Source organism: Dendrobates tinctorius, unplaced genomic scaffold, assembly GCF_039654945.1.
Source record: "Dendrobates tinctorius isolate UK_male_01 unplaced genomic scaffold, ASM3965494v1 ptg000147l, whole genome shotgun sequence".
Lineage (NCBI taxonomy): Eukaryota > Metazoa > Chordata > Amphibia > Anura > Dendrobatidae > Dendrobates > Dendrobates tinctorius.
Window position 1 is genome coordinate 24,563,043 of NW_027361814.1, and position 144,179 is coordinate 24,707,221.

Consider the following 144,179-nt stretch of genomic DNA (forward strand, 5'->3'; position numbering starts at 1 on the left):
CTCCAGTATAGCATCTCAGCGGAGTGTTTTGCTTACGCTAAACACGTACAATATTACGTACGCATGCGCAGTTGATACTGGTACTATCAGCGCAGTGGTTTGCTGACGCCAAACACATCAGATATTTATGTACGCATGCGCAGTCTATACTCCCACTACGCTAAATACGTAAGATATTTACCTGCGCATGCGTAGATGTAGCTCTTGACGTCACCGGAAGGCCTAGTCCTCCTTCCTTCTCCCCCGTGCAGCAGCAGGTTGCGGCCGGTCAGTTCGCTCTCGCAGCTGTCGGTCTCCTGTGTTGTTTCTAGCCAGCGCCATTTTATCCCGTGTGACAGACAGCAGGAGGACATTGACCTCTCCCTTGTAGCTGAGCCCGAGGAGTCCCGTGTGTGTCGTTAGGGAGCACTACGCAGTTTCGGCGCTGGTTTATGCGCCTTGGCAGGACGTAACTGTCGTCCATCGTCGCATCCGATATATATCGGGAGAGAGAGGTTGAATCGCGATCTTTTGTTACCATGGTGAAGAAGAACAGCATCCCGGATAGGTGAGTATGGCCGGTCCGCCATGACGTTACACATTGATCTGCTGGCTCGGCTCCAGGGCTCTCTGCTCTGCATTGCTGGCTATGGCCTAATGTAATTGGCCGATCTAGGAGCCTGTAGAACTACAGGTCTCAGCATGCACCCTACCTGATAAAGGGCAGAGGCATGAAATAGGGCCCCCCCCCACCTATAAGGTACGTATATGTGTCCGGAGGTAAGTATGGCCACGTGCACACGTGACGGCGATGTGGTCAGTATGGACGGCGAGCGCTCGGGCTGATGATCTGTGCGCCCCGGTGATCAGTGGCATCTAACCTCCTCCAGGGCTCCCGTCTGCTACCTCTGACTTTATGTAGGCGCTTAGAGGGATATTCCCGGCATTAAAGGGTCTGTCCATGCGTGACTCGCACATTTACGGTCAGGTGCTGGAAGACACGTTTGGCTTCACTCACTTGAGGCAAAGTGGAACCTAGTTGTCAGGTGACCACAAATCTGGGGTGACATAAGTCAGCTCGCATCTGTAATGCTGTGAAATCGCAACAGCATGCTTACACCTAGCCATAACCCCTTTAGTAATCCGTTCATGCGTCCAGTAATCATCCACTTGAAACAGATCTGGTAAGAAAAAAAAATGGCTGTTTCCATAGACTTCAGTGTTAAAAAATTTAAAAAAATCCTGTTTTTGTCCTGCTAAAAGAACTTATTCCTACTGGATTTGTTTTAAACAGATGATTAAGGGGCATGTGAATTTAGCCTAAATTATCCCTACATAAAGGATCAGTGGTGGTCCCAGAGGTAAGACCTCCACTGATCTGCAACTTGTCCCCTATTCTTTGGATTGGTGATGACTTTTAATAGTGGAAATATCCCTTTTTAAAAAATGAAGAAATGCAGCCTTTATCCTATATAAGGCATTATGCATTACATGTGTAGATTGAATCCCTTTTGCTGTGCAAGAGCAGGCCTTCCCCTTAAATTGAAGCGAAATCACCAGAAAGAAATTACAAAAACTTTTTCAGCAGGTCATGCACACAGGATAACTCTCGGCACAATGTTCATTTGGCTTTAAGCTGTCTCACGATTTCCCCATACACTTGAACTCTCCACTGAGCTTTCATGCATTTTCAATGGGGGGGGGGGGAGTAGTAGTGTAGCCTGCCATACACATTAGATGGTTGTCTGAAGAGCGATGCTTCGCTAATCGCTGGGTGACAGCCATCTCAACAGACTCCCTTATACAGAAAGGCTCGTACGGCTGAGCGCTCCTGTGTTCTTTGAGAAAGCCACCAACAAACACGTCGTCCAGCGGCTTATCTCCAGGAGAACAATGCGATCAGCACTCTAAAATTGGACATGTCTCCTGAGGAGCCGGTGCCCTTATTACTAGACAGTCATAGAAGCATCAGTGGTTTCAGACAGCATTAGTGTGTGGGGCCTTTAGTCACTGGCAGCATCTTATCTTCCCCGATAACAAATGAATCGGACATTGAAATTCCAACTATCCGATACTTCTCTTTCCTGTTGGGACCCCCATATACATTAGTGGGTTCAACTGACTCTTATCTCTGGCAGCTGCTTAACTCTTCTTGAAACCAGAGATTTGGCTTGATGACTTCTAACATTACATATGAGGCTGTAAGTTTGGGTCAGGAAACCTACGTTCACCTCTGGACGTTACACATAAGACACTTGTGTGAAACCGGCCTAAAGCAAACTTGTTGTAAAGCCCATGTAGACTGACAAAAAAGCGTTCTCGAGGCAGTCCCCAGCTATTGGCATGATCAAACAGCCCAAAATGCTTGTTAGTACGGTCGAATAAATGATATTCTACGGGAACGCTCGCTCTAAACAGTCCAGTAAATAATCGCTGATCAACTTGTTATAGTCGATTGGCGGTCAGTTAATGACCTGCATCAGCCTTAGGGAAAGAGCCATTAGCCTATAGTGGTAGAGAAAGCACCAGATACTTTGCCCTGATTCAGGCTGCCCGGAATAGTGGGCAATGTGAATGAGAGCCTGGCTGTACAGGTTTGAAAATATAACCTGAAGATCCGTCGTGAATCATAACAGTAGACTTGACCAGTCCGGCAACGTCCCCGGGAAGCTAGAGGTGATTGACAGGTCTTGTCAATAGTGAGAGGCCCATCGATCGTCTGTAGCAGAGCTGGAAATAAGTACCGCAGGGCTAGTTTCTGGCTATGGTCCCTGGATGGATCAATTTCCTGCAGTCGTTCCAGGCTCTGATTCATGTCGCCCATGGTTTGAGCAGCATGAATCGTGACAGTTTCTCTTACGTTCCGAGTTCTCTGATCACTGCGGCCACAGATTATCAGAACAGCTGTTAGTTATCGGCCATATTGACCAAATCATCGCAGCATCTCTGGCAAGCTTGCCTTACAGGTTAGTATTGACTGAAACCCTATTCCCCAGTTTTTGATTATTTGATGCGCTGCAGATCCATGTGTAACCATGTCTAGACTGTGTCACATTTTATGGGTTTTAAACCAGTGATATCCCCATAAGGTGAGCTATGGGTAAGTGTCTGATCATTGCAGACACTTGCAGTATAGCGATACCTATCGGGGAGGAAGCGGATACCAACTGTATATTACTTACTGAATTTTGACAAGTCTCGTGAAGGTATGTAAATCATGCGTGGAAATGGGTTTTTAGGTAAGTTTATATATTTTGCAGGGCTCATGTTTAAAGCCAATGGCTTTCGTTGTCCTAACAAGCATGGCAGGCATCATATATGGCCTCTAGGTATATTTCCACAACTAAAGAGGTTGCCCTGGACTAAACTTTGATCATGTATTTATAGGATAGGTCACAATTTGAGTTTGAGGGATCTGCAATGTGACACCTCCACCGATCAGCTGAAATCTGCTCCAGCAGGGCCAGATCTAAGCAAACTACGGAGCAGAACACAGCAGCCCGGTAAACTGTTTAGTGGCCGATTCCAGGTAGAAAAGCAATGTACAGGGCGGCCGGGCACTGGGGCTGCTGTGGTCGGTTCGGTGCGGTGCTTACATATGACTGCTGCTGGAGCATTATTCTACTGATTGTAGGGGGTGATGTTCAGCGTCGGATCCTGACCAATCTCTATTGATAACCTTGTTCGTCATTACAGCCCCTTTATCTTTTTGGGGTGGTTTCTTTTCCACACATGGTATATACTATCACTCTTAGTTCACTACTTCTGCTCCATATGTTACTGTTGGACGGTTGTCTTGCTGTTAGTTACACTACATTTTTAGGACCTTTTTGTTACCATTTGTCCTGTAGGAATAAATCCTATTATACAGTGAAGGCCAAACCTAGTTGGCAAGTTTGGATTGAGATATTGTCATGGTTGTTGGCTTATAAATAGTGTAGTGTGGATGATTTGGGATACTCGTTACCTTGATGAGCTTTCAATCTTGCAGCCTTCATAAAGGATATTCTTAAACCTCTCGCGATCATTGAATCTATTGAACAACAGACAAAGCGCCGTCAGTTATGACCTCAAGCCTTTCTTTGTAATGTGTTGGTTGATTCCCTGGAATACTGTACAATGCTATCTGGATATTTGAAGTGACTGAGCCAAGTGGTCACCTTGAGGAGAGGACCCTTATCTCTTTGTGCCGAAACAAGAAAGCTGCTCCACTGAACCCACCATGTACATTGGATAGCCAGCCATATTTTGGAATGAATGGCACGCAACACCATGTCACTAACCAGGGCTGTGGAGTCTGTAAGCCAAACTTCCGACTCAGACTCCTCAATTTCCATGACTCCACATCCCTATCTGGAACAGCCGATCGTGGAGGGGACAGGCAGACTTCACTTTGTAAGGATCCAATGAACTTGAGGTAGCAGTTAGGCAAATCAGCGGTCGTCCGACAGCTACATCACCCGACTCTACCTTATGACTCATCATTGCTCAGCTTGGCTGAGAATGTGGCTTATCTAGCGGGAAAACTAAAGGTTCAGGCGCCTCAAATCAAACATTCTGATCCTTCTGTCCCCTAACAGATGATGTACGGAGGCCTCCATTTTAGAGACGAGCGATAAATTTGCAGCTGTCAGGTTGATATTCTGTCACCTCTGGATAGGACCCCTGCAAACTGCTTCCCACCCTTTGCCATCTCCATCTTTCCTTTTGAGTAGCTGGTCTGGCACGACGTCGTGTGCATCACGCTACAATGATGACATTTAGGCAGGCCGTCTAATCAAGAGGTGCTGGAGATTCTGGCAGATGATAGGTGGATTGCAAACCTCTTGTCTAGAGATCTTAGAATATTGACTTGACTTCACTCATGTCTTCTCCATACACATCGGTCACCTTCCATCTGATCAGTATGGAGGAGGGCTTCATTCTTAAAGGGAATCTGTCACCCTCCCTCGCGAGGACTAGTGTAACATTGCTATTACTTGTATGCCCATATTAATAGGTCATATACATCCCGGGGGGTGACAAATTCCCTTTAAGTCACTATATAGTAAACCCATAGAGCGCAATCAGTATCTTAAACCATAGGATTTTTTGATCTCATTACTGTGGCTATGTCCAAAAGACGTGTGTGTCTGTGTGTAAAATTCTTTTAAGGCTCCCATACACATTAGGTGGCTTCTCAACGGTCATTTGTCCCAACACTTCCCCATACACAGGAGCACTCTGCAGCTTCAGACATCTTTTAGTCTTGCATAGGTGGAATAAGTGCCAGATTATCAAATAATCTGGACTATTGGATGGTTATACAAACGTATGTAACCAGTAATCAAAAAAGGAAAGAATCATCAGAAAATACTCATTTTTATTACGTTACGAGGAATTGTCGTTTTGTATTTTTGGCCAAATCAGCAACCCCACCCCCAGCACGTGACCTTGCCTTTTTAAAAGTTCTGTGCAAGACTCTTCTGTATTATGGGAGCGAATTCCTCACTTTTTCAGGCTTAAAAAAAGACAAAATTTGAAAGTTTTTACTGTACTTATGCAGCGTCAAACCCGCAGCTGACAGATGTTGCAGCATGCGTTCCCAGACGCCAAGGGTTCACCCGCAGAGACAGACATGTGGCACGTCTTTCCATACCGCAGCATGTCGATTTCTCTTGCTGAGACGCTAGTCTCTGCAAGAGAAATTTCACCCATAGAATGTATTGTATGGTTCAGCGAACACATGCTGATTTACCTGCGTTCTGTAGACTGCAGCGCTTTGGACACAGCAGCCATGCATTGCGTCCAAAGCGCTGCTACTTCCAGATCGTGTGCGCCCGGCCTTAAGGGTGACAGCCAATAGGATCACTATGACGCCAGTAAGTGGCGCAGTTATATCAGAAATCTACTGCAGCTCATAAGTGTTGTATTAGCAGACGTGTGTTTTTCTTCAAGACTTCCTTGATCGGCCCCTACATCTGCATTCACATCGCACTTTGAATTTTTGTTCAGTGAGCCTTCTGTAGCATTAAGCATCCATTGACCACATGTCTTTGGGTGGAGGAATTGGCACCTCCCTACCTTTTTATCTGTTTTTCAGAAAAGTAAACCACACTGTACTTTTTTTCTACTTGGATTTATATTGGGTGCACATGTCGGGAGATCTTGACCTATGTTCCCTACATAAAGCGGAAGCATTGTGTAAGTATAGCTTAAACTACCTATCCCTGGCTCTCTTACCAACTAGTTCATCTGGGTTCCATATAGGCCTCAGGACAGTGTATTTTACTAGTTTAGATGGTTTCCGTAATTTTTTGCTATTTAGTTTTGTGCAGGTGTCCATTATTTTTTTTATTTTAATTTTGTGTCCGTTTTGTATTATTGTTTTGCCCTTAGTCGTTTATAATCTGTAAAATTAGGCTCTGTTCACATGTTCCATTTTTGCAGCGTTTTTCTATGCTTTTTTAATGCAAACTTACAGCTGCGTTTCACAGTACCAGTAAATTCTGAGATTTCGGAAGTCTAAGGTTAGTTTCACACTAGCGTTACAGGGCGCAGCGCACGGCCGCCGCTAAGCTCCGCCCTCGGCTGCACCCCCTCCGGTCAGCTTCTCTGATCGCATGACGCTGCACGTGATCAGCGTACCCTATATTTAGTGTTGGGTACGCTGGTCGTGCGCTGGCCCTCTTTTGCCGGTGCACCCGCCCTTTTGGCGATGCGCCGAGTGCACAAAAATGCAACACAGTGCGTAGGCGGCGCAGCGCCAAAAGGGCGGATGCGCCGGCAAAAGTGTGCCAGCGCACGACCAGCGTACCCAACGCTAAATATAGGGTACGCTGATCGCATGCAGCATCATGCGATCAGAGGAGGAGCTGACCAGAGGGGGCGCGGCCAGGGGCGGAGCTTAACGGCAGCCGTGCGCTGCGCCCTGTAACGCTAGTGTGAAACTAGCCTAATGCACATAGCTTTTTTTTTTTTTTCTTCCTGTATTGTCAAAAAGCTGCGTTTTTGCAAAATGCAGACTGTCAATTCTTTCAGTGTTTTTGCAGCGTTTTGCGTTCGTTTTTCATTAAAAGCAGTTAGTATTGCAAAAACGCAGGTATCTGCGTTTTTGGTAACAAAACACGATGACGTAGAAACTGATGATGTTTTTTATGCACTAAACTTTATCAGCATGCACAAGAGACAAATGTACCCTGGCAAAAAAAGTAAGCAAAACCTGCTTTTTGTAAGCAGCTTAAACGTTGCATAAAAATACAGCAAATACTCAGCATGTGAACATAGCCTTATGGTGGGGTTTTTTCCTTCCCCCTTTTCTAATGTTCCTTGCAGCATCACTAGAGAGATATATATTTATACTAGCAGTGGGCCCGATGCTATCGCATTGGGAGGGCAGTGTATGTGTGGGGTGTGTCCTGCAGCTGCCTGCCCACCCACCTCCGTGCAGTCACAGCCAGCAGGAAAGACGGTGGTTTGCGGCCTGTGCTGGACATGCACCACCAGAGGGCGTGCGCACCCCATCTCAAGCACAAGCCGCAGTCTTTCCTGCCGGCTGTGACAGCACGGAGGTAGGTGAGCAGGCAGCGGGTCCCAGCGGGGGGGGGGGGCCAGCGTGGGTGTCCCGCTGGTGGTACTGCGGAAGACCTGGTACCACCAGCAGCGGGTGCCATATTTGGAATACCCATCACTTTGGCATTCCGATATGGCGGTCGGCGTACCTCCGGTGTTGCGTAGTGGATTGTGCGATTCGAGGACGTCCGGACGGAACTGGATGACGGACAATTTTAGGTAAGTATATAATATATACTATATATTCTATCTATAATGTGTCAAATGAACCTGTTCTACAGCCAGCCCTGCATCTTCCATATCTTTTTTTTTTCCCCATATGTATTTCTACCCCCTTAAGAGGACAGATTTCCATATATAGTTACAAGTGCATGTTCACCTCTCCACTCGGTCTGCAAAGCAAGAACTCTTGGCTCTCTAGTTAGTAAGGGTCCCAGAAGTTAGTAGTTCATAGTATACCCTATGGCTGTCGGATAGGGATGTTAACAGATGGACATGTCGTGCATAGGAGGTGCGCAGCCCTCGACCTGCCCCATTTCCCACAATTTCTCCAATAAATGCGTGTCTCATCAGTGATCTTACAAACCATGTAACAAATCTATAGTTTTGTTAATAAAATGCTTATAAACTTCACTTGTGTGTGTTTTTGTTCTTGTATGGGACCTGTAAATCTGTCTTGGGTGCAGTCAGAAGGCCGTATAAATCGGAACACAGTGCTCAGACTGGCCCGCAGCTCTCCTTGCCCATGTGTGACAGCTTTGTGTGTTTCTATGCCGCTGTCACGCTCAGGTCAGGAGAGCCGCCGGCCACTACGAGCATTGAGTTCCGATTTCGGTCCGAAGAATACTGCCGTCTGACTGCGCCCTTAAAGGGAATCTGTCACCCCTTTTTTGAGATATCATATAATGATATCATTCAATTGTGTGTCACATAAGGATTCTCTTAGTACTTTCGCTTCCCCCTGAACCCGCACCTTTCATGCATAAATATCTTTTTTATATCGGTTCAGATGTATGTAAACTGCCACTGTCCGGTCCGATGGGTGGGGCTTATTCACCTGCGCCCCCCCCCTCCCTGTCTTGCTCTACATTAGAAGAAATGCGCAGAGCATGACAGGGAGGGGGGGAGCAGGTGAATAAGCCCCGCCCAGAGGACAGTGGCAGTTTACATACATCTGAACCGATATAATAAAGGTATTTATGCATGAAAGGTGCGGGGTCAGTGGGAAGCAAAAGTACTAAGAGAATCCTTATGTGACACAATTGAATGATATCATTATATGATATCTCAAAAAAGGGGTGACAGATTCCCTTTAAGGGTCGTTTCCAGCTTAACAAATCTATGTAGTAAGTAAAGTGGCTTACTACTACTTATCAGTATTAGGCAAGTTTCCCGTATCTCTGCCATGTGTCCCACTGCCAGTTATGGCTAAAGGAGTGTGTGAAGCCTGCTGATTGCTTATTTCAGTAGCTAAGCCAGTCCCCTTCTCTACTATTTGTGAAGAGGGTTAGCTTTTGCAATATGCACACCGCTCCGGTCACATGTCAGCACCGTAGAATAATAATAATAAAGTTTATTTATATATAGCGCCAACATATTCCGCAGCGCTTTACAGTTTAGTAGAAGCTGTCCTATGAGCACAGGACTGAAAGCGAGGTGACCGAAACCCAGGATGGAGTGTGAACAGTGAGGATCTTGACTTAATAAACCTGTTAGTAAGTTCAATAACTTACTAATGAAATATTTAGAGGTCTTGAGACCCCCACTGATTCTTAAACCGGAAAGCCAAAAGTCCATAGTGTGAATGAGTTAGTGAGAATGTATGACCATTGCTCTATTAAAGGGCTCGTCTGGGACTTTACCATTGATGGTCAATCCTTAGCATAGGTCATAAATGTATGATCAGTGGAGATTCAACTTTCGGAGCCCCCCGCCGATCATTTTTTTCATGGTGCCAGCAGCTGCCGCAACTGCTCAGTTATGAAGCTGCACAGTTCCATCAATACCAACCCCTATTGATTCGGATGTGCAGTACCTGGCTCGGCCACTATACAGTTAATGGATCTGAGCAGTTGCAGCCACAGTGAACAGCGCTGCCACCCATCAGACATTGATGACATGTCCTAAGGCCACGTTCAGTATTTGGAAGCCAAAACCAGGAGTGGGTGATAAATACAGAAGTGGTGACGTGTTTCTATTATACTTTTCCTGGTTTTGGCTTACAAATACTGATGTAAAATACTGAACATGGTCTAAGGATAGGCCATCGTTCGGACTGTCCTTTTCGCTGTCTCCAGCTCATATAGAGCAGTACTGGCATATACTGTTGCTAAATTCGCACATCGGACAGCCCCCCCCCGTTCTCATGTTTGGCAGGGATCCTGGTGGTTAAACACAAAGCGATCAGACGTTTTCCTGATTGTGTATAGGTGATATTTGTTTATGGGACAACCCCTGTGTTATGTAACTTGTATGATTTATGTAGGTGCCCTGATCCCGCTCCATCCCAGGTCCCGGCCACCTCCCGTCCAGCCCAGTGCATCTTTTCCTGTTGCGGCCTATAACCAAAACTGTGTGAATGTGATTGGCTGAGTAAATATTTCATTATCTAACCCAGCCAGCTTCCCCAATGAAGGGACCTGCCTTAGCTATTCAAATAAATTAGCTGGCCCCATCACACATCTCTAGCCAGGACCAGGCAGGTAGTGTCTATTGGAAGAACAGTGAACTCCGCATAATAGTCTGTATTAGTTAGGCCTGTTTCACACTTCAGTTTTTTGTGTCAGTTAAAATCCACCAAAAAGGCGGAATGCGGATCCGTTTCTAACTGATGTGAACGGATGCCACCGGATCCGTTTTTTTGACGGATCCGCCGAATGAAGAATTTTAAAGGAACCGCTGCCCGGGAAGGGGAGAGAGAGAGAGAATTTTTTCTGTCTGCCAGAAATGATTTCAGGGTTAAATTTCCACCTGACATCACTCCTCTGGGCATGCGCACTATAAAAATGCGGATCCTTCAGCACAAAAAACGTTACATGGTCCGTCCAGGCATCTCGGCGGTCGCAAAAAAAATTGACGGATTCGCAAAAAAAGTATCCCAACGGATGGCCATCCGTCAAGATCTGCCGGGAATGCAAATCAATGAGGAAAAAACGGATCCGCCCAAAAAAAATGGCGGATCCGTTTTTTTTGCAAAAACGGCGGATTTTGACTGTCAAAAACGGAAGTGTGAAACAGTCCTAAGTTGTATCCTTTATGGTTTGAAGATAATGTAGCCATTTTTTTCAGTTAGAAAAATTCCTTTTAATGTGAAGCTGGTCTTGTTGCCCATAGAAAAGAAAAATAGGCTTTAATTTCCCAAGCTACTAATAAAAAATATTACTGTCATAGGTTACTGTGGCAGATTTAATAAATTAAGGCCAATATTGGTTTGGAATGTGTCTTTAATTTACTCCTATAAAATGTAAGCTCGTGTAAGGCTAAGTGCACACGTAGCAGAAAATTTCTGCTCAAAAACCTGACTCCCTTCCCAGAAACCGCGCCTTTTTTGTCTTCGTCTCGGTTTTTGCGTGGTTTTGATGCGTTTCTTCCGGCGCGTTTTCAAAACGCATTGAACTAGCCAGAAACGCTGAAAAATCCGCAAAATTAATGAGCGTGCTGCGTTTTTTACCGCGATGCGTTTTTTCACGGTAAACGCATCAATATGCACAAAAAGTGCAAAATGCATAGAAATTAATGGGAAGCTTATTTTTAGCGGTTTTATAGTCAAAACAGCTAAAAAAAAAACGCTGTGTGTGAACACAGTCTAAATGTTAGAATGTCTCAGTGATGACATGGAGTTTGATGTGCTGAGCTCACCATCACCACCAATTGCTGCAGTAAAGGGTGCAGTGTTGTGCTCCTTGGACTCTTGTCAGATTTACTGGGGCTATGGATAGTATATTTAGTATTTAGCGTTTTTAGGCTATGTTCACATGTTGCGTTTTTACTGCGAGTCTTCTTGCAAATTAAAAGCTGTTTTTTTTTTTTTACAGTACCAGCAAAAGCTGAGATTTGCTTTTTTTTTTTCCCTGACTGAATTGGAAAATTGCAGTATTTTTGAAAGCTGCAGCGTTTTCGCCCACAGATAGCAATGAGTAAGTGCAAAAAAAGCTTTCATGAGATTTTTGCTGAAAAAAAACCAATGCAGGTATAGCAGAATGTGAATCCTTTTTACTTGGTCATTTTAAGCTTAAACCGTAATGTATTGGTCTCCTCACCCGATTATACCTGTTTAATAAAACTTGTAGTAAAACTAACGTGTTAAGTGAGCAATGCCTGATCAACTGGATGACCGATCAATGTGTGAAAGTGAACAATGCCCAGCCAACTCAATGCCTGACCAGTGTGTTAAGTAAACAATGCCCGACCAAATTTTTCATGAACCCCCTATATCCTTAGTTTACAGTTGCACTTCATACATAATCCAGCAATTTGTTCAGAATTGTTGCTATTTTTCATATATAAAAATACTTTTTCCACTAAATAATTTGATCAAATTGCCCTTTTTTTTTCAAAGAATTTTGTATGGTCTTACATACAGCTCTGGCAAAAATTAAGAGACCACTGCACAGTTTTATACAAAATCAGCTTCTCTACATGTCTGACTTCCATTCCAGTGTCAGTTGAATTCCAACCTGATACACCTCATTCTACTTAATGTGATTCTGATTAGATGATCACCTGAACCAAATCTTATTTAATGGAGGAAAGTATAAAAAACCCTGCTGTGGTGTTCACAGTCCTCTTGCAATAGGACAAGCTGGATGGATAAACAAGTGCTAGTAATATCCCAAAAGTAATAGGAATGAAAAAATAACTTTATCCATGCCAAATGAGTTAAAAAGAGAAGTCTTGAGTGAGGAAAAGAAGGGCTCAATTCTGGCTTTACTAGCAGAGGAATACAGTGAGCGTCATGTTGCCTCCATCCTTTAAATTTCTAAGACTGCAGTCCATTACAGCAAGGTCAAGCAGCAGACATTGGGGACAAAAAAGCTACAGACTGGCAGAGGGCGACGACTCTCCACTGACCAGGATGACTGTCATCTTATTCGAATGTCACTCAGCAACTGCAGGATGACATCAAGTGACCTACAAAAGGAATGGCAAATGGCAGCTGGGGGTGAAGTGCACAGCAAGAACAGTTTGTAACAAGCTCCTAGAGGCAGGGCTCAAGTCATGTGTAATGTAAAGCTAGAAAAAAAGCTTTTCATCAATGACAAGCAAAGGAGAGCCTGACTGAAGTTTGCCAAAGACCATAAGGATTGGACCATAGAGGACTGGAGTAAGGTAATCTCTGATGAGTCTAATCTTCAGCTTTGCCCAACACCTGGTCATCAAATGGTTAGGCGGAGACCTGGAGAGGCGTACAAGCCATAGTGTCTTGCACCCACTGTGAAATATGGTGGAGGATCGGTGATGATCTGGGGATGCTTCAGCAAGGCTGGAATTGGGCAGGTTATTCTTTGCAAAGGACGTATGAATCAAGGTTTTCCTGGAAAAATAGTTGATTCCTTCTGCACAGACAATGTTCCCCAACTCTGAGGACTGTTTTTTCCAGCAGGACAATGCGCCATGCCACACAGCTAGGTCAATCAATGTGTGGCTGAAGGAACACCACATCAAATCCCTGTCATGACCAGCTTAATCTCCAGACCTGAACCCCCGTGAAAACCTCTGGAATGTAATCAAGAGGAAGATGGATAGTCACAAGCCATCAAACAAAGAAGAACTGCTTACATTTTTTTTTTTTTTTACCAGGAGTGACATAAGGTCACCCAAAGGCAGTGTGAAAGACTGGTGGAAAGCAGCCAAGACGCATGAAAGCTGTGATTAAAAATCATGGTTATTCCACAAAATATTGATTTTCTGAACTCTTCCTGAGTTAAAACATTAGTATTGTTGTTTCTAAATGATTATGAACTTGTTTCCTTAGCATTATTTGAGGTCTGCAAGCCCTGCATTTTTTTATTTTCACCACTTCTCATTTTCTAAAAATAAATACAAAATTTATTGCTTGGAAATTCGGAGACATGTTGTCAGTAGTTTATAGAATAAAAGAGCAATTTACATTTTACTCAAAAATATACCTATAAAGAGAAAAATCAAGACACTGAAAATTTTGCATTGGTCTCTTAATTTTTGCCAGAGCTGTGTGTGTGTGTGTGTATATATATATATATATATATATATATATATATATATATATATAATTTTCAATTCTCTCAGTACGTGAAAATCGGATTCATTGACTTGCATAGTGAGTGTGATCCAGATATCATCAGATGCAAATCGTGTAGGCTGTGATTTTATTTCACCGGACTGCCTCTGTCCAAAGGAAAGAAAAAATTGGATTTGTGAACAACCTCCTAGAATAACATTGGTCCAAGTGCGATCTGATGTTTGCTGGAATCGCATTCTGACTGAAAATACACTCATCTGCACGAGCACCTAAAGAAGTGTGCGTATTGGGAATGATTCACTTTTCAGCTGATAGTAGTGCTGGTTATGTAATGCTTTGCTCTTTTTTTAATCACTGATGGCAAAAAATAATTCTAAAATGAAAAAAAATGTACAGTACAGACAAAGTTTGGACACACCTTCTCATTCAAAGAGTTTTCTTTATTTTCTTGACTATAAAATTGTAGATTTACTCTGAAGGCATCAAAACTATGAATTAACACATGTGGAATTAACAAAAAAGTGTGAAACAACTGAAAATAGGTCTTATATTCTAGGTTCTTCAAAGTAGCCACCTTTTGCTTTGTTTACTGCTTTGCACACTCTTGGCATTCTCTTGATGAGCTTCAAGAGGTAGTCACCGGAAATGGTTTTCACTTCACTGGTGGATACACAGCTGATAGCCCTACTGAATGGACTGTTAGCTGCTTTTTTTTTTTTTGCCATAATACAAATTCTAAGTAAAGTAAAACGAGTGGCCATCATTACTTTAAGAAATGAAGGTCAGTCAGTCCGAAAAATTGGGAAAACTTTGAAAGTGTCCCCAAGTGCAGTGGCAAAAACCATCAAGCGCTACAAAGAAACTGGCTCACATGAGGACCGCCCCAGGAAAGGAAGACCAAGAGTCACCTCTGCTGCAGAGGATAAGTTCATCCGAGTCACCAGCCTCAGAAATCGCAGGTTAACAGCAGCTCAGATTAGAGACCAGGTCAATGCCACACAGAGTTCTAGCAGCAGACACATCTCTACAACAACAGTTGAGGAGACTGTGCAGCAGGCCTTCAGTGTAAAATAGCTGCTAGGAAACCACTGCTAAGGACAGGCAACAAGCAGAAGAGACTTGTTTGGGCTAAAGAACACAAGGAATGGACATTAGACCAGTGGAAATCTGTGCTTTGGTCTGATGAGTCCAAATTTAAGATCTTTGGTTCCAACCACCGTGTCTTTGTGCGACGCGTAAAAGGTGAACGGATGGACTCTACATGCCTGGTTCCCATCGTGAAGCATGGAGGAGGAGGTGTGATGGCGTGGGGGTGCTTTGCAGCTGACACTGGGGATTTATTCAAAATTGAAGGCATACTGAACCAGCATGGCTACCACAGCATCTTGCAGTGGCATGCTATTCCATCCGGTTTGCGTTTAGTTGGACCATCATTTATTTTTCAACAGGGCAATGACCCCAAACACACCTCCAGGCTGTGTAAGGGCTATTTAACCAAGAAGGAGAGTGATGGGGTGCTACGCCAGAGGACCTGGCCTCCACAGTCACCAGACCTGAAACCAATCGAGATGGTTTGGAGTGAGCTGGACCGCAGAGTGAAGGCAAAAGGGCCAACAAGTGCTAAGCATCTCTGGGCACTCCTTCAAGACTGTTGGAAACTCATCAAGAGTGTGCAAAGCAGTAATCAAAGCAAAAGGTGGCTACTTTGAAGAATCTAGAATATAAGACATATTTTCAGTTGTTTCACACTTTTTTGTTAATTATATAATTCCACGTGTTAATTCATAGTTTTGATGCCTTCAGAGTGAATCTGCAATTTTCATAGTCATGAAAATATATAAAACTCTTTGAGAAGGTGTGTCCAAACTTTTGGTCTGTACTGTATGTGTTAGAAACACAATTGGACTGCTAAATAGGACTTGGTCCAATAGCCACATCCATAATCTGTGGCTGCTAGACAAGCCTTGCAATATGACTTAGGATAAAAAGCCAACCCAGAATCTCAATTTGCAGACATGGTGTTTCTGGGTTTTGCCCCTCATCAGTGTAAAGTATGAGATCTGATTTAGCCAAGTGAAAGGCTCTGGACTGGGGTCTATGGGGTAACATTTTGCCTTATGGAGAATGACAAGCCAAGCCTGGCATGCCAGAGTGAGGGGGCTTATGAGCCATGCATGTAAAATACAACTATTGCTTACATAATGCTGAATGTCATTATAAAGAGGCACTGTAAGATGGATTCCTGTGTATTATAAAGCAGCAGGAAGAGGAGGATATAACAGCAAATGAGGTGAATTCTGTTACAATGTCCTGCGACTGTCCAGTATGTAGGAGAGGCTCCGATTAAAGGTTTATGCAGATGTAGGTGGTTTTTCGCGAACGCTTTCGGTAAGTGTTTGGGATCAGATTTTCATCAGTGTTTGCAGTAATAACTGACACTGTCTAAAGTGTTAGCCCGGTTTTTGTTATATGCAAAAAAAAGGGTTTATGAAGCTTCTAGCAAACGATCAGTGAAAAACGGACCACAATAGGTTGGCATCAGTGTGCTTTCCAAGTATTTCACAGACCCATAAACTCAGCAGAATTTTTTGTTTTAAATTTTTGTTTTATATATATATATTTTTTGCAGATACTTGACATATAAACAGTCCCATAGTGTATGATCCATTTTTAAAAATACAGCTAGAAAAGGTACATGAAACATGTGTCTGAATGGGACGTAAAAGTGCATGTAAACTGTGATTATTGTGAATGAGCTTGTAGTGTTTGGGGTGATCTCTTAAGGTTGGATCTCAGCAATTGCCTGTCCCTGCCCTGATAATTATGAGCCGAGTGCATGCATAGAAAATAGACATCAGATACAAAATCAGATGCGTGCTCTTCTTTATTAGTACAAAACAAAAGATCATGTAGCAGGAAGAAGGCGTCGCACATCTTCTAAGCAACCATCATGTATGTCAGTCTGTGATTGGTCCATGTTAGGTCAGTTCCTTATATAGTCTTCAGTGTTACCCCCTTCACATTCCAAGGATTCCTTCCAGGGCGTAGTTCCAGGATGCAGACGCCATCTTGCCACACCACATCTGAACTAGCTTATTAAAGTTTAATAATGTAATTAGCCATTCTTTCCTTCACAGTAGGAACACTGGTTTCACAATGTTACAGTGAAAACAATCTGCCAAACACCTAAATGAATAAGCAACACACTCGTCTGTCTGGAGAAATGATTTTTAAAAAGGTTTAAAAAAAACAATCCTCATTCTCAGCAGCAAATCATGGTGTAAACTAAGACTTGTGCTGCCAAGAACAAGGCAGCCTATGTGCACTGAACCATGTATTACAAAGTGTGCATCGTCTGCCTGTGTGAAAAGGCTTATTAAATCTTGTCAAACCATTCGAGTAGCCTAAATGGATCCATTTTACCGACAGCTGATTCATTTTCTTCCACATGGAGCCTTTACAAGCAGCACTGTCCTCTTGCAGAATAAGCTTTTAGAAACAGCTGTATCTTCCTCCTTTAGCCATGCGGCATAATTCAATAATAATTAGTAAAATTGTGAATTGACTCTTAAATTTTTGCGCTCACTCAGGTTAAATTTACAGTAAGGCCGACTTTCCACTTCCAAATTTCATGGTCCATGTATGAACGCTACAGCTTTGTAGACAAAAGCAACCTGGAAACCTCTGTCCGTACATGGACCGTGAAACTTGTGTGTATCGCGTTTGCCCACCATGCGTAAAGTGAGCACTTCATGTGCGGATGGTACCCAGGGTCTTGAGGAGAGGAGACTGTAAAAAATAGAATTAAAATGAAAAATAGGGATATACTTACCCTCTGTCGGCCCCAGAGTCCTCCGGCCCTCATCGGCACTGCCAGCAACTTCCGTTCCCAGGGATGCATTGCGCAAATGACCTCTGATGATGTAGCGGTCTGGCGTGACCGCTACGTCATCGGAGGTCATTCACGCAGTGCATCCCTGGGAATGGAAGTTGCCGGCAGCGGCGATGAGGACCGGGAGGACTCCGGGGGCCAACAGAGGGTAAGTATATCTCTATCTTTTATTTTTTTTTCATTATTTTTAACATTCTATCTTTTACTATTGATGCTTCACTTGGAAAAGCGCTAGCATTCTGCAAGCTAAAAACGCTTGTGTTTTGCGGGAAAACGCATGCGAATTCCGCATGCGTTTTACCCGCGGCGGGGAGTTGAGGAAATCCTTAAGCTTTCATGGAAAACTGTTCGACAAGCAAGTTTTTTTTTTCCGGGTGACTTTTTATGCTTTTCCCATAACTGATGTCAACTTTAAAGAGTTTCTACCAAGTTAGTACATTATCCCGTACAGGACTGCTGGAAATGGCCAAGCACTGTACTCGGCTGTCTTCAGCAGTTCCATAGATAATGATTGGAGTGAAGTATGTATGCTCGCCAATCGGACAGCCATTTTCGCCTTCACTTGGGGTTCCAGAGGTTGGACCCCGAGCTTATCAATGTTATTCCTTTATGCTATCAATAGAATAACTTTATAGAAACACTTTTAATGTTTAAGGGAATCTGTCACCAGGTTTTTGCACCTACACTGAGAGAAGCATAAAGTAGAGAAAGAGACCCTTCCAATGATGTCACTTACTAGGCTGCTTGCTGTAGTTTGTTAATCTCCTGCTGATAAACGATGATTTTATCACTAGAGGACTAATAAACCTGCTGCCATGTAGTCCTCCATATTTATGAGCTCCGCATAGCTACATGACTCACTGGCAGATTACTGCCTGTGCACTGTGTAGACAGGAATCTGTCAGAAGTGTAGCCGATGTGGGATTTAGGACAATATATAAAATACATATAAAAAAAAGAGAACCCAGTAAATCAAAATTTGCACAAAAGTCATATAATGCTCTGCAGATAAAATGCCTTACTTAGGCTAGTTTCACATTTGCGTTTAAGGCCGCAGCGACGGCCTGCGCACAGCCGCCACTAAGCCCCGCCCCCTGTCACGCCTCCTCCAGTAGCTCCGCCTACGGGCGCATGACGCTGCATGCGTCCTGCGTCCCCTATCTTTAGCACTGGGGCCGCAGGCCGTGCGCAGGTATGCGTTTGGCGGCGCATGCATCCTTTTGACGCTGCGCCGACCACACCAAATTGCAACAGGTTGCGTTTGGTGCTGGTCGGCGCAGCGTCAAAAGGACGCATGCGCCGACCAGCACCAAACGCAACCTGTTGCAATTTGGTGTGGTCGACGCAGCGTCAAAAGGATGCATGCGCCGCCAAACGCATACCTGCGCACGGCCTGCGGCCCCAGTGCTAAAGATCGGGGACGCATGCAGCGTCATGCGCCCGTAGGCGGAGCTACCGGAGGATGTGCGGCAGGGGGCGGGGCTTAGCGGCGGCCGTGCGCAGGCCGTCGCTGCGGACTTAAACGCAAATGTGAAACTAGCCTTAGTACAGTGTTTGGGGGAGAAAAAAAAGCCACTGACCTTAATACTGAAATGTTATGTATGTAGTCTTGTATGTAATACTAGATGGAGGCCCGATGCTATCTCATCGGGAGGGCGGTAATGTCACAGGGGACAGGCTTTGCAGCATTGAGAATCTCTCCCCCCATGTGCTCACCCACCTATCCACCCTCTTTCCCCATGTGCTGTCTTCTCCCGTCTGTACTCTCTTCTTTGACCTGTCTACCGCATGTGCTATCCCCCTTGTCTGCTGTCTCTCTCCTTCCTGTGCTGTGTTCTCCCCTCATGTGCTGTCCTGTTTGAGCTGTCTCCCCCCTGTGTGTCCTATTTCCTATCTGTGTCTGACCGTGTACAGAACATACCACAGCTCCTGGGCAGGGGAGGAAACAAAAGACAATACTGACATTACAGCAGGAGATCGCAGAGGATACATTTCGTGAGGTAAAATATTGTTTAAAAGCAATCAGTGAAATATTTTACCTCACAAAATGAATCCTCTGTGATCTCCTGCTGTAATGTCAGTGTTGTCTTTTGCTTCCTCCCCTGCCCAGGAGATGTGGTATGCTCCGTACGGTCAGACACAGACAATTTTTAAAATGAACTTGTGTTCGTGGGAAAACCCCTTTAATGTGAACAGCTTCCTCTGCCTGTAGACACGTTGCGCTTTTGCCGCTGGTATCAGCCAAATTATTCACTGCGCCTGCGCGAATTCCATGACTGTGTTCCGCTGGTGGTATCGCGCATGAGGCTGCTTGAGTGTGTACGGCGTATAGAGTGTGTGTATGGTGCGACGGTGTTCCACTGGTGGTACCACGCAATAGGTTGGTACCAGCAGCAGTTTCATATTGAGACACCCATCATTTGGGTGTCCCAATATGGTGGTCGGTGAAATTCCTCCGCTTGGAATTCTGGGATACGGTGACATCTGGACAGAACAGGAAATGAAAACATTACAAGGCATTTATATAAATAGATCTTTGTTGCCTACTATTCGGACCACACCTTCAATATTGTAAAAGAGAAGCTGTGCGCCCGAGGAGTCTTACAAAGTGACGTCCAGCAGGATACACCGCCCAAACTGTCAGCGTTCCATCCGTTTGGGAGAAGGCAAGTTGAGAAAGGGGAAAGAAAAAGGGGACGATCAGCATCAAGTTGGGTGAAAAAGTCCAAAAATCGTGTACATACCAGGAAACAGCCTGAAGACTGAAAATGTCGAAGACTCGTTTTTGTACCCACTTCAATTCGACGGCAAAAGTCACTTGATTTTACATATTATACATTTTACTGAGAAATTTAGGGGTTTTGCCTCAATTAGAGAAATTTCCATCAGATCACAAGGGAATATTAGTAACTTTCTCTCATGGGGTATCAGTTTGAGTGGTTGATCCGAGCTATAGAGGATGGTAAACGGCAACTGTTGGTTTGTCCCAATGTACGAGTTGTGCGGATGTGGCCTAGAAATACACATGAACATTTTGATGGTGCTTTTTGAGACTAAGGCAGCAGAGGATCCAGCAAGAAGAAAACTGATCACTTCCACACCAATTCCTGATCAATCCTTGCTTTGTATAAGGCCAGTCTAAGCCTATTTTTGCACTGCTCTCTTGGCATTAAAACAAACCCCGCTGTGTTCGAAATGTGTTTTCTTGTTTTTCACCACATTTTTGCAGTGTTATTTTGGGGCAGAATGCATGCGTGATTTGTCTAAAGTACCGTACATGTTTAATAAAGCGAGTTTTATTCAGCAAAAATGCTACAAAAAAACATAGCAATATCTGTTTTTTGTACCGTGCTTTCTATGGGTGAAAAAAAAAAAAAACACAAAGAATCCGACACCCTACAGATTTAAAAAAAAAATCGCAGTTCTGAGTCTGAGTTTCTGAGGAAGAAAAATGCTTAAGATTTCTGAAATTTTTGCTGATATTTATATAAATGCAACTAACGGGGCCTAATGGATTTTATACACAAGACCATTTTTTGGGGGTGGGGGTTTCTGTAGTTAATAAATTTCACCCTTTGTCGCCATCAAAAATTATGGCAAATACCATATTTGAGCAATACTTTGCACTTTATTTTTCTTTCCATCACTTGCAGCACTTATCTCAAAAGTAGGCAGAGCTGAGTAGAAGCGGTCAGGACTACGTCCAGTCCAACGATCATGCTATAATATACACCCTCAGATGACATGGGTTTACCGTATTTTTCGGACCATAAGTCGCACCCCAAATTTTCAGAAGGAATATTGGGAAAAAAATTAATGCGTCAAATGGGGGTCTGTCTTACAGTCCTGAATTCATCTTTCCCGGGGAGGATCGGCAGCGCTGGTGGCAGCAGGAGGCGGGCGATTCTTCTGGTGGTCCGATGCTGCAGGGCGATGATCTCGCTCCCATCCCACCCTGGTGCGGCAGTGCCTCCTGGAAAACGGCCACCGGAGGTTGAGACCTTGGCTCCAAGATCTCGTCTACGAGTACCGCTAAAACTACTGCACCAGGCTGGGATGGGAGCAAGATCATCGCCCTGCAACGTTGGACCACCGGAAGAATCTCCAGACTCCTGTTGCCACCACGCTAACTGTAAGTACATTCCGACTATAAGACGCACCCCCGTCTCCTCCCCCCCCCCAAAAAAAGAAAATTGGGGGGGGGGGGGGAGGGAGTGCGTCTTATAGTCCGAAAAATACGATAGATTTTTATTTATACTCCAAACAATAGACTCTTTTTTACTAAATTAAGCACATATCACACTAGTGGTCTATTTGTTCATACATGTGCTCAAAACGCTGGATTTATTCCATTCGACTTTATGGGAATAATATCTGCAGCTCGTCCCCTTTGGAGGGGCCCTTGCTTCTGGATCAGCTGAGCTGCAGATCTCTGTACTGGAAAAGGGAGTACAAGTCCAATATAATGAGAAAAATATTAAATTTATTAGACATATAATAGTACTGACATAACCACATAATTACAACAAAAGGATCAGGAATTATGAGCTGCTTTAGTCCTAAAGATTAAATGTAAAGTGCATAGTGCTTATGGTGGATATGGGCCATATAACAAGGAATCAAAAAGTAAAGGGAGGTCACACTTATGCGGCGCTGCATAAGTCCTGGTGGAATTCATTATGGGTAAGCACGATTGCGTGGGATAAGGGGGTTTCTTCACAGGATGCGCACCTGGTTGTGACCTCCCTTTACTTTTTGATTCCTTGTTATATGGCCCATATCCACCATAAGCACTATGCACTTTACATTTAATCTTTAGGACTAAAGCAGCTCATAATTCCTGATCCTTTTGTTGTAATTATGTGGTTATGTCAGTACTATATGTCTAATAAATTTGATATTTTTCTCATTATATTGGACTTGTACTCCTTTTTTTTTGTGTAACATGCTATGTAGGAGTGTCCATCCTCAATTCCCCTTGAGTCAATGCTACAAAGTATGTGACTCTATTAGGGTATATATTAATTGGTTCCATATGGTTTTGTTTTATAGATCTCTGTATTGGGTTGGTCGGCACTTGCAGATAAACCCTAACCTTTTTTTTGGCTGATGGATAACGCATTACTCGTTGCAACTTCAAGGATTACATTGTTAATAAATTAGAGAGAGAGATGACACTGAGAAAATACATCATGTCCTATGTAATTGTTTAAACAAGAGGCGATAAATATTTTGACATGAAAAAGTAGAATAAATACCGTATATGGTTGAAATGCTAAATTCACTGTTTTTCTTTGACAGATGGCGCTCTTTGAAAGCAATAGGACAGCGGGTGCCAGGGTCTCGATTTATTGCCTTCAAAGTACCATTAAAAGGGGTAAGAAGGAGTGCAGGAGGAGCACCAGTGAATATATACTATACCACGTGTGTCACAGCAATAATGCAATGCTAGGGTCCTGGTCCTGCAGCAATTAAGGGCATATTTTCCCCTTGAAATGCCAAGGTCAGCGTCACTAGAATGTGAAACGTTGGTCGTCGCTTCCTTCCATGAACACCAGTCATTAGTGCAGATTATATTCCTCGGACCGCATGCACAGCTTTGCCTGCTCATACGGACAGCACCGCATCTGTCCAATGGAGGAATACAGATTGCACTTTGGTTTCTGATCTTCCTTTGAACTGAGGCGATCCTTCTATTTTCCAAGACACCCCTAGTACACTCCGATGGATGATCGGGACCACCATAATTAATGTGTATGGACCCCTGTAGGTCGGCTATATACATGAAAGTTGAGGGGGACCCGTGACCTGTTTCATGATGCCCAAACCACAGGTGGCATGATTGCCGTCAGGGATATTATTGTCAGAAATGATCCAGAGTTTCAGAGAAAATATTCAACAAGTGACCATAGCAAGAGACGAGACTAGTCCGGCTCTGCCTTTGACCAGCTCTTCCTGGCTCTGCTCGATTTGAGTGACAGGTCTCTTCCAATCCCCATAGGGAATGAATGGAGTGGCGGTCAGGTGTTTTAACTATCAATCTCTTTTAATGCTCCTTTTTAAATGGGTTTGCCAGACACAAAAAGAGACATATATTTTTGTAACAAGTCCCCTCCCTAACCTCTGTTAGCTTTTATTTCTTTTTTAGCTCCCCTTCAATCCCCTGCAGCCATTCTTGTGTCCTGTTATAGTTTCCTGCCAGCTCTCCTGTGCCAACTAAATTTACCAATGTGTTTTGCTCTTTGGCTTCTCTGCCTGAGCTGTATCTGTCCCACACCTTACACATTCCCACCCTCTGTGCCCGCCCTCTGCATCTACAAAGAACCATCCTGAGACTCCTAATAGTCTCAGGATAGAGAAACCGTGTAGGCAATGACTTATCCATCTCAACACTCCCTAGCATGCACTCGCCTGTATTTTGTAATATTACAGGTGGGGACACTGGCATCACCCAGGTGTGTACTGCAGGGTAGCCATGAATTAAATAATGTATTTATTGTAATGTAATCTTTCACTCTGAAACGCCCAGGACCATTCTCTCTGGCCAGATGTTCATGTTGCATAAGTCTACAATTGTCCCTCTTTTAACTGCTTCAGGCTTAGACAGCTGTGAAGCTGCTGAAAGTGATCGGTCCGTTCTTCAGCCGCCCACTAGTTTAAACAATTAAAGACAAAAATTCTCTGCGACCAAAAAGACGCCAAAGCCAAATACCGTCGGCGGTTTCCTGAACAGTCTTCTGCTTCAAAAACATTGCTGATCCTCCAGCATCTAAAGGAGGACGTGAGCGCATAACCCTAAGCTTAGTTGTGTTATCTGGGATTGGTCCAATCTGACAATGTCACTCTTGCACCAGAAAAGAACGTGCACCCCAGAGTAGATAAAAGGTAACTGGACTGGCTAATGTTTTTCAGGATTGAACAAGTATATAAAGTGTATGTGACAAGCCCCACTATTTGCCATTGGGGTGAGGGATTGCTCCTTCATTGAATGGCCGCCGTCACGGTCCTTGGCAGAGCTTCCTTCCATCTCCCTTTGTGTGATTGACAGCTCATGACTAACCTTACATACATGGTAGCACTCACCCCTTCCACATCCATAGGATATTTTCTGCAGCTGTTATACTCTTACACATAATATATTTTTGCTACATATTGCATTTCTCCAGCCTGTGAGGAGTATCGGCTATACACGTCATCCTTGTGTCTTCCTTGCAGATCAATAATCAGCGTGTAACCCAGACCCAGAAGTTTACACCTAAAGATTTACTTACCTCAATCCGTTCACAAAATGAAGAGCTGGGACTGATCATAGACTTAACTAACACTGAACGTTACTACACCACAAAGGTAAGAGGAACAATTTCTGTATCAAGTGAGACACCCCTTAACCACTTCACGATCTTTGACGTACCTAAACATCATGGTCGGATAGGGGTTCCCAACCTTAGATGTATCAATGCATCTTGGCGATCATGCAGACACAGAAGCTGTGACCGTCGCCAGGAGCTCTGCTTACGTGACTGCCGAGACCCATTGCCAGGGGCAAGTGCCCGCACCGCGCCCGGCTGTTTAACCCCCTAAATTCTGAGATGTCGATTGTAGCATTCGGGAGGCTAAGGCTAAGTTCACCCTTGCGTATAGCTGGTCTGCGTACGTCCTCCCTTAAGCCCGCCTACTTCCGCAGGCATCCTGCGTACCTATCTTTAACATTGGGTATGCAGGGATATGCGTTGCATGCGGATGCCATACGATAGTGTGAACTTAGCCTAAGAGCGTGAGGGGGCTCCCTCTCCCGCCGAATCGGCTCCCCCGATCGTTGCCATGGCAACATGAGATCATCATAACTACTTCCAGGTCAGCCAGCTACAGCAAGCCTGTTGGACCATGCCCATGCTCTAAGAGGCATTTGTTAGTGCAGCACTGATGGGTATAAAGCATTGCAGACTGATACAAGTTAAGGTGCCATAGAGAGACTAAGTAGAAAAAAGTTTATATATCGCAAATAAACATATTTTACCCATAAATACGTATATTTATGTAAAAAAAGAATAGACAAAAAAAGTACTCATTTGGTGTCGCCGCTTCCAGGGCAACCAATCTATAAAACGTTAACCCCCTACAGTGAACACTGTAAAAAAATAAATAAAAAGGAGGTAAAAAAAAAACTATGCTTTTTCATGATACCGTCGAACAAAAAGTGGAATAAAATGCAATTAAAAAGTCTAAATGTAAATAAAAATGGTATTGATGAAAACGCCGTCTTGTCTTGCAAAAATTAAGCACGATACAGCTCCATCAGCGGAAACCTAAAAAAAACTTACAGCTCTCAGAATAAAGCTATGCAAAAATAGTTCTTTTTTTTCTATAAAAGTTTTTGTGTAAAAGTTCCAAAATATAAAAAAAAGTTATAAATGTGATATTGCTGTTATCATACTGACCCTAAGAATAAAGCTGCCTTATTAATTTTACCACAAGGTGAACAGCATTAAAAAAAAAAAAAAAAAAAGTTCATAAATTGCTTGCTTTTGTTCATTCTGACTCTCAAAAATTCTGATTTTTGAGAGGCAGAATGAACAAAAACAAGCAAGAAAGCGATCAAAAAATGTTTTGTGCCCAAAAATGGTACCGATAAAAAATGTCAACTCTTCCTGCAAAAAAACAAGCCATCAAGTGACTTTGTCAATCGAAATATGGAAAAATTATAGCTCTCAAAATATGGCAATGCAAACACTTGTTTTTTGCAAAGAAAAGCAGCCAAACGGAAAAACCCAATGTAAATCTGACATCACTGTAATCGCACCGACCAGACGAAAAGTCGTTTAGTCACTTATACTGCATGAGGAATGGTGTAAACAAATAAGTACAATACTTAACTTGCTGAAGATTTGTTCATTCTTCCTCCCAATGATCTCAGTAAGGCATGCACAAAAGCGCAACCGATCACAGTTTTGAGCACTCCTGAAAAGGACACCGCTGAACAGAGGTCTGACCGAGTCCAAAGTAACTCTGCTTCCTCATTATATAGTGAATGGATCCCTCTGGGGTTTCATCTGAATGACGTCACTTGGAGATTTAGATGATTTAGATGAAAACACCGATGTAAGTGCTCAGAGTAGAGCGCCGGATAAATGTGATCCCAAACATTATGTAAAATGTTCTCAAAACCTTAGAATCAATCCACAAAAAAACGCAGGTCCGTCACCTGTCAATGGAAATATAGGGGGCTTCCATGTTACTGGTAGCACAAAGGTACTGCTGCTTGTTTCTGGCAAACACCCATGGAGTCAAATCATCACTACACCTGTAGATAAATTCCCATAAATTTCCAGATTCGGCAGCATGTGTGACAAATTTTGGTGCCATTTTTACCCATTTCACCTTGTGAAAATGTAAAATCTGGGCCTAAAGCAGAATTTTTGTGGTAAAAATTACAATTATTTTTTTTTCGCTGCCCACTTTGCGGTATTTTCTGCCTTATAGGCCTCTCAAAATCACTTCCAAGTGTGACGTGGTCCCTAGAAAATACTAGGTTTTGTAAATTTTGTTGGTAAAATTAGAAATTGCTGATCAACCTTTAACCTTTAAAACTTCCTAGCAAGAAAAAAAAATGATGTTATTTCACACAAAATGGGTAATAAATAAATCTATGGTTTAAGGACATAAATATTCAGGGTTTGAAAATGTCAACATTTTTACTTTTGTCATATTTTCATAAAAACGCAAATAAGCTTTACCACTATCACGAAGTAAAATATTGTCACGAAAAAAAACATTCTCAGAATCGGTGGGATCCGTTGAAGCATTCCAGGGTTCTCATAAAGTGACACTGGTCAATGGTGTAAAATTTGGGCTGCTCATGAAGGTGAAAGCAGGCTGGGTGGTGAAGGGGTTAAAGGAGGGTTCCCATTAAGGATCTTTTATATCATATCTATGAGATGGGTAGTCCTTGTACGATCACAGGGGGCCACCCCGCTCATTAGGATGGGGGTAGGATTTCCTCCTTACTCTTGTTCTAGTTACTCCCGGGGGCCCCAGCAGTCCGACCTTTATAATCAGGTGTTCTATGGATAACTGATAAATGTCCATTGCGGGAAACCTGTGTGAAGAATTGTTCGGCGTCATTAATGAATGTTCTGTCTCATAAAGGATTTGCCAAAAAGCGTGCAGTACGTGAAACTCCACACAGTAGGACTTAAAATCCCCGATGACGCCACCATCCACCAGTTCAAGAGGGTCGTATGGAGATTTTTGGCCGCCAATTCCGATAATGGTACGCATTGTGTGGCTGCAAAGTTTCCTTGTTTATTTTCATCTCCTTTACAGAATAATTGATCTGTAGCTGCTCTGTACGGAGATGTCAGGAAATGCAATAAAGTGTAGTTATCATTTCTCCAGAAGCAAGTAACACAAGGTGCCAAAAAAAAATCTGGAGATGTATTCTAGAGCGTTCTGGGGACTCTGCCCGTCTAACCACCTCACATGTTCTCCTGCGCTTCCTGAGAAGCATTACTGGAATACTCTATGGAATTCAGGACGTTTGTGATTAGAGGAAACTTTTGTATGATGATCAAAAGAAAAGAAAATGTTTTTGTTTTTTTTTTTGCCTTATTAGATAGACTCATCGGTGTTCACTGTACAACTGGAATCAACAGGACCGGATATCTTATATGCAGGTAAGGTACATGCACTACTCTCAGCACATGCTTGGAGCTTTCTGTTTTAAGACTTGTCCACTTTCAGAAAAAATTTTCCCATAAGCTCAATTAGTGGTAAAAATAAAACCGCACTTTAATTCCCCTCCCTGGGTCCTGTGCCGAGTCTCCGCCGCTGCTCCCAGTGATATCGGCACTGCGGACAACACAGACACTGGAAGCAGCAGCAGCGGAGACTTGGTGCTGGACCTGGGAAGGGTACGTAAACCAGTTTTGTTTTATTTTTTTTTTACTACTAATGGAATTTTTGCAGGAAGAACTCGTCTGAGGCTGGAATCACACATGCGAGAAACACGGCCGAGTCTCGCATGTTAATACCCGGCCCTTCCGCCGGCACTCGGGAGCGGAGCGTGCGGCTCCATGTATTGCTATGCAGCCTGCACACTCCGATCCGAGTGCAGGCGGCAGTGCCGGGTATTAACATGCGAGACTCTGCCGTGTTTCTAGCATGTGTGATCCCGGCCTGAAAGGGGACAACCCCTTTTGAAAGTGAATTTGCACTGTACAGCTTGCCAATGTTAAACGACCCTCAGCCTGTAGTCCTTTATTAGCCAGGTCGACCATAGTTTATGCACACAGAACGATCGTTAATGTGATCATTTTGTACGCATAGAATGTAATTGTTCTCGGCGGCACCTTATGATGTGCTGTCTAGAATAATGATTGATTCAAGCCTATAAATAATTTCACCCGACGAATGAGCGTGTTTCCTGCTCGCTTGCTGATTGTCAGCCCTGTTTACACAGGATGATTCTCAGGAAACAAGGGCTCCTGGCAACGCTTGATCCCTATAATCGGCCAGTGTAAACTCACACTAGCCCTACATCATGCTCTCTTTTTGCAATTAGGTACCTGATTGATGTTGATGAATGGCGGCCACTGACTGCGCTATCTGGTGAGTCTACAGATATATCCGGATATGTTTGTCTTTACTTAGAAACCCCAATAAAATAACTTATTTTTTTCCCCAATTCTTCTAAAGCGTTTGGTCAGTCTCGAGGCCACCCAATCGAAGGAACAGTCTACATTGAGGACATTGTGAAAGGACCTCCTCGAAGGTATGGAACCATGTTATGGCACAGATTGGCGCTATGCTCTAACGTGGTGCATTTTCCTAATTGTTACAATTGGTCTGACGATAAAATCACAGGATCTGTTGGTGCCATTTATACAAACGCTGCAGGACTTCTGATGTGAGATGTGTCAAGTATCCATATGTCGGAAGCCCAAAAAACGTTCAAGGGGGTCCATACTTTGCATATCTGGCAGTGGAAGCTGATGTAAACCTGCAAAACAGACTTGTGTGGAGGATTGTAATGCATAATTGACAACAAGGTGTTAATAGGATGTGTCATGACCAGATGTCAGTTTAGTCTCTGTTCACATCTGCGCCATTTTCAAACACTTGATCAGTCATATCGGAGGAGGTGGTAGCCATCCATCACGTGACGCTGCGTCCATAAAGCACAGAACGGAACTGCAAATCTCAGGGAGCCCATACCGGTTAGATAAAATTCTATTGAAGTGTCTGATTTGGACCATAAAGTCTGATCATCGACTGGTTAGGCAAAACAGTAGTTTATAAGCACACTACCCAAACCCTTTTCCTTTACACAAGGAGTAGGTCACACTTGAGATACAAATAAAACACAATGATCATTATAGACTTTAACTATATATAGATCAAAAAGTGTGATAATTAGACAAAAATTATATAAAAATACACTTTTATTTAAAAAAAAACATATGTAGACCTAGAATAAGACCAGGTACCTCAAACCATCAAAAAACAGAGTTTAGCGGATAACAAGTATGCAGGGAAAATAACATTTTCATATTTCAGATAGGGTAAAAATGGGAATAAATCTACCATAATACTGATTTTAAATAACATCTATTGGATACGTAGAGAAAAACCTCAATGCATATAGCCACACAGAAAAAAATATTCCCATATAACTATCATGCAACCATTGCCCATAGCCTTAAGTTGAGATTAAGAATTCAGTATATTGCACTATGCCACATGACCTCATAAAGTGCCCATACCTAAATTTTCATGTATGTCTATTGCAACTTTGCCATGCTCTTTCAGCATCATCACAGAGAAAACATAAATTAGTATATACATATATATTTATCTATTACCTTTTTCCCTGCTCCTTGCAAAACTAAATGCCAGTGGCCCGCTGACACTCCAAACCCTGACGCGCGTTTCGCTGATGCTTCTTCCTGGGGGTGTGAAGAAAACAGTGGTTTGTTGTCTTACAAAACATTGGTCAGGCTTGTTGGGGTTTTTTTTCCCGACACATAAGAACTGGTTGCAATCGGCACAAAATAATTTATTATTGGCTGATGGGTCAAGAGTAGTGATGAGCGAACATGCTGGGATAAGGTGTTATCTGAGCATGCTCGGGTGCTAACCGAGTGACTTCGGCGGCCTCGAAAAATATGTTCGAGTCCCCACGGCTGCATGTCTCGCGGCTGTTTGACAGTGTATGGGTGCTGTTGTTGTGACACATGACAACTGGTTGTACTGAGGAATTGTAGCAGCTTTGACAGCAAAAATATATCAGTAGTTGTCTTTACTCCTTGTAAGAAAATCTGTGTTGAAATCTGCCCACTTCACAGCGCCTTTAAAGATTATTTTACATGATTTTACAGCTTTTTCAGTATTGTTTGTGTTTTTTATGTTTATTTTGTTTTTTTTGTGTTTTTGTTTAGTAATATTGGCATAGACTTGCCTCCAGCCATTGACGAACCAAGAGAAATGGATAATGACCCGTACAATGCCGATATGCTCAGGTAAGTGTCTGCCCTATAAAGGCGCGGTATTGGTAACTAGTAGCTGTAGTTTCTACTACAATGACCCAGAAGAACTGTAACATTTTGTCCTACAGTGTCCTAGATTTAGTATGGAATCATTTAACCAATTAGAAGGATTTCATACCTGGGTTGCTTGTGTAAACTGAGACCTGAAACCAAGAACCACTCAATACATTTCTAGTCAATGGTGAAAATGTTCCCAGAGAAGGGTGGGTAATGAACTTGTGGTTTTTCTTTGCAGTTTTTTTTATTACCACTAAAAAAAGAGTAAATTTGGATTTTTTTGTGGTTCGTATAGTCTGATCATGACTTAAAAGTTAAATGCTTCTCTTTAATTACAGAGAGAGTAAAAAAACATATATAGTACATGAATGCTTAGAATGCAAACATGACCCAAAACCTGTCAAATGACTCCATGTCTCATAGTAAATATAGTATAATTTTTTTGTGGGGGCGTACATATCCTTTTGTAAGTACACACAATGGAGTACCTTAGTAACTAAGGATTGATTTTTAAAAATGAAGTAGAATTCAGCATGTTTTTTGTTTGTTTTTTTTGCACATAAATTTGTAACTTTAGCGAACTAAGGTGTAGACGTGTCATTTAGGTTATGTTCCTGCTTTGGATAAATGCTGCAGATTTTTTCCTGTTTTGTCTAAAGGGAATATGTCCGCAGGTGTTTGCTGTGTAATCCGTGTGCAACACAATGTAGTGGCAGAGAGTCTGATTCTAGTAATGTGTCACTTAGTGGGCTGCTTACTGCAGTTTTGATTAAAATTCCTGTTTTCTCAGGAGATGTAGCAGTGCTGTGAACACGGAGCTGTGAATAACCCCGCCCACACCCTTGATTGGCTCTTCCTTGGGTACACTATCAGCAAGTTGCTAATCAATGATGGGGGCAGGGTTATTCAGATTAGCTGGACTGCATGGCACAAGACAGCTGGTCCTGCATTGATAATCTCCTGCAGATAAAACACTGATTGTATTGAAACTACCGTAAGTAACATATCCCTGAAATCAGGCTCTCTGCCTCTACATCATGCTGCTACTCAGATTAAACATCAAAAACCTGCTGACAGATTTCCTTTAACAATTCAAGAAAAGTGGATGGGATGTGATTTCATGAAAACTCCTGCCCACTGTGTGTCTAAACATACTTCTGAACTGTGTTGTTTGGTGGCTTTTTTCTATGTAGGCTTCCTGCTTGAAATGTGTACCGAAATGCAGCGAAAAACACAATAATGAGAGCAGATTGCTAGGACGTAATTTGTTGCAGACACCTGCACGTAGGAACATGGCCTTAGATGGATGTCAGGAGAATGCAGCTTCTCCTGACAGCTTAACTCTCCTTACTCCGCCATTTATTTTAATGAGTATTTCACATGTCCAACATTCACCGTCCAAGGATGGACTGTGATGTCCTGACCAGCAGCAGGTCTCCTGACCTCGACAGCCTCATATATGCCTGTCAAGGTGTTGATTTTCAGGTCAGGAGACTCGTGTCCGGTCTGAACTTGAACAGAGAATGTTAAGGCCGTGTGCACACGCTGCGGATTAGGTGCGGATTCATCCGCGCGGATTTTGTAAAATCCGCAGGTGAAACCGCAAGTCAAAATACCTGCGGTTTTACCTGCGGATTGCTCTGCGGTTTTGCCCTGCGGTTTTTCATCTCAATGGAGGAGATGGCAAACCGCAGCAGAATCCGCAGAAAGAATTGACATGTCAATTCTTTCTGCGGATTGAAAACTGCAGATAATCCGCGCGGAAAATTCCGCACCGTCTGCATTGCGGTTTTTGATTCCCATAGGGAATCATGGTACTGTACACCACAGCAAAAACTGCTGCGGGTCCGCAGCGGTTTTGCAGCGGCCAAAACCGCTGTGGAACCGCAGCAAAATCCGCAGCGTGTGCACACAGCCTAAACGTGTGATAAGGCTTTACTTATAGGGATCTTCATCTTCATTACATGGTACGTCCAGGTCAGAGATGCATTTGTCACTAAAAACACCAATTTAATTTTTTATTTTTTTAACTCAGTCTTTGGATTAATGAGACGTGCCCTCATAGATATGTTTTAATGTAACCCGTCTTGCAGGGATCGACAATCACAAGGATACTCCATGAGATCGATTCTCGAGAATATTCCCAGAAATGAATATGAAGATTTTGATGCCCGAAGGCCATTACCACTTATGAGAGCTAGGTCAGATGAATATCAAGATAACAACCCCAACCCAAGATCTGAATTTAGGAACAGAAGGCTACCATTTGGCAACATGAATGACGATATTGATCTTCGCATGCCATCGGAACGTCGAGGTATTCCTTCCGGTATGTCAGGACTTCTGAACGCCCCTGAAAGGCTTCAAAGACCAGCTGATTTTAATCCAGATGGCAGATTTCAATCAGGACCAGAAAACAGACGAGACTTGTATGGATCCGAACCAAGGCCTCTTATGGATTTTCGAGACGGGCCTAATCAAATGCAAAGGCCACGTGGGATGCAACACGAACAGGGAGGGTATAATGATAGAATGCAAGGCTATGATGAATATAACGAGCCTCCTTCCAATCGTGTGCCGTCATTCCCACCGGGAAGAATGAACAGTGCTGAATATGGTGACCAAGAGGCTCCAAGTCAGAGGCGTTCTTTAATCAACGAATTAGATTATCTTGACAGATTGCGTCGCCAGGAAGTTCCAAACGTGGAAAATGAAAATGACGGGTTTGACCCAATAGATCATGAAATGATGAGCGGCGGTCCTTATAATGAAAAGATGCAACCACGAAATGTAAGGGCACAAGAAGGTCCTATGAATAATAGAATGAATGCCAGGAATCCACAGCTTCACAATGAGTCGCTAAATGAAACATGGGACATGGAAGGCCCTGTACCTGAAAGAATTCACCCAAGAAATCCAATGTTTATCGAGGGTTCGGTAAATGAAAGATTTCCCCAAAGAGGAGCCCAAGGTTTTAGAAATCCTGCAGATCAGAGAATGCACCTACAGGATGGAAGGTCAATGAATGGACCGATGGCTGAAAGGATGCAGTCCAGAGATGCACAGTTCATGGAAGGCCCAATGAACAATAGAATGTATTCCAGGGATCCACGACAAACGGAGGCTTCAGGAAACAATCCAACCCAGCCAAGAGTTGCAAGACTTATGGACCTTCCTATGAATCAAAGGTTGAACCCTAGGGATGGACAGGCTATGGAAAATTCTATGAATGACAGAATGCCACCAAGAGATTCAAGACCATTGACTAGGGGAATGAATACAATGATGACCCCAAGAGATTCAAGACCCATGGAGGGACCCCTGAATACAAGAATGCATCCAAGGATTGACCGAACAATGATGGAGGGGCCCATTAATGATCAAATGTATTCAAGAGAAGCAAATGAACGTATGCCCCTAAGAGACACACGACCCATGGAGGGGCACATGAATGAGCGAATGTACCAGCAGGGTGCACCCACCATGATGCAGCGTTCCATGAATGAACAGATGCACCCACAAAATACTCAAACTGTGGAGCACCCTATGACTGAGAGGACGTATCCACAGGCTGAAGGATACCCAATAAACAAGCAAAGAGCCTTCATGAATGACGCAAGGTAAACAGCATTAATCATTATACATTTCAGCTCCTCTTACTTTGCATGTTTTCATTTCGTGAAATGCATGTGTCGTGTGCATCCCCCATGTATAATGGAAATCGGTGGTATCCGTCACTTACAGCAGGGCACTGTAAGAGAACGAATATTGCACAGGATCCCCCTACACACATTGATTGATGACGGTTTCTCTCATTTGCACTTGTCAGAATCTATTTACATACAGAAATATTTGTGTAGCCATTTGTAGAGATCCCATACGCATATCAGGCAGGAAGTGCACTATGGGTGTGTAGGTGCACTTGGAGGAAGCCAAGTGCACTGACACACCCTCAGTGCACTTCCATCCTGATTTGAATATGGCTACTATATTAGTTTTTGCATTAAGAGACAAGTACCTATACAGACATAGCACGTTTTCACATATTGAAGTAGTGGTGACAGGTTCCTTTTAAAAGAATGCCTTTTGCCCAGATCCCTTTTTTTTAATAGTATGTGCCTGGACATGGGTCCCGCATTATCGATCTGGTGATGGGTTGCCCCCTTTGTTTCTCTGTACGAGGCCTGAGCTTACTGCTGCTCAGACCCATTTAGATGACACAATGTATAAACCATGACGGGGAGGCAGAATCTACTGGAACGCTGTGGCCCCTGAAATCAACTGATCTGGGATCCCAGAGTTGAACCATTGTCAGTTTAATATTGATGGCGTATCTTAAATGGCCACACACATTTCATAAATCAACACCTGAACATAAGAATCTTTGGAATATGTGTTAGATAAAACTTCTTTTTCCACGTAAGAGTAACTTCTACTTCTCCCTCCACCCCTTGAATGCATCGGCCACTCTGAAAAACTGATAAAATCCATCAGAGCAAGACTAACTGCTAGCTTACTGATGTGCCAGGTTACAGCTCCTGTTTATTCTTTGTTGAAAAGGGACGGGAGGAGGAGTCAGGTCAGCTTGCACAGTAAGATGTTGGGTTTCAGCTGCTAGTATACTCGGAGGAGGAGAAGTCGGGAGCAGTCAGCACAGTGCAGCGTCAGGCAACTGTTATACATCCGTACAGTGCTGGATTCACAGCCACACATCTCAGTACTGGTGTATAATGTCCTCCATGAGCCGCAGCTTCTGAACATCTACTACTAAGACAAAAAGGAGAGCGGGAATCCCTCATGTCTGTGTGTGCTGTGTATGGGGGACATCATAGCATTTAGTTTGCACCCACTAGATCAGGGAGGACTGGAAAGTAGAAATAGAGCCTGCCGAGGCAAACATGGTGAATATGCAGGATATAAGTCATATAATGGCCAGAAATAGTGTTGTTAATCATATATACACATGACAGGTATCCTAAAAGGCTAGACTATCAGTTTCAGAATACTAGAAAAACTCTCAAAAAGACGCCACCTCAATATACGTACATCTGAAGACCATGGGTCCCCAAATTTCTGTCACCAGGGAAAGTTTTGGACGACCAAACTAGTATTACAGGCGATCGTGCGAAGTCTGCCGGGAGGGAGCTGCTCATTTTATGGGTATCCGTTCTGGTTAATGGTGGAGGTGCGCCTCTGTGATGTCGGTATGATTTTATGACTGTGTGATTAAATAAGCTTTTTCATATTTTCCCTTCCCTCCCTCCATATGAATGTATTCAGAGGAACTAATAGATTTGCTCCGTATCCTTCCCTGATGAAACCAGGACAACCTAAAGGACCGCCGAGACAGGACAACAGAGACCCCCGTGAGATGTTGCCTCAATCCCAGGATCCCAACCGTTTTCCACCAAGAACCCGATTTAACTAGAATCTTGAATATTTTTTTTTTTTTTTTAATTTCGGGAGTTGGTAGTTGTAAAGATTTCTTGTACTTCTATTCGTAAAATGTTCTAATGTCATAGACCCCATAGTAAATATGATCCTCTATTAGTTTTCTTATCAATTGTTCTTTTTTTATTTTGTTTGTTCTTTTTTTAATATTCCGATACTAGGTATTCTTATTATATTATAAAGAATTTTCGTCTGATTTTCACGCGCTATAAAAATCAACTAAGATGCTACAATTATAAAATCATTTTATTGTTAGTTACCCCACAATGCCTCTAAACTGCAACCAACATACAAAAGACACAGTTTCTTTGTTACTTTTGTACCGTGGTGTGTTGAGGGCATGACAGTACTAGTTACTAGTTTACCAGTAGTTTGGTGCCATCCAAACCCTCTGTATTATTGTATCATATGCCCTCTAGGACTTTTTGCTTTAGGTCAGATGGTGGCCGTATTGCAGAATATGTTGATTTCGATGCACTTTTTGCTGTAATATGTTATCAGATATTAAACTGTGTGGTGGTATTGTGTTTACTATGTCTTTAGTGTTTTTTGTGTGTGTGTGTGTGTGTGTGTGTGTGTGTGTGTGTGATTCAAGTGGTGATATCAAATCTTTAGGTTCTGACTGCTGTGATTCTGCCAATTTCTCTTTTGAAAGAGGAGTTTTTAAAAGCCCTTCAAAGAAACTAAGGGAAAAATATGTAGTTTTCCAACAACAACAAAAAACTGAAAAAGTCAGAGAAAACTGGATGGAGGCCAAAGAAAATTTTGAAGAATGGGCAGAGAAAAACGAAATGTTTAGGAAGACGCAGATGGAGATTGAGTTGAGGAGGTTTGGGGATAAAGCGGGGAGGCTACTAGCAAATTGGGCAAAAATTATTAAATATTTATTAATAATAATAAGGGTCTAGTATGGATAATCCCAAAGAAATTCAATCCTGAAGGATTTTTATGCAAACTTAGAGGATTTACAGGCGGGGGGTCAGAGGCGGAGATTTCTTAGTAAGGAGGAAGAGGTGAAGAGCAGTATTGGTGCTCTAGCGTCAGGAGAGGCTCCTGGTACTGATGGGTTCACGGATGATTTCTTTAAATAGCTCCAATTCTAACTAAATGTTATAATGAGATATTAGTGTTGAGACTTGTGGATGCGAATTTCGGTTGGCAGTCGCCAATAGAAGTCAATGAGTGTGACAAAAAAAAATCTCACGGCACCCGGACCATGCAAGTGCCGTCTGATTTATTCACACCCATGTCCTTTTGAAAAGCCAGCAATTAATTTGCCGCGTACAGTAAAATCACAGCGTGACCCGACAGAATAGAATAGATACCGTATATACTAGAGTATAAGCCAAGATTTTCGGCCCATTTTTTAAGGCTGAAAGACCCCCTCCCGGCTTACACTCGAGTCATCATATACGCCAGGGGGTCGGAGGGGGAGCAGGGGTGTCAGATCATACTTAGCCCCCCCCCGCTTCTCCCACGGTCTCCGGCGCCTTCCTTCAGCGGTCACGTGGTACCGGTCATTAAAGTCATGAACATGCGCATATTCATGACTTTAATGAGCAGTACCGCGTGACTGCTGAAGGAAGGAAGAGCTGTGGGAGAAGCTGGGCTGCAGAGACTGCTCCAGGAGGGTGTAAGTATATGCGATATTCACCTGTCCCCGTTCCACCGCTGCGTGCTGCTCCGTCCTCCACATCCTCTGTGACGTTCAGGTCAGAGGGCGCAATGACGTCAGTGTGCGCTGCGCCCTCTGCCTGAACAGTCACTGACAGAGGACCCGGAAGACAGAGCGGCACGCAGCGGTGGAACGGGGACAGGTGAATATCGCAGGTGCCGAGGCCCTGAGCCAGCAGCGACAGTGGCACCTGGCCCCCATAGCGTGCCGGTGTCCCCACCTGCTCAGGACACTGGCACCTGGCCCCCAGTGACGAGAGGTGAGTGTCATTTTTTTTATTTGCAGCAGCATATGGGGCATACCGTAATCTATGGGGCAGCATAAGGGGCATAATCTATGAAGCATTTTATGGGGCAGCATATGGGGCATAATCTATGAAGCATTTTATGGGGCAGCATATGAGGCATAATCTATGGAGCATCTTAAGGGGCAGCATATGGGGGCATAATCTATGGAACATCTTATGAGGCCATAACTTTTATGGAGCAGCATATGGGGCATATTCTATGGAGCATCTTATGGGGGCATTATTAACCTTTGTGCAGCATTATATGGGGTGTATTTTGTATGGAGCATCTTAAGGGGCCATCGTGAACTGTATTATATGGGGCTCCTGATTCAGTGTGGATATTCAAAAACATTTAACCTACTGATGTCTCAATTAATTTTACTTTTATTGGTATCTATTTTTATTTTTGAAATTTACCAGTAGCTGCTGCATTTTCCACCCTAGGCTTATACGCGAGTCAATAAGTTTTCCCAGTTTTTTGTTGCAAAATTAGGGGGATCAGCTTATACTCGGGTCTGCTTACACACGAGTATATACAGTAGATAATATATATATACACATAGAAGAGATATAAAGATGCCAGTGACATATATATAATTAGTACAGTGTGTGCGCAGCTTACTGTACAGTAGTATTCAAAATACTAGCAGTATCTTCAAAAACATGAGTTAATCACAAAATCTTTATACTAGTTTTTATTTCCTGCATTAGGAACATTGCACGCTGCTTTCTAATACAAAACATGATGAGAAATGTAGATAATTTTTAACTACTTTACAGAAAATAACAAAAAAATGATCACTGGGGCTGTTCTAAAAAAAATAGCAGTGTCAGCATTTGTGTTTGCAATCTCACAACATATACTATTTTTTTGTGGATTTATCATTCCTGTGAATCACTAACCTAATATTTAGTTGTTACCCACAGTTTTTTAGAACTGCTTCACATCTATGTTGCATAGCGGCAACCAACTTCTGTCACCTGTTATTCCAGTCCAGGATGCTTACACTACATCCCACAATATTTTGGCATTTGTTGGCTTTACCTCAGAAACGGCATTTTTATTGTCACCCCATAAGTGTTCTATTGGATCAACCCCTTAAAGACCAGAGGTATTTTTGGTTTTGCATTTTCATTTTTTGCTTCCCTTCTTCCCAGAGCCATAACTTTTTTATTTTTCCGTCAATATGGCTGTGTTAGGGCTTGTTTTTTGCGGGACAAGTTGTACTTTTGAACAACATCATTGGTTTTACCATATCGGGTACTAAAAAACGGGAAAAATAAATTCCAAGTGGGATGAAATTGCAAAAAAAGTGCAATCCCGCACTTGTTTTTTGTTTTGCTTTTTTACTATGTTCACTAAATGCTAAAACTGACCTGCTTTTATGATTCTCCACGTCGTTATAAGTTCATAGACACCTAACAAACATGTCTACAGTAGGTTCTTTTTATCTAAGTGGTGAAAAAAATTCGAAACTTTGTTTAAAAAAAAAATGCACCATTTTCTGATACCCGTAGCGTCTCCATTTTTCGTGATCTCTTTTGCACGCGTTTTTAACGATACCATTTTGGTGCGGATACGATCTTTTGATCAAAACAGCTGACGTGCCGGGAAAGATGTGGGCTAACCGCCAGAGAGGGTGTCCGACATCGGCGTACTATTACGCCCAATGTTGGAAAGGGGTTAAGGTCTGGGGATTGGGCTGCCCACTCCATAACCTCAATTATGTTTGACTGGTACCAAGATTTTGCTCGTTTACTGGTGTGCTTAGGGTCATTGTCTTGTTGAAACCCCCATTTCAAGGGCATATCCTCTTCAGCGTAAGGCAATATGACCTCTTCAAGTATTATAATGTATGCAAACTAGTCCATGATCCCTGGTATGTGGTAAATAGGCCCGGCACCACAGTAAACATGACCATGTCACGATGCTTGCACTACCACGCTTCACTGTCTTCAGAGTGTATTGTGGCTTGAATGCAGAGTTTAGGGGTCCGTCTGACGCGATGTCTGCGGCCTTTGGACCCAAAAAAGAACAATTTTACTTTCATTAGTCCACAAAATGTTTCTCCGTTTCTCTTTAGGCCAGTTGATGTGTTCTCTGAAAATTGTATCCGCTTCAGTATATGTCTTTTTTAAACAGTGGGACTTTGCGGGGACTTCTTGCTAAGAGATTAGCGTCACACAGGCGTCTTCTAACTGTCACAGTACTCATAGATAACTTGAGACTGTCTCTAATCATCCTGGAGCTGAGCCTTTGCCATTCTGGCTATTCTTCCATCTATTCGAATGGTAGTTTTCTGTTTTTTTTGTGAATCTATTGCACCAACTGTTAAATTGTTGACATGTGGTAATATAATTTATACCAAAAACAGTGATTAATCTGGTTAGTCATAATGGACTGCTATTATATTGAACACTACTGTGCATGTATTCTTTCTACTTACTAAATTATTTTCTGGAAAAAAAAATGGTGTGGGGTCCGCTGACATTTTATTACTAGTGATGAGCGAGTATACTCTTTGCTCGGGTTTTTCTGAGCATGCTTGGGTGTCCCCCGAGGATTTTGGCATGCTCCAAGATTTAGTTTGTGTCAAAGCAGCTGCTTGATTTCCAGCTACTAGACAGCCTGAATACATGTGGGGCTTCCTTAACAAATAGGCATTCCTCACATGCATTCAGCCTGTCCAGCAGCCGTAAATCATGCAGCTGCGACACAAACGAAATTTCCGAGCATGCCAAAATAATCTGAGGACACCCAAACATGCTCGGGAAAATCTGAGCAATGAGTATTCTCGCTTATCACTATTCAGTAATCAGTAGAGGGAAAGTGGACAGCTGGGGGCTGATGTTTATAGCCTGGGAAGGGGATAATATCCATGGAGCTTCCCAGGCTATTAATATCCGCTCACAGCTGTATACTTAGCCTTTCCAGGTTACTAAAATAGGGGATCCACCCTATAATTAATAACCAGCAAAGGTTAGGCAGACAGCTACAGACCGATATTAATAGCCTGGGAAAGAGCCAAGGATATTGACACCCTCCCAGACTAACAACATCAGCTCTCAGCCGCCCAAGAAAAGGCTGATCCACAAGATGCACCAATTCTGGCAGTTAGCCTCGATCTTCCCACTTGCCCTAGTGCCGTGGCAAGTGGGGTGATAGTTGGGGGGGTTGATGTCACCTTTGTATAGTCATGTGACATCAAGCCCAGAGGTTACCAAGGGAGAGGTGTCTATAGGGCGCCTGATTACTAATGCCACAGTGATATTGTATAAAAAAACACTCAAAATAAAGTCCTTTAATGAATCTGTATTTACTAAAAACACATATACTCACGTCAACGCCCAATCCACTGAAGCCAATGTCTCCTGTAATAGAATTAAAATAATTAACCATATTTCTCACCTCTGCTGAGAAAATAATAATCCATTTGTCCCGCAATGCTTCTAGCTCTGCCACAACTAGATGGCAGATGAGATCCAGGGAAAGAAGCTGTCACTGTAGAGCTCTGTGAAGGCCGCAGGTGAAACAGAAAGGAAAAGGGTCCACTGCAGCTCCAGCCATTAACCTTCTAAGAGGATACAAAGTGCAGTAGAAAATACTAATGGTCCTAGGAAGTTCCACCTGATGAAGACGGTTTAACTGTTGAAACGCGTTGTGGTTTAACACCAATATCCTTGTCTTGGTCTCATTTCCAGCGCTCCTAGGACTGTTAGTATTTTCTACTGCACAACTAGACGGCAGGCTGCATTGTTGCATGATGCGACTATACAGCCTGCCATCAAGCAGAGACACTGAACTGTGCGTACTTGCTCAGCACCTCATGGGAAGCTCCTTTTACCTCTCCGATGTCACCGTGAGCATGCCATGGGAAAGTTCTTATGCTCGCGGTGCCGTCAGTAAGGTCCGAGTTCACCACTGCCAATGAACTCTGTTCAATTTACTAACACGAGCCCGAGAACTTTTCCCACGGCGCTCGCACTGACGTCTGTGAGTTGAGCTAAAGTAATTGGCTGTGAACTCCCAGGATCTTTCTGATGGCACCGCGAGCATGAGAACTTTCTCATGCTCCTGGTGACATCAGTGAGGTGAAAGGAGTTCACCTCGATGCACTAAGCTGAGAAAGCACACACAGCTCAGTGTCTCTGCTGATGGCAAACTGTATAGTTGCATCAAGGAAGGAGCACCATATTAGAGTTCTGATTTTGCTGGTAATGGATTAATGATGCCATGTCACATTGGCAGAGCCCTGAGATGCCAGCAGAAAACCCCCATAAGTGATGTCATTTGACAAACTACACCTCTCAATTTATCTAGAGGTGCAGTGTTCATGTTAACGCCACTTGTGCCTCAGAAACTTATACCATTGGGCGCGAAGAGAGAATAATTACATTTTTACTGCTAAAATGTTGTTTTGGCCCACATTTATTTATTTTTATAAGGGCTAATAGGAAAAACTGGACCTCTCAGTTTGCTCAATTTCTCCTGAGTGTGCCAATACCCTACATGTAAGTGTGAACTACTTGTAAGGCGAAGTGCAAAGCTCAGAAGGGAAGGAGCGCCATAATTTAGTGCAGATTTTGATGTTATGGTTTGCGGGTGACATGTTCCACTGGCAGAGCCTCTGAGGTGCAAGAACAACAGAACCCATAATTGACCCCATTTTCCAAACTGCGCCTCCCAATTAATTCATGTAAGGGTGCAGTGATCATATTGACACCAGGGGTGTGTCACAGAATATAATAACATTGAGCAATAAAGAAAATACAATTACTTTTTTTTACCACAAAATTTTTGTTTTGGCCCCAGATTTTACATTTTCACAAGGTGAAATGGTAAAAATGACACCAAAATTAGCACTCAATTTCTGCTGAACGTGAAAATACCCCCGTTTTGGCTGTACAGCTTCTTAGCCACATGGCGATACTCGGGAGCGCTATTTTCCTCCTGGAGCGCAGATTTTCCTAGAATAGTTTGAAGACTCAATATACAGAGCCCCTAATTGCTAGAATAGCAGAATACCCACTTCAATTGACCCAATTTTGGAAATGTTACTCCTTTGGGAATTTATCTACAGATGTAGTGACGATTTTGACTACATGGGTGTTTTACAGAAACAAGCAGCAGTGGAAGTTGCTGAGTGAAAATTGCAAATCTGCTAATGTAGTGGCCAGGAAGTTGTAGTGACCAATTTGTTGTAGTGACCAGTACAGTGTGCCAACTCGTGTTTCGGGAGTCATGCATCCTTAAATTAGGTGGGCTCTCATCGCTACAGAAAGGCCAAACATGTGGATGTTAAATGTGATTTAGGCACACTGGGGCTCAGAAGGGAAGGGGGCATTTGGATTTGAGAGAGCAGAATTTGCTGAATTTCTTTTCAGGGCCAAGGAGCCATTTTGCTTTTCCAGAGCCTTTGTACAACCAGTAACATGGAAGCCCCCTATATTTCCATTGATACATGATGGATCTGAGTGGGGACTTGCTTTTTTTGTGAATTAAGTTGAAACTTTTGTTGGGAACATTTTACATAATATTTGGGATCACATTAACCCCTTCGTAACCCAGCCTGTTTTCACCTTTCTGAACTGGCCAATTTTTACAATTCTGACCACTGTCCCTTTATGAGATAATAACTCTGGAACGCTTCAACAGATCCCTCTGAGACTGTTTTCTCATGACTTTATGGTAGCAGTAAAATTTCTTCGATACAACTTACGTTTATTTTTTAAAAAAAAACAAAAACGGAAATTTGGTGAAAATTTTGAACATTTTGCAATTTTCCAACTTTTAATTTTTATGCCCTTAAATCAGAGAGTCGTATCACACAAAATAGTTAATAAATAACATTTCCCACATGTCTACTTTACATCAGCATAATTTTAGAACCAAATTTTTTTTTTTTGTTAGGAAGTTGTAAGGTTTAAAAGTTGACCAGCGATTTCTCAATTTTACAACAAAATATACAAAACCATTTTTTTTTAGGGACCACATAACATTTGAAGTCACTTTGAGGGATCTACATGATAGAAAATACCCAAAATGACACCATTCTAAAAACTGCACCCATCAAGGTGATCAAAACCACATTCAAGAAGTTTATTAACCCTTCAGGTGCTTCACAGGAATTTTTGGAATGGTTAAAAAAAATGAACATTTAACTTTTTTTTCACAAAAAATTTACTTCAGATCCCATTTGTTTTATTTTACCAAGGGTAACAGGATAAATTGGACCCACAAAATTGTACAATTTGTCCTGAGTACGCTGATACCCCATATATGCAGGTAAACCATTGTTTGGGTGCATGGCAGAGCTCGGAAGAAAAGGAGCACCGTTTGACTTTTCAATGCAAAATTGGCTGGAATTGATATCAGACGCCATGTCACGTTTGGAGAGCCCCTGATGTGCCTAAACGGTGGAAACCCACCCACAAGTGACACCATTTTGGAAAGTAGTATCAAAACAAAAATCCAGAAAGAGAAAAAATGCAGCACTCTTCAACTCCGTTAAAAAAAAAACAAAGTCCTTTATTGGATCAGTTGGACAAGGTTAACATAGGGCTAGGTCCATCTGGACCTGTTGAAGCGTGTATAACGCGAAACAGCTGTAGTCTTGTTCTTTCTCTGCATTTTGTTCACGTACCTAGATCTATGTTAACCTTGTCCAACTGATCCAATAAAGGACTTTGGTTTCTTAACGGAGTTGAAGAGTGCTGCATTTTTTCTCTTTCTGGATTTTTGTTTTGATACTACGTGTGGTTTCATGCAAGCACCAGAGCAACCAGTTTGAAAATCACCCAGACGTCCGGAATTCAGATATCTATATCTCCACCAGTGAGTAGACCCTGCTTAGTGCCGTTTTGCTGTTTCTTTTTGTATTTTGGAAAGTAGACCCCCTAAGGAACTTATCTAGATGTGTGTTGAGCACTTTGAACTTCCAAGTCCTTCACAGAAGTTTATAATGTAGAGCTGAAAAAATATCTTATTTTTTTCACAAAAATGGTCTTTTTGCCCCCAATTTTTTTTATTTTCCCAAGGGTAACAGGAGAAATTGGACCCCAAAAGTTGTGCACTTTTTCCTGAGTATGTTGATACCCCATATGTGGGGGTAAACCACTGTTTGGGTGCATGGTAGAGCTCGGAAGGGATCTTTGGGAGGTAGAATGAACAAATAAACAGCAGGTGAAGAATTGTTTTTATTCATTTTTTTACACAGTTTGTGGTGCAGTATAAGTGATTAGATGACTTTATTCTTTATTCTTCTTTACTAGATTTAAATCTTTTTTGGATTTGACTGCTATCACACACTAAAAGACACTTTTTTCGCAAAAACTGCATCGCCAATGTCCTGTCCTAGTAGTGGAATCATAGAATCGTAGAGTAGGAAGGGACCTCCTGGGCCATCTGGTCCAACCCCCTGCTCAAAGCAGGATTCGCTAAATCATCCCAGTCAGATGTCTGTCCAGCCTCTGTTTGTAGACTTCCATTGAAGGAGAACTCACCACTTCTCGTGGCAGCCTGTTCCACTCATTGATCACTCTAACTGTCAAAAAGTTTTTTCTAATATCTAATCTGTGTGTCCTCCCATTCAGTTTCATCCCATTGCTTCTAGTCTTTCCTTGTGCAAATGAGAATAAAGTTGATCCTTGTACAATGTGACAGCCCTTTAGATATTTGTAGACAGCTATTAAGTCTCCTCTCAGTCTTCTCTTTTGCAAACTAAACATTCCCAAATCCTGCAACCTTTCCTCATAAGACAGGGTTTGCAGACCGGTCACCATTCTGGTCGCTCTTTTCTGAACTTGCTCCAGTTTGTTGATGTTTTTTTTAAAATGTGGTTCCCAAAACTGGACACAATATTCCAGATGAGGTCCGACCAAAGAGGAGTAGGGGGAAATAATGACTTCACGTGATCTAGACTGTATGCTTCTGTTAATACATCCTAGAATTGCATTTGCCTTTTTTGCTGCTGCATCACACTGTTGACTCATATTCAGTCTGTGATCTATTAGTATACCCAAGTCTTTTTCACATGTGCTGTCACTTAGCCCTATTCCTCCCATTCTGTATATGCTTTTTTCATTTTTATTGCCCAGATGTTGTACTTTGCATTTCTCCTTGTTAAAAACCATTCTGTTAGTTGCTGCCCACTTCTCCAGTTTATTTATATCTTTTTGAATCCTCTCTCTCTCTTCTCTAGTATTAGCTATCCCTCCTAGCTTTGTGTCATCAGCAAATTTAATCAGTTTACCCTCAATTCCTTCATCTAAATCATTGATAAAGATGTTGAACAATACAGGGCCCAGGACAGAGCCCTGTGGTACCCCACTTGAGACATTCTTCCAACTGGATGTGCAGCCATTTACGACCACTTTTTGGGTCCGATCACTAAGCCAGTTATGAATCCACCTAACAGTTGCCTTGTCCCGTTTAAGCATTTATGGCAAAACCAATAACTTTAGTTAAGTTAGTGGACAACATTTTTTAGGCTGAGCTGCAAGCCGTGAAAGCACCACTGTCTTTACCTTTTCCTCAGATGTGAATCTTCATTCTCGTAGGGCTGGAGATTCCAAATAATCCACTGGCGCTCATTTAGCCAACAGAATCGGTTCACATGTCATCATCGTCTGACTCTTTATGGCTGACACTTGTGCGACCTTCCTTGAACTTTTCTATCCTTTCATATACAATACTTCGCAACAATACACTTTCTCAATATTTTTGCTCAACAGCTTTGATAAATATCAGCCCCAGAGAGACCATCACAAAAAAAAAAGCCGAATCGCTGGATTCTGCTCTTCTTTCATGCAAGTCACAATTGGAGCAGCCATTGTTTCTTGCACCACAATGACAAATTAATTAATTTGACATGTTCATACCTGCACTCGGTGTTAGGCCTCTTTCACACTTCCATTTTTGACAATCAGTCACGATCCGCCAATTTTGAAAAAAAAAACGGATCCGCCATTTTTCTTTGCGGATCCGTTTTTTTCCCCATTGTCTTTCATTATCGGCGGATCCTGACTGATTGCCGTCCATTGCATCCGTTTTTTTGAGGATCCGCCACAATGTTAGTGTCCGTCAACATCCTCAAAGATTTCCAAACGGAGCTTGCAACGTTCTTTTGCCCGGCGGATCCTCCAAACACTGAATTAACCCCAAAATCTGTCTGGGTGCCGAACAAAAAAAATTCTCTCTCTCTCTCTCTCTCTCTCTCTCTCTCTCTCTCTCGTGAAAGAGGCCTTAGGCGTCGGATTCCTGCAGTGACACAACAGGAATCCAGAGCCTCACATGCTGCTCTGCAGCAAGCCATTCCTGAGGCGAAGTCCCTCTGCCACCCCACTGAGCATGCTCACGAGACAATCTCCCATTGGAGGTCAGGAGTCACGTGCTCAGGTCCTTCTCCAGATCTGATTGGTCCATCTCAGAGATCTGGAAGGTCCCGGCAGCGCACAACTATAAAAGGCCCGCATGGCCTCTCGGCCATGCGCTAGTATAGACTCTTCTTGCTAGATGTGTGAATGGTGATGGATGTATGATTCTGCTGACTGACTTATTAAGATTCCCCTCCCTCTGATATTATGCATGTGGATAGGGAACTATAGAAAGAGTCAGCGCCAGTCAGTGGCAAGCCACTAGCGTCCGGTGGTGTCACGTCTCTCATGGCACTATCGCATAGCGGCTGTGTCTGCCACCGCGCTGCACTCAGCAGCACTTACCGGCGTCCACAGTAGCGACACTGCACGCACGGTGCGTGCAATTTCGCCGAGACCTGTGAGTCTAACAGGCTCGGTGTTTATGTTTATGTTACAGCGCCTCTGTGAGTTAACAGAGCCCGCTCTGCGCACATCAGGTGACGTTGAACCCGTGCGCATTATACCGCCATATAGCGCATCTGCCATTAATTAGCAGCGGTTTTAACACCTACTGCACAGTGGACCCCGGGCGGCGAACGCACTTTATTAGTTATTTATTTAGTGCGTTCCGCTGTTCCTAACACTCGGTAGACAGCAACCTCATACGGAAAGCGCTGATTAGACTGGACGGCCAACATAAGTTTTAAAAGAGTTGTCTACTCCTGCACTCTCTTCTTAGATGCGGTTGTCCACTACTCAGACAACTCCTTCTTAATTGCTGTATTCCCCAGTATAAAATAAAAATCACTTATACTCACCTCCAATGCTGGTGACATTGGTGCCAGGGCTTACGTGACGTTATGTAACAGTAACTTGAACCCTCTAGCCAATCATCGGCCACTTCACTCTCATTTCCTTTGAATGAAGCTGGCAGAAGTGAGAGCCTTCATTAATTTTTTTATCATCTGAGAAAAAGTGATGAAACCGACAGTAAAAGCTGACCAAACTCTGATAACACTAAAAACACTGATAATACTCAGACTGGATTTTTGCGTACAAGAAAAATAACTGATGTGTGAATGAGGCCTTAGGCTGGTTTCACATAGTCTGTGCTGTGTCTCCTGACCTGAGCTGTCTCATGAGCTTATATTAGACAGTTAGTCCCGGTCAGGACACCCTGCAGTCGACATCATATATTCCAATCCCAGCACAGACTTTTAGAAACCAGCCTTCATTTCCTCTTTCAGATACACTGGTATCAATTAACCAATGTTCCTTGTTTCGTTTTATCATGAAAACCACATGTAATCTGCACAAAAGTTAAAGGGGAACATACACTCACTGGCCACTTTATTAGGTACACCATGCTAGTAACGGGTTGGACCCCCTTTTGCCTTCAGAACTGCCTCAATTCTTCGTGGCAGAGATTCAACAAGGTGCTGGAAGCATTCCTCAGAGATTTTGGACCATATTGACATGATGGCATCACACAGTTGGCGCAGATTTGTCGGCTGCACATCCCTGATGCGAATCTCCCGTTCCACCACATCCCAAAGATGCTCTATTGGATTGAGATCTGGTGACTGAGGAGGCCATTTGAGTACAGTGAACTCATTGTCATGTTCAAGAAACCAATCTGAGATGATTCGAGCTTTATGACATGGCGCATTATCCTGCTGAAAGTAGCCATCAGATGCCTGTTCTTAGCTGAGAGGAGTGGTACCCAGTGTGGTCTTCTGCTGCTGTAGCCCATCTGCCTCAAAGTTCGACGCACTGTGCGTTCAGAGATGCTCTTCTGCCTACCTTGGTTGTAACGGGTGGCAATTTGAGTCACTGTTGCCTTTCTATCAGCTCGAACCAGTATGCCCATTCTCCTCTGACCTCTGGCATCAACAAGGCATTTCCGGCCACAGAACTGCCGCTCACTGGATTTTTTTTCTTTTTCGGACCATTCTCTGTAAACCCTAGAGATGGTTGTGCGTGAAAATCCCAGTAGATCAGCAGTTTCTGAAATACTCAGACCAGCCCTTCTGGCACCAACAATCATGCCACGTTCAAAGGCACTCAAATCACCTTTCTTCCCCATACTGATGCTCGGTTTGAACTGCAGGAGATTGTCTTGACCATGTCTACATGCCTAAATGCACTGAGTTGCCGCCATGTGATTGGCTGATTAGAAATTAAGTCTTAACACACAGTTGGACAGGTGTACCTAATAAAGTGGCCAGTGAGTGTATATACAGTATATATACAGTTGTTGGGAAAAGTGTTTGCCCCCTTCCTCATTTCCTATTCTTTTGCATGTTTGTCACACTTAAATGTTTCAGATCAGCAAACAAATGTAAACATTAGACAAAAATGTTTCTTCTTTGTAGATCCTCTCCAGTTCTGTCAGGTTGGATGGTGAACGTTGGAGGACAGCCATGTTCAGGTCTCTCCAGAGATGCTCAGTTGGGTTTAGGTCATTCTGAAGCCACTCCTTTGTTATTTTAGCTGTGTGCTTAGGGTCATTGTCTAGTTGGAAGGTGGGTGAACCTTCGGAAAAATCAGAGGTCCAGAGCACTCTGGAAGAGGTTTCCATCCAGGATATCTCTGTACTTGGCCGCATTCATGTTGCCTTCAATTGCAACCAGTTGTCCTGTCCCTGCAGTTGGAAAACACCCCCATAGCATGATGCTGCCACCACTAGAGTTGAGCGACTTTTGGTTTTTTAGGGTCGAGTTTCGTTTCGTGAAACCCGACTTTTCCAAAAGTCGGGTCGAGCAAGATCGGCCGATTATAGGGAAAAGTCGGGGTCGTCCCGAAACACGAAACCCAATGTAAGTCAATGGGGAATAAAAGTCGGCAGTGAGAGGAGGACAGGAAACACACCTACAGTGCCCATTTGAATGCCAAAAGCATCAATTCTTCTTACTTAAGCTTGTCAACCTTAATTAACTTCATAATACAAGTTACGCACTGAAAAATGGGGGTTATTTGGCTAAAGTTGTGAGGGGGTAGGGCTGGCTCTACGTTTTCATGTGCCCTGGGCGAAAGAGCGCCCCTTTAACACATACCACAACTCATCATGCGCCGATACGGCAGAGAAATAGCGGTATAGTACAATGAAAAATACTTCACTTTTTACATCTCATGACGAGGCCCATCTATTTCTCCATACAGAATCATTGGTCCCATATAATGTTTGAAACAGTATATGATGAGCTCCACATAATGCTACAGTATATGTTGGTCCCCATGGATGAAGCTCCACTGTCTTATGGGCCCAAATAATGCTCCAAACATAATGGGCCCCATTTCTAATGCTCTAGTGTATAATGGGCCCTGTAAATGCTGCTCCAGTGTCTGATGTCCACCTTTGGAATGTTCCAGTGTATGGTGGGCCCCATCTATCATTCTCCAGAGTATAGTGCTCCCCAAAAATTGCTGTCCCAACATTGAAAACAATCAAATAAGTCTCCTCGCTAGGGAATCCCTGTACTAGTCTGGACTCCTCGTCGTCCCCATCTTCCATCTCACTGCACAGTATTTCAACCTTGCAAGTGCTGTGATCCTGAGCAAGCAGGGGGGGCCCACTCGTTGGCGATGGCACTGGCACAGGGCCCCTGATAGTACGGTGGTGTGTCTGATGGCGGGTGGCCGAACCTGCACTTTCATCTGCAGCTTCCTCTTTGTCACCGTGTAAGATGGAACTGTATATGGGAAGGGTAACCTGAGTTTCATCAGGGTCAGATTCAGGCCGTGTAGCGTGCGAGGGGAATGTAGTGGTCTGGGTCAATGTACCAGCAGATTCATCGAGCAGTGGCTGGGCATCAGTGCACTTGTGTCGCCCCCAGGAGTACGGTCGCCACAGTGGCATTACCTTCCTCCTAGGGAGTGTGATGTCATGCTTGGGAGCAACGAAGGATCTCTCTAGCAGGTTAACTGATTGGGCGGCGTTATTCCCACGAGTCATGACCCTCCAAACAGCGTTCATGAAGGCAAAGTGTTTGTTTTACGTGGGCAGTATGGTTGCAAAGCTGAACCTTAAAGGAATGTCCAGAAGGGCACCACCAGGAGTGGAGCCTACGGTTAAATTCGACTCCACCTGGGAAACCTCAACCATGCCAGCTACAGAACAGATGCACACATTGCAAGCTTAATTCCGTTAACGAACGAGACTCCGTCATGCCCCGCGGTCCGAGTCCGGCTTACTAGAGGGACACGTGAGGCTCTGGCACATGAGATTGGCCAATAACTGGTGTGTCATGCCCTTACATGTCCGTGGCTGCATGTGCGCTACACTGAAAAGGCCAGCGTTTGTCGCTTACAGGTGCAGATAACCCGCTGAACAACGTTAGTGATGGGGATCACTGATTACAATTATTACCTGCGAACGAAGGATTTCCCATTAGTGCAGGTCAACCGCAGTTCCGGAATTAGGCCTAACCGTCATTCCTGAAAAAATGAAAAACTTACGTGTGCAAACCACAGGTGCTGTAGCTTGCTTAACAGCTCGCCAGCCGTTCTCACGCCCAGTATGGATTACACGTGATTGCACAAAGGTGAGAAAGGGTACCGTATCCCAGGATAACATGTATGGATAGCGTACACATTCAAAATATATGTCTATACATCAGGAGGCAGGCTCAGACGGTGTTAGGCCCAGTATGGCTTGCACGTGAATGCACAAAGGTGAGAAAGGGTACCGTATCCCAGGATAACATGTATGGATAGCGTACACATTCAAAATATATGTCTATACATCAGGAGGCAGGCTCAGACGGTGTTAGGCCCAGTATGGCTTGCACGTGATTGCACAAAGGTGAGAAAGGGTACCGTACCCCCGGATAACATGTATGGATAGCGTACACATTCAAAATATATGTCTATACATCAGGAGGCAGGCTCAGACGGTGTTAGGCCCAGTATGGCTTGCACGTGATTGCACAAAGGTGAGAAAGGGTACCGTATCCCCGGATAACATGTATGGATAGCGTACACATTCAAAATATATGTCTATACATCAGGAGGCAGGCTCAGACGGTGTCAGGCACAGTATGGATTTGACGGCCCAGACTACACAGCGGAGGAGCAGGGAGAGGTAAAGATTGCAAATGCTGGGGCCCTGCCCAAGCAAGGGGGGCCCACTCGTGGGCGTCGGTACTGGCACTGGGCCCCTCATAGTACGGCGGTGTGTCTGACGGCGGGTGTGCACCACCACCGTCAGAGACACTTGATTGCACTATGAGGGACCCTGTGCCAGTGCCTGCGCCCAAGAGTCGGCCTACCCACCTGTCCAGGGCAACGGCATTCGCACGGTGTCGTGCGCTAGGTGGTGACCCAGGCCATGGGGGGGGGCAGCACAGTTAGGGAGTTTTAGAAAGTGGCATATGTTGATGTTGGACATTCAGCTGATGCAAAAGGCGAAATAGGTCAAGTCCCAGGAAAAGGTGGACCAAAGCAAGCCATTTTTCTGTCACCCTGTGTCATCAGGGGAAGGTGGGACAAAATCCTTGGAAACCCATGCATGGTTCATTTTAATGAAGGTTAGATCATCCACATTTTGGGTTGACAGACGGGTCCTTTTTTCTGTCAGGATTGATCCAGCTGCACTGAAGACTCTTTCCGATAGCACACTTGCAGCTGGGCAAGCGAGGTCCTGTAAGGCATATTGTGCCAATTCAGGCCAGGTGTCCAGTTTAGCGGCCCAATAGTCAAAGGGGAATGACCTGTGTGGGAGAACATCGATATGGGAGGAAAAGTAGTTTGTAACCATAGTTGACAACGATGCAGTATTACCAGTTGTGTGAGCGGTCCGTGAAAAATCAGTCCACAACATTGTCATGAAACCCCTGTCTCCAACGCCACTTCTGCTGTGTGCACCATGAACACCTCTGCCAAGCTGCCCCCGGCCCGTACGGCTCGTGTGAGAACCATCACCGCTGCTGTGTGCTGGGAATGCCTCAAGCAACCGATTTACCAGAGTTGCTTGTTTATTAGCCATTATTAGGTCAAGGTTCTCCTGTGGCATGATGTTTTGTAATTTGCCTTTATAGCGTGGATCCAGGATGCTGGCCAACCAGTAGTCGTCATCGTTCATCATTTTGGCAATGCGGGGGTCCCTTTTTAGGATCTGCAAGGCATAATCTGACATGTGGGCCAATGTTCCCGGTGTCAATGATGCACTGCGAGTGCTGGTTGGAGGAGCACTTTCTGGCAAATCCACATCCCTCCAGTCACGCACAAACCCTGTACCAGACCTTGTCACGCCAACATTTTCACTTGCCCCACGAGATGCATCCTCCTCCCCTAAGTAATCATCCCCATCATCATCCTCCTCCTCCTCTTCTTCCTCCACCTCGTCCAGGAGAGGTCCCTGAGCAGACAATGGCTGAATGTCATCAAGGATTCCCTCCTCCTCTTCCTCCTCATCAACATTGGCTGCAGACGCCTGCTCCTTAAGGTGCGTCAAAGTTTGCATGAGCAGAAGCATAAGTGGGATGCTCATGCTTAGGATGGCGTCGTCGGCGCTTACGAGCCGTGTGCATTCCTCAAAACACTGAAGGACTTTACAGAGGTCTTTCAGCTTCGACCACTGCACACCTGTCAACTCCATGTCTGCTCTCAAAGTGCCTGGCCATGTATCCTCCCACAAATGCATTATGGCCTGCCTCTGCTCGCACAGCCGCTCCACCATGTGCAGGGTGGAGTTCCACCTTGTTGCAATGTCGATAATGAGGCGGTGGTTGGGAAGGTGGAGCAATCGCTGCAGCTTCTGCATACGAACGGAGTGTACAGGCGACCGGCGGATGTGCGCGCACAGTCTTCGCACCTTCTGGAGCAGGGCTGTTAACTCCAGATAATTTTTGAGGAAGCACTGCACCACCAGGTTCAAGGTGTGAGCCAAGCAAGGTATGTGGCTGAGTTTTGAAAGGGCTATGGCTGCCACAAAATTACGGCCGTTATCACTAACTACCTTGCCTGCCTCAAGATGTACACTGCCCAGCCATGACTCAGTTTGTCGCTTCAAGTACTCGGCCAGCACCTCGGCGGTGTGTCTGTCGCCCAAACACATCATCTGCAACACAGCCTGCTGACGCTTTCCACTAGCTGCTCGATAGGGGGACACCTCGTGTGCAACAGTGGCAGCTGCAGATGGAGTGCTCGTACGACTGCGCTCTGTGGACGAGCTTTCGCTTCTGGAGGAGGAGGAGGAGGGTCGAACGCCTACAGCCAACTGTTTCCTATACCGTGGGCTAGGCAGCACTGTCCCACCACCGCTGTCCCCTGTGGACCCTGCATCCACCACATTAACCCAGTGCGCAGTGATGGACACGTAACGGCCCTGGCCATGCCGACTGGACCATGCATCAGTTGTGAGGTGCACCTTTCCACTCACTGACTGCTTGAGTGCATGGACAATGCCGTCTTTTACATGATGGTGGAGGGCTGGGATGGCTTTGCGAGAGAAGAAGTGGCGACTGGGTAGGTCATAGCGTGGTACTGCATAGGCCATGAGTTCACGGAAAGCTGCGCTTTCCACCAACCGATAGGGCATCATCTCAAACGAGATTAGTTTGGCAATGTGGGCGTTCAAACCCAGTGTACGCGGATGAGAGACTGAGTACTTTCTTGACCTACTCATAGTGTCTGGGAGGGTGAGCTGGACTTGAGAGCTGCATATGGTGGAAGTAGCGGTGGACAGGGCGGACTGAGAGAGGGTTGATGATGGTGATGGAGTTGGTGTTCTTTCTGATGGCCTAGATTCAGTATTTCGTTGATATAACAGTGTGATTCCCTGACTGCTGTGGCCTTGCAACGACACCTCAACATTTGCTGCTGTGCTAACCGGTGGGCTTACAGTGGGGGAAACAATGTAGCGTTGCTGACTACCTTCTTTGTGATCAGTTGCACATGTGGCACTTGAGGTTTGGTGTTGTGTCCACGCTTGCAAGTGCATGCTGGTTAAATGTCTAAGCATGCAACTGGTATTCAAATTTTTCAGATTTTTCCCTCGGCTAAAGGTCTTTGCGCACTTCTTACAGATAACCTTGGCCTGATCATGAGGATTTTGTTCAAAAAAGTGCCACACTGCACTCTTCCTACTTTGGCAGACATTTTGCGGCCTAGCACGCTGTGATATTTTGACCCTCTGGACAAGCTGTCCAGCAACTCTTTTGATTTTTGGAACCTGTTTTTGGAGTGCTCCGGGCCTGCCAGATAACAGCTGTTGCGATGTCGATGTCTGCTGTGGATGCTCCTCATCTGAGCTATTGGAAGCAGCACCCTCTTCCCCCAATGGATGCCAATCTGGGTCAACAACTGGGTCATCCATCACCTCCTCTTCAATGTCATGTGCACCATCCTCTGTGTCACCGTGTATGGTGGTATAGTGTGCGGGAAGGGGCACCTGAGTCTCATCAGGGTCAGAATCTGGCTCTGTACACTGCGAGGACAATGTAGTGCTCTGAGTGAATGTACCAGCAGAATCATCCATCAGTGGCTGTGCATCAGTGCACTCCATGTCAGATTCATCTTGGCCTGGGTAATTCACCATTTCACTTGATAATCCAGGCATGGTATGTGAAAACAGCTCCATGGAGTAATCAGTAGTATGGCCTGCATCATCCTTCAATCTTGGTTGGGGTGAAGGACACAAGGAAAGGTGTGGTTCATGAACATGAGCCTCCAATGACGACTCAGTGCTTTTACTTTTTACAACTTCAGAAGAGGAGGCGATAGAGCTGGAGGCTGAGTCAACAATGTAAGACAAAACTTTTTCCTGAAGCTCTGGCTTTAAAAGCGGTTTGCCAACTCCTAGAAAACTAAGCCTTCGAGGCCTTGTGGAGCCAGACGATGACGCAGGCTCAACACCTCCTGCATTCGGTCCTATTTTGCTTTTGCCACTACCATCAGATCCACCACCAACACCATCATTACCAGCTGCCAACCCCCGCCCAATTCCACGGCCTCTTCCACCAGCCTTCCTCATTTTTTGTAGAAATGTAGACAAAATCCAACAAACTATATAGTAATGTAAAACAAGGTACAAGGTGTCTATAGGACAGGGGAGATTTTGAATTTCTGCACACACTAGTGGACCCTGGACACTTTTGGATTGTGTGAGGCCCACTGAATATCAGAGTGCTATGTCACAGGTTCGATGCCACAGGTGTGAAAAAAGTGACACACAGGATAAGGGAGATTTTGAATTTCTGCAGACACTAGTGGACACTGGACACTTTTGGATTGTGTGAGGCCCACTGAATATCAGAGCGCTATGTCACAGGCTCGATGGCACAGGTGTGAAAAAAGTGACTACAGGATAAGGGAGATTTTGAATTTCTGCAGACACTAGTGGACACTGGACACTTTTGGATTGTGTGAGGCCCACTGAATATCAGAGCGCTATGTCACAGGCTCGATGGCACAGGTGTGAAAAAAGTGACTACAGGATCAGGGAGATTTTGAATTTCTGCAGACACTAGTGGACACTGGACACTTTTGGATTGTGTGAGGCCCACTGATGCTGTATGGTGTGAATAAATGCACGCTCAGTACCTCAGCAGGACAAAAAAAAAAATTGGGATTGCTTTTAAAAAAGCAGTTTGCAGAGCAGTGGGTAAACAGCAATGCAGCTGTCAGGAAGCCTTAGAAGGCAGCCTAACAACCAACACTGCTGATCCACCACAATATAGCCTCCCCTTGCACTGCACACACAGTGACTGGTGTGTTGTACAGGCAAAATCGCTAGCAGCAGAAGCAGTTTTTTTTTCTTCTTCCCTGCCTAACGCTCTCCCTACAGAATCAGAAACCTCTCCCTATGCTAAGATCGGCAGAAGTAAGATGGCGGTCGGCGTGCACGCCCTTTTATAACCCCTGTGACGCCCACCAAAGCAAGCCAATCACTTGCATGCCCTTCTGAAAGATGGTGGTGACCCCTGTCTGTGTCATCACGTTGCCCACAGTGTCCGTGGATCCTGATTGGCTGAAAAAGAGCGCAAAACAAACTTTTGAAATGCGACTTTGGCGCGTAAGTCACCAACCTCGTGGCCGACCTCATCCTAGGGTCGGGTTTCGTTTCATGAAACCCGACTTTGCCAAAAGTCGGGGACTTTTGAAATTTTTCGACCCGTTTCGCTCAACTCTAGCCACCACTATGTTTCACTGTTGGGATTGTAATGGGCAGGTGATGAGTAGTGCCTGGTTTTCTCCACACATATTGCTTAGAATTATCACCAAAATGCTCTATCTTCGTCTCATCAGACCAGAGAATCTTATTTCTCATAGTCTGGGAGTCCTTCATGTGTTTATTAGCAAACTCTAAGCAGGCTTTCATATGTCTGGGACTGAGGAGAGGCTTCCATCAGGCCACTCTGCCATAAAGGCCTGACTGGTGGAGGGCTGCAGTGATAGTTGACTTTGTGGAACTTTCTCCCATCTCCCTACTGCATCTGTGGAGCTCAGCCAGAGTGATCTTGGAGTTCTTCTTTATCTCTCTCACCAAGGCTCTTCTCCCATGACTGCTCAGTTTGGCTGGACGGCCAGGTCTAGGAACACTTCTGGTGGTCCCAAACTTCTACCATTTAAGGATTATGGAGGCCAATGTGCTCTTAGGAACCTTGAGTACGGCAGAAATTCTTTTGTAACCTTGGCCAGATCTGTGCCTTGCCACAATTCTGTCTCTGATCTCCTTGGCCAGTTCCTTTGACCTCATGATTCTCATTTGGTCTGACATGCACTGTGAGCTATGAGGTCATATATAGACAGGTGTACGCCTTTACAAATCAAGTCCTATCAGTTTAATTAAACACAGCTGGACTCCAGTGAAGGAGCAAAGGGTCTGAATATTTATGACCATGTGATATTTCAGTTTTTCATTTTTAATAAATTTGCAAAAATTTCTACATTTCTGGGGTTTTTTCAGTTAAGATGGGGTGCAGAGTGTACATTAATGAGAGAAAAATGAACTTTTTTGAATTTACCTATTGGCTGCAATGAAACAAAGAGTGAAAAATGTAAAGGGGTTTGAATACTTTCTGAACCCACTGTAAGTAAACACAAAATGCAATTTTTAAATGAAGGAAGAAATCCAAACCTACAGAGCCCTGTTTTTTTAAATTAAAATCGCTGCTGTAATCCTTATAAAAAAGCACTTTATTTAGCTATAGCTTAGCTGCTTGTTTAGTCATATGGGTGTGCTTCATTGCATCCAATCAGGGTTGTCCCCAGCCACGAAATTTTAATTATGTTCCCGGGGTCGTAAATCCTGCGCTTGTGCAGTGTTTATTGTTTTGCAGCTTCCACACCAAACATAAAAAAGAGGGTGGACAAAAGTATTGGCACTGTTTGAAAAATCATGTGATGCTTCTCTAATTTGTGTAATTAACAGCACCTGTAACTTACCTGTGGCACCTAACAGGTGTTGGCAATAACTAAATCACACTTGCAGCCAGTTGACATGGATTAAAGTTGACTCAACCTCTGTCCTGTGTCCTTGTGTGTACCACATTGAGCATGGAGAAAAGAAAGAAGACCAAAGAACTGTCTGAGGACTTGAGAAACCAAATTGTGAAGAAGCATGAGCAATCTCAAGGCTACAAGTCCATCTCCAAAGACCTGAATGTTCCTGTGTCTACCATGCGCAGTGTCATCAAGAAGTTTAAAGCCCATGGCACTGTGGCTAACCTCCCTAGATGTGGACAGAAAAGAAAAATTAACAAGAGATTTCAACGCAAGATTGTGCGGATGTTGGATAAAGAACCTCGACTAACATCCAAACAAGTTCAAGCTTCCCTGCAGCCCGAAGGTACAACAGTGTCAACCCGTACTATCCGTCGGTGTCTGAATGAAAAGGGACTGTAATAATAATAATAATAATAAATTTTATTTTTATAGCGCCGACATATTCCGCAGCACTTTACATTTCAGAGGGGATTTGTACAGACAATAGACATTACAGCATAACAATAATCACATACAGTAGATTATAACAAATACCAAGAGGAAAGAGGGCCCTGCTCGCAAGCTTACAATCTATGAGGAAAGAGGTAGACACGAAAGGTGGGTGGTAACAGTTGCCCTGATTGTAAGGACCAGCCATAATGTTAAGTGTTTGACAGTACAGACACAGAGGGCTAATGGATGCATAAAGCATGTGGGAACATGATGCGGGAAATCTGGTTATGGTAAAACTTTTGGCTGTGCCACACAGGGATAGATTAGGTTAATGTGTTGAGGCGATAGGCCAGTCTGAATAAATGCGTTTTCAGGACACGCTTAAAATTGTGGGGATTGGGGACTAATCGTATTGACCTGGGAAGTGCATTCCAAAGAATTGGCGCGGCACGTGTAAAGTCTTGGAGACGGGAGTGGGAGGTTCTGACTATTGAGGATACTAACCTCAGGTCATCAGCAGAACGGAGGGCGCGGGTAGGGTGGTATACTGAAACAAGGGAGGAGATGTAGGGTGGTGCTGAGCCATGGAGGGCTTTGTGGGTGAGGGTAATAAGTTTATACTGAATTCTGGAGTGGATGGGTAGCCAGTGTAATGACTGGCACAAGGTAGAGGCATCGGTGTAACGATTGGTGAGGAATATGATCCTGGCTGCAGCATTCAAGACAGATTGGAGAGGGGAGAGTTTGGTAAGAGGGAGGCCGATTAGAAGAGAGTTACAATAGTCAAGACGAGAATGAATAAGAGAAACAGTAAGAGTTTTTGCAGAGTCAAAAGTAAGAAAAGGTCGAATTCTAGAAATGTTTTTGAGGTGCAGATGACAAGAGCGAGCCAGTGATCGAAAGTGGGGGGCAAAGGAAAGCTCGGAATCAAGTATGACCCCAAGACAGCGGGCATGTTGCTGGGGAGTAATAGTGGAACCACACACAGAAATAGCAATGTTGGGTATAGGTACATTAGTAGCGGGAGGAAACACCAGAAGTTCAGTCTTTGACAGGTTCAGTTTCAGATATAGTGAGGACATGATATTAGACACAGCGTTTAGACAATCGCCGGTGTTTTCTAGAAAGGCTGGCGTGATGTCAGGAGAAGAAGCGTATAATTGGGTGTCATCAGCATAGAGATGGTACTGGAAACCAAATCTACTGATTGTTTGACCAATAGGGGCAGTGTACAAGGAGAAGAGGAGGGGGCCTAGAACCGATCCTTGGGGGACCCCAACAGTAAGGGGAAGGTGAGAGGAGGAGGAACCGGCAAAAGATACAGTAAAGGAGCGGTCGGAGCGATAGGAGGAGAACCAGGAGAGAACGGTGTCCTTGAGGCCAATGGAACGGAGCATAGTGAGGAGGAGCTGGTGATCCACAGTGTCGAATGCTGCAGAGAGATCCAAGAGAATTAGCATGGAGTAATGACCATTTGGTTTAGCTGTTAGCAGATCATTAGAGACTTTAGTGAGGGCAGTTTCAGTGGAGTGTAAAGAGCGGAAACCGGATTGGAGAGGGTCGAGAACAGAGTTTTCTGAGAGATAGGGGATAAGACGGGAGTGGACCAGGCGTTCCAGGAGTTTAGAGATGAAGGGAAGATTAGAGACAGGTCTATAGTTAGCGGCACAGTTTTGGTCGAGGGATGGTTTTTTAAGTAGTGGATGTATGATGGCATGCTTAAATGAGGAGGGAAAAATACGAGAAGAGAGAGAGAGGTTAAATATTTTAGTTAGGTGAGGGGTGACAGCAGGGCAAAGGGACTGGAGGAGATGTGACGGAAATGGGTCACTGGTGCAAGTAGTTGGGCGAGAAGATGCAAGGAGCCTGCTTACTTCTTCTTCTGTGACTGGTTCAAAATCAGAGAGTGAGTTAGATGCAGTGGGGGAGGGAGGACAGTGCATGGTATGAGGTGACTGGGAGATAATTTCCTGTCGAATCTGGTCAATTTTTTCTTTGAAGTAATTGGCCAGATCGTCAGCTCGGAGCTCCGTGGTTGGGGCCTGTACTCTTGGATTGAGTAGAGAATGAAAAGTGTCAAAGAGACGTTTCGGGTTATTGGACAGTGAGGTGATGAGGGTGTTGAAATAGGTTTGTTTGGAGAGGTGAAGGGCAGTGTTGTATGTTCTAAGCATAAACTTAAAATGGATGAAATCTTCGTGTAGATTGGATTTTCTCCACAGACGTTGGGCACACCTGGAGCACCGCTGCAGGAAACGTGTTTGCACCGTGTGCCAGGGTTGTCGCCATCTGCGTTGTGGTGTTCTATTTATAGGGGGTGCAAATTCATCCAGGGCACTTTGAAGTGTTTCATTGTAATGCTTCAATGCAGAATCAGGACATGAGAGGGAGGAGATAGGGGCCAATGAAGACTGCAAGTTCTTTATGAGTTTCTGGGTGTTAATGGCCTGTATGTTTCTATAAGTCTGGACAGCGGGGGTGACCTGAGCAGCTTGGCATTTCTTAATAGAGAATGAAAGAAGATTGTGGTCAGAGAGCGGGAGAGGGGAGTTTGCAAAATCATCCACTGCACAAAGCCGAGAGAAGACCAAGTCGAGGGAGTTTCCGTCTTCATGCGTTGGAGAATTAGTAAGCTGCGAAAGGCCAAATGAAGAGGTTAGAGATAAAAGGTGAGTAGCAGATGGTGAGAGGGGAAGAGCAATGGGGATGTTGAAATCTCCCATGATGAGGGTAGGGATGTCACAGGAGAGAAAATGCAGAAGCCAAGTGGCAAAATGATCCAGGAACTGATGGGAGGGGCCGGGAGGACGATATACCACCGCCACTCGCATGGAGAAGGGGGTGTAGAGTCTGACGGCATGGACCTCAAAAGAAGGGAAGACAAGTGAAGGTACTTGAGGGATAACCTGAAAGGTACATTTTGGTGATAGGAGCAGACCAACGCCTCCACCAGCTCTATTGTCTGATCTTGGGGTATGAGAGAAGTGTAGCCCCCCCGTATGAAAGAGCAGCAGCAGCGGTAGTGTCTGACTGCTGGATCCAGGTTTCAGTAAGAGCCAGGAGGTTAAGAGAATTAGAAAGGAAGTAGTCATGGATGAAGGAGAGTTTGTTACACACTGAGCGAGAGTTCCAAAGTGCACAATTAAGAGAGACAGATGGCATGCAGGGAATATTAATAAGATTAGAGGGGTTTCTGAGTGTAGCAGTCGGGGGGTTTGACTTTCTATAACATGGGGGACCAGGGTTGGGAGCAATGTCTCCTGCGACTAGGAGAAGGAGGATAGAAAGAGTGAGCAGATGGTTAAGTGATTTGTGAGAGCGTCTCTGATGTTGAATGGTGGGACTGACTGGATCTGTGCAATTTAACAACGTGAAAAGAGCGTGAGTGCTATACATAGGAGAGGAAAGAAGCGAGGGGCCAATATGGATGGAGTGTAGAGAGTTAATGCCAGGGCGGTGGATGTGTGTGAATGCAGCGGCCAGGATAAAAATTACACAAATGCATATGGTATATATTAGATGTGCTCCAAATGTAAAGGAAGTAGATGTATATAAATGTCTTACCTGTCTCCTGCCCTGTCTAACTGCCATGTTATAACTGCCAGTACTTTGATAAACTGTACTTCGATAAAGTGTGCATAAATGCCCCCTGCATAAATGCTTTCCCCAAACTATGTCTGAATATATAGGAGGCTAAGGCTAAGTTTTTTTTTTGTTTGTTTGTTTTTTGTTGGCTCTCTCTCTTCTCGTTAATCAATCACACTAAATTGAGACACCAGGACCCAATAAAATGTTGTGGTCAAATAAACACATGTCCAGCACTACATGGATCATAAAGCACTTTGAAAAGTTTCTTGACCTCACAACATAAGGGGACAAGCAGAGTAAGTTGAAAAAACTATATACCAGATATAAGCTTGCAGAGTTGAAAACACAGAGATAGCATTCAGGATTAACTGCTTGCTGACATTGAATGGAGACACAGGAGTGGATTCAGAGCAGAGATTGGAAAAGCTGGTTACCTGTATGAAGAGAATAGAGATGCGTGTCACATTCATCCATGTTATAACTGCCAGTACTTTGATAAACTGTACTTCGATAAAGTGTGCATAAATGCCCCCTGCATGAGCAATCTCAAGGCTACAAGTCCATCTCCAAAGACCAGAATGTTCCTGTGTCTACCATGCGCAGTGTCATCAAGAAGTTTAAAGCCCATGGCACTGTGGCTAACCTCCCTAGATGTGGACAGAAAAGAAAAATTAACAAGAGATTTCAACGCAAGATTGTGTGGATGTTGGATAAAGAACCTCGACTAACATCCAAAGAAGTTCAAGCTTCCCTGCAGTCCGAGGGTACAACAGTGTCAACCCGTACTATCCGTCGGTGTCTGAATGAAAAGGGACTGTATGGTAGGAGACCCAGGAAGACCCCACTTCTTACCCCGAGACATAAAAAAGCCAGGCTGGAGTTTGCCAAAACTTACCTGAAAAAGCCTAAAATGCTTTAGAAGAATGTTCTCTGGTCAGATGAGACAAAAGTAGAGCTTTTTGGGCAAAGGCATCAGCATAGAGTTTACAGGAGAAAAAAAGAGGCATTCAAAGAAAAGAACACGGTCCCTACAGTCAAACATGGCGGAGGTTCCCTGATGTTTTGGGGTTGGTTTGCTGCCTCTGGCACTGGACTGCTTGACCGTGTGCATGGCATTATGAAGTCTGAAGACTACCAACACATTTTGCAGCATAATGTAGGGCCCAGTGTGAGAAAGCTGGGTGTCCCTCAGAGGTCATTGGTCTTCCAGCAGGACAATGACCCAAAACACACCATCAAAAAGCACTAGAAAATGGTTTGAGAGAAAGCACTGGAGACTTCTAAGGTGGCCAGCAATGAGTCCAGACATGAATCCCATAGAACACCTGTGGAGAGATCTAAAAATGGCAGTTTGGAGAAGTCACCCTTCAAATATCAGGGACCTGGAGCAGTTTGCCAAAGAAGAATGGTCTAAAATTCCAGCAGAGCATTGTAAGAAACTCATTGATGGTTACCGGAAGCGGTTGGTCACAGTTATTTTGGCTAAAGGTTGTGCAACCAAGTATTAGACTGAGGGTGCCAATACTTTTGTCTGGCCCATTTTTGGAGTTTTGTGTGAAATGATCAATGTTTTGCTTTTTGCTTCATTCTCTTTTGTATTTTTTTTCATTTAAGACAAACTAAATGAAGATAATAATACCAAAGAATTTGTGTTTGCAATCATTTTCAGGAAGAAACTGAGTATTATCTGACAGAATTGCAGGGGTGTCAATACTTTTGGCCACAACTGTATGTATGTGTTTAGAAGAGATGGAAGCCGTAGATGTGAAGACACGAAAGCTCCTCACAATGCATGGAGGTCTCCATCCTAAGTCTAGCACCCAAAGATTGTTTACCAACAGAAAGGAGGGTGGTCGAGGCTTGACAAGCATCCAAGCCACCATCACGGATGAAACAAGGAGTATCCATGAATACATCAGAAAAACGGCACCAAAAGATGAGATGCTGAGAGAAAGCCTAAGGCATCAACAACAACAGATCTGGAAGGAAGAACAGGAACATGAAGAGCCATGGCAAGACAAGCCGCTGCATGGGATGTACCATCGACAGATAATGGAGGTCATCTGTGTGTAATGCATTTGCAATGCGATAATGCAATTTTCTCACACCTGTGTATCCGTATGACATCCGTATGACATGGGTATGGATTTACATTTCTCAATGATTTTCCCCATTGAAATTAATGGATCAGTGGGCTGAAATGAGGAAAATGTGTGCGTATTTCTCGCAAGTCACACAGATGGTCCGTGTGGTGTGTGATTTTTTCTCGCACCCATAGACTTGCACTGGTAAGTCTCGGCTGACATACGCGTGCAATCGCAGCATGCTACGATTTCACTTGCACGTATAATACGGCCGGAAAAAAAAACGGTGATGGGAGCTGCCCCATAGATTAACAGCGGTCCGATTGCTATGCAATGTTTTATCGCATACCACTCGTCCGTATTCCTCTCTAGTGCGACTCCGGCCTTATACTGTAAGATGACCGCTGGATGGGTCCTTGAAGGGAGATATGTATCATCGAGGTTGGTAGCTTCGATGATGTGAGCTCGGAAAGCATTCTCCAGCACATATAGTGCTGAGAGAGTTATTAGGCCATTCCAGGGCCAAGTTTTACAAGCAGTCAAAAGAGATGGGTGGGAATGACCCCTCACATATCCTCACCCCAAGGGCGTGGTTTGACAGATAAAATGGAGACCAAGTGTCTCATTCAGTGTCTGTGGCTGGAGGTGTGGAGGCCTTCAGTATGCTTGCTAAAGACACTGACCTGAACTGGCGGACCCTCAGTACTATATGGCGTGTTTATTTATTTATTTTTCACTTTTTGCCAGAGAAAACTATATTTTGTTTACTTGTGCTTAAGCAAGGTTAATGGAGCTAATAAACCTGACTGGACATTTTTCATGAAAACCGCTTCCTGTGCCTACCTCAAACCGCAGCTGAGTGAGTAAAACCTTGCAATACACACACATAAATACACATACTCTCTCATACACATACATACATGCACACATACTCTGATAAGGGGTCAGGGGAAGTCGTTACTTTATTAAAACTTGAGGAAGAGTAGGGCCATTGGCTTACTGGGGTGCTTACACTTTCAATAATTTTAATAGTGGCAGCACTGAGGAGGAAATACTGTTTCCGGAAAAGGATGGGGGGCACGTGGCGCGAAAATGTACTATGTGCACTCACAATTGCGTGCACTCCTCACAGACTTTAATAGATTGACACGCAGTGGCTCCGACACATGCACACATACAAAAACACTCATCAAGGGTAGAGAAAAATAAAGGGAAGGATAGGAAGGTAAAAAACAAATGGGAATAGAATAATGTAGAAAGCATACACCCAAAAACAGCAGGCAACAATTTCCAGGAGCAACTACGATCAACAGCACAACAACTCCAGCAAGCCAGTAAGTAAAACTTTCACAGGCAGGGATGAGAAGGTCTGGACAGGTTTTGTGGAGAGAAAAAGCTAGCATGTCAGGAAGAGCTCTGAGATGGAGCTGCAAGTCTCTAACCAGGATACAAAGAGTCGTTAACGTCTTTAGCGTCAAAGGAAAGAAAGTCCATTTAATATGAGGAACAAAACACACAGGCTAAATTCAGTACGTAATGATCGCCTAACCCCAGATGTTCCAGGAGGATGTGACACTCTCGAGACAAAATATCTGTGGAAAAATGGCGCTCATAAATCAAAGGACGCATGAATTCTTGGGTTTTCTTTTCTCGCTTTTATTTTCATGTGTCTTATTAACCCCTTCACTACCAAGGGTGGTTTGCACGTTAACTCCCGGGCCAATTTTTACAATTCTGACCACTGTACCTTTATGAGGTCATAACTCTGGAATGCTTCCATGGATCCCGGTGATTCTGACATTGTTTTCTCATGACATATTGTACTTCATGATAGTGGTAAAATTGCATTCAAATAACTTGCGTTTATTTGTGAAAAAAATGGAAATTTGGCGAAAATTTTGAAAATTTCGCAATTTTCCAACTTTGAATTTTTATGCCCTTAAATCACAGCGATACGGCACACAAAAACTTAATACATAACATTTCCCACATGTTTTCTTTACATCAGCACAATTTTGGAACCAAAATTTTTTTTTGTTAGGAAGTTATAAGGGTTAAAAATTGACCAGCGATTTCTCATTTTTGCAACACCATTTTATTTTTAGGGACCACATCAAATTTGAAGCCACTTTGAGGGGTCTATATGATAGAAAATACCCAAAAGTGACACCATTCTAAAAACTGCACCCCTTAAGGTGCTTAAAACCACATTCAAGAAGTTTATTAACCCTTTAGGTGCGTCACAGGAATTTTTTGAATATTAAAAAAAAATGAACATTTAACTTTTTTTCACAAAAAAAATACTTCAGGTTCAATTTTCTTTATTTTACCAAGGGTAACAGGAGAAATTGGACTGCAAAAGTTATTGTGCAATTTGTCCTGAGTACGCTGATACCTGATATGTGGGGGGGAACCACTGTTTCGGCGCATGGCAGAGCTCAGAAGGGAAGGAGCGCCGTTTGACTTTTTCAATGCAAAATTGGCTGGAATTCAGATCGGACGCCATGTCACGTTGTGAGAGCCCCTGATGTACCTAAACAGTGGAAACCCCCCAAGTGACCCCATTTTGGAAACTAGACCCCCCAAGGAACTTATCTAGATATGTGGTGAGAACTTTGAACCCACAAGGGCTTCACAGAAGTTTATAACGTACAGCGGTACAATTAAAAAATCATATTTTTTCCACAAAAATGATCTTTTCACCCCCAATTTTTATTTTTCCAAGGGTTACAGGACCCTAAAAGTTATTGTGCAATTTGTCCTGAGTATGCTGATACCCCATATGTGGGTGTAAATGACTATTTGGGCGCATAGCAGAGCTCGGAAGGGAAGCAGCGCCATTTGACGTTTTTGGCTAGAATTGAGATCGGACACCATGTCGCGACTGGAAAACCTCTGATGTACCAAAACAGTGGAAACCCCCCACAAATGACACCATTTTGGAATCTAGCCCCCCCCAAGGAACTTATCTAGATGTGTGGTGAGAACTTTGAACTCCCAAGGGCTTCACAGAAGTTTATAACGTACAGCGGTACAATTAAAAAATCATATTTTTTCCACAAAATTGATCTTTTCACCCTCAATTCTTATTTTTCCAAAAGTAACAGGACCCTAAAAGATATTGTGCAATTTATCCTGAGTGCGCTGATACCCCACATTTGGGTGTAAACCACTATTTGGGCGCATGGCAGAGCTCGGAAGGGAAGCAGCGCCATTTGACGTTTTTGGCTGGAATTGAGATCGGACACCATGTTGCGTTAGGAAAGCCCCTGATGTACCAAAACAGTAGAAACCCCCCACAAATGACACCATTTTGGAAACTAGACCCCCCAAGGCTTATCTAGATGTGTGGTGAGCACTTTGAACCCCCCAGTGCTTCACTGAAGTTTATAACGTCCGGGCGTGAAAATAAAAAAAATCGTATTTTTTCCACAAACATCATCTTTTAGTCCCCATTTTTTTATTTTCCCAAGGGTAACAAGAGAAATTGGACCCCAAAAGTTGTTGTCCAATTTGTCCTGAGTATGCTGACACCCCATATGTGGGAGAAAACTACTGTATGGGCACACGTCGGGGCTCGGAAGGGAAGTAGTGACGTTTTGGAATGCAGACTTTGATGGCATGGTCTGCGGGTGTCATGTTGATTTTGGAGAGCCCCTGATGTACCTAAACAGTGGAAACCCCCCACAAGTGACCCCATTTTGGAAACTAGACCCCCTAATGAACTTATCTAGATGTGTGGTGAGCACTTTGAACCCCCAAGGGCTTCACAGAAGTTTATAATGCCCAGGCATGAAAATAAAAAAATCGTATTTTTTCCACAAACATGATCAATTAGTCTCCAATTTTTTTATTTTCCCAAGGGTAACAGGAGAAATTGGACCCCAAAAGTTGTTGTCCAATTTGTCCTGAGTACGCTGATACCCCATATGTGGGAGAAAACTACTGTATGGGCACACGTCGGGGCTCGAAAGGGAAGTAGTGACGTTTTGGAATGCAGACTTTGATGGCATGGTCTGCGGGTGTCATGTTGCTTTTGGAGAGCCCCTGATGTACCTAAACAGTGGAAACCCCCCACAAGTGACCCCATTTTGGAAACTAGACCCCCTAATGAACTTATCTAGATGTGTGGTGAGCACTTTGAACCCCCCAGTGCTTCACAGAAGTTTATAACGACCGGGCGTGAAAATAAAAATATCGTATTTTTTCAACAAACATCATCTTTTAGTCCCCATTTTGTTTATTTTCCCAAGGGTAACAGGAGAAATTGGACCACAAAAGTTGGTCTACTGTATGGGCACACGTCGGGGCTCGGAAGGGAAGTAGTGACGTTTTGGAATGCAGACTTTGATGGATTGGTCTGCGGGTGTCATGTGCATTTGGAGAGCCCCTGATGTACTTAGACTATTGAAACTCCCCACAAGTGACCCCATTTTGGAAACTAGACCCCCCAAGGAACTTATCTAGATGTGTGGAGAGCACTTTGAACCCCCAAGTGCTTCACAGAAGTTTATAACACCTGGGCGTGAAAATAAAAAAAACATTTTTTTCCGCAAAATTATATTTTTGCCCCCAATTTTTTATTTTCCTAAGGGTAACAGGAGAAATTGGACCCCAAAAGTTGTTTTGTAATTTGTCCTGAGTAGGCTGATACCCTACATGTGGGGGTAAAACACTGTTTGGGCGCATGGCAGAGCTTGGAAGGGAAGGAGCACCATTTGACTTTTTCAACGCAGAATTGGCTGGAATTGAGATCAGACGCCATGTTGCCTTTGGAGAGCACCTGATGTGCCCAAACAGTGGAAACCCCCCAATTATAACTCCAACCCTAACCCCAACACACCCCTAACCCTAATCTGAGCCCTAGCCCTAACCCTAGCCCTAGCCCTAACCCTAGCCCTAACCCTACCCTAACCCTAACCCTAACCCTAGCCCTAACCCTAGCCCTAACCCTACCCTAACCCTAACCCTAGCGGGAAAATGGAAATAAATACATTTTCTTTTAGTTTTATTATTTTTCCCTAACTAAGGGGGTGATAACGGCGGGTTTGATTTACTATTTATGGCGGTTTTTATGTTTGGCAGCTGTCAGACGCTAAAAGACGCTTTTTATTGTAAAAATAGTTTTTGCATCACCACATATTGAGAGCTATAATTTTTCCGTATTTTGACCTACTGAGTCATGTGAGGTCTTATTTTTTGCGGGACGAGTTGACGTTTTCATTGGCACCATTTTCGGGCACGTGACATGTTTTGATCGCTTTTTATTCCGATTTTTGGGACGCAGAATGAACAAAAACCAGCGTTTCATGAATTTCTTTTGGGGGGTGCGTTTACACCGTTCCGCGTGCGGTAAAATTGATAAAGCGGTTTTATTCTTCGGGTCAGTACGGTTACAGCGATACCTCATTTAGGTTGTTTTTTTATGTTTTGTCAGTTTTTTGCAATGAAAACAATTTTATATAAAAAATAATTATTTTTGTATCGCTTTATTCTGCGAGCTATAACTTTTTTATTTTTTTGCGGATGACGCTGTTTGATGGCTCGTTTTTTGCGGGACAAGATAACGTTTTCAGTGGTACCATGGATATTTATATGCGTCTTTTTGATCGCGCGTTATTGCACTTTTTGTTCGGTGGTATGATAATAAATCATTATTTTTTGCTTCTTTTTTTATTTTTATTTTTTAAGGGGTTCGCTAAAGGGGTTAACTAATGGGACAGTTTTATAGGGTGGGTCGCTACGGACGCGGCGATACCAAATATGTGTACTTTTATTGTTTTTGGTTTTTTTTATTTTGAAAAAATGGATTTATTGGGGAATATTTTTTTTTTTTTTTTACTAATTTATTTAGCGATTTTTTTTTTAAATTATTTTTAACACTTTTTTTTTTTTACTTTATTACCTTGTCTCAGGTGGGACATCACTGTCCTGTGACAGATCGCTGATCTGTCACATCACAGATCACTGTGACAGATCAGCAATCTGTCACAGGCAGTTCAGCAGACTTCCTCATGCATGCGCTTTGCAGGCAGTGAGGAAGTCAGCTCCCTGCAGGCCCCCGAAGGCCCCCGTCGCCATCTTGGATCCGGGGGCCTGTAGGGAAAGAGACCCCCGCAGCAGCGCTGCACATTGCGCTGCCGTGGGGGGCTCAGGGAAGCACGGAGGGAGCCCCCTCCCTGCCGATGCTTCCCTTTAACCCCCGGTACACCGCGATCGCGTTTGATCGCGGTGTACAAGGGGTTAACGTGTCGGGGGCGGTCAGTGACCGCCCCTGACACATTGTGCCGGGTGTCAGCTATGATAATCACCACGTGGGCGCCTCTGATCGCTGGGACGTAATATTCCGTCCATGGTAGTTAGGTCCAGGGTCACATGGACGGAATATTACATCCATTGAAGGTAAGGGGTTAAATAACAAATAACAAATTACATAAGTTTCTTAAATAACTTGCTGTAATCCAAGTGTTTATTTGCTGTGATTCACTTCTGTTGGAAATATGTTTAATAAAAACAAATTTAAAAAAAGATGAGTGCGCCAAAATTCCTCCAGAGCATTGTAAAAGACTCATTGCCAGTTATTGCAAATGCTTGATTGCAGTTGTTGCTCCTAAGGGCGGACCGACCGGATATTAGGTTTGGGGGGCTGTAGTGAAATATGTATATATATATGGATGTATGACCAGCAGTAATTAATATCTGTCCTCACAAAGTTCACAGTATATGTCATCCTGAGGAGGCAGTCTCCTGTCTCCAATCTCACCAGGGGGCTTTACTGAGAACCACAAAGTGGAAACATTTCACACCTCTTAGTGTCTTTGATGGAGAGACACCAATTACAGCATGACTCTATCTATCTATGAGAAAGGTTACACAAAGAGTTTCAGAGGAAAAATAATGTATTCATTGGTAAAATAACCATGGTCCAGTCACAAACCATCAATTAGAATATTAACATGAGAGGCTGGTCTAGAAACCTGATCTTTTGTTAATCCTCTTGATCTGACTTCTTAGTCGAGGCTCCCTCTGGTGGTTACTGCGGGTAGTGGAGCTGGCCGGGTTGACAGAAGTCTGCCACCTGACGACGATGATTGGAAATTAGGGGTTACTGACTTGGAGGATATAATTGAGCAGGCTTCCATCAGTTGCTGCTGGTGATTAGTTTATGCCTGTGTATTTTGAGGTCTGCTGCATTTTTCAGTTAAGTTGTTCATTTGCTATTCACCCGGTGTGGTGAATTGGTCTCCAGAGGCTGTCTCGGCATTTCAGGAGCTTAAGCGGAGATTCACTTCTACTCCGGTTGTACGGCAACCTGATGTTTCACTCCCATTTCAGGTGGAGATAGATGCTTCTGAGATTGGTGCAGGAGACGTTTTATCTCAAAGAGATCCGGTAACCTCTAAGATGAATCCCTGTGCCTTCTTTTCTTGAAAATTTTTCCCATCTGAACGTAATTATAATGTGGGGAATCGGGAATTGTTGGCCATGAAGTGGGCATTTGAAGAGTGGAGACATTGGTTGGAGGGAGCTAGACATCAAGTTGTGGTCCTCACCGACCACAAGAATTTGATTTATCTTGAATCAGCCAAGCGCTTGAATCCTAGACAGGCTAGGTGGGCCTTGTTTTTCACGCGTTTTAATTTTGTGGTCTCTTTTCTTCCGGGCACTAAGAATGTTAAAACGGGCGCCCTTTCTAGGAGTTTCTTTGTGGAGCCTACTACCATTCTAAATGAGGGTGTAGTTCTTTCCGCCATCTCACCCGATTAGAGACGTGCCCTGGAGGAATTTCCAGAGGACAAACCTGAACGATGCCCTATGGGAAAATTGTATGTCCCTGACCAGTGGAGGAGAAGAGTAATGTCTGAAATTCATTGCTCCTCGTTAGCTGGTCATCCAGGTTTTTTTGGTACCAGAGATTTGGTGAGTTGGTCTTTTTGGTGGCCTGCCTTATCTCGTGATGTCAGGAATTTTGTGCAGTCCTATGGGACTTGTTCTCGGTCCAAGCCCTGTTCTCGTGCTAGTGGTTTGTTGATGCCCCTGCCGGTGCCCAGGAGGCCGTGGACCCATATCTCAATGAATTTTATTTCTGATATCCCTGTCTCTCAGAGAATGACTGTTATTTGGGTGATCTGTGATAGATTTTCTAAGATGGTCCTGTCATGATCTGACAGTTTTAAATTGCACTGGGTGAACTTTTTTTACTTTGGAAAGTTCCAAGGTGTCTTGACTGTCCCCGGTGGTGGTTAGGTGTATTGCACTTTAGGTTTTTGTGCACTTAATTAGGGATCAGGTGTGACACCCTATAAAGGTGTGCTAGGGGTGTGCAATCACTGCCTGTGATATTGTGAGATTGCTTTCACTTTGAAGTGGAGAGCCTGGAGGAAGGATGGAGCTGGTGAGGAGTCCTGCGCAGCTTAGCCAGGGGGGACTTGTTGCAGCTATGGTGTCTGGACGAAGGGCTGGCATGGCGTGGTGGGGTCACAGTGATGGAGTCAGCGGGAAGTGTCTGCATGGTCTGGTGGAGTGGCTACTATGGAGAGTGGCACTCACCATGTGGGACTTGGCCGCTGAGCTGGACGCAAGCATGCTTGACTTCGTGGCAGAAGCTGAACACTTCCTTGGGACTCTGGTTCTATGCAGCTGCAACTGGTGTTGGACCCTGCTCCAAGGCTGCACTAAGGTGAAGGATCCTGTTATGGTGATGGATCCAGGTGGAGGAGAAGATGCACTCAGGTGGAGGGCTCTGTTGCTAGGAGCGCACGCAACAGAGCAAAGCTATGTGGTGTTTCCCCTGTATTGTCTCTTTCCTCATGTGTGTTATTAGTGCAGTGGTGGGATTAGTCTCCGCACCGACCCATTCCCTAGTGAGGGTTTAGGTTCAGGGTGAGCAAGGGCGTTGAGGTACGCGTGCGGCGCCCGGTGCGAAACCGGCATAGGGAACGTTAGGAGTGCAGGGACACTGGCTCAGGGGAGCTCAGGAGGTCTCCAATTCCCTTTTCCCTATTGCAGGGCCCACCATTGTTAAAGTTTCCCAGGTTCCCCCTTTATTATTTGATTATTGTATGTATAACGTGTAATACCCAAATTCACCAGGTGGAGGCGGCGTATCCACCTGCACGTTTTATTATTTAAATTCGCCCCACTGGAGGCGGTGTATCCAGGGTCACGTGTGTCACATGGGTTCGCCTTGCGGTATCATCTGCGTCCCGACACACGTGACCATGACATTATCACAGGCCCTACAGTTTTTTTTTCTGGTGAGCTTTGGCCATGTGGAGACCGCTGAGTAATTGCTGCCGGGCCTCACTGATGTGAGTGGGGAGCGGCAAGGTGTGTTAGAGCCGCTGCAGCAGCAGTTATCACGGTCTGGGGCCTCTGCTCAGATAACCAGAGAAAAAAAAAATTGGCGGCTGCGGTCTGGCAAAAGCCCCTAGAGTCGCTGCTGGGGAGCGGGACTTGCTCTCGCACGGGGAGGTACCCAGGCAGGTGGGAGGAATGGTGCCCCACGGAGCTGCTTGGTATTCCCCGAGGTGAAGGGGTACATCCCTGTGGTGAGCAGACTAGGTGTGTAGTCGCTGCTGGGGAGCGGGACTTGCTCTTACAGGGGACGCACCCAGGCAGGTGGGAGGAATGGTGCCCCAGGGAGCTGCCTGGTATTCCCGGAGGTGAAGGGGTACGTCCCTGTAGTGAGCAGATTGGTGAATAGTCTGCGGGGCTCATGCCAAATCTTCGATGCCGCCCCTCCTGGTCGTGTGGAGGCGACCAGCGAGAGTATATTTCCTCCACTTCCCGGTCCCCTTCTCCTCCTGGTGTGTGCAGCAGGTGTGCTGCGGGGGAGTAGGGACAAATCTCTACCCTCACCATTAACCAACCCTAGGAGGCACAGTCCTCATGGTGAAAGGGTTGGAGGGTGGTGTCCCTTGGTGAATAGCGGGGGTGTGAGTGTGGTGACACAGGGGGACGCCTCTGCTGTCTAGTTCAGAGTGAGTTCACCAAAAAATGACAAATGTATGTGTGCAATAAACGTTCAGGTCCGGACCTGTGTGTGAACGAGCGTGTATGTGTGCCACCAAAAAACATCTTGTGGAAATGTGTTGTGGAGTCTGATCAGCTCTGAGCAAACATACACATACATTAACTCGTTCCCCAGGTCGGCGCTGTGGAGATGAGTGGTGCCTCCAAAAGGAACATATATTGCCAATATCAGCGGTGTTTGTCATAAACCTGAAGTGGCAGGTAATGGTGGGGTGAACTCAGGGTCTGGGCGTCCCCGCTGTGGGTGTTTCCCTAGTGAGGGGTGGTCTTGAGGGTTCAGAGGCCCCTCATTAAGGAGGGGGTACTGTCATGATCTGACAGTTTTAAATTGCATTGGGTGAACTTTTTTTACTTTGGAAAGTTCCAAGGTGTCTTGACTGTCCCCGGTGGTGGTTAGGTGTATTGCACTTTAGGTTTTTGTGCACTTAATTAGGGATCAGGTGTGACACCCTATAAAGGTGTGCTAGGGGTGTGCAATCACTGCCTGTGATATTGTGAGATTGCTTTCACTTTGAAGTGGAGAGCCTGGAGGAAGGATGGAGCTGGTGAGGAGTCCTGCACAGCTTAGCCAGGGGGGACTTGTTGCAGCTATGGTGTCTGGACGAAGGGCTGGCATGGCGTGGTGGGGTCACAGTGATGGAGTCAGCGGGAAGTGTCTGCATGGTCTGGTGGAGTGGCTACTATGGAGAGTGGCACTCACCATGTGGGACTTGGCCGCTGAGCTGGACTCAAGCATGCTTGACTTCGTGGCAGAAGCTGAACACTTCCTTGGGACTCTGGTTCTAAGCAGCTGCAACTGGTGTTGGACCCTGCTCCAAGGCTGCACTAAGGTGAAGGATCCTGTTATGGTGATGGATCCAGGTGGAGGAGAAGATGCACTCAGGTGGAGGGCTCTGTTGCTAGGAGCGCACGCAACAGAGCAAAGCTAAGTGGTGTTTCCCCTGTATTGTCTCTTTCCTCATGTGTGTTATTAGTGCAGTGGTGGGATTAGTCTCTGCACCGACCCATTCCCTAATGAGGGTTTAGGTTCAGGGTGAGCAAGGGCGTTGAGGTACGCGTGCGGCGCCCGGTGCGAAACCGGCATAGGGAACGTTAGGAGTGCAGGGACACTGGCTCAGGGGAGCTCAGGAGGTCTCCAATTCCCTTTTCCCTATTGCAGGGCCCACCATTGTTAAAGTTTCCCAGGTTCCCCCTTTATTATTTGATTATTGTATGTATAAGGCGTAATACCCAAATTCGCCAGGTGGAGGCGGCGTATCCACCTGCACGTTTTATTATTTAAATTCGCCCCACTGGAGGCGGTGTATCCAGGGTCACGTGTGTCACATGGGTTCGCCTTGCGGTATCATCTGCGTCCCGACACACGTGACCATGACAGGTCCATTTTGTACCACTCCCAAAGTTGCCATCTTCTGAGTTGGTGCCCTTGTTTTTTTAACAGGTGGTTTGTTTGCACTGGATTTCTGAGAACATTGTGTCGGACAGAGGAGTCCAGTTTGTTTCCAGATTTTGGAGAGCTTTTTGTTCCAAACTGGGAATTCAGTTATCTTTCTCCTATGCATTTCATCTTCAGACCAATGGGCAGACTGAGAGAACAAACCAGACTTTGGAATCCTATTTGAGATGTTTCATATCTGCTGATCAAGATGACTGGATCTCATTTTTGCCCTTGGCCGAATTTGCGCTAATCAATAGGGCTAGTTCTGCCACTTTGATGTCTCCTTTTTTCTGTAACTTTAGGTTTCATCCTCGATTTTCTTCGGGGCAGGTGGAAGCTTCAGCCTGCCCAAGTGTGGATTCTGTGGTAGAGAGAATGTAGCAGATTTGGGACCAAGTAGTGGATAAGTTGTCCCTCTCTCAGGAAAAGGCCCAACGGTTTTCCAACCGGCATAGGACCATTGGTCCCCGGTTTAAAGTGGGTGATATGGTTTGGGTCCTCAAAAAATATTCCTATGAAGGCTGCGTCTCCAAAATTCAAGCCAAGGTTCATTGGACCTTATAAGATTTTGGAAATCCTTAACCCCATTTCTTTTCGTTTGGCTCTTCCAGTTACATTTAAGATTCATAACGTTTTTCATAAATCTTTGTTGAAAAGGTTTGTGGAGCCAGTAGTTCCCATGGCGGCGTCCCCTAACCCTGTATTGGTTGAGAGTAATTTGGAGTATGAGGTAGAGAAGATATTGGATTCTTGACTGCCTAGACGGAGACTCCAGTACTTGGTCAAGTGGAAAGGTTATGGCCAGGAGGATAATTCTTGGGTCTCTGCTTCTGACATTCATGCCGAGAGATTGGTTCGTGCTTTTCACCGGGCCCATCCTGATCGGCCTGGTGGCGTGGATAAGGGTTCGGTGACCCCTCCTCAAGGGGGGGTACTGTTGTGAATTCTATTGATCTGGCTTCTGAGTCGGGGCTCCCTCTGGTGGTTACTGCGGGTGGTGGAGCTGGCCGGGTTGACAGAAGTCTGCCACCTGATGACGATGATTGGAAATCAGGGGTTACTGACTGGGTGGATATAAGTGAGTAGGCTTCCCTCAGTTGCTGCTGGTGATTAGTTTCCTCCTGTGCATTTTGAGATCTGCTGTCTCCTGCCTGATCCTGCATTTTTCAGTCAACTTGTTAATTTGCTAATCCTTTGCATCTGATCTGGTTTTGCCTCTTTCTGCTTTGCTGTGAGAGTTCAGCGTGCTCCCTGCTGGGGCAGTGCTGGACCCCGCTCCATATGTTACAGCTTGTGTCAGCTTGTTCAGTCCCCTGTTATATTAGTCTCTTTTCCTTTGCTGCCAGTTCACACCAGAATGCTGATATAGTGGGAGAGAGGTCGTGAGACCTCAGTGTTTTTGTACATCAGACATGTTGGATTTTTTAGGGTTTTTGCGTGATTGCAGACAGTGTCTTTCCTTTCATATCCTAGCTAGACAGTTTGGGCCCCATCATTTGCTCAGTCTTTTTTCTGCCTGTGTTTGTACCTCATCTTGTCTTACCGACTATATATGTTTGGGGTTCTACTCCGGGTCAGTTTAGATTTCACATTTCTTGCTTTAAGCTTAGTTAGTTCTCCCGCTGTGCCGAGGCGTCTAGGGCATCATAGGTACGCCCCACGGCTACTGCTAGTTGTATTGTTAGGATTAGGGGTCTGCAATCCGCTAAGTTACCAACCAAGCTTTCTGGTTTCCCGGTGGCCTAGCCCATTCCTGCCATCCTCCTCGGTGACCTATTCATAACACTGATCCCTGAGTAAATCTATAAATTAGGCCTACACACAAAGAAAAAGGGTTCACATGTGAGGGCAGCATGGACAGCTGATATGCTCCATTTCATATTTGCCCCTCAGGGACAGAGTACCAGACTGCAAAGTTCAATATTTCTGTAAGTTTTCTCCCTTTTATTTTATCACTGTTTTTGCATATTTGTATGTCACTTTTTATTTCCATTTTTATATCCTTTTATTGTAAGCACTGTACCTTTTATATTAAAGCATAAAACTTTAATAAGTCTGAACCTTGTTGCTCTAAATAATCCATAGCCTTAGAGTGTGTGCTCCTGGTGATTGGCATATAGTAGTGGTAGTAGTACTTCCGGGACTCATCGCCCGTGTGTTTGGTGAGTGGTGGCAGCGTGTATGAGAAGGGTGTGTGGTTTGTGTCAGGGTGTGATTTATGCTCCATTGCAGCATAGAACAGAGGTTGAATGCTGGACTGAGTGAGAGGAGATAGATTAACCCTTGCAGGCGCAACCCCAAGTGCTGAGAAGTGGGTACTTGACAAATTGGTGGCAGAGGGGGGTATACATGAATATATCCTCCCTGGTAATTAATGACAGGGGCAATCACTTTTTCCTCACAGGACCCTGTAGGTTTGGATTTCCAAACATGAAAAAAGAATAGGAAATCAGAAAGGGGGCAAACACTTTTTCACACAACTGTATATAAAACTATGAAACCACTTTTGCCAATATTTGATCATTCAGGAATTCTAATAATCCGTCACTTGTGAAATGATCAGTCTATTGGACTAAACAGGACTCGGCAGAGAAAACCACTTACTAGATTACTTTAAATAACATTGACTGGATTTAGACCTAAATCCGGACAAAATCAACAGTGTGAACCACAGCACAGCGAGAGGAAGTATATGAACCACCACCACAGAGTATAGTCCATAAAATCAATTTTATTATTCCATCAAAAATTAAAAATTTAATTCCACCAACAGCTGACGGAGACTCGGTGTGCTCCCCTCCACCCATTGTCTTAAAATAAGTCTTTTGAACAAGATTGCAACCGTATGCAATAGCTGAGTGTTTGACTTGGTCAGCCTTAAATCAGTGCTCTTATGGAAAATCCACAACGACTTATCTAGTGGGAAGTGTATGTTCATCAAGCCACCCGCCCAATTCCTAACTTCCTCCCACTGAGTGTGTACGAGATCGCATTCCCATATACCGTGGAACATATCTGTCCTGGGGGTGTCACATTTTGGGCAAGCCTGTCGTCTCTCCTTGTGAGTTTGTGTAACCGGTAGATTGAATCCTAATATGGCTCTGTGCATCATTCGGAAGTGAGTATTCCTCCATCTTTCATTGCTTCCATGCTTACGCAGTTCATTCCATCCAGACAGAATCGATTCCCCCACCCCCGTTTCCTACAGTCTAGTTTCCCAACTCTTGAACAGCTCTTGTGGGCCCGATGGCAGTAATGTCCTCCCCATGGTCCGGTAGACTAGCCACCATTTTAAAGAAAGTGCAATATGCTAATAAATGGACCAGACTGTGTAAACAATAGACAAATAAAGTGCTGTAGTGCTAAATGCTAGTTACACATGAGGTGCTAATTATAAAAACAATTCATTAAGGACATAAATTTAAAGTACACAGTGTGCTCATATAGCAGTATAAACTGACTTAGGGTATCTATAAAGGAAAAAAAAAAAATTTCAAAGTTGCCACAAAAATAAATTAAACCAGAAAAAGTACAACCTATTAATATCCAAATATCTATATATATAACTGCCTTAAATTGTCCGTCATCCACTTCCGTCTGGATGTCCCCGAATCCCACAATCCACCGGGCCGCACCGGAAGTATGCCAGCCGCCATTTTGGAACACCCAAGTGATACCGCTCGGATCCAGGAAACAGCTGCGATCCCAAACGCCGCTGCGATCTCGACCACCCGCTCGGATCCAGGCCGCCGCTGCGATCCCGACCGCCGCTGTCATCCCAGCGGCCGCTCGGATCCAGGCCACCGCTGAGATCCCGACCGCCGCTGGGATCCCGACCGCCGCTGGGATCCCAGCTGCAGCTCAGAACCAGGCCGCTGCTGCGATCACGAGGCTGTGAAAGGGATGTAACGAGGGGGTATAACGAGAGGGGTGTAATGAAGGGGGTATAATGAGAGGGTGTAATGAGGGGGTGTAATGAGAAGGTGTAATGAAGGGGGAGTAATGACAGGGATGCCGCCGCTGGACCCCCGTCAGGACCCACCGCCTGAATACACTCGCCGGATCCCGCCGCTGCCTGCCCACCCACCTCCGTACAGTCACAGCTGGCAGGAAAGACCACGGCTTGAGGCCTGAGCTGGAGATTGGGTGCGGCCACCCTCTGGTGGCGCCACACACCATCTCCAGCACAGGCCGCAAAACGCCGTCTTTCCTGCCGGCTGTGAGAGGGGTGTAATGAGAGGGTGTAATAAGGGGGGAGTAATGAGAGGGATTCCGCCGCCGGAGCCCCGCCAGGACCCACCGCCTGACTACACAAGGCGGATCCCGCCGCTGCCTGCCCACCCACCTCCATGCAGTCACAGCCGCCAGGAAAGACCGTGGCTTGAGGCCTGTGCTGGAGATTGGGTGCGGCCACCCTTTGGTGGCGCCACACACCATCTCCAGCACAGGCCGCAAAACACCGTCTTTCCTGCAGGCTGTGAGAGGGGTGTAGCGAGAGGATGTAATGAGGGAGGAGTAATGAGAGGGATGCCGCCGCCGGACCCCCGCCAGGACCCTCCGCCTGACTACACGAGCTGGATCCCGCTGCTGCCTGCCCACCCACCTCCGTGCAGTCACAGCCGGCAGGAAAGACCACGGCTTGAGGCCTGTGCTGGAGATTGGGTGCGGCCACCTTCTGGTGGCGCCGCACACCATCTCCAGCACAGGCCGCAAAACACCGTCTTTCCTGCCGGCTGTGACTGCACGGAAGTGGGTGGGTCGCCACCCCCAGCGCCACAAAGCTGCCCCCATCGTGATGTTACTGCCCTCCCGATGCGATAGCATTGGGCACACATCTAGTACTATAGAATAGAGGAAAAAGTGCAATGTGCCTATAGATAAATCAACCTGTGCAAATATCATAAGCTAAAGTGCTGAATTACTGATGCATGAATTGCACACGGGCCGCTAATGAAGAGGAAGATATTGCACACATACTGTATAAGGGCATAGAGATGAACAAGTCTAGAGAGTACATTTCATATATGTTTCCGTAACTGTTCAATAATCCAGAATATCTCCTAAACCAACCCCCAACAAGTGTGAATAATGGTGTATTTTTATGTCTTTCAGCTTCTGAATAGCAAATGACCAGAATCTTAGAGGTCAGATTCTATAATCAGCACAGAGTAATGTATTCTGCACAGCATGTCACGTTTCTTCTGCAGAGCTGCGGTCACCTCCAGCCTTGTTTGCTACAGTGTGGTGCTAAATCTATTCATCTGACTGCTGTTCCCTTAACAATGTGAAGTTTGTGTTATTTGTTTTGTATTTCATAGCCCACAGATTTTTTTAAATTTTTTTCAGAGCCCCATTGAAAAACTAAGGCAATGAGCAAATCGGGAACCTCGCTTTTGCTATGCATCAGTTGTAAGATAGATTCACACTGCACATTTCCTCTGCAAATGGTGAAGAGAAAATGTAGTAGTTAAAGGGGTTGTCCACTACTTGGACAACAACTTCGGAATTCCTATGTTTACCCCAGTGTCGGCGTTGTTCCAGCAGTTTTAGCACTGGCTCTCCCAGGGATTGCATGACATTAATATGTCGCGCGATCCCTGTGGTCTGTCGGCGCTGGCTTCATGCTCTCCTCCTTCTGACAAATCAAGACATCTGGAGGAAGCAAGAAAATAGCCTCAGCTCTAACTTCCTCTGGATGTCAATTACGTCCGTAGGAGAAGACAATGAAGCCAGCGCTGATTAACTGCAGGGATTACATGACATAATCTCACGGGAGCTCCAGGAGAGTCAGGGCTGACACCGCTCGCATGGCGCTGGCACTGGAGGTGAGTATAAGTGTTATTATTTTACTGGAGGGAAACATAAGAATTCAGAAGGAGTTGTAAGAGTCATGGAAAACCCCTGTAAGGGGACAGTCAGACTGCCGTATTGTAGATTTCAAATGCATAGGGTAAAATGTGAGATTTAGGGCGCATCTAGGTGACCGTATTACTCACGTGAGGATCGCATCGCAGTGCTCAGGCTGGCCAGTAGGTCTCCTGACCTGACCATGAGAACATGTACAGTATTTCTATGCAGCTGTCACCCTCAGGTTAGGGGAGCCGACGACCAGTCAGAGGATTGCGATGCAATCCTCAGGCGTGTAATACGGCAGTCTGACTGCACCCTAAGCCTCACATTTCACCCTTTGTATTTCAAATCTTCAATGTCAGTCAATTTGCAATTTAAGGTAATGACTTTACATAAAGTTGATAACCCCAAGACCCCAAGTCCTGCAGTGCGCAGGCGCCGGGAGAGGTCCGGCACCTGCGCACTGCAGTATTCTGCTCTGTCCTCAACAGGGCAGAGCAGTGCGCCGTAGCCACAACAGGAAGGAAAGAAGGGGACGGCATCATATGAAGATGGGAGGCGCCGGACCACAACACCCATCAGACCAAGACCGGACCGCCCCCCGGTGAGTATAATATAGGTCGTTTTTCTTCTCTTTCAGGTTACATCAGGGTCTTAACTACAGCATTACAGAATGCTGTAGATAAGCCTCTGATGTCGGTGCCGGCAGCTCATATTTGAAAAAAGGATGTCAGATTCCCTTTAAAGCATGCCAAGAAAAAACTATTGAAGCCAACTATTGCTTGTGTCGCTGCTCAAAATCACAGAATAGATTACCCTGATTCACCAAGCAGTTTTTTCCCAAATTTTGTTCACAATTATTTGGAAAGTCTCGGAAATTTGGAGAGTTTTTTTTTATGCCAGTCCGTGCCAGCTCCCCCAACTTTTTGAAAAGTTGGCAGAGCTCAGACGGATAGTAGCCAAGCACAAGATGTGCACTCCTCTTAATGAATTTGTTGCATCTTACTCCAGTGCTGCTTTCTTTAAGACTGGTGTACAAAATGCCTGTCTAGGCCTACGAGTCTAGTGGGAAAATTACATTTTTCTTCTATATATAGTGAACTAAAATATTTAATACATTTAACAAAGAAACCTGATTTAAACAATCGGTCATTTGCTGATGACACAGAAAATGACTATTTGGCCTCCGTTTTATACAACTGAATGTAGACTATCGGAGGGGCTCCAGGACAGGAAATCCTGTACATGTACTGTATATCTGAAACAAAATCACTTCCCTGCTCTGACCGCTATGCTGGTTTCTGTATGACTCTGGACCTATGATAATATTACGCATCATAGTTTAGGAATAATGATCTTTGCTTTTGAAATAATAATTCTACTCATAGAGTTAAGACTAATTGTGATGTTTGCAGTATTACCACATACTTAGTCATGAGCAGCTTAGCCACCATGACGTGCTTTATGTTGGATGTGCGGGTAGGAAGACACGGCTCTGGAGCCACTAGACACGTGCTGGAGTTGTACTAGCAAAGGGCTGTAAGAAACGCCAATGTCCAAAAATGTATCTGCTTCAATTGGTTATGTAGTACATTTTTCTAAGACCTTGCTTAAGACCCTCCATATACATTAGATTAACGTCAGCCGCACCCGCCATTACTGAAGGGTTGGGCCGGCAGTCTAATGTGTATGACGGCCCCCAGCAGGTGATGGGGGAGATAAAGATTCAGCATGTCTGATTTAATACTTCTGATCCATTTTTTCCCCCTGAGACATTAGAGAAGGAGGTTGGCAGAGACTCTCTCATAGAAAACACAGGAGCACTCTGCTGAGCGAGTGCTCCTGTGTATGGAAGAGTGAGGTGGGGTGGCTGCTAACCAAACCATCGCTCCTGTGTATGGAAAAGTCAGGCGAGATAGCTGCTGACTGAACCAACACTCCTATGTATGGGAAAGTCAGGGTAGATACCTGCCTACCAAACAAGCTCTACTGTGTATGGGAGATTCAGGCAAGACAGCTGTTGACCAAAGGAGCGCTCCTATCTCAATCAGTTCTCCTGTATATGGGAGAATTAGGCAAGATAGCTGCCAGCCAAATGAGTGCTCCTATGCATAGGAAAGTCAGTTGAGATAGCTGCTGACCGAAGGAGTGCTCCTGTGTATGGGTGAGTCAGGAAAGGTAGCTGCCGACCGAACGAGAGCTCCTGTGTATGGGAGAGTCAGGAGAGATAGCTGCCAACTGAACAAGCGCTCCTGTATATGGGTAAGCCAGGCGAGATAACTGCTGACCGAATGATCGCTCCTATGTATGGGAGAGTCAGGGGAGATTTCTGCCAGCCAAATGATTGCTCCTGTGTTTGGGAGAGGCAGTTGAGATAGCTGCTGACTGAACAAACGTTTCTGTGTATAGGAGCGTCAGGCGAGATAGCTGCCAACCAAACAAGTGCTCCAGTGTATGGGAGAGTAAGGCGAGATAGCTGCTGGAGACAGTGGCGGATTATAATGAGGTCAATTTGGGCAGTTGCCCCGGGCCCAGTGGGGTTAAGGGGCCCACAGCCCAGGCCAGTAAATTGCCCCATTATAATCCGCCACCGCGCAGGGCCGGATTATAGGCAGGGCAGGCGGGGCTTCAGCCCCGGGGCCCCCACCACAAGAGCTTCTAAGGGGGCCCCCACCACATTCCTGCTGGCTGCTGCAATGGCACTCCATCTTCTCCCCACCTAAAAGTGAGTGACCGTGGGGGCGGCATTATGTGCTCTGCTACCAGCAGCATCTACAAGTAGCGTGAACGCTGATGCTGCTGGTAGCGTGCAAAGGCTTGTGATGAGATCACAGGAGGGAAGGTGTCAGGGCCCCCAATCATGTGACCCCTGTCTCCTCCCCTCCTGTGACCTCATCACAGGTCCTGTGCGCACAGCACAGAGCACTGAGAGCAGCCATGTATGTGGAGTGCGGCTCTGCGGGTGGAGGTCGGTGCTGGAGGCCGGCTCTGCGGGTGGAGGTCGGTGCTGGAGGCCCCATTATTCTCTATGTGGAGTGCGGCTCTGCGGGTGGAGGTCGGTGCTGGAGGCTCCATTATTCTCTATGTGGAGTGTGGCTCTGCGGGTGGAGGTCGGTGCTGGAGGCCGGCTCTGCGGGTGGAGGTCGGTGCTGGAGGCCCCATTATTCTCTATGTGGAGTGTGGCTCTGCGGGTGGAGGTCGGTGCTGGAGGCCCCATTATTCTCTATGTGGAGTGCGGGTGGAGGTCGGTGCTGGAGGCCCCATTATTCTCTATGTGGAGTGCGGCTCTGCGGGTGGAGGTCGGTGCTGCAGGCCCCATTATTCTCTATGTGGAGTGCGGGTGGAGGTCGGTGCTGGAGGCCCCATTATTCTCTATGTGGAGTGCGGCTCTGCGGGTGGAGGTCGGTGCTGGAGGCCCCATTATTCTCTATGTGGAGTGCGGCTCTGCGGGTGGAGGTCGGTGCTGGAGGCTCCATTATTCTCTATGTGGAGTGTGGCTCTGCGGGTGGAGGTCGGTGCTGGAGACTCCATTATTCTCTATGTGGAGTGAGGCTCTGCAGGTGGAGGTCGGTGCTGGAGGCTCCATTATTCTCTATGTGGAGTGTGGCTCTGCGGGTGGAGGTCGGTGCTGGAGACTCCATTATTCTCTATGTGGAGTGAGGCTCTGCAGGTGGAGGTCGGTGCTGGAGGCCCCATTATTCTCTATGTGGAGTGCGGCTCTGCGGGTGGAGGTCGGTGCCGGAGGCTCCATTATTCTCTATGTGGAGTGTGGCTCTGCGGGTGGAGGTCGGTGCTGGAGGCTCCATTATTCTCTATGTGGAGTGCGGCTCTGCAGGTGGAGGTAGGTGCCGGAGGCCAGATTATTCTCTATGTGGAGTGTGGCTCTGCGGGTGGAGGTCGGTGCTGGAGGCTCCATTATTCTCTATGTGGAGTGAGGCTCTGCGGGTGGAGGTCGGTGCCGGAGGCTCCATTATTCTCTATGTGGAGTGGGGCTCTGCGGGTGGAGATCGGTGCTGGAGGCTCCATTATTCTCTATGTGGAGTGAGGCTCTGCGGGTGGAGGTCGGTGCTGGAGACTCCATTATTCTCTATGTGGAGTGAGGCTCTGCAGGTGGAGGTCGGTGCTGGAGGCCCCATTATTCTCTATGTGGAGTGCGGCTCTGCGGGTGGAGGTCGGTGCCGGAGGCTCCATTATTCTCTATGTGGAGTGTGGCTCTGCGGGTGGAGGTCGGTGCTGGAGGCTCCATTATTCTCTATGTGGAGTGCGGCTCTGCAGGTGGAGGTAGGTGCCGGAGGCCAGATTATTCTCTATGTGGAGTGTGGCTCTGCGGGTGGAGGTCGGTGCTGGAGGCTCCATTATTCTCTATGTGGAGTGAGGCTCTGCGGGTGGAGGTCGGTGCCGGAGGCTCCATTATTCTCTATGTGGAGTGGGGCTCTGCGGGTGGAGATCGGTGCTGGAGGCTCCATTATTCTCTATGTGGAGTGGGGCTCTGCAGGTGGAGGTCGGTGCTGGAGGCTCCATTATTCTCTATGTGGAGTGCGGCTCTGCGGGTGGAGGTCGGTGCTGGAGGCTCCATTATTCTCTATGTGGAGTGTGGCTCTGCGGGTGGAGGTCGGTGCTGGAGGCTCCATTATTCTCTATGTGGAGTGTGGCTCTGCGGGTGGAGGTCGGTGCTGGAGGCTCCATTATTCTCTATGTGGAGTGTGGCTCTGCGGGTGGAGGTCGGTGCTGGAGGCTCCATTATTCTCTATGTGGAGTGTGGCTCTGCGGGTGGAGGTCGGTGCTGGAGGCTCCATTATTCTCTATGTGGAGTGTGGCTCTGCGGGTGGAGGTGGGTGCTGGAGGCTCCATTATTCTCTATGTGGAGTGTGGCTCTGCGGGTGGAGGTCGGTGCTGGAGGCTCCATTCTCTATGTGGAGTGCGGCTCTGCGGGTGGAGGTCGGTGCTGGAGGCTCCATTATTCTCTATGTAGAGTGTGGCTCTGCGGGTGGAGGTCGGTGCTGGAGGCCCCATTATTCTCTATGTAGAGTGTGGCTCTACGATTCGTGACCCCCGTCACGTGACGAGGGGGGCCCACAGAGTCTGAACTGCCCCTGGCTGGAGAAACAAATGCTCCTGTATATGGGAGAGTTAGGCCAGATAGCTGCTGACTGAATGAGTGTCCTGTGAGATAGTCAGGCGAGATAGCTTCCAACCAAACAACCTCTACTGGGTATGGGAGAATCAGGCGAGATACCTACTGGCTGAACAAGTGCTCCTGTATATGGGAGAGTCAGTGTCATGAGTGTGTCACGTCCTCCTGGGAGATCTGGGGTTAGGCAATCTTTACATACTGTGATTAGCAGGTCTTCCATTTAGCCCATGTATTTTGATCCTAATATTATATGGACTTTATTCCCTTTGATGCAGAAGAGGTTAACAACTCTTTGTCTGCTGGTTAGAGACTTGCAGCTTCATCACACAGCTGCTTCTGACCTGTTCATTTTCTCTCTCTATAAATCCTGGCCAGACCTTCTGATCCCTGCCCATGAAAGTTTTACTTCCTGGCTTGATGGAGTTAGTTTGCTGAAGTTGGAGATAGTAGTTGCTGCTGGAGATTTTTTTATGTTTTTTTGGGTGTATGCTTTCTCCATTATACTATTCCCATCGGATTTCTACATTCTTATCCTTCCCTTTATTCTTCTCTACCCTTGGTGTTTTTGTATATCAGTTGCTTTTTGTTATCCCTGTTTTTCTTATGTGTCTACACACTGACATATCTGTCCCAGGCCTCCTGGGGGAGGGGAAGGGTACAGCTTAGGTCATTAACAGGAGCATAGTAAGGTTGGAGACTTGGGCCTCTCTACCTTCAAGAGTACAACCGAGAGAGGTATAGTTAGTTTCCCAGTTCCAGGGACAGTTTGAGGTCCCCCTTCGTTACCTAAGACTGTCACAGCATGACAGTTAGGCAAGATATCGACTAAAGGTACTGTCACACTTAGCGATGCACCAGCGATCCCGACCAGCGATATGACGTGCTCAGGATTGCCGGTGCATCGCTAAGTGGTTGCTAGTGAGCTGCCACACAGGCAGATCTCACCAGTGACATCGCAGGGGTCGGGGGTCGCTACTTACCTGTCAGACGAGGCGATCCTGACGTCCTCCCGCCCGCGTCCACGCGTTGCTCGTCTCCACAGCCGTAAGCTGACGACGAGAAACAGTCCAGGACGTTCTCGCGCTATCAGCGATAACCAGCGGGGGGAGCGGTCGGAGGTAAGTATCACACATAGCGATATCGCTAGCAATATCGCTGCTATGTCACAAAAACCAGTGACGTTATAGCGATATTGCTAGCGATATCGCTTAGTGTGACAGGCCCTTAACTGAACTAGCGCTCTTGTGTATGGAGAGCAAGGTGAGATAGGTGCTAGCTGAACAATCGGCTGAACCTTAGTTTGAAAACAGCTATCTAAAGTGTACGGAGTGCTTTAGGGTGAAAGTCAAGACCTCTATAACAATGCCCTAAATAGACAGGACTCTAGAGGAACATTTAGGTTTTAATACCCAATTTAATTACTGTGCTGAAAACTACATCTTCCCAAGAACAAATCAGATGTGTAATTCCAAGTTGGACAGATGTGTTTTTTTTACTGGACTAGAGCTTCAGCTGAGATCTATTCTGCATTCTGGGGTACAATAAGTATAAGGGGTACACTATATCAGGCAACAGTAACCCCAAACGCAAGAAGATCTGCTGCCAAAGAGAAGCTCACCTCATGTGACATGCTCCGACTAGACTCTCTATACAAATGACTTACACATCAAAGTATAAAAATGAAATGAAGAGCTGTGTGATAAATTCCTTAAGTGTTCTGTAAGAGTTCAAGAGTTTATCATAACTTCAAATAGATGTGGTACAAGTGGCAGCAGCCCAGCTATGTATAGTTTTAGGACACAAAGCTGCTGTGTAAAAACAACATGTACAATGGGTATGGAAAGTATTCAGACCCCTTTAAATTTGTAACACTTTGTTTCATTGCAGTCGTTTGGTAAATTCAAAAAAGCTCATTTTTTTCTCATTAATGTACACCTAGCACCCCATCTTGACTGAAAAAAACTGAAATGTAGAAATTTTTGTAAATTTATTACAAAAAAGAAAAACTGAAATATCACATGGTCATATGTATTCAGATCCTTTGCTTAGACACTCATATTTAAGTCACATGGTATCCATTTCCTCATGGTGTCCATTTCCTTGTGATCGTCCTTGAGATGGTTCTACTCCTTCATCGGAGTCCAGCTGTGTTTAACCCCTTTCTGCCATCCGACGTACTATCCCGTCCACGGTACCCGGGCCCGTATGACCGGGGACGGGATAGTACGTCGGCGAGATCAGCGGCGCCCACGTGGTGAGCGCCGCTGATCGCGGCCGAGTGTCAGCTAATTATCATAGCTGACACCCGGCACAATGTGTCAGGGGCGGTCACGGACCGCCCCCGACACGTTAACCCCTTGCACACCGCGATCAAACACGATCGCGGTGTACCGGGGGTTAAAGGGAAGCATCGGCAGGGAGGGGGCTCCCTCTGTGCTTCCCTGAGCCCCCCACGGCAGCGCAATGTGCAGCGCTGCTGCGGGGGACTCCCTTCCTCCAGGCCCCCGAATCCAAGATGGCGACGGGGGCCTTCGGGGGCCTGCGGAAGCTGGCTTCCTCAGTGCCTGCAAAGCGCAGGCATGAGGAAGCCTTGTGCACTGCCTGTGACAGATCGCTGATCTGTCACAGTGATCTGTGATGTGACAGATCAGCGATCTGTCACAGGACAGTGATGTCCCACCTGGGACTATTTAATAAAGTAAAAAAAAAAATAAAAAAAAGTGTAAAAATAATTAAAAAAAAATCGCCAAATAAATTAGAAAAAAAAAAAAAAAATTCCCCCAATAAATCCATTTTTTGGAAATAATAAAAAAAAAACAATAAAAGTACACATATTAGGTATCGTCGCGTCCATAACGACCCGCCCTATAAAACTGTCCCATTAGTTAACCCCTTTAGCGAACCCCTTAAAAAATAAAAATAAAAAACGAAGCAAAAAATAATGATTTATTATCATACCGCCAAACAAAAAGTGTAATAACGCGCGATCAAAAAGACGCATATAAATATCCATGGTACCGCTGAAAACGTCATCTTGTCCCGCAAAAAACGAGCCACCACACAGCATCATCAGCGAAAAAATAAAAAAGTTATAGCTCGCTGAATAAAGCGATGCAAAAATAATTATTTTTTATATAAAATAGTTTTCATTGCATAAAACCGACAAAAACATAAAAACGACCTAAATGAGGTATCGCTGTAACCATACTGACCCGAAGAATAAAACCGCTTTATCAATTTTACCGCACGCGGAACGGTGTAAACGCACCCCCCCCAAAAGAAATTCATGAAACGCTGGTTTTTGTTCATTCTGCGTCCCAAAAATCGGAATAAAAAGCGATCAAAAAATTTCACGTGCCCGAAAATGGTACCAATAAAAACGTCAACTCGTCCCGCAAAAAATAAGACCTCACATGACTCGGTGGGTCAAAATACGGAAAAATTATAGCTCTCAATATGTGGTGATGCAAAAACTATTTTTACAATAAAAAGCGTCTTTTAGCGTGTGACAGCTGCCAAACATAAAAACCGCCATAAATAGTAAATCAAATTCCCCGTTATCACCCCCTTAGTTAGGGAAAAATAATAAAATAAAAAAAATGTATTTATTTCCATTTTTCCATTAGGGTTAGGGCTAGGGTTAGGGCTAGGGGTGTGTTGGGGTAGGGTTAGGGCTAGGGTTAGGGTTAGGGGCGTGTTGGGGTTCGGGTTGGAGTTAGAATTGGGGGTTTCCACTGTTTGGGCACATCAGGGGCTCTCCAAATGCAACATGGCGTCTGATCTCAATTCCAGCCAATTCTGAGTTGAAAAAGTCAAATGGTGCTCCTTCCCTTCCAAGCTCTGCTATGCGCCCAAACAGTGTTTTACCCCCACATGTAGGGTATCAGCCTACTCAGGATAAATTGCAAAACAATTTTTGGGGTTCAATTTCTCCTGTTACCCTTAGGAAAATAAAGAATTGGGGGCAAAAATATCATTTTTGTGGAAAAAAATGATTTTTTTATTTTCACGTCCGAGTGTTATAAACTTCTGTGAAGCACTTGGGGGTTCAAAGTGCTCACCACACATCTAGATAAGTTCCGTGGGGGGTCTAGTGTCCAAAATGGGGTCACTTGTGGGGAGTTTCAATAGTTTAGGTACATCAGGGGCTCTCCAAACGCACATGACACCCGCAGACCATTCCATCAAAGTCTGCATTCCAAAACGTCACTGCTTCCCTTCCGAGCCCCGACGTGTGTCCATACAGTAGTTTTCTCCCACATATGGGGTGTCAGCGTACTCAGGACAAATTGGACAACAACTTTTGGGGTCCAATTTCTCCTGTTACCCTTGGGAAAATGAAAAAATTGGGGACTAATTGATCATGTTTCTGGAAAAAATACGATTTTTTTATTTTCATGCCCGGGCATTATAAACTTCTGTGAAGCCCTTGGGGGTTCAAAGCGCTCACCACACATCTAGATAAGTCCCTTAGGGGGTCTCGTTTCCAAAATGGGGTCACTTGTGGGGGTTTCCACTGTTTAGGTACATTAGGGGCTCTCCAAAGGCAACATGACACCCGCAGACCATTCCATCAAAGTCTGCATTCCAAAACGTCACTACTTCCCTTCCGAGCCCTGACGTGTGTCCATACAATAGTTTTCTCCCACATATGGGGTATCAGCATACTCAGGACAAATTGGACAACAACTTTTGGGGTCCAATTTCTCCTGGTACCCTTGGGAAAATAAAAAAATGGTGACTAAAAGATCATGTTTGTGGAAAAAATACAAATTTTTTATTTTCACGCCCGGGTGTTATAAACTTCTGTGAAGCACTGGGGGGGTCAAAGTGCTCACCACACATCTAGATAAGTTCCTTAGGGGGTCTAGTTTCCAAAATGGTGTCATTTGTGGGGGGTTTCCACTGTTTTGGTACATCAGGGGTTTTCCAAACGCGACATCGTGTCCGATCTCAATTCCAGCCAAAAACGTCAAATGGCGCTGCTTCCCTTCCGAGCTCTGCCATGCGCCCAAATAGTGGTTTACCCCCACATGTGGGGTATCAGCGTACTCAGGACAAATTGCACAATAACTTTTAGGGTCCTGTTACCCTTGGAAAAATAAGAATTGAGGGTGAAAAGATCAATTTTGTGGAAAAAATATGATTTTTTAATTGTATGGCTTTATGTTATAAACTTCTGTGAAGCCCATGGGGGTTCAAAGTTCTCACCACACATCTAGATAAGTTCCTTAGGGGGTCTAGTTTCCAAAATGGTGTCATTTGTGGGGGGTTTCCACTGTTTTGGTACATCAGGGGTTTTCCAAACGCGACATCGTGTCCGATCTCAATTCCAGCCAAAAACGTCAAATGGCGCTGCTTCCCTTCTGAGCTCTGCCATGCGCCCAAATAGTGGTTTACCCCCACATGTGGGGTATCAGCGTACTCAGGACAAATTGCACAATAACTTTTAGGGTCCTGTTACCCTTGGGAAAGTAAAAATTGGGGTGAAAAGATCATTTTTGTTGAAAAAATATGATTTTTTAATTGTACCGCTGTATGTTATAAACTTCTGTAAAGCCCTTGTGGGTTCAAAGTTCTCACCACATATCTAGATAAGTTCCTTGGGGGGTCTAGTTTCCAAAATGGGGTCACTTGTAGGGGGTTTCCACTGTTTAGGTACATCAGGGACTCTCCAAACGTGACATGGCGTCCAATCTGAATTCCAGCCAATTTTGCATTGAAAAAGTCAAACGGCGCTCCTTCCATTCTGAGCTCTGCCATGCGCCGAAACAGTGGTTCCCCCCCCCATATCAGGTATCTGCGTACTCAGGACAAATTGCACAATAACTTTTGCAGTTCAATTTCTCCTGTTACCCTTGGTAAAATAAAAAAATTTGAACCTGAAGTATTTTTTTTATGAAAAAAAGTTAGAAGTTCATTTTTTTTTAAATATTCAAAAAAATTCCTGTGACGCACCTAAAGGGTTAATAAACTTCTTGAATGTGGTTTTGAGCACCTTAAGGGGTGCAGTTTTTAGAATGGTGTCACTTTTGGGTATTTTCTATCATATAGACCCCTCAAAGTGGCTTCAAATGTGATGTGGTCCGTAAAAATAAAATGGTGTTGTAAAAATGAGAAATCGCTGGTCAACTTTTAACCCTTATAACTTCCTAACAAAAAAAAATTTTGGTTCCAAAATTGTTCTGATGTAAAGTAAACATGTGGGAAATGTTAGTTATCAAGTTTTTTGTGTGCCGTATCTCTGTGATTTAAGGGCATAAAAATTCAAAGTTGGAAAATTACGAAATTTTCAAAATTTTCGCCAAATTTCCGTTTTTCTCACAAATAAACACAAGTTATTTGAATGAAATTTTACCACTAACATGAAGTACAATATGTCACGAGAAAACAATGTCAGAATCACCGGGATCCATGGAAGCGTTCCAGAGTTATGACCTCATAAAGGTACAGTGGTCAGAATTGTAAAAATTGGCCCAGTCATGAACGTGCAAACCACCCTTGGGGGTGAAGGGGTTAATTAAACTCATAGGACTTGATTTGTAAAGGCACACACCTGTCTATATAAGACCTCACAGCTCACAGTGCATGTCAGACCAAATGAGAATCATGAGGACAAAGATACTGGCCAAGGAGCTCTGAGACAGAATTGTGGCAAGGCACAGATCTGGCCAAGGTTACAAAAGAATTACTTCAGTACTCAAGGTTCCTAAGAACACAGAGGTTTTCATAATCCTTAAATGGGAGACGTTTGGGACCACCAGAAGTTTTCCTAGACCTGGCCATCCAGCCAAACTGGGCAATCGTGGCAGAAGAGCCTTGGTGAGACAGGTAAAGAAGAACTCCAAGATCACGGTGGCTGAGCTCCACAGATGCAGTAGGGAGATGGCAGAAAGTTCCACAAATTCAACTATCATTCTAGCCCTCCACCAGTATGGCCTTTATGGCATAGTGGCCCGACGGAAGCCTCTCCTCAGTGCCAGAAATATGAAAGCCCTCATATAGTTTGCTAAAAAACACATGAAGGACTCCCAGACTATGAGAAATAAGATTCTCTGGCCTGATGAGACAAAAATAGAGCATTTAAGTGATAATTCTAAGCGGTATGTGTGGAGAAAACAAGGCACTGATCATCACCTGCCCATTACAATCCCAACAGTGAAACATGGTTGTGGCAGCATCATGCTATGGGGGTGTTTTCCAACTGCAGGGACAGGACAACTGGTTGCAATTGAAGGCAACATGAATGCGGCCAAGTACAGAGATATCCTGGATGGAAACCTCTTCCAGAGTGCTCTGGACCTCAGACTTGGCCGAAGGTTCACCCACCTTCCAACTAGATAGACAATGACCCTAAGCACACAGCTAAAATAACAAAGGAGTGGCTGCAGGGACAGGACAACTGGTTGCAATTGAAGGAAACATGAATGCGGCCAAGTATAGAGATATCCTGAATGAAAACCTCTTCCAGAGTGCTCTGGACCTCAGACTTGGCCGAAAGTTCACCCACCTTCCAACTAGACCAGGGTTCCCCAACTTCAGTCCTCAAGGCCCACCAACCGATCATGTTTTCAGGATTTCCTTTGTATTGTACAGGTGATGCCATTATCACCTGAGCAATACTAAGGAAGTCCTGAAAACATGATCTGTCGGTGGGCCTTGAGGACTGTAGTTGGGGAACCCTGAACTAGACAATGACCCTAAGCACATAGCTAAAATAACAAAGGAGTGGCTTCAGAACAACTCTGTGACCATTCTTGACTGGCCCTGCCAGAGCCCTGACCTAAACCCAATTGAGCATCTCTGGAGAGACCTGAAAATGGCTGTCCACCAACGTTCACCATCCAACCTGACGGAACTGGAGAGCATCTGCAAGGAAGAATGGCAGAAGATCTCCAAATCCAGGTGTGAAAAACTTGTTGCATCAATCCCAAGAAGACTCATGGCTGTACTAGCTCAAAAGGGTGCATCTACTCAATACTAAGCAAAGGGTCTGAATACTTATGACCATGTGATATTTCAGTTTTTCTTTTTTTAAAAAATTTGCAAAAATTTCTACATTTCTGTTTTTTTCAGTCTGTATGGGGTGCAGAGTGTACATTAAGGGTAAGTGCACACGTTGCGGATTGTGCTGCGGATTTTGCAAAATCCGCAGGTAAATCCGCAGGTCAAAAGACCTGTGGTTTATCTGCGGATTAGGCCTGCGGTTTGACACCTGATCATGGAGTAGGTGTAAAACCGCTGCGGAATCCGCACAAAGAATTGATATGCTGCGGATTAGAAACCGCAGCAAATCCACGCGGAAAAATCCGCAGCATGTGCACAGCGTTTTTTGTTTTTCATTGATTTTAATGGTACTGTACAACGCAGCAGAAACTGCTGCGGATCCGCAGCAGAATCCGCAGTGTGTGCACACATCCTATTGAGAAAAAAATGAACTTTTTTGAATTTACCAAATAGCTGCAATGAAACAAAGAGTGAAAAATATAAAGAGGTCTGAATACTTTCTGTACCCACTGTATTTCCCCTACATCAACGTACCTGCAGCTTACATATTCTCGTGAAGAAATTACTGTAAGGCCGGGGTCACACTAACCGACGCAAAATACGGTCCGTAGTTTACAGGCGTAATACGGATGAATGACCCCTAAATAGTGCTCCGTATGTCATCCGTAAGCAAGGTGTGGTCGCGTATTTTGCGCATGTAAGCATCCGTATGTAATCCGTATGCCATCCGTATGCTGAGATTTTCTCGCCGGCTTGCAAAATGGACATATAATGGAGCCCTATGACAGGTTTTATAACACAAAAGAAAGAATAGATATAGACACATAGAATACATATGTATATATATATATATATATATATATATATATACACACATGTCATTGAGACACACACATATATATATATATTTATATTTCACAGAGTTCTTGATAGCAGAATAGCCACTAATTCAATTGGCGGCTTTTGTCAAAATCATTCCCCAACCCGACATGAAATGACACATGGCTTACATTCAGTAAACCATTTCATTTCATGTTTTTTTTTGTATGTCTTTCATTAGTAATTAGATGAGGGTTGATGTGTAAAATTTGGGAGGTGTAGGTGTTAATTTAAGGGGTTAATTCTTTGTAAAAAAATGTGTGGGCTCCCGCATTGACAAATTACCGCGGGAGCCCACACATTTTTTTACAACGAATTAACCCCTTAAATTAACAGCTACACCTCCCAAATTTTACACATCAACCCTCATCTAATTACTAATGAAAGACATACAAAACATGAAATGAAATGGTTTACTGTATGTAAACCATGTGTCATTTCATGTCGGGTTGGGGAATGATTTGACAAAAGCCGCCAATTGAATTAGCGGCTATTCTGCTATGAAGAACTCTGTGACATATAAATATATATATATTAGTGTGTCTCAATGACATGTTATATATATATATATATATATTCTATGTGTATATATCTATTCTTTCGTTTCTTTATTAAACCTGTCAGTGTGAGTTTACTGTATAGCGCACTGAATTGCCGGCTTTTCTAAAGGACACTGGGTGCGTATTTCTCGCAAGTCACATGTGTGGTCCGTGTGTAATGCGTATTTTTAGCGCACCCATAGACTTGCATTGGCGTACTACGGGCGTAGTGCGCTGACAATCGCAGCATGCTGCGGTTGGCACGGACCGTAGAATACGCCCGAGAAATATACGGCTGTTGGGAGCAAACCTATAGAGAATAATTTGTCAGTGTGTAATGCGTGCTTTTAACGCCTCTCACTCGTCCGTATTCCTCGCCAGTGTGACCCCGGCCTAAGAAAAAAATACACTCTATGCCCTCACTAAATGAGATGGGAGAAACCCTATAAAACCCTTTGGAAATAAACACAGGCTTCCTCAGGGGGCTGTGCCTATAAAGATTATGAGCAATAATGAATATGATTATAGTCGCAACCACCTGAGGAAGCCTGGCTAGGCAAAACTTGTTGGGGAGGCTATGAGTTACTTTTAATTAACTTTTGTGACTCTTGTATATATTAAGGACCACACTTACCCTGAAGGTGCCATAAAAATCCATGGACTGCAGCCATGGTTTTAGGTCGGACAGCATAGCTCTAGCAATGTGTTTGGGATAATTAGCCGAATTGGCTGGGTTCTCTAATTAAGGAATCCTATATAAATGTAGAAATTGTCATGCCCGTCACGTCCGTTATGCTGCATGACCCCTGGAGCAGTGTGCACGCGCACCTCTTGACTGCTATGCTGCATGATTCCTGTAGCAGTGTGCACGTGCACCTCATGACTGTTGTGCTGCATGACCCCTGGAGCAGTGTGCACGCGCACCCCATGACTGTTATGCTGCATGATCCCTGGAGCAGTGTGCACGCGCACCCCATGACTGTTATGCTGCATGATCTCTGGAGCAGTGTGCATGCGCACCTCATGACTGTTATGCTGCATGACCCCTGGAGCAGTGTGCACGCGCACCTTACCTCATGGCTATCCGCCATTGCTTGTGCGCACATGTGCTACCTCTCATGGCTGTGCGCCATCGCTAGTGTGCACGCGTACCTCACCATGGATGCATGCCGTTACTGTGTGTGCGCCCGTCTCTGCTCTGCCTGCTGTGGTCCTCTCTATGATCCTGGAGGACCAAATCCAGCAATCCTCTCTATGGTCCTGGAGGACTCTACCATGTGGCCCTCTCTATGGTCCTGGAGGACCCGATGATGTGATCCTCTCTATGATCCTGGAGGACTCCACCCGGAAGTCCTCCCCTGGTCCTGACCCGGAAGTTCAGGTGCTAATACCCAATATCAGACCGCCCCTTCCTATGGTCGGGGACTGAGTATCATGTTGCTTCCCTGCTAGGCAGTTTGGTCCTGCTTGGTCACTCTCTGTATTCTGTGCCCATGCACTCTGCCCTGTTGTGCTTCTCTGCACACGCTGTGTGCTTGTACTCTGTCTATTGTCCTGTGCCATGTCTTGTGTTGTCTTTTGTGCCATGTTTTGTCTTTGCTATTCTTAGCCTTGTAGTACTTCCTATGCTCCCTGTCTTTGCCTGGCTTTCCTATCCTCTGTCTTATTGTGCTCCTTTTGCACAAGCTTTGCTTCCTTCCTTTGCTCTGTCCTATAGTGCTCTCTTGCACAAGCCTGTTTCTGTACTGTGCCTCGCCGTGCGGTCTGTACGCGCTTTGGCCATGTACTCTGCTTTAAGCCTTATCTATGTATTCTGCCTTCCCGTGCTCCTTTAGCACAAGTCTTGTCTTGTACTCTGTGCTTTGCCATATACCCGGCTCTCTGCTCTGGCATACGCTCCGCTTTTCCCTTGTACCCGGCTCTGTGCCTCAACATACGTTCCGCTACCTGTCTGTACTCTGCTCTAGGTCTCTGACCCGACTCTGGACTCTAGCATATGCTCTGCTTCTCTTTCTTGTACCCATCTCTGTGCTTCTGCCTACGTTTCGCTCCTTGTCCTGTACTTTGTCTAGCCTTGCCTTGCCTTGTTTCTCCGCGTGCCCTTTGCATGCGTCCGGCCTTCCCTCGCACGCCTGTTTGTGCCTCAGCCGTGCCCGCCTGCTTGTGCCTGAGCCCTGCTCGTCGGCCAGTGACTTGGCTGTGTCTGCCTGTTGTGCCTCAGCCGTGTGTTAGGCATCTGGCTTCTGCGTCTGCTCTGCAGGAATCCAGAGCCTCACATTCTGCGGTCTCCTGCTGTCTATCTACTGCAGAGAAGATTACTTTGCAGCAGACCGCTCCAGAGACTAAGTTCCTCTGTGCTCCTACTGGGCATGCTCACGAGACGATCTCCCATTGGAGATTGGGAGTCATGTGCCCAGGTCCTGCTCCAGATCTCATTGGTCAATCTCGGAGATCTGGAAGGTCCCGCACGGCTATAAAAAGCGCGCATGACCGTTCGGCCATGCGCTAGTATAGACTTTTCAAGCTAATGTGTTAATGGTGATGGATGTATGACTCCGGTGACTGACTCATTTGAAACCCCTTCCCTCTGATATTACGCATGTGGATAGGAATTAGTGCAGCAGTCAGCGCCAGTCAGTGGCAAGCCTTAGGCCACTGTGCACACCGCACCTCTACTCTAGCGTCCGACATTGCGCCTGCTTCCTACCTTTGTCGACTAGCGGCTGTGCCCTACACCGCGCTGCAGTTGCAGCCCTCCTTGGCGTCCGCAGTAGCGACGCCGCACACACGGTAGGTCTAGATGGACGCAGCTCCTCTGCCTTGGGTCCTGCTCCTGTAACCAGATACCGTGTGTGCATTTACCTGTGGTCTGTGACACTAACAGGCTCAGCTTTTTCGTATGTTTATGTTGCGGCGCCTCTGTGTGTGTATAGAGCCCGCTTTGCGCACTTCAGATGAAGTCTAACCCGTGCGCATTATATCGCCATATTGCTCGTCTGTCATTACCTAGCAGCAGTGTAACATCTACTGCACGGTGGACCCCGAGCGGCGAACGCACTTTATTATTTATTTTTATTTAGTGCGTTCCGCCGTTTCTAACATTGTACTAGCGCCAAGGTCTGGCTAGTAATGGCAGATCAGCAGCAACTCCTTCAGTGCATTCGCCAGCTAGAGGGCCGGTTGACTACTCTTGAGAGTGTTATCTCTGCGGCGAAATCTTCGGAGGCTGCTGTACAGGAGATCGCAGAGGCGGTTTCACGTATGTCCACGTCCTCCCCTGCACCGACAATTTCCCTCCTCCCGTTGCCCGATAAATTTTCTGGCGATTGCGCCTCCTGTGGGGGTTTCGTGAGCCAGTGCTCTATCCAGCTGGAGTTACTGGCTGCACGATTCCCTATGGAACGTGCTAAGGTGGGGTTTATTATTTCCCTTCAGTCGGGCAGGGCGTTGGAGTGGGCCACGCCACTGTGGGAGCGTGATGACCCTGAGGTTCGGACCACTGCTCAGTTCTTAACATCTATCAAGCAGGTTTTCCTGGGACCACGGGTCACGCACGATACCTCTCTTCAGCTCCTTGCATTAACTCAGGGATCCCGCTCGGTTAGCCAGTAAGCCATTCGTTTTCAGACACTGGCTTCCGAGCTGGAGGGGTCTGATAGAGCCCTCATCCCTGTGTTTTGGAGAGGTTTAGCTGAGCATGTTAAGGATGCTCTATCTACCAGAGAGGTTCCTGCAAGTCTGGAGGAGCTGATTGCCATTGCCACCCGTATTGATCTCCGTTTCTCAGAGCACGGGCTGGAGCGTGCTCAATCCAGATGGAAGGTTACTCTGGCTCCCAACCTCTTTGAACCTCTGGAATCACCCGAGCCAGAGTGTTCACTCCCAGAGCCCATGGAGGTGTCTCACGCCAGTCTCGAGGTGTGTCCGGCACTAAGCTCCACTTGCGGCTACCACTGTCAGCACTCTGTTCCCGAGGATAACGGGGCCCCGCAATGGCCAAACTCTGTGCCGCCGGGCAAGACCTTTGTCCCCCCTCGCCTTCGGCCGAAGGTTCTCGCGTGGGCACACGCGTCCAGGGCGGGTGGTCACCGTGGCTACATGCAGACCAGAAAACTCCTGGCAGGGTCATATTGGTGGCCGCACAGGGCTCGGGACATTAAAAATATATTCGGGCATGCGCCTCATGTGCTCGGGATAGCCTCCTTAAACAGAGAGTGGAAACGTCCGCCGACACACCGCGGCGTTCCACTTCAACCTATGCTCCGGGCGGTTTTGCTGCTCCCGTTGTCTCCCACGTGTCCCTTCTTAAACCTGGCGATCTTGCCGCCTCTGATACCTTCCACGTGTCCCGGTTTTCCATGTCAGCTACTGGGACATCAGACTCCCCTTCGGACGAGTCTGAGACCTATGCCTCTCATGGGCACAAGGTGGTGGATTGGAAGGCTCAGAGGGGAGGGGGCCCTAGGAGGGGGGTTAATGTTAGGCATCTGGGTTCTGCATCTGCTCTGCAGGAATCCAGAGCCTCACATTCTGCGGTCTCCTGCTGTCTATCTGTGGGGAAGGTGACTTGACGGACAGACTTGACTGGAAGTAGGAGGGAACGGTTGGTGCACTATGGACAGAGATTAACAAGGACAGCAGGGTGATAGCTGGGAAAGACAAGAGAGTGCAGTACCTAGAAATGACCACAAGATGGCAGGGGGGAGTATTTCAGGACTCAACAGCAGCTTAGGGCTTCAGAAACGCTTAGTCATGGGGGGGCGGGGAGATAGAAACCCAGGAGGGGAATTCCCAGTGAGAGAGGGGATAAATAGGACTGGTTGGGATTCCAGGCAGGATAGTCTCAGAAGGAGCTCAGCAGAGGAAGACTCAGGACAGAAGACAGAGAACGGTGAAGAGCTCGACCAGGAGACTGACAGGAAAGAGACAGTCAGGGGGGTGGCCCTGACCCGACGGACCGCAGGACAGACGAGGCCCCGGGGGTACCGATTGGACGACGACCTTGGGCAGGTGAAGCGCTGGCGGTAGATTGGCCTAGGACAGCCCCAGCGAAAGATCCGCGAGGGATGTCACTTCGACTGGAGGAAAGGTGCAGGTACCCGGGCCTGGAGACGGAGAACTGTAAGGAACTGCGGTGTGTGGTTGTGGTCGTCAGGAGGACGACGAATAAAATTCGGAACTGTTACAACTGAACTCTGCCTCTGTCTTGTCCTTGCTTCGCCTGGTGCCTGTGTCGTCCGGACGTGGTAAGCAGTGGACCACCCCCCCAATCCCGGCCCCTACCACATATCTACTGCAGGGAAGATTACTTTGCAGCAGACCGCTCCAGAGACTAAGTTTCTCTGTCCTCCTACTGGGCATGCTCACGAGGCGATCTCCCATTGGAGATCGGGAGTCATGTGCCCAGGTCCTGCTCCAGATCTCATTGGTCCATCTCGGAGATCTGGAAGGTCCCGCACGGCTATAAAAAGCACGCATGACCGTTCGGCCATGCGCTAGTATAGACTTTTCAAGCTAATGTGTGAATGGTGACGGATGTATGACTCTGGTGACTGACTCATTTGAAACCCCTTCCCTCTGATATTACGCATGTGGATAGGGAATTAGTGCAGCAGTCAGCGCCAGTCAGTGGCAAGCCTTAGGCCACTGTGCACACCGCACCTCTACTCTAGCGTCCGACATTGAGCCTGCTTCCTAGCTTTGTCGACTAGCGGCCGTGCCCTACGCCGCGCTGCAGTTGCAGCCCTCCTTGGCGTCCGCAGTAGCAACACCGCACACACGGTAGGTCTAGACGGACGCAGCTTCTCTGCTTTGGGTCCTGCTCCTGTGACCAGATACCGTGTGTGCATTTCCCTGTGGTCTGTGACACTAACAGGCACAGCGTTTTCGTATGTTTATGTTGCAGCGCCTCTGTGTGTGAACAGAGCCCGCTTTGCGCACTTCGGGTGGTCTAACCCGTGCGCATTATACCGCCATATTGCTCGTCTGTCATTACCTAGCAGCGGTGTAACATCTACTGCACGGTGGACCCCGAGTGGCAAACGCACTTTATTATTTATTTTTATTTAGTGCGTTCCGCCGTTACTAACACCGTGCTCCCTCAGTCTTGCCCACCTGTCTGAGCCTCAGCCCAACCAGCTAGCCAGTGCCCCAGCCGTGCTCGGTGCTTCCTTGCACTCTCGCTGTCCCTGCACTGTGCATTGCGTTCCCTCTTGGCACGCGCAGGCCCTAGCCTCCTCCTTGGCATACCTCTCCGTGCTTCTCTAAAGCACGCGCAGGTCTTGCCATGAACCCTGACGTGCCTCTAGCATGCACAGGCCCTAGCCTGTACCCTGGCGTGCCCTCTATAATGCGCAGGCCTAGCCTGTACCCTGGCGTGCCCTCTAGCGCGTCCAGGCTCTAGCCTATACCTTGGCATGCCCTCTAGCACGTTCAGGCCCTAGCCTGTACCCTGGCATGCCCTCTAGCACGCACAGGCCCTAGCCTGAACCCTGGCGTGCCTCCTAGCATGCGCAGGCCCTTGCCCTAGCCTGAATCCTGGCGTGTCCCTTAGCACGCACCCTGACTTGGACCCTGGTGTGCCCCCAGCACACACCCTGCCTTGCACCCTGGTGTGCCCCCTAGCGCACACCCTGCCGTGAACCCTGCCCTGGACCCTGGTGTGACTCCTAGCTCGCATCCTGCCTGGAACCCTGCCTTGGACCTTGGCGTGTCTCCTAACACGCACCGTGTCTTGAACTCTGCCGTGCCTCCTTGCCTGAACCCTGGCTTGCCTGCCGGATGCCCAGAGCCTACCGATCGCTGCCAGTGGTCCAGAGCCTGATGACTGCGGCCTGATGTCCACAGCCTGTGGTCCGGACCCTGTTGATCGTTGCCAGATGTCCGGAGTCTGATGCCATCTATCCCTTGCCGGAACCCTGGTGTGCCACCTAGCATGTACCATGCCTTGGACCTTGGCGTGCTCTTGCACACACCTTGCTGTGTATCACCTTGTCCTCATAATTATGTCTTGCACCTGATGTTACCCTGAGATCACGCTTTAATGAAGATACCCTGAGACCACGCTTTGTCTTGTCTTGTATCCTGCACGTACCCTGTTGTCAGACACTCATACTTGTGTCTTCCTTGAGCCGTCCGTCTGGTTCCAGAAGTCGTGGTGGCTCACCCCCTTGGTCTTGCCCCTGACACTCCCTGTATAGGGGGTGGTCTCTCACAAGGTCAGCTCGCCCTAGGTGGGTGGGTGCCACGACCCAGAGGGTCCACTCTAAAAATCGACTCAGCTGAAGCTGACTCCGTCACAGAAATGATACAAGTTCCCTTAAGCATTTTTAAATAGTATAGACCACTTTTTAATTACAATTAAATTAAAGTCCCGTTTTTTAAGTTGGACCCCCAACTATCAGACATTTATGGCATAGCCTGTGGATATGCTATTAATAGAGGCAATTTAAGGTAATATGTAAGTAAGACATCTATATGGGCATGTAGGTCATGGGAAGCTGAATAAAACTAATGTCTGAGATCTTAAGTCTTATTCCAGAGAAGGCCTTATTTTTCTTATATGTAAAAGAGCTGTTAAGACCTATGGGCTGGACATAGATCTCCCTGAGAATCTGCCTCCAGAGCTTATTGTAAATGAAAGGAGACATTACCAATGTGAGACATGTAATAACTGACAGTCTGCTCTCCTGATCTACATGTCTCGTATTGGTAAAGCCTCCTTTAATTTACAATAAGCTTTGGAGGCACATTCTCTGGGAGATCTATGGTCGGCACATGTATCTTAACAGCTCATTTACATATTTTAAAAAAATGTAGGTTTTTCAGGAACCATCCATTGGATCTACATTTTCATATAGACTGCTTAGAATGTTTTATTCTACTGACAGATTCCCTTAAAACTAGCGTTTTATATTTCAGTCTAAATAAAATGTGCCAAACTTCGAACAGTTTTTCACCAAAAAACACTCAAAACCTGTTTGAAAGGTCAAGGTTTATATCTCTTTTTTTTTTTTTTTCAGTTCTGTAACGTCATTTCGTTGAGTTCTCCTTATGGCCTCCTTACTGGGGTGGACTCCATTATATTTATTTTGGTCATAACTTGAAGTTTTCGTTATTATAACCTAGAAAAGGAGAAAAGAATTAAAAAAAATGTTAAGTAAGAGAAAACATATATATATATATATATATACTGTATATATATATACAGTATATATATATATATATTCGTAGTTTAAAAACATGGCAGCTTTCTTTTTAAGAAACAACTACACTGGCTGAGCTGCAATACCCGGCACCGCACATGGACAGGTGTGGCGCAATATTTTGGAAAAAAAAGTAATCGTCATAATCTTTTAATTCTGGATAACTCCTTCAAGATGGATATCTCATAGATATTATTATTTAAATTGTTTTGTTTTACAAAAAGTATTTAAAAAAAATATTTTCTTTAACCACTTAGTGACTGCGCCAATTTTGTCCTTAATGACCAAACCACATTTTACAATTCTGACCACTGTCACTTTATGTGGTTATAACTCTGGAACGCTTCTACAGATCCCACTGATTCTGAGATTGTCTTTTTTGTGACATATTGTACTTCATGATGTGATAAAATTTATTTGATATGATTTGCACTTATTTATGAAAAAAATAGAAATTTGGAAAAAATTTAGAAAATGTGGCAATTTTCAAACTTGTAATTTTTGCGCCCTTAAATCAAAGACATATGTTACACAAAATAGTTACATCAGCACAATTTTGGAAACAATTTTTTTTTTGTTAGGAAGTTATAAGGGTTAAAAGTTGATCCGCAAGTTCTCATTTTTCCAACCAAATTTACAAAACCACTTCTTAGGGACCACATCATATTTGAAGTGACTTTGGGGGCCTATATGATAGAAAATACCCAAAAATGTCACCATTCTAAAAACTGCACCACTCAAGATGCTCTAAACAACATTCAAGAAATGTTATTATCTCTTCAGGTGCTTCACAGGAATTTATGGACTGTGAAAGAAAAAAAACATCAATTTTTTTTTTTTTTCAAATTTCACTTTAGCTCCAAAATTTTATTTTCACAAGGGTAACTGTTATGAATGGGTCACCGAGGAGGAAAACAAGACCAAGCCAAGTCCCAGAAAACCAGAGAGGTTGGTAACTACGCAGATTGCAGACCCCTGATCCTAACCACACAACTAACAGCAGCCGTGGAGCGTACCTACGATGATTCTAGACGCCTCGTCACAGCCGGAGGACTAAATAAGCCTAAAGCAAGAAAAGGGGAAATCTAAAACTGCCCCAGAGCAGACCCCAAAGGAATAGACAGCCCCCACACATGTATTGATGGTGAGACAAGATGAAAACACAAACACAGGTAGGAAAATAGGCTGAGCAAACGATGGGGCCCACACTGAATAGAAAGGAAAGGAAAGATACTGTCTTCAATCATGCCCAAAAAACCCTGCAAAAATGTCCAACACTTCTGACAGCAAAAAATACCCTGAAGTCACTAGACTTCTCCCACTATATCAGCAATCTGGCATATTCTGAGAACAGAGCAAAAAGAGGCCAATCTAATAAGGGACAAAAAGCAAACTGGCACATACAGTGACATAAGAGTGGAAATTCAGCACAGCCCCAGCCGGGGCTGGCTGACCACACAAAAAACTGAATAGACCAAACCAAATCAAATGTGAACATTAGCAAAGACAACTTACTGTAGCTTGGGAACTAAGACCTCAGGAGGCAGGAAAAAATCACCAGCATGGGAATAGGGAGTCGGCTGTCTTAAATCCATTCTGAGACTCCAGATGTCCAATCCTCTTCCTCATTATCAGGTGGCAGGTCTCTGTTAATTAGATCAGCTTCATTACCTCCTGCCACCACCAGAGGGAGCCCGGAAAGAGAACTCACAACTCCTCTGTCAGCACAAGCAGCTCCCTCACCAGAAACCAGAGGCAGACCAGAAAATGAGTTCACAACAGGTAACAGGAGAAAATGGACCCTAAAATTTGTTGTGCAATTTCTCCTGAGTACGCTGATACCCCATATGTGGGGGAAATCCACTGTTTGGGCGCACGGCAGCGCTCAGGAAAGGAGCACCGTTTGACTTTTTGAGCACAAAATTGTCTGGAATAGAGATCGGACGCCATGTCTCATTTGGAGACCCCCTGATGTGCCTAAACAGTAGAAACCCGCCACAAGTGACCCCATTTTAGAAACTACACCTCTCAAGGATTTTATCCAGGGGTATAGTGAGCTTTTTGAACCCACAGGTACTGCACATAATTTGATAACATTAGGTTGTCATATTGTATATGTCAAGATGGCTTTAAGGTGCAATGATACACTGCGCTGCTATAGGTATAATTCATGATCATGCCCTGATGAAGTAAGCTGAGACAGCTCAGGAAACCCGTAGGCATCAATAAAGTTCCTTGAATTATACCTACAGCAGCGCAGTGTATCATTGCACCTTAAAGCCATCTTCACTTACAAGTCTTTGGACCCTGTGCAGACTGCAGCAGCTGTTTCATGCGTTGTAGGTGTTGTGACCGAAGTTTCACAACCCTATCAGGTGAGTCTCTCCTTGCCTCACCATTACAATTGTGTTTTAAAGGTTTCACACAGTGGATGCGCCCTGTTTTGTTTCTTTTCTTATATTGTATATGTCGTCATAAGTATTGAGCGCAAGTTCTTGCTACGCCAGATTGCATCTGGTGCTCGGGCATACACCAAATATCGCGAGTGCTCAACTGACATGCTTGAGTCCTGGCCCCACACCTAAAAAAACATGCAGGGATCCACGATACTCTGTGCATACCTAGGCACTCAATGCAAACTCGAGTAGCGAGCACTTGTGCTCAACACTAGCTGTCATATTGTCATTAGGGATGAGCAAGTATACTCGTTAGGATTGTGGTACTCGAATCCTAGCGAGTAAATTTCACTACTCGCCTTGCAATATTCGGATCTCCCGCCTGGCATGTGTCAACCAATCACAGTAAAACCACTGCCTTCTTTGTTGTGGCATTACTGTGATTGGCTGGCCGAGCAGCAATATGTGTGTGCGTGGGTCTGTGCGGGCTCTGCCGGGCTGATCGGGGGTCTGTGCGGGCTCTGCAGAGCTGATAGGGGGTCTGTGCAGAGCCCACACAGACTCCCGATCAGCCCGGCAGAGCCCGCACACACAGCCCCACAGACCCCCACACATATTCTCCACCCGCACACATAGTCTTTGCCCATTACTCGCATTTCCCATAGAAATACATTGGACTCGCTACTTGTTACCCTAGTAATAGGAGCTACTCGTAACGAGTATAGCGAGTCCAAGTATTTCACTACTCGTTCATCCCTAATCGTCATCATTTTTTTTTACTTTTATTAATAATAATAATAATAATAATAATAATAATAATCTTTATTTATATAGCGCCAACATATTCCGCAGCGCTTTACAGTTTAACAGTTTCAAAGCACAAGTCATAAGTAACAACGTTAACAATACAGTAATTAAAGCAAAATAAGACGACCCTGCTCGTGAGAGCTTACAATCTACAATGAGGTGGGGGAGATACAGAGTACAGGTGTGTATTTACAATGATGTATTTACAATGATGGTCCAGCCATCTTGAGGGAGTGAGGGATGGATGGAGATAGTGAATGGGCTACACACGCACACTTACATATAGAATGACTTTGATTAGTTAGCGTGATAGGCCGCTCTGAACAAGCGCAGGAGAAGTCTTGGAGTTGGGAGTGGGAGGTACGGATTAGTACTGAGGTTAGTCGAAAGTCTTTTGCAGAGCGCAGCGGTCGGTTAGGTCGATAGACAGAAATGAGGGAGGAGATGTAGGGGGATGCCGCACTGTGGAGAGCTTTGTGGGCGAGAACAAGAACTTTGAATAGGATCCTATAATGAATGGGCAGCCAATTTAAGGACTGGCGAAGAGCGGACGTGTCCGAGTACCAATTAGCCAGATAGATGACCCTGGCTGCTGCATTAAGTATGGACTGGATAGTCGAGTAACAGGGAGGCCAATTAATAGAGCGTTGCAGTAATCCAGGTGGGAGTGGATCAATGCTACAGTGAGGGTTTCCATGGTGAGTTTCCATGGTGAGAAAAGGGCGGATTTTAGAGATGTTCTTTAGGTGTAGGTGGCAATAGCGGGCAAGAGATTGTATATGGGATGTGAAGGAGAGATTGGTTTCAAACATAACACCCAGACAGCGCGCCTGCTGCTGGGGTGTTATTGTGGTGCCACCCACGGAGAGGAAAATGTCAGATTTAGGGAGGTTAGTAGACGGCGGGAGCAGAAGAAGTTCAGTTTTGGAGAGGTTGAGTTTCAGATAGAGAGCAGACATGATGTTGGAGACTGCGGACAGACAGTCACTGGCATTCTGTAGTACAGCGTTGGTAAGGTAGGGGAATGACGTATATAGTTGTGTGTCATCAGCATAAAGATAATACTGAAAGCCAAATCTGCTGATGGTCTGTCCAATTGGGGGCTGTGTAGAGAGAGAAGAGAAGGGGGTCAAGGACTGAGCCCTGAGGTACCCCGACAGCAAGAGGAAGAGGAGATGACGTGGAGCCAGAGAACAAAACACTGAAGGAGCGGTCAGAAACATAGGAAGAGAACGAGGAGAGAGCAGTGTCCTTAATGCCTAGTGACTGGAGCCTAGAGAGTAGGAGATGGTGGTCAACAGTGTCGAAAGCTGCATATAGGTCGAGAAGAATGAGCAGAGAGTGGTCACCATTACGTTTTGCTGTCAGAAGGTCATTGGTCACTTTGATGAGTGCAGTTTCAGTCGAATATAGGGGGCGGAAGCCGGACTGTGAAGGGTCTAGAAGGGAGTGAGTGGAGAGGTATCAGGTAAGGCGGGAGTAAACTAGGAGCTCCAAAAGTTTAGAGATGTAGGGGAGATTGGAGACTGGTCTGTAGTTGTTTGTGCAGGATAGGTCGAGAGCGGGTTTCTTTAGTAATGGAGTAACGATGGCATGTTTGAAGGAGGGTGGGAAAATGCCCGAGGAGAGGGAGAGATTAAAGATTGCAGTTAGGTGAGTTGTGATGACTGGAGAGAGAGACTGGAGGACATGTGAGGGAATGGGGTCGGTAGTGCATGAAGTCGGACGAGAGGAAGAGAGGAGTCTGGAGACTTCTTCTGTGATGGGATCAAATGTGGAAAGTGAGCCAGGGGAGATGCAGGAAGGGATGGGAGTCACAGCACTTGGTGGTTGGGAACAGATTTCCTGACAGATATTATCTATCTTTTCTGTAAAGTGGGAGGCCAGGTCATCAGCATAAATGTCTGGGATAGGGGCTTGTACTTTCGGCCTGAGGAGGGAGTGAAAGGTGTCAAAAAATTTCTTGGGGTTGTTGGCTAGTGAGGAGATAAGGGTGTGAAGAAGGTCTGTTTGGCGAGGTGAAGAGCAGCGTTATAGGTTCTTAACATAAATTTGAAGTGGATGAAGTCTTCTGGTGTGCAGGTTTTTCTCCATAGGCGTTCAGCACTCCTAGAGCATCGCTGGAGAAGTCGAGTTTGCGATGTGAGCCAGGGCTGTTTTACTCTGTGTTTGGAGGTTCTGAGGGTGAGGGGCGCTACTTGGTCAAGGGTGCTTCTAAGAGTGTCGCTGTAGTGACGAACAGCCAGATCAGGACAGGAAAAAGAGGAGATTGGGGACAGTGATGAGTGTAGGTAGTCTGAAAGTGTCTGAGGGTTAATGGCTTGTAGATTTCTGACTATGTGGTAGGTAGGAGTGAGCTGGGGTGGGCGAGGATTTGTGAGCATGAAGGAGAGAATGTTGTGTTCAGAGAGTGGAAGCGGTGAGTAACTTAGGTGGGAGATTGAACAGAGCTGGACAAAGACCAGATCAAGGGTGTTACCGTCCTTGTGTGTCTCAGATGTTGAAAGCTGCGAGAGGCCTAGAGAGGTGGTTAGTGATAGAAGCTGGGATGCAGATTTGGAAGTAGGGCTATTAATGGGGATGTTGAAGTCTCCTAGGATAAGAGTTGGTAGTTCTGAGGACATGAAGTGCGGCAGCCAGGCTGAAAAGTGGTCAAGGAAGTGTGTGGGTGAGCCTGGGGTCTGGTAAATGACCGCTACTCTGAGGGAGAGGGGATGGAAGAGCCTGATGGTGTGGAGTGTGGACCTCAAAAGAAGGGAATATGAGTGATGGAACTGGTGGAATGACCTGGAAAGTGCATTGTGGGGACAGGAGTATGCCGACTCCACCACCATGTCTGTTTGTGGGTCTCGGGGAATGGTAGAATTGTAAGCCACCATAGGAAATGGCAGCAGGAGAGACAGTGTCAGAATCCTGAATCCAGGGCCAACAGATTAAAAGAGTTGTTCAGAAAGTTGTTGTGCAGGAAAGGAAGCTTGTTACAAACAGACCATGGATTCCAGAGGGCACAATTAAAAGATGGAGATGAGGGAGTGCAAGTAATATTAATAAGATTATTATGGTTTCGATATGAGGTAGGGTAGGGGTTGAGGTTGGGGGATGGTGGACCAGGGTTGGGGGAGATGTCCCCTGAAATCAGTAGGAGTGGGAAGATAAAGAGCAAATAGTTGTTGGAATTGTAAGTAGTTTTTTTCTGCGATGTGTTTGGGCAAGATGGGCTGAGGTTTCTCAGGAAGGTGAGGAGTGCATGGGAGCTGTACATGGGAGAGGAAAGTATAGAGGGCTGATGTGTATAAGTCATGATGGAGAGGGGATGGGGCGGTAAATGTGGATGGCAAGGGAACAGAGGAGGATAGAAATAAAGCACATGGATAAAGGGGAGAGCAAAGTGTGGGTTACCTGACTCCTGCCCTGATTAACTGCCATGGTTAACTGCCGTTTTCTTGATGCTTAGCTTCTGTGATGCTTTGCTTATGGGATGCTTGCATGCTGCACCCCACACTGCGTGCTTCCCCTTAGGAACTACTACATATATAGGCCACACTACAGGGTCAGGAGAGAGTGATTGTGGGAGCTGGTTTGGGATAATTTGGCTGCTGGAGCCAGCACACCAGGGGGTGGTTAGATGATCAAAGGCACTAGACCAGGCTGCATCTATATGCTATAGAACCTTCCACCTGATAACATCTAGAGAGGCCCCAGTCACGGATATAAAGCAGTAAGTATTAAATACAGTGCAACAAATGAAATATAACAGAGCTTTAGCAGGCACATTAGAATATGTAGCAAAATGGTAAAGCAGCAGAAGACAGACAGCAAGCAGAAGTATGGACTTGTACAATTCAGGCTGCTTTTTAACAGTGAATGGAGTGAATGCATGCAGGGTGGATCAGTTGATTACCATTTGAATATATTGCAGCAGAAATGACAGCTAGCAGAGGTGGGGAGTTGTACCATTCAAGCTGCTTGTTAACAGTGAATGGAGTGAATACATGCAGGGTGGATCAGTTGATTACCTGTGTGAAGAGAGAAGATGAATGTTAATTCCTTGCTGTCGTGAGTTCATTTTCCCCTTCACCATTGAGGTCTGATGAACTCCCTCTTCTGGTGAAGGAAGGTAGTGAGGCTGATTACCAAGCACCTGAGCAGAATGATGATGACTGGGTGACTGGAATTGCTGACTGGATATAAGACAGCCAACGCCCTTCTGCCTTGCTGGTGATTTCTCAGAGGGATTCTAGGAGACCAGTCTGATTCCTGCTCCTCAAAAGCTAAGTTTTTCTGCTCTGCTTTTTGCATTTGTGTTTTGGTTTTGTTTTGCCTTGTTTTCTGGATTTCTGCCATTCCCTGCTGGGGTGAGCTGAATTCCTTTTTGCTCTGTCTTCAGAAAATACCTGAGTACTGATATAGTCTTTTTGAAGCCTAGCGTCTTCAGGGCTTTTTTCCCTATCAGTCTGTTGGCTCTTGTTTTGATAGGGTTTTGGCGGATTGCAGACAGCAGCTTTTCTATCCTGTCCTATTTAGTTAGCTTGGGCCCCATCATTTGCTCAGCCTATCTTTCTATCTGTGTGAGTGTTTTTTCATCTTGCTTCACCGTCATTATATGTTGGGGGCTGCCTATTGCTTTGGGGTCTGCTCTGGGGCAGTTTAGATTTCCCTTTCTGTCTTTAGGCTATGTAGTTCTCCGGCTGTGATCGAGGGGTCTAGGGCACCGTAGGAACCCCCCACGGCTACTGCTAGTTGTTGTTGATAGGTTCAGGGGTCTGCAATCCGATAGCTGCCAACTTCTCTGGTTTTCTGGACTTAGCTAGTATTTCTGTTTTTGCCTCCTACGGTGACTCATTCATAACACCTTGCCATGGATAACTGCCGTTTTCTTGATGCTTAGCTTCTGTGAGGCTTTGCTTCTGGGATGCTTGCGTGCTGCACCCCACACTGCGCCTGCACTTTTGAGAAAACCCAATTCCAACTCCAAACCCAGCACAACCCTAACCACAACCCTAACCCTAACATTACCCTAACCCTAACTCCAAACCTAACTGTAAAAAATGGAAAAAAAATGGATTTTTATAATTTTTGTGTAACTAAAAGGGTGACAAAGGTGGATTTGATTTACTATTTTTTTTTTATTTTGATCACCGTGATAGGTTATATCACAGTGATCAAAAGGAAGTAATACCGACCGGAAGACCTCATCGTGCGTGCTTCCGCCTGCCATTTTTTTCAAGAAGATGACACGGAGGGCCGGGGGACAGAGCAGGAGGAAACGGGGATGGCGGAGGTATCAGGGGAGAGCTCGGGGGAACCCATTTCTCGGCGCCATTAAAAGGCGTATGGGTGGTCGTTAAGGGGTTAATATATCAATTTTCACACTAGGCAATACTTTATTTTTTTTGAAAGGTAACTTGCTACTGAGATTTCCAGGGGGGGCTACTTTAAAGGGAGACTTTTAGCACAAAATTATTGTTCATACCATGCACAGGTACTTGGTGCACCTTCCCACCTACTTATTTTCCATCTATTTTCGCCATTTTCTGGTTCCTGTAAAGCTCGAGCTGTCAATCATGGAATAGGAGGTGGAAATGGATGCAGTCAAGTAGGTGGGAAGGTACACTAAACTTTTTGTGTATGTCAAGGAAGCATTGAGCAACTGTGCTAAGTTTGAACAGTGGTTTTGTGCCAGCAGGCTCCCTTTAAAGGGAATTTGTCAGCAGGATTTTGCTCAGTAAACTACAGACAGTGTCCGGTCGGTGCCGTTATACTGACTGCAATGATACCTTGGTTGATGAAATACGTCTTGTGGTTGTTGTGTAATCTGTATTTGTAATTTTCAGTTAATGAGATTCTTGTGCTGTGGGGCAACCTGTGGGCGGGGCTTTATGTGGTGCTGTGCTTATGTATCTGTATGGGCTTATGATAGGTCACTGATCCTTCACTGACCTGCCCCCTATTTTACATAATGCATATAATATTGTGGGCTTTGAAAAATGTTTTAACTTCAGCAAAATGGCGGCAGCGCAATAGCGTGTATCAGTAATCAGTATAATGGCGCCAATCTGACAGTGTCTGTAGTTTACTGAGCAAAATCATACTGACAGGTTCCTTTTAACACATGAGGGTACCCAGTAGCTATTTACAGGATTACCTTAATTACAGCACCCCCTCTAGGTTAACCAAGGCATTACAATGTTTCTACATAATCTATACGCAGCCTTTGTAATGCAAAGATGTGCCAGATTTGCCTACATACACTTCCTCGGCAGCCACTATTTCCTCTAAATAATAGATGAGTGAATATTAACTCACAATTATATATCTTTATATGAAAATGGGTTTTCTAAACCAGACAGTTCTGCAAGAAAACCAGTTAATGAGAAATAAAATGGCAATGTAAGCACCAGATAGTGAATTGCTTCAGCGTATAATGAGCACTCTGTACTCTAATGCCGGGAAATTAGGTAATGTCTCTCCAAATTATCAGCCTTTCTTCTCAACAGCCCCCTTGTCAAAAATCTTTTTATAAAACCGATCCTTTTCTTGAAGTTTTCAGCAGCTATATTTATCCAGCTTTTATAGCTGACTTTCCACATTTGTGGCCAAAAGTTTTGAGACTGACACAATTTTGGGTTTTCACAAAGTTTTCTGCTTCATTGTTTTTAGATCTTTTTGTTGGATTTTCCCCTGGTTACTGAAGTACAATTATAAACATTTCAGAAGTTTTTAAACTTTTATTGATAAATACAACAAGTTTATGCCAAAGACTCATTATTTAGAGTGTTGACTCTTATTTTTCAGGACTTCCACCCTTTGACAGATATCACCTTCTGAGCCAAAACCTGACTGATGACAACTTGTTTGTGATTGGTTTACTGTAACAGAGAGGGGTCGGAAGACCACAGGGTCTGATTTCTCATACTCCTGCACTGATCAGCACTCCCCTCTACTATATATACTATTGCAAGCTAGATTGCCAGTGTTAAGTCTTGTATTGCCTGGTGAGGAGCGGAGGAGTTGGTTGTTGATAGAGGCGTTTGGAGTTTTTATCTTTGACTGTTGCTAGGTGTTCCGGCTGTGTGCGATCCCTCATCTTCTCCTATTCATTTTCCCTTACTTTTTTTACTCGGTTTACCCTCTCTTGTCTGTGAGTGCATATTTGTATGACTGGTGTATTAATTTATCCCTATATGTCCTTTCTTGTTTGTGTACATACATACACTATCACACCCCTCTTCCCTGTGTGGGGGAGTGGGACAGATATAGGGCTGATGATTCAGGAGTTCAGCAAGGTACCTGGCCCCAGCATCTTCACCATCAGAAGTAATCTGGTGAGCAGGGATAGCTAGGGTGCCCCTAGTGGTAGGAACTGGAAAAGAGCCCCTGGCCCCGGTTAATCTGACAACAAAAACGTGAGATTATTCTTGACCAATAAGAGATTGGAATTTATTACAATTTCTGTGTTTTTGTTTGTTCACCCAGTTTTTGAGGATTGACCACAGGTTCGCAATGAGATTGAGATCTGGAAAGCTTCCAGGTCATAGATCCAAAATTTCAATGTTATGTCAACGTAAAACATCCTGAGATCATTCATGTGTGGGGAGTTTTCATCCATGGACGAGGCCCACTCACTAATTTGCTTAAGAACACTGCCATGAACAAAGAACGGTATCTAATCATCCTCCAAGAGCAACTTCTCAGAACGATCCACGAGCAATTTGGAGATGAACAATGGCTTTTCCAGCATGATGGAGACCATGTCACAAAGCAAAAGTGATATCTAAGTGGCTCACTGAGCAAAAGATTGAGCTTTCAGGTACATTGCCAGGAAATAAAATAAAAAACACATATATATATTAATCTAACCCCCGAATCCTAAGGGTATGTTCCCACAGTCAGTAAATGTTGTGGGTTGGACGCTGCATACATCCGCAGAGTCAAACCCGCAGCGGCCAGATGTTACAGCATAGTGGATGGGATTTCAAGAAATACTATGCCCACTATGCATGCATGGACGCCTCCGGCTTTCCTGCGGAAAAGGACATGCCGCGCGTCTTTCCAGACCGCAGCATGTCAATTTATGAAGGGGGAGACGCTCAGTGTCTGCTGCGTAAATTACCAATACATTTTCATTAGATGCAGTAAAACCGCATTATATTCTTAGTCACATGCGTATTAAGTGCGGGAACACAGCTTACTACGCATGTGTACTAATTTAAATAATAGCGTACTTTGTTTCAGCCAGAAGTTCACTTACACTGCAATTCTCGTGATTGGTCAGCTGTATATCTTCTCGGCGGACAGGTAAGGATATTGTTGCTTTTTTATTTAAATTCTCTTCCAGGAGACGATGGCGTCAGTGGAATAGACGATGCAGTAAGTATGGTTTAATTAAGATTAAAGGAGTTGGTGTCATTATTTCAATTAAAGGACTTTATTCTGGCTGTGTGTTTATTTACCATGTAACTGTAGAATTAGTAATGGATAGGTGTCTTATAGATGCTTCTCCATTACTAAGCCGTAGGCTTGATGTCACCGGACAATACAAAGGTGACATCAACCCAACAAATATGAACCCCACTTGCCACCGCTACAGGGCAAGTGGGAAGAGATGGGTAAAGTGCCACAATTGGCGCATCTTTGGATGCGCTAATTGTGGGGCAGCTGTGGGCTGCTATTTTTAGGCTAGTGAGGGCCAAAATCCATGGGCCTCGCCAGCCTGAGAATACCAGATCACAGCTGTCTGCTTTTTTCCTTGGCTGGTTAACAAATATAGGGGGACCCCACACTATTTTTTTTGGGAGGGGATCCCACTATTTTTGCTAGCCATCCAAGATAAGCAGACTGCTGCAGCCTGGTATTATCAGGCTGGTAAGGTTCATGGATATTGGATCCTTACCAGCCTGAAATACCAGTCCCAGTAGTGTGCTTTACTTTGGCTGGTTAACAAATATAGGGGGACCCTGTGATGTTGTCACATCTCCTGTTGTTTGTGGGCTGTTGCCCTTGTTTGCATTCTTTGCCTAGTAACAGTGATGTAGGGGAGAGGAGGAGTCGGGGGAGGGACGTGGAGAGGAAGGAGGAAGTAAGGAATAAAAAAAAGCACGGCCTGGCAGCCAAGCACTAGCACATCAGTGTACGTCTCTGAATTCTTTATCGCCGACATCACGACACTACAGACCCCACACCATTTTTGGTATTATTGTGATGGAGAGAAGGCTCTTAATTTACAGGTGCGCATGCCAGAAGCACACGCTGGGCACAATGTATGAGGGCGCTACATAATATGAGGACACAATGTGTGGGCACTAAACAGTCATATTTGCAATTCTCCAGATAAAAAGCCTGGCTTGGATGTTACAAAATAGTCACTGCAGCCGTAGATGAATTCAGGGCTCTGCAAATGTCTCCTGCAAACTATGCTAGCAAAATCTGTGCTTTAAAAGCCAAATAACGCTCCTTCCTTTTCAGCAATAACGTGTGGCCCAACAGTAATTTCTGACGACATATGGGGCAGCACCGCATTCAGGTGAAATTCAGCAATAAAATGTGGGGTCTAGTTTTCACCTATTAACCCTTTTGTACCTGATAAATTTGCAGCAAATACAAAATTTACATTTTTACCACTAAAATGTCATATTTCCACATCTCAACGTTATAAAATCCTGTGAGGCACCTATGGGTTCAAAATACTCACTAGACCCCTAGATGAATTCCGTGAGGGGTCTAGTTTACAAAATGGGGTCAATTTTGGGGGATATCTGCTGTTTTTACATGTCAGTGGCTCTTCAAATGTGACATGGCATTCACAATCTATCTCAGGCAAATAGTGCTCTTTCCTTTCCTAAACCTGCCATGTGCACAAGCAGAAATTTTTGACCACATATGGGGTATAGTCGCGCTCGGGACAATTTGCACAACAAATTATGGGTCCGTTTTCTCCTATTATCCATTGTGAAAATTATAAATTTGGGGCGAAAACAACATTTTCATGAAAAAAATGAACGTTTTCAATATGACGACCTAATGTTATCAAAGTCTGTGTCGTACCTGTGGGTTCAAAATGCTCACTATACCCCTGGATAAAATCCTTGAGGGGTGTAGTTTACATAACAGGGCACTTGTGGGGCTTTTTCACTGTTTAGGCACATCGGGGGGCTCTCCATATGCGACTTGATACCGGCAGACCATTTCATCAAAGACTGTATTCCAAAAAGTCACTCCTTCCTTTGTAAGCCCTGCCGTGCGCGCAAACAGTAGTTTTCCTCCACACATGAGGTATCAGTATACTCATGAGAAATTGCAAAACAAATTTTGGGGTCCATTTTCTCCTGCTATCCTTGTGAAAATAAAAAAATTGGGGCTAAAAGTAAATTTTGTGGGTAAAATGTGATTTTTTATTTTCATAGCTCTACGTTATAAACTTTTGTGGAGCACTTGGGATTTCAATGTGCTCACCACACATCTATTTACATTCCTTAAGAGATCTGGTTTCCAAAATGGGGTCAGTTGTGACGGGTTTCCACTGTTTAGGCACATCAGGGGTCCTCCAATGTGACATGGCCTCTGCTCTCGATTCCAGCCATTTTTTGTGTTCAAAATGTCAAACAGTGCTACTTCCCATTCGACACCGTGGGCCCAAACAGTGGATTTCCACCACATATGGGGTATTAGCGTACTCAGGAGAAATTGCACAACATATTTTAGGGTCCATTTTCTCCTGTTACCCTTGGGAAAATAACAAATTAGGAGGTAAAGGAACATTTTTGTGAAAAAAGTTAAATATTCATTTTTTTCCTTCCACATTGCTTTCTGTGAAGCACCGGAAGGGTTTTTAATCTTCTTTAATGTAGTTTTGAGTACTTTGAGTGGTGCAGTTTTTACAATGGTGTCACTTGTGGGTATTTTCTGTCATATAGACCCCTAAAGTCACTTGAAATGTGATGTGGTCCCTAAAAAAAAATGGTTTTGTAAATATTGTTGGACAAATGAGAAATTGCGGATCAACTTTTAACCCTTCTAGCTTCCTGGGTTTTTTCTTTTATTATGTTTCAAAAATGATGTAGATGTAAAGTAGACATGTGGGAAATGTTAATTATTAACTATTTTGTGTGACATAACTTTTAGATTTAAGGGTATAATAATTAAAAGTTTGAAAATTGCAAAATTTTTGTCAAATTTCTGATATTTTCACAAATAAATGCAAGTCCAAACAAACAAATGTTACCACTGTTATGAAGTACAATATGTCAGTCTCAGAATCAAAGGGATCCATTGAAGCGTTCCAGAGTCATAAACTCGTAAAGTGACAGTGGTCAGATTTAAAAAATTTGGCTCAGTCATTGTTCTGCCCATTCTGTGCAGCAGGATATTTTAAGTGCTGTTCTATCTATGGCCATTAGGAGTCTTAGTTGCCCTTCTGTTTCTTATTCATGTGTTTGGAATCTTTTTCCCTAAATGGTTAACTGTTCAACACCGCCCTTCTTCCTTCCCGGGTTTTCAGCATGTAACTATGTCTGCTGGACTTCTGAGTAGCTCACATGTGCTCAGCTCCCTGCAAAACCACTGCTTATAACAAGCGGATTCCAGTAAGATTAATGCAATTATGTGTTACGCATCTGTGTTAGCAGCCATAATGCAGCCCCCCCATGATGTTTGCAATGCATGTTCAGCTCCTGTAATGTTATTACACTGCATGATAGTTATATGCTTCCTCTGGTCAGTGAATGCAAAGCTGGCAGCCATTAGTTGTTTTAGATATCGCTTTCTCTTTACTGCTGTGTATGTTGTATTGCACAGCTTCTACATAATGCATGCACCGATATAACAGCATCCTGTATCATTGCTACTGTTGTGATAGTACCCTGTATTGCTGTGATATTGTCTTCCAGTAAATTTTTTTGATTTTTTCTTTTTTTCATCCAATTTATTTTTTTGATTGGCTTATATGCCTGGTTCTTTCCAGGATTATTTCTCTAATTCACTATTCTTATTGGCACTATTTAAATTATATATGTGACGACTCCTGGAGTGGACCCTCTGGGTCGTGACACCAACCCTCCCAGGGCAAGCTGACCCAGTGAGGACCACCCCCTATACAGGGAGTGTCAGGGGCAAGCCCAAGGGGTAAGGTACCACGACTGCTGGCCCCAGGTGGCCGGCTCACAGGAGACACGAGTGAGTGTGTCTGCAGGAACGTGTAAAGCGTGGACACAGGGACACGGGGGGTACATGAAGGTACAGGGCGAGTGTACGGAGGCAGGGAGAGTACTGGAGAACACAAGTCGTGTACACGGGAGTGCGCTAGATACAGGATAGTGCAAGACGGGTACACGAGAGCACGTATGGCGTGCAGTGACTAGTACGTCCGGGTGTGAGCAAAGCAGGATACGTGCAAAGGAGCACGTCAGAGTACAGAGTTAGGCAGCAGGTGTGCCAGGAGGTGCAACAGAGTACAGGAACAGAGTGTGTGCCAGGAGGCACAACTGAGCACAAGTCAGAGTACAGGATCAGAGCATGTGCCAGGAGGCACAACTGAGCACAAGGCAGAGTACAGGATCAGAGCATGTGTCAGGAGGCACAACTGAGCAAAAGACAGAGTACAGGATCAGAGCATGTGCCAGGAGGCACAACTGAGCACAAGGCAGAGTACAGGATCAGAGCTTGTGGCAGGAGGCACAACTGAGCACAAGGCAGAGTACAGGATCAGAGCGTGTGCCAGGAGGCACAACTGAGCATAAGACAGAGCACAAGATCAGAGTGTGTGCCAGGAGGCACAACTGAGCATAAGGCAGAGGACCCGAATACAGCGCACAGCCAGGCAAGGACAAAGCAGACCAAGCCAGGAAGCACAACAATAATTAGGCACCTCCCATAGGAAGAGGTAGCCTTAAATAGCACATGATCACTATGACTTCCTGGTCAAGTCCTCCAATACCATAGAGAGGACAGGCCTGGAGACAGAGCCGAGAAGAGCGCGCGTGCGCACACAGAACATAGTGCAAACATGAACCTAAGCACGAGAGGTGCGCGTGCGCACCCGACGGGACCGCCAGAGCGGCTCCGGAAGAGGTGACATCGGGACCGGGTTCCCGCCCCCAGTTGAGCGCGGCGTGACAGGCGGCGTGACAATATAGGATTATTCAGGGATTATTTCTTGAATTTTATTGTTCTCTGAAATCACTGTCATTTTTTTAATTCACTATTCCTTATTAGCACTAATTTTATTCTATATATTTACACAATTCTAGTTTCTAATATATTCATGAAATTTTATAGGTGTGTATGTGTCATTTTATTGTATATTTGCGCAGTTTCAGTGTTTGATGTATTCATGAATTTTTATAGGTGCGCATGTATGATTCTGCTGAGCTCCCCTCATTAGTATGGGGGTTTCTTTTGATCACCTCTTTGGCTTTAAACTGGCTATCTGGGTAAATGCTAACCCTATCTGTTTGGGCTCGCATGCGCAGTGTGAGACTGGTGCATTCCCTTTTTACATACATAGGGTGATCGCAGTATCCCTTTATGTCATCTGGCGTTGAACCATACTAGGGTCAGGCTCGCGTGCGCTGTATGGCGCTGTATGGCACTGTATTGGATTGCCCGCATGTGTTGTGGGTAATTGATTAGCTTTTTCACATCACAGGGTGATGTGATTATCATCGGCAGGCACTGGATGGAATTGCCCGCATGCGCTGTAGCGAATTGTTGAGCTCCTCCCATCAGCACGGGGTGATGTGATTAGTATCGATAGACGCTGTGTGGAACTGCCCGCATGCGCTGTAGTGAATTGTTAAGCTCCTCTCATCGGTGCAGGAGGATTTGAATATCTAGTACGTCATCCATGTCCCTGGCCTGGTTGTCAAGGTGAATGAGAGTCACGAACGCTGATTGGATATGGCTGATATAACTCCTCCCTCTTGGTTTTTGTTCGGCCAGCCATCGGTATAACTTCCATGATGTCCGTCCATAGACACGCCCCCAGGAAGAAGCACTTGCGGTGAGAAACGCGCGTCGGGGTTTGGAGGATCAGTGTGTCACTTGACACCTCACTCTTGCGGGGATTGGCATCACAGGTATTATGAATTAAGTCCGGGTTTTTATCCCTCTATATAGCTATGGAGCAAATGGGTGTATTGAATGCCTTATTGGTTTATATTTTAGGCTAAAGACTCATGTCATGTTTTATGATAGGTCCATCTTGGACATGTTGGTGTTAATACTATATGACAGTCTATGCACAAGCACTTTGCTGTCTACCAACAGTTTAGCATTCATAGATTGTTGATCCATGCTTTAAGGTTTTTTTTAGCCTTATGAGCACACTTTGTGCAATGTACTATTTAGGGTGTGTGCACACGCTGCGGATCCACAGCGGATTTGGCCGCTGCAGATCCGCAGCAGGTTTTGCTGTGTTGTACAGTACCATAATATCCTATGGATATCCAAAACCGCAGTGCAGACGGTGCAGATTTTTCCACGCGGATTTGCTGCGGTTTCTAAACTGCAGAAAGAATTGACATATCAATTCTTTCTGCGGATTCCGCTGCGGTTTACCATCTGCTCCTTTGTAGAGATGATAAACCGCAGGGTAAAACCGCAGGCTAATCCGCTGGTAAAACCGCAGGTCTTTTGGCCTGCAGATTTACCTGCGGATTTTACAAAATCCGCGCAGTCAAATCCGCAGAGCAATTCACAGCGTGTGCACGTACCCTTATTGTATTGAACTATGTGTATGAACTAGGAAACCCTGTCTTCTGAGGGTTTTGGCTGTTATTTTTCTTCCCCCTACCTGATCTCTTTATTTTTTGTCTGGTTTGAGGCACCAACGAATGCTATTTTTCTGTGTTTGTGTCATTTTTCAATAAAATTCTTTTTTATTATTTTTGTGTCTGACACTTTTTGATCATTTATGGTTCAGTAACTATAAGATCAGTATGTTTATTGATTATGCAGAGTGTTAACCCTTCCTATGTCCAAGGAAATGAGTTTGGGTGTTATGTTTATTATCTGTTTCTTATAGTTTTTACCTGAATCATCCATAACTGTGTTCAACAATCTCTGATATCATCCATTAGCCCTCTGTGTCTGTACTGTTACACACTTAACATTATGGCTGGTCCATACAATCAGGGCAACTGTTACCACCCACCTTTCGTGTCTACCTCTTTCCTCATAGACTGTAAGCTTGCGAGCAGGGCCCTCACTCCTCTTGGTATTTGTTATAATCTACTGTATGTGATTATTGTTATGCTGTAATGTCTATTGTCTGTACAAATCCCCTCTGAAATGTAAAGTGCTGCGGAATATGTCGGCGCTATAAAAATAAAATTTATTATTATTATTATATCATCTACAACTTTGTACAACAACCCCTGATCTCCTCTACTACTGTGTTCTACCATACCATCTGTTATCATCTCCCATTGTTGTCCATATCATCCCAATAAATAATAGACTTAAGCATCCATACAGTCTTCTTACTGGGAGTGGATGAAAGGTTTAGCTGTATGCTGGAATCTACACAGCGCCATACGTGGAAGAAGGCAGAACAGCCATTAAGGTCAAAATTGGCTTGGTCACTAAAGGGTTAAGAAAAAAAGTGTTACCAGCCCTACTGAGCCAGAAGTGTCAAGGAAGGCAGGGCCGGTTTTAGTCAAAGTGGGGCCCTAGGCAAAGTGTAAAATAGGGCCCCAAATGCTAACATATTGCACATCACACAGAAGTATTTTGGTTAAGCCTGGTTAATAATGGAGAGGTGTCAATAAGACACCTCTCCATTATTAATCCACTAGTCTGAAAGGGTTAAACACACACACACACACACACACACACATTAAGAATAAAGACTTTTCATGAAATAAACACACACTTTTTCCTTGTTTATTTAACTCCCAATCCATTGGAAGCCCTCGTTCTCCTGTAAAAAATACAAAATAAAAAAGCAACAATATCTCATACCGGTCATGTCCGACGCTGCAATCCATCGCAAGGGGTTAATTAGTTTACAATTGGGAGCGGTGCTAATGCGACCGGTCCAGCTGTAAACCATGGAGGAATGAAGGAAAAGCTGCCTGTGCAGCCTCTCCGCCTGACCAGAAATGAACTGATTAGCGTGGGAAATTTTCTGAACATTTTCCCACGCTGTCAGTTCACCGCGGGTCAGGCGGGGAGTCAGCGTAGCTTAAGTGGTGTCAGCAGTAGTCACTGTGTACAGTTTTTTTTTTACAATGCTATTTTAACATGAGCTTTTACATACAGAGAACTGCTCTATGTAAAACTTCATGTTAAATTCGCATTGCATACAGATTGCATACCTGTCATACTGATGTTCCGTGGAAAAATCGCACAGAAATCGCATGACACTCGCCTAGCACTCGTCCGTTTTTTTCGGTCCGGAAATCGGATCTTTTTTTTCTCGCAAATGGGTAGGAGCCCTAAGGTCACGTTCACAGGTTCAGTATTTGGTCAGTACTTTACATCAGTATTCGGAAGATAAAACCAGGAGTGGGTGATAAATCCAGATGTGTTTCTATTATACTTTTCTTCTGATTGTTCCACTCCTGGTTTTGGGTTACAAATACTGATGTAATATACTGACCGTGTGAACGTGGCCTAAGGCCGGAGTCACACTGGCGAGGAATACGGGAGAGTGAGAGGCGCAAAAATCCCGCATTAGACACGGACCAATGATTCTCTATGGGGTCACTCGCACCAGCTGTATATTTCTCCTCAGTATCCTACGCTCCGTGCCACTCGCAGCATGCTGCGATTGTCAGCGTACTACGCCCGTAGTACGCCAATGCAAGTCTATGGGTGCGCAAAAAATACGGATTACACACGGACCACACGTGTGACTTGCGAGGAATACGCACCAGATGTCTTTTAGCAAAGCCAGCAATTCAGTGCGCTATACAGTAAACTCACACTGACAGTTTTAATAAAGAAATGAAAGAATAGATATATACACATAGAAGACATATACACTCACTGGCCACTTTATTAGGTACACCATGCTAGTAACGGGTTGGATCCCCTTTTGCCTTCAGAACTGCCTCAATTCTTCGTGGCAGAGATTCAACAAGGTGCTGGAAGCATTCCTCAGAGATTTTGGACCATATTGACATGATGGCATCACACAGTTGGCGCAGATTTGTCGGCTGCACATCCCTGATGCGAATCTCCCGTTCCACCACATCCCAAAGATGCTCTATTGGATTGAGATCTGGTGACTGAGGAGGCCATTTGAGTACAGTGAACTCATTGTCATGTTCAAGAAACCAATCTGAGATGATTCGAGCTTTATGACATGGCGCATTATCCTGCTGAAAGTAGCCATCAGATGCCTGTTCTTAGCTGAGAGGAGTGGTACCCAGTGTGGTCTTCTGCTGCTGTAGCCCATCTGCCTCAAAGTTCGACGCACTGTGCGTTCAGAGATGCTCTTCTGCCTACCTTGGTTGTAACGGGTGGCAATTTGAGTCACTGTTGCCTTTCTATCAGCTCGAACCAGTATGCCCATTCTCCTCTGACCTCTGGCATCAACAAGGCATTTCCGGCCACAGAACTGCCGCTCACTGGATTTTTTTTCTTTTTCGGACCATTCTCTGTAAACCCTAGAGATGGTTGTGCGTGAAAATCCCAGTAGATCAGCAGTTTCTGAAATTCTCAGACCAGCCCTTCTGGCACCAACAATCATGCCACGTTCAAAGGCACTCAAATCACCTTTCTTCCCCATACTGATGCTCGGTTTGAACTGCAGGAGATTGTCTTGACCATGTCTACATGCCTAAATGCACTGAGTTGCCGCCATGTGATTGGCTGATTAGAAATTAAGTCTTAACACACAGTTGGACAGGTGTACCTAATAAAGTGGCCAGTGAGTGTATATACACTCACTGGCCACTTTATTAGGTACACCATGCTAGTAAGGGGTTGGACCCCCTTTTGCCTTCAGAACTGCCTCAATTCTTCGTGGCAGAGATTCAACAAGGTGCTGGAAGCATTCCTCAGAGATTTTGGACCATATTGACATGATGGCATCACACAGTTGGCGCAGATTTGTCGGCTGCACATCCCTGATGCGAATCTCCCGTTCCACCACATCCCAAAGATGCTCTATTGGATTGAGATCTGGTGGCTGAGGAGGCCATTTGAGTACAGTAAACTCATTGTCATGTTCAAGAAACCAATCTGAGATGATTCGAGCTTTATGACATGGCGCATTATCCTGCTGAAAGTAGCCATCAGATGTTGGGTACATTGTGGTCATAAAGGGATGGACATGGTCAGCAACAATACTCAGGTAGGCTGTGGCGTTGCAACGATGCTCAATTGGTACCAAGGGGCCCAAAGAGTGCCCAGAAAAAATTCCCCACACCATGACACCACCACCACCAGCCTGAACCGTTGATACAAGGCAGGATGGATCCATGCTTTCATGTTGTTTACGCCAAATTCTGACCCTACCATCCGAATGTCGCAGCAGAAATCGAGACTCATCAGACCAGGCAACGTTTTTCCAATCTTCTACTGTCCAATTTCGATGAGCTTGTGCAAATTGTAGCCTCAGTTTCCTGTTCTTAGCTGAGAGGAGTGGTACCCAGTGTGGTCTTCTGCTGCTGTAGCCCATCTGCCTCAAAGTTCGACGCACTGTGCGTTCAGAGATGCTCTTCTGCCTACCTTGGTTGTAACGGGTGGCAATTTGAGTCACTGTTGCCTTTCTATCAGCTCGAACCAGTCTGCCCATTCTCCTCTGACCTCTGGCATCAACATGGCATTTCCGGCCACAGAACTGCCGCTCACTGGATTTTTTTTCTTTTTCGGACCATTCTCTGTAAACCCTAGAGATGGTTGTGCGTGAAAATCCCAGTAGATCAGCAGTTTCTGAAATTCTCAGACCAGCCCTTCTGGCACCAACAATCATGCCACGTTCAAAGGCACTCAAATCACCTTTCTTCCCCATACTGATGCTCGGTTTGAACTGCAGGAGATTGTCTTGACCATGTCTACATGCCTAAATGCACTGAGTTGCCGCCATGTGATTGGCTGATTAGAAATTAAGTCTTAACACACAGTTGGACAGGTGTACCTAATAAAGTGGCCAGTGAGTGTATATATATATGCATTCTATGTGTCTATATCTATTCTTTGGTTTGTGTTATAAACCCTGTCATAGGGCTCCATTATATGTCCATTTTGCAAGCCTGTGAGAAAATCTCACCATACGGATGGCATACGGATGCTGACATGCGCAAAATACGCGACCACACCTTGATTACGGATGACATACGGAGCACTGTTTAGGGGTCTGTCATCCGTATTACGCATGTAAAATACTGACCGTATTTTGCGCAGGTTAGTGTGACTCCAGCCTAACAGAAGTTAACTGGTCATGCAGATTTACCTGCGTGCAGCTGAACCTGAATGCAGGACATGAAGGGTTTCTATAACCTGCCCCTGATTAATGCCAGGTGAGGCCGAGCTGCAGCCAAACAATGTTTATCTGTTTATTTATTTTTTTGTGTTTATTTAGTATGATTTGATTGTTTTCTTGATTTGTATAAAGGTTTAAAGGTTGTCAGCTCCTTTGTACTTTAGAAGGAGACAGCACTGGTTTATTATTATCTATTTAGTATTATTAATTATTATTAATAATATTTAAAATGCACATTTTGTATCATTTTGAATCTAAGTGTATATGCCTTTAAGACTGGGATTCCGGGTAATGGAATCTTCTGCAATTAAGGGCATATGGGAAACAGTTGTTGGATTTGCTCAGTTCACTGTGTGAGGTGAACACTGAGAGCGGCTGGAGTGGAAGGTAGTCGTAGTTTTACCCCATTTCCAAATTTCTTGGATTGTATGATTTTTATGGTATATTTCGCTCAGCAGAAGGATGAGCTTTGATTGAAAAATCCCGAGCGCTGATAGTATGTGATGGTAAGGGTAAGATCACACTACGTGTTTTTCAGTGTTTTTTTTTCTGCAGAAAAGAAAGTGCAGAATAAAGCAGGTTTTTCTTGTGTTTTTTTATGCATTTAATTTGCGGCGGTTTTGGCATGCTAGATTTGTCTTTTGTGCACGCTGATAAAGTTTAGTATTGGGGGAAAAAAAAGTCCTATTCCGTAGAATGAGGTTTTGGCACAAAAATTCTGCAAAAAAATGATACCCGCTTTTTTTTCACCACTTATTCGAGTCAATGGGTGAGAAAATGCTGAAAGAAGTGACATGCAAAGCCCAAAATACTGATGACAAAAAACCCAATGTGTGCACATGAGATTTCTGAAATGTCATAGACATTGCTGGTTCTGTGAAAAGCAGCTGAAAATTAGCAGAAAAAAAACCCCCAGTGCGACCTTGGCCTTAGGGCGCCCACACCCCTACATCTACATTCTAAGTAAAGAGGTGTCATAATAAAAGTTTCGACTTTGTTTCTTTTTAAGGCTAGTTTCACACTAGCGTTTATTCGACGCAGCGCACGGCGCCACTAAGCCCCGCCCCCTGCCGGCTCCCTGCCCGCCCCATCCGGTCATCGCCGCCTACTATCGCACATGGACGCTTGCAATCTGCGCACCCTATCTTTAGCATAAGGTGCGCAGATCGTGCGCTGGCTGTGCGCTAGTAGGATTTTGGCGTGCGCTGCGCACTTTTGAAGGTGCGCCCGTTCGTCCGAACACAGCATGTTGCATTTCTGCGCGCACGGCGCACCTTCAAAAGTGCGCAGCGCACGCCAAAATCCTACTAGCGCACGGCCAGATAGGGATAGGGTGCGCAGATCTCAAGCGTCCATGTGCGATAGTAGGCGGCGATGACCGGATGGGGCGGGCAGGGAGCCGGCAGGGGGCGGGGCTCAGCGGTGCCGTGCGCTGCGTCGAATAAACGCTAGTGTGAAACTAGCCTAACATATTTTAATAGTCCAATCTTTTATTTTATTTTTCACATATTCTAAAAGCCCTTTTAGGAGGACCTTGATTGCTTGTCCAATACTGTAAAATTAATGATCATCTGCATAGGTGTAGAAAATGGCAGGTACGGGGACTTCCTGACCGATGATTGGCTGCAGCGAACCTATGTTTGCATGGCTACGGGCAGCACTGTGGCTCAGTGGATAGTACTGCAGCCTTGCAGCGCTGGAGTCCTGGGTTCAATTCCCACCAAGGACAACATCTGCAAGGAGTTTGTATGTTCAGCCCGTGTTTGCGTGGGTTTCCTCCCACACTCCAAAGACATACTGATACGGAATCTAGATTGTGAGCCCCGATGGGGGCAGCAATGATAATGTGTACAAACTGTAAAGCGCTTTGGAATATGTTGGCGCTAAATAAAAAAATAAATATTATTATGGCCATAACAGGATCTACAGAGAAGTGCTCTGTACATCCGGCACCTGTTCTACAGATATGTGACCGCTGCAGCCAATCCACAATCAGTGGATGCGTTGGTGACTCATTGCACAACACTGCAGCCATCAATGGCTGAAATGCTCACCTGCCCATCCGCCAGAAGAGGGAACACCGAGACCGTTGTGTTACTCCAGGGAGCACTGGAAGAGAAATGTCAAGGAATTCGGAAGGGAAGTATACTGGGCCTCACTTATGAAATCTGTCTTAAAGCAAAATCTGGGTGGACTAAAAGATAACTGTAATAAGAAAAATTAATATAAAAATGTGAAATCCAATTTCACCCCCACCACCACCTGGTCCGATCTACCGATCTATTAAAATATTAAATTAACCCATCCAGTAAAGAGAAAAAAAATCAAAACACCGGAACTTCTGATTGTTGTTGCACCTGCCTAAAAAAGTGATCAAGACGACTTTTTTTTTTTTTTAAAGTTGAGTCTTAGAATTTCTTTTCTTCTTACAAAGGTCTGAATGCTTTTAAAGCACTAATATGAATGTTTCTTACTTGTATATAGCACCATCATATTCCACAGCGCTTTACAGATATTGTCATCTCTGTCCCCATTGGGGTTCACAATCTAAGTTCCCTATCAGTGTGTCTGTGGAGTCTGGGAGGAAACCAACAAAACACAGGGAGAACATACAGGCTGTGTGCACACGATGCAGATTTGCAGCGGATCCGCAGCGGATTTTACCGCGCAGAAACGTTGCATATCCGCATTGTGATGTACAGTAGTCTTAAAATCAATGGAAAAAAAAAAAACGCTGTGCAGACGCTGCAGATTTTTCCGCGCGGTTTTCCTGCGGTACAAAATCCGCAGCATGTTACTTCTTTTGTGCGGTTTTCCACCTCCCCTGTCACCAAATCCGCAGGGGGAAAACCGCAGTGGAAAAACGCAAGAAAACCGCAGGAAAAATGGAAGAAATCCGCAGGAAAAATGCAGGTCGTTTGACCTGCGGATTTCTTCCATTCTGCGCGGAAAAATCCACAGGGCTAAAAAGTCCGTCTGCACTCAGCCACAAACTCCCTGCAGATGTTTTCCTTGGTGGGATTTAATCCCAGGATCCCAGCACTAGAAAGCAACAATGCTATCCACTGAGCCACAGTGCTGACAACTCAGCTGCCCCACTGTATATATAGGGTAGAGAAAAAAAATGTATGGGACTCGGAAGTGAAGGATAAGGACAAAAGTGAAAAATGACATTGGTGGGAAGGGGTTAAAGAAGAATTTTAATGTGGTTTTAGGTAGGTGTCTGAAAGAGGCTTCACCGCGTCCTGTATTCGAGAATTGTTATGTATGGAAATTGCTAGTGTGTGTGTGTGTGTGTGTGTGTATGTGTGTGTATGTATATATATATATATATATATATATATATATATATATATATATATACACTCCAAAACATACTGATGGGGGATTTAGATTGTGAGCCCCAATGGGGACAGTGATGATGTCTGTAAAGCGCTGTGGAATATAATAATGATGTATAAGCAATGCATAATAATAAATGGATGTGTGTGTATCTATAATAATAAATGCCCTAAGCAGCTTCCAGTTGTAACAACTTCCGTCCAGTTGTAACCAGTGACGTCACCGCACACCTCTTTCCATGTTAACCCTCAACACACCACTCCTCCTCAACACACTCCTCTCACCTTTCACCATCTCCACTCACGTCCACTCACTCTTTCACTCCACATGCGACCCTTTCTCTCACTCCGTCTCTCATACTCACGCCGTCGTCGCCGCTGATCCACGATCCCCGACATCTTCTTCCGCCGGCGCCATCCTGGATCCAGACGTCCTCCACGCCGGCGACATGTTCTTGCGGCGACTCCATTTTGGATTGGCGAAATCCCGCGATACCCAAGATGGCGTCGCCGCAAGAACATGTCGCCGGCATGGAGGACGTCGGGATCCAAAATGGTGTCGGCGAAATCTCGCGAGATTTCGCCGACACCATTTTGGATCCCGACGGCATCCACGCCGGCGACATGTTCCTGCGGCGACGCTATTTTTGATTGGCGAAATCCCGCGATACTCAAGATGGCGTCGCCGCAAGAACATGTCGCCGGCGAGGACGACGTCGGGATCCAAAATGGCGTCGGTGAAAACTCGCGAGATTATCAAGACACCCTCAATAAAGGAGTGGCTCTGCAGGTGGGGACCACAGACCACATCTCAGTACCAATGCTTTCTGGCTGATGTTTTGGTCACTTTTGAATGTTGGTTGTGCTTTCACACTTGTGGTAGCATGAGACGGACTCTACAACCCACATAAGTGGCTCAGGTAGTGCAGCTCATCCAGGATGGCACATCAGTGCGAGCTGTGGCAAGAAGGTTTGCTGTGTCTGCCAGCGTAGTGTCCAGAGGCTGGAGGCGCTACCAGGAGAAAGGCCAGCACACAAGGAGATGTGGAGGGGGCCGTAGGAGGGCAACGACCCAGCAGCAGGACAGCTACACTGTTAGCGTGGCTGGTCTGGAGCCGAATCTCCAGGAGTGGACCCTCTGGACCATGGCACCGAGCGGCCCTGGGCGAGCTGCTAGGTGGAATCGACCCCTATACAGGGACCGTTAGGAGCAGGCCCAGGGGTTCAAGTACCACGGTAGCCGGTACCGAGAGGGGCAGCTCAGGATGGACTGGAATAGGAGTGTGGGAACACAGGAGACAGGATTGGAACAGGAACACCAGAGGTAGGACGGAAGGACTGGAGCAGGAGCTAACAGGAACACCGGAGGCAGGACTGGAGTAGGACGGAAGGACTGGAGCAGGATGGAACAGGAACACCGGAGGAAGGACTGGAGCAGGAGGGAACAGGAACACCGGAGGCAGGACTGGAGTAGGACAGAAGGACTGGAGCAGGATGGAACAGGAACACTGGAGGCAGGGCTGGAGTAGGACGGAAGGACTGGAGCAGGATGGAATAGGAACACCGGAGGCAGGGCTGGAGTAGGACGGAAGGACTGGAGCAGGATGGAACAGGAACACCGGAAGCAGGGCTGGAGTAGGACGGAAGGACTGGAGCAGGATGGAACAGGAACACCGGAAGCAGGGCTGGAGTAGGACGGAAGGACTGGAGCAGGATGGAACAGGAACACCGGAGGCAGGGCTGGAGTAGGATGGAAGGACTGGAGCAGAATGGAACAGGAACACCGGAGGCAGGGCTGGAGTAGGACGGAAGAACTGGAGCAGGATGGAACAGGAACACCGGAGGCAGGGCTGGAGTAGGACGGGAGGATTGGCGCAGGACTGTGAAGTACAGCAGGGGACACGGATAGCAGGACTGCGAGGCTGCTGCAGGGAGCACATGAGAACGGGACTGTGAGACTGCAGAGAGCACACGAAGGAGCGAGGCCCAGTGTGCTAGGAAACACAACGATCAGGCGCCTCCCTCACGGGGAAACAGCCTGATATGCCCCTGTCTGGTCTGCCATTGGTCAGGGGGTGCTTCTGGGTCAGGGTATAACCGGAGCACAAGAAGCAGAAGGGGGCCGCGGCCTATGGCGCATGCGCATTACATGCAAAGACGCTGTCGGCCGCGCGCCTGTCAGAGGTGACTGCCATGGCTGTCGGACGGCGAGGGGCTGCGGTGTGGGAGCGATGGCCGGGTGAGTATGTAGAGACGGCGTGGGAGCGATGGCCGGGTGAGTATGCAGAGACTGCGTGGGAGCGGTGACCGGGTGAGTATGTCGGAACGGCGTGACAGTACCCCCTCCCCTAAGCCGCCCTCCCTGGAGATTCGCTGAATACCGGAATCAGGCAAGGAATGGAAGCGATTCAGCACCACAGGTTTCAGGAGAGAGACGTGGAAGGTGTTCGGGACCCGGAGCGAAGCAGGCAACCTCAATTTGTAGGTGACTTCGTTGATACATCCAAGAATTTCAAACGGACCAATGTAGCGTGGCCCCAACTTGTAGGAGGGAAGTTTCAACTGGATGAATTTGGACGAGAGCCAGACCTTGTCCCCGACACGATAGGGTGGAGGATCCAATCTCTTCTTGTCGGCATAATTCTTCATCCGATCAGCGGACTTCTTGAGTGACGTGTTGGTCTTGGCCCAAATCTTGGAAAATTCGGAGGACAAAGCATTGGCCGCTGGTACCTCGGAGGCAGGGGTTATCGGAAGGGGAACACCAGGATGTCTGCCGAGCAAAATGAAAAACGGAGACTTGGCCGAGGACTCGCCAGTATGGTTGTTGTAAGCGAACTCTGCCCAGGGAAGTAAGTCAACCCAATCATTCTGGTGGGCGTTGGAGGAATGACGTAGGTACCCAGTCAACGTCTGGTTGGTACGCTCCACCTGCCCGTTGGACTTTGGATGGTAGGCCGAGGAGAAGTCAAGGGAAACATTCATGAGCTTACAAAGTGATCGCCAGAACTTGGAGGTGAACTGAACCCCTCGGTCCGACACAATGCGTTGAGGTAGTCCATGGAGTCTGAAGATTTGGTGGATGAAGACTTTGGCCAGCTCCGGAGCCGAGGGGAGACCGGGCAGAGGGACGAAGAGGGCCATCTTGGAAAAACGATCCACCACCAAGATGACTGTGCAGCCAGAAGAACAGGGTAGGTCGGTGATGAAATCCATGGCGATGTTTTCCTAAGGGACCGCAGGGACGGGCAACGGCAGCAACGGAGGTCTTCGTGGCGCTTTGTTTTTTGCACAGGATGGACAAGAAGCCACAAAATCGAGTACATCTTGGCGAAGCGTGGGCCACCAGTAGTGATGCGCGATAAGATCCAGGGTAGTCTTAGTCCCGGCATGGCTGGCCAGTTTGGAGGAGTGCCCCCATAGGAGGACTTTTCGCTTGAGGTTCTCAGGCACAAGCGTTTTGCCAGGAGGAGGAGTAAGCCAGTTCACTGGAGCCACTGTGATGATCCTAGTGGGGTCAATGATATGTGAGGGTTCCTCCGTGGTTTCGTGTGGCTGGAAGACCCTGGACACAGCGTCGACTTCGGTATTTTTGTTGCCGGGACGGAAACGGAGCTCGAAGTCAAATCGGGCGAAAAACAAGGACCATCTGGCCTGACGAGGGTTGAGTCTCTGGGCAGACTGGAGATAGGCCAGAATCTTGTGATCCGAGAAGATGACAAAGGGATGGACAACTCCCTCCAGGAGGTGACGCCACTCCTCCAAGGCCAACTTGATGGCCAGAAGTTCCCGGTCGCCGATTGAGTAGTTACAATCAGATGGAGAAAAGGCCTTCGAGAAGAAGCCACAAGGGTGCAGACGACCGGAGGTGGATCTCTGGGACAATACTTCCCCAGCACCTGTCGAGGAAGCGTCCACCTCGAGTACAAAAGGTCGGTTACTCTCCGGGCGATGCAGGACTGGAGCCGTGGAAAAAGCCCGTTTTAGGGTCAGAAAGGCTTCTTCGGCCTCCGGAGGCCAATCCTTGGGAGTAGTCCCTTTACGGGTGAGAGCAGAAATAAGTCTTGTGATTGCGGAAAAGTGAGAGATGAATTGCCGGTAATTGGCGAATCCGAGAAATCGTTGTATCGCCCTTACTCCGACGGGGCGAGGCCATTTGAGAATGGCAGACAGCTTCTCAGGGTCCATCCTCAGTCCAGCGTCGGAGATAATGTATCCCAGAATCGGCAGAGAGGTCTGTTCGAAGAGACATTTCTCTATCTTCGCATACAGGCGGTTCTCCCGGAGACGCTGCAACACCAAGCGGACACTCTTTCTATGGAACGAGAGATCCGGCGAGAAGACGAGGATGTCGTCCAAGTACACGACCACACAGGAGTACAAGAGGTCCCGGAAGATCTCGTTGACAAACTCTTGAAACACTGTAGGAGCATTGCAGAGACCAAAGGGCATGACCAGGTACTCATAATGGCCGTCTCGAGTGTTGAAAGCCGTCTTCCACTCGTCTCCAGCGCGGATACGGACCAGATTATAGGCTCCTCTGATTTCCAGCTTGGAGAAGACCCGAGCCCCTCTGAGACGGTCAAACAACTCCGGAATGTGTGGAAGAGGGTACCTGTTCTTGATGGTAATCTCATTCAAGCCCCTATAGTCAATGCACGGCCGTAGAGTTCCGTCCTTCTTTTTGACGAAGAAAAACCCGGCTCCCGCGGGCGACGAGGATTTCTGTATAAATCCTTTGGCGAGGTTCTCTCGGACGTATTCGGATATGGCTGTGGTCTCAGCGGCAGACAGGGGGTAGATTCTGCCCCTTGGGGGGGGTTGAACCGGGAACAAGTTCAATTGCGCAGTCAAAAGGCCGGTGTGGAGGAAGGACCTCCGCTTCCTTCTTATTAAAGACATCGGCGTAGGAACTGTAGGCTGGAGGGAGACCCGGAAGGTCTGGGGGTGGCCGAGGAGCGGCCGCCAGGCGGACAGGAGTCAGACAGGGAGCTTGGCACGGGTGCCCCCAGCGGAGTATCTCCCCAGAAGACCAGTCGAGAACAGGCTGATGAGTCCTTAACCATGGGAGACCGAGTAGAATGGCGTGGGAGAGCTTAGACAAAACGTAAAAGGCTATCTTCTCTCGATGTAAGGCACCGACTTGCAACTCCACTTCTTCAGTGACCAAGGTGACGGTCACCTGTAGCGATTTGCCACCCACCGTGGCAATCTGGAGAGGGTTAGATAGAGCAACCATGGGAATTTGGTATTTGTCCACGTCTTCACGCCGAATGAAGTTACCTGCCGAGCCCGAATCCACGTAGGCCACCTCGGACCCACGTTTCTCCCCTGAAAGCAAAAGAACAGATCTAGTAAGGGGTTGAGAGGGATCATCATCACCTAGGGAGGCCTCTCTTACCTGACCTAGGCGGAGGAGTTTCCCTGTCTCTTAGGACAGGTGCGGATATAGTGTGATGAACCTATGCAATAAAGGCACAGACCTTGTGCCCGCCTCTCTTGCTGACGCAACTCGGCCAACTTGAGGCGGTCTATCTGCATGGACTCGACCGAGGAGGAAGAAGGGGACACGGCCGAACGAGGACTGGCAGAACGGGTGAGAAGGGGAGCTGGCCTGGTGGACCTCCTGTCTCTCGCTGACTCCCGAGCGTGCTCCTGGAAGCGTAGGTCAATGCGGGTAGCCCGCGAGATAAGGTCCTCTAAGGTGGGCGGGGTATCTCTACCTGCGAGTTCATCTTTTATTCTGCCTGAAAGACCGCACCAGAACGTCCCTACCAAAGCCGTGTTCTTCCAGCCGAGCTCGGAGGACATAGTGCAAAAGCGGATAGCATACTGTCCAACCGAGAGAGAACCCTGATGTAGGTTAAAGAGTGACTCCGTGAGAGCGGCTAACCGACCCGGCTCATCGAAGACCCTGCGAAAAGTATCCAAGAAAACCGGAAGACTTGAGACAACGGGATTGTCACGTTCCCAGTGGGGATTCAACCAGGACAGGGCCTCTCCCTCCAGATGGGACATAATAAAGGCTACTTTGGCCCGGTCAGAGGGATATTGCTGCGGCAACCATTCAAAGTGGAGGCTACACTGATTTAAGAACCCCCTGCAGAGCTTGGGATCTCCAGTGAAGTGAGGTGGTTTGGCGAGGCGGGGCGTCGGGAGAGCTGTAGGAGCGGAGGGAGGAGTCGGAGTTGCGGCGGCAGACTGGAGGACCGACAAGCGGCTTTCAAAGGAGGCCATGTAAGACAAAATGTGGGCTTGAGTATCTTGTTGCTGGCCCAGCTCCTGTTGAAGACTGGCCAGTAGATTGGCAGTTCCAGGATCGGCCACCTGCAGGGCCGACAAACAGGTATGCATAGACTTCATGACAGACATAATGCGTCCCTGATTCTCCCGCAGGAAGAGTAACTCTTTCTGGGTAGCAGCAGTAGTACCGGCGAAGTCCATTGCCTGATCGTACTGTTAGCGTGGCTGGTCTGGAGCCGGAATCTCCAGGAGTGGACCCTCTGGACCGTGGCACCGAGGGGCCCCGGGCGAGCTGACAGGTGGAACCGACCCCTATACAGGGACCGTTAGGAGCAGGCCCAGGGGTTCGAGTACCACGGTAGCCGGTACCGAGAGGGGCGGCTCAGGATGGACTGGAGTAGGAGTGTGGGACTGAAGTGTAGATGACAGGACAGAGCTGGAACACAGGAGACTGGAGTGGAGTAAGACTGTAGACTGGAACGTGGAGGGATGGTTTTAGCAGGAACACAGGAGACAGGATTGGAACAGGAACACCGGAAGCAGGACTGGAGTAGGACGGAAGGACTGGAGCAGGAGGGAACAGGAACACCGGAGGCAGGGCTGGAGTAGGACGGAAGGACTGGAGCAGGAGGGAACAGGAACACCGGAGGCAGGGCTGGAGTAGGACTGGAACAGGAACACTGGAGACAGGACTGGAGTAGGACGGAAGGGCGAGCAGGATGGAACAGGAACACCGGAGGCAGGACTGGAGTAGGACGGAAGAACTGGAGCAGGATGGATCAGGAACACCGGAGGCAGGGCTGGAGTAGGACGGAAGGACTGGAGCAGGACTGCGAAGTACAGCAGGGGACACGGATAGCAGGACTGCGAGGCTGCTGCAGGGAGCACATGAGAACGGGACTGTGAGACTGCAGAGAGCACACGAAGAAGCGAGGCCCAGTGTGCTAGGAAACACAACGATCAGACGCGTCCCTCAGGGGGAAGCGGCCTGATATGCCCCTGTCTGGTCTGCCATTGGTCAGGGGGTGCTTCCGGGTCAGGGCATAGCCGGAGCACAAGAAGCAGAAGGGAGACGAGGCCGCGGCCTATGGGAGTTGTGCTCACAGCCCAACCCCGTGCAGGACGCTTGGCATTTGACACAGAACACCAGGATTGGCAAATTCGCCACTGGCGCCCTGTGCACTTCACAGATGAAAGCAAGTTCCCACTGAGCAATTGTGACAGATGTGACAGAGTCTGGAGACGCCGTGGAGAGCGATCTGCTGCCTGCAACATCCTTCAGCATGACCAGTTGGGCAGTGGGTCAGTAATGGTGTGGGGTGGCATTTCTTTAGAGGGCTGCTCAGCCCTCCATGTGCTCGCCAGAGGTAGCCTGACTGCCATTAGGTAATGAGATGAGATCCTCAGACCCCTTGTGAGACTATATGCTTGTGCGGTTGGCCCTGGGTTCCTCCTAATGCAGAACAATGCCAGACCTCATGTGGCTGGAGTGTGTCAGCAGTTCCTGCAAGATGAAGGCATTGAAGCTATGGACTGACCCACCCGTTCCCCAGACCTGAATCCGATTGAGCACATCTGGGACATCATATCTCGCTTCACCCACCAATGTCACGTTGCACCACAGACTGTCCAGGAGTTGGCGGATGCTTTAGTCCAGGTCTGGGATGAGATCCCTCATGACAACATCCGCCACCTCATCAGGAGCATGCCCAGGTGTCGTAGGATGATCATACAGGCACGTGGAGGTCACACACACTACTGAGCATCATTTCCTTGTCTTGAGGCATTTCCACTGACGTTGGATCAGCCTGAAAATTGATTTTCCACTTTGATTTTGAGTATCCTTCCAAATCCAGACCTCCATGGGATATTCATTTTGATTTACATTGATCACTTTTATGTTTTCTTGTTCTCAACACATGCCACTATGTAATGAATAAAGATTTGCAGCTGCGATATTTCATGCAGTGATATCTAAGATGTGGTGTTAAATGTTCCCTTTATTTTTTTGAGCAGTGTATGTATATATATATATCTGTATGAGGTATCTCTGTCTAGTATGAGAGGTGATTTTAGCGTTTATGGGCAGCAAAGTGGCTCAGTGGTTAGCACTGCAGCCTTGCAGTTCTGGGGTCCTGAGTTCAAATCTCCACCAAGGAAAATATCTGCAGGGAGTTTGTATGTTATCCCCGTGTTTGCGTGGGTTTCCTCCGGGTTCTCCGGTTTCCTCCCACACTCCAAAGACATATGTGGCGCCCCTGAGGCTCAGTCGCCACAGAAGTACTGCACCACCTCCTGAGGTGTGGTGCCCCACCATCCAGGTAAGTTGGAGGCTCCTAACCACTCTCCAACACCTGCATCCCACACAACACGGTAGTTCAGCAAAGCCACATTGCGGCTCCCTGCTTGGAGTGTAGCAGAGCACCTTTGGTGGCTCCCTGCTTTGAACACGAAGGAGTAAGGAGTCCCCGAAGCAGGCTACAGCTGTCTGCCGTACAAGTAGAGTTCTTGGGAACATCTGTCAGGAGGCACTCCTGTGTAACTCAGTACTAGGAGTACTTCACACTTAAAGGCGCTATAAGAGGAGACGTTCAGAAAAGCACATGTTGGCGGAGTGTTGGAAGGGAGCATTCCATCTTGCCTGGAGGTTGATTAAATCCCTGACCCGGAGGACACAGCACGGAGGCAGGCACCTGTATGTGTACTACAGACTGTGAGTAAAGCTTTGGAACTACAAGCCCTGGTGTCCTCCATTCATTCTTGCGCCAATGCACCCAGCACCGCTACATCTGGCTACCAGCTTCTACGCTGCTTGTGCCTCTCCTCTACCCCAACACTGCCCTGGGGCTACAGCTCCACCTGTGGGGAGCTTCACCATCTTGGCTGCAACACACCACCAGCCCCAGAGGATTTGCACGCAGCGTCAGCTCAACATCTCACGAAACACCACAGGTGGCGTCACGAACTATTCCATTAACTGCATTCCACCATTCAATCTCCCCTAATACTTGGGCGCCCAGGGACACGGACCGGGTCACCGCTGCTGTGACACATCCCGCTGACACCGGCCCGGTACCGAGTGCCCCAAGGCCCTGGGAGGGCAATCCCAATTTGGCGTAACGAACAGGATGACGAGACGCGATGCTATCGGGTTCTGTGTGCCTAAGACTTAAAATTTTTGAAGATGTGCCGAAGACCCAATTTAATAGACTGTAAAATGAACATTATAAATGGCCGCTGGTGCGGTGAAGAAGGGCGTGATAACATGGGAGGTCCTAAGAAAAGACCGCAAACTGTCCTGGGCCTCCCCTGCCTGAATTACTATGCAACGGCAACATGGCCCACCCCCCGAGGGGTTCGTATACTGGCTTGGTATGGAGGAGCTGGAAGAAGACGCCGCCCCAAGAAGGAGGAGCGGAAGCCAGTGGCGGAAAAAGAGCCGAGACAGGAAGAAGAATGCCAGAAAGCCATCTTGGAAGGAGAAGGGAGGAGGCCTGTGGAGTGCGAGGAGGTTATGCTGGACCTCCCCGGCGCCATGTCTGAAGGCTCCAACCCAGTGTCCGAGATGAACCGCCAGCAGCTGGAGGACGAAATAGCCCAGCTGACACGCCACCTGCAGCTGAGGCAGGAAGCACTATGGACTTTAAAGCTGCAGCGCGCCCAGGAGGGGCCTACACCTGCGGTACCTGCCGCTGCACCGGAACCTTTCCAGGCAGACGCTGTGGCGCCTGCGAACGCTGCCATACCACCGGCAGCATCCACTGTCCTCTCTCTGCCGGTACCACCGGAGGAGTTGTCTAAGGCCCTGGGAGCCGAAGCGGAGGAAGAGAAGCTCCCGATCGGACCTGATGCGGCCGCGCAGGTCCCTCCAGAGACCCTTGCAGACCCGGAGCCGCCATTAGCTCCACCACCGTCCTCGGCATCCCAGCGAACGGTGTCCACCGCCACTATGCCTGCACTGGAGCAGAGACCGCACCACCAGGAGGCCCCAGGTATGTCTGAAGCCCCTACACCTGGGAAGGCCCTGGGGTGTACCGCAGTCGCGGCGGCCGGCCAGGTCGTGTTAGATCTGGTCTGCGACCGGGATGCCTGTGGGTCGCCCTCACACCCAGGGCTGTGGGGTACTCGGTACCGGCCCGGTGTCAGGGTGAAAGTATCACGGCAGCAGAGACCCGGTCCGTGGCCCTGGGCGCCCAATATCAATGGCGGTGAAGTTAATAGTATAGTTTATATGGATAGTTCGTGACGCCACCCGTGGTGTTTGGCAAGTAAGATGTTGAGCCAACGCTGCATGCAGATCCACTGAGACTGATGGTGAGGTGCAGCAAAGATGGTGTAGCTCCCCACAGGTGGAGCTGTAGTCCCAGGGCAGTGTAGGTGCAATGGATGAGGAGAGGCGCAGAATGGTATAGATGCTGGTACCCAGATGTAACTGCGCTGAAGGTGTTAGCGGCGAATGAATGGAGGACACCAGGGCTTGCAGTTTCAAAGCTTTACTCACAGTTCGTGGTACCCACTGGTGCCGGCCTCCGTGCCGTGTCCTCCGGGACAGAGACTCAATCAACCTCCCGGGCAAGTCAGGTTTCTCCTCTCCAACACTCCGCCAACATGTGCCTTTCCTGAACGACTCCTCTATTGCGCCTTATAGTGTGAAGAGCTCCAGTACCGTGGTTACTCTGAAGTTCCTCCTGTCAGATGTTCCTAACAACTCTACTTGTATGACAGACAGCTGTAGCCTGATCAGGGACTTCCTGGATCCAGGCTCTCTATCCGTGTTGCTGTTGTGTCCCAAGTCTTAGATGGGAGTAGTGCATTTACAGCCAACTACTCCACCGGTGTCTGCTGCAGAACCATAAGTGTCTATACAACCTCGGGGACCGGGCCCCGGCCTTGTGCTGAGAACCTATAGGCAGGGTTCCTCTTCCAACCCACAACTCCTCTCTGTTCTCCTACTTCTTCGTTCCGCGCTGTTCCTTCTCTCTCTTATGGAAGCTTAGGTTGCAGTTCTACGTCTCTCTCCTTCTGTTCCTTTCCTAGGGAGCTCGTTCCACTAAGACCAGTCCTCAGCCTCTCCTGACTGACTGCCTTCCTCCGCCTTGAGCTCCCCTCAGGCTGACCTCTTGTCATCCTGCTCTCTGACTCAGACTCCCCGTCTGACTGACCTGACTCCAATTCTAAACCTTCCCACTCATTTATATGGATCTCAACTACACCCACCTCCCAGCACATCTCGTGTTACGAAGCAAGGAATCACCAGAGGTGCTCTGCTACCCTCTAAGCATGGAGCCACAATGTGATCAGTGCTGAACTATCCTGTGTGTGGGATGCAGGTGTTGGAGTGAGGAAAGGAGTTCCCAACTTACCTAGGCGGTGGGGCACTACACCTTAGGAGAAGGTGCAGTACCTCTTTGGCAACTGAGCTTCAGGGGTGCCACACCTGTCCCTGGGGGGAACCATCTGAACCCCTGACGGTGGTGCAGCGGTACACCACGAGCCGGGATCGGTCTCGGGAGGTCCGGGAAGAAGATGAGAACTGGGCTGGCTGTCAAGTGACCATCCGACAACTGGCAGCTGAACACCGAGAGAGAGAGCAGCGAAGGTTAGCTGTACTGGGCCCTGATTTGGACCGGAAGGAGCAGGTCCGTACCGGTCGCTATGGTCCCCGGGATGCAGCAGGTTGGAGACACATCCTAAATGTAAATCATGAGAGGGGGTTCGGCTTCATCCATGACCCTAGCCGAATCTCCGATCTGTTCTTTAATCGGCAAGATGTAGAACCCCACTTGAGAAAAGGGCACCCTGCCAGAAACTACATGATCTCCCGGATGCAACGTTTACCAGACATGAAGGATTGAGAGGCTGGTATGCAATGAACATCAGACGGGTCCCGGAGGATCTCATCAAGTCCTGCAGGCAGAAGCTGCCTACTGCCCCTTCATCCCCAGTGACCAATCTAACAGTGTTTGTGCCTACCCCCACGTGCCAAGTTGGATCAACACCAGTCCCGCAGCCAAACATACAGAAAACCACAAGTTTGACTCCGATGGAGGAGCACCTGCGGACTGCCAATGCATTTTTCTCCCCTAGAAGCAGTTCCAGTCCAGAAACCCCAGGAGGGGACAACAATTAGTCAAGATGCTTCTTTAAAATAACTCTTGTTGCCCAGGAGGGTATTTGCACCTTTGTGCCTATTGTTTCTTATTTTGACCATCATGGTTTAGTTTTGTTTTTCCTGTTGTTGCCCAGTTGTATTGGCAGCTTTCACACTTGAACTGCAGAGATCATGAATGCTGAATGGTCCAGAACTGTTATTGTATATAGTTTGCACCTCTTTAGGTGCTCTCTCTTGGTTTTACATAGAACTCTCTCT

General features: G+C 45.9%; 2 protein-coding genes across 2 annotated transcripts in view; both read left to right on the top strand.

Moving 5' to 3' along the window:
- Positions 1-207: 207 nt before the first annotated feature.
- LOC141049783 (uncharacterized) lies at positions 208-37,161 on the top strand. The gene is made up of 10 exons (XM_073546547.1): positions 208-547; positions 22,944-23,019; positions 24,858-24,989; positions 27,789-27,912; positions 28,255-28,315; positions 29,203-29,249; positions 29,337-29,412; positions 31,079-31,159; positions 33,277-34,803; positions 36,464-37,161. Exons 1-10 carry the CDS (start codon positions 519-521, stop codon positions 36,609-36,611), a joined length of 2,301 nt encoding a protein of 766 aa, XP_073402648.1. The 5' UTR covers positions 208-518; the 3' UTR covers positions 36,612-37,161.
- Positions 37,162-128,136: 90,975 nt separating this feature from the next.
- LOC141049784 (TATA-binding protein-associated factor 172-like) overlaps positions 128,137-144,179 on the top strand; it is a 66,966-nt gene continuing 50,923 nt past the window's right edge. Inside the window, exon 1 of the mRNA XM_073546548.1 lies at positions 128,137-128,262. Within this exon, the coding sequence (XP_073402649.1) occupies positions 128,216-128,262 (47 nt within the window). The 5' untranslated portion in view covers positions 128,137-128,215. The remainder of the gene's footprint in view (positions 128,263-144,179) is intronic.

What these genes read in the sequence shown, in the direction of transcription:
- LOC141049783 (XM_073546547.1), top strand. Translation starts at nt 519, where the DNA reads ATGGTGAAGAAGAACAGCATCCCGGATAG. An exon ending in AAGAACAGCATCCCGGATAG is followed by an intron (nt 548 to 22,943) that starts GTGAGTATGGCC and finishes TTTCTTTGACAG; the next exon opens with ATGGCGCTCTTTGAAAGCAA. An exon ending in GGCCGCCAATTCCGATAATG is followed by an intron (nt 27,913 to 28,254) that starts GTACGCATTGTG and finishes TTGCCTTATTAG; the next exon opens with ATAGACTCATCGGTGTTCAC.